Raw genomic sequence first — 109,153 nt, forward strand, 5'->3', positions numbered from 1 at the left:
GCGGATTGGAGACGCTTTGTCATGACTGCCGTCGAAGGCGTGGTTGTATATAAGGCGGTATCGTCCGCGAAGAGGGCTAGGTTAACCCTTTGGGTTGTGTTTGGAATATCATTCGTGAATAACGAATAGAGTATCGGGGATAGTGCGGAGCCTTGAGGGACTCCTGCCCTGATGGGGCGAGGTGATGACAAGGTGCCTTCAACTCTGTAGCGGAAAGTACGATTCGTCAAGTAGTCTCGTATGATGAGAACGAGTCTGTCTGGCAATCCGAGAGTGTATAGTTTATATAATAAACCATTGTGCCAGACTTTGTCGAATGCTTTCGCTACATCGAAGAATAGGGCACCCGTCGAGGTGGTTCTACCGATGGCGAAACCCTTAAGTATGTCTTCCGTTAGGCGGTGGACCTGATTGACGCACGAGTGCCCGGCTCTAAAGCCGAACTGCTCGTTAATTTGAATCTGATTGGCCTCTACGTGGGCTTTGATTCTTGCGAGAATAACTCTCTCGTAGACCTTTCCGAGCGTGTTGAGGAGGCTAATGGGTCGATAGCTCGTGGGTTGATTCCTGGGTTTCCCTGGTTTAGGGATTCCTATGACTATGGCTTCTTTCCATTGGTCTGGAAAGGAGCATCCTGCCAGAAGGGCGTTGAATATTAGCACGAGAAGTGCTATTAGTTGTTGCGGGAGGCGCTTAATGGCTTTATTACTAATCCGGTCCGCACCGGGCGATTTTTTGACTAGTAATTTCTTGACTATCGATTCGATCTCCTCGACTGATGTCGGTGACAACGGTTCGTCCGTTGGTGGCACAGAGCTGATATTATCTATTAAAGTGTCGACCTTTAAGAGGTGTTCCGGGTCTACCGCTTGGTTGCTCGGTGCGCATTGCGTTTCTAAGCTATCGGCTAAGCACTCGGCCTTATCCAAGTCGTCTGTTGCGGGCGGGAGATTCGGGCGTAACAAAGGAGGCATGTTCGCGGCTCGTTCGCCTTTGAGGGATCTCGGCATCGTCCAGAACGCTGTGTGCGATGGTTTGATTTCCCCTAGGCGAGTACCGTAATTATCATCACGGAATTCGCTGAAACGGGCTTTGACGTCCCTCTGAAGGGCCCAGAGTTTCCTCCGGTTTTCTGGTGATGGAAACGCGTCATGAGCTCGTGTGGCGGCGTTTTTCCGAGTGATAAGATCTTTTAAGTCTTCAGGGAGCTCCCAACGCTCGTTAGGGCGAATTTCGACCTCCCTGGAGCACATGTCTATTTTGTCGCGTATGTGGGTCGTGAGTTTAATCGCGGCCGCTTTTGCAACGTCTACTGTGTCAATTCTGTCTGGGATATCTTTTAGTGGCTGAGAATCTAAGGACTGGACTTGCTGTGTGAATTTATGCCAGTCGATAATCGTTTTAATAGGACGGTTAAGTGGATCATCCGGCCCTAGCTCTACTAAGACTGGGCGGTGATCTGAGTCTAACTCGGATAGTGCTTCGATTGAACGTAACTGCAAGGTCACGCCTTTCAATAACACTATGTCGAGTACGTCTGGTTTATCTCTGCGGTTCTCCGAGAGTGGGAACCGAGTGGGTGTCGTAGGAGCAATGACGGCAAAATTGTGCGACATATGGTGAGACAAACGATCTAATGTTTTACCTCTAGCATTTGTTTGGAGTGAATTCCAGTTGGGGTGTTTGCTGTTTAGGTCGCCGGCTAAAATGACCGCGCTACCCATTGATAGAAGTGACTTAAGGTCATTTTCTAGGAGTTGTTTCGTCGGTGAGAGGTAAACAGAGGCTAGGATAACGGGCTGATGGCCCGTCATACTTAGCTGACAGATTGACGCTTCGATGTTGGTGAGCGGTGGGGTGTCGAGTGGCAGGCAGTGAAGTGACCTTTTATAGTAAATAACCGTACCACCTTTAGCGGAGATACGATCGTTTCTGATGATGCGGTAATTCGCGATGTTCGGATCGCGAACGTTGGGTTTGAGAAACGTCTCTTGCACTAGCATGACGTCGACGGGATGGTTGCGTAAGAAATCGCGGACTAGATCGATTTGTTGGATAAGACCGTTTGCGTTGAACGTTATGACGGTCAGGGCGCGAGGCTTTATCCTAGCGTTGGCCATTGAGCTTGGTGAGTGCGTTCATCTGAGTGAACAGCGATGCATATTTTACGAGCAGGCATACAAAGTTACCTGGGTCTGCCGAGTACTCATCTAAGAAATGTTGGATGCCATCTAAGTCAATTTTGCCACATAACATGGCAAATTGTTTTAGGTTCGCCGTGTCCCGTTCTTGGGAACGCGGCTGTTTACTGTAGTTTGCGCGCGGCGCAAGAGGACGCGGAGGTGCCTCTGTGGTCTTACGGACCATAGGCAGAGGTTTCTCCCAAGCGCCTTTGTTGGTAGCCTGGGGGGCACGCGTGGGTGCCTGAGGGGCTCGTGTGGGTGTCTGAGGAGCACACGTGGGTGCCTGAGGGGCTTCCGTAGGTGCGGGAGCCTGAGGGGCTTTAGTGTGTGGTTGAGAAGCGGCGGTGGGCGCCTGAGGGGCTCTCCCCGGCCGTGAGGCGATCCGACTAGACCGCTTTTTCCCCTTCGGGCTGCGTTTGCGCGGCGCCTTGGGACACCCGCGATAATTCGCGGGGTGGCCCTCGGTTTTGCACAATACGCAACTCGGAGGGGCTTCAGGGACGGGAATTTTGCTCCGACCGCACTCGGCTGTTAAGTGGCCCTCTAGACACTTTACGCATCTAGGTTTGGCAAAACAATGCCGCGCGGAATGCCCGTAGAGTTGGCACCGATGGCACTGGCCAGGGGTGCCGCGGCTGCGGGGAGGTTCCAGCTTGAAGTCGGAAAGACCGCAGATCTTTTCGATATTGAATATTTTCTTACCCTCGGGGGTAAGAGGTAGTATGGCGAGCACTAGGTCGTAGCGCTCTTTAGTACGCGGGTGGTACATCCGATGTACCTCTAAGATTGGCAAGTTGGAACTCTCCAAACTTGCCTTGATCAGGCCCTCGGGGGTTTCCTTAGGTATTCCCCTGATGACCACTCGTAGTAAACGCTCGTCCTCGAGAGCGAACGTATGGAAGGCAGTGCCATCTTGCCTAAGGAACTCTGTCAGTTTCCTATGTGTTAAAGAGTCCTGAACTTGGACCCTGATTCCTTGCGCGGTATTCTTGGCGTGCGTATAGTGGATACGCTTCGCCGAGAGAATATCCGAGATGGTGGTCCACCTTGATTTGTCTTGTATGAAGACTGGCGGTGGGAGTTTCGAGCTTGTTTGCTCGTTCGTCTGATTGGCCACTCGGGGCATCGGGGGCGTGGGTGACGCGGGTTGTGGATATGCCACAATCGGTTTGCTCGGCATCACCGGGCCTCCGGCTCTGCGAGCATTTGGCGACGACAAAGTCGCCTTTGTCGGTCGCTTACGAGGAGGCGGGGCTTGAGGAGCCTTCGCCTTCCTCTTTGTTGACTTGGAGATGACGGTCTCGAAACCGTCGCTCTCCTCGTCAGTATCTCCCGTCTCAGAGCCGTCGGACGTGGATCCGCGGGACCTCCCGCTGTCACTTTCGGATTCGACCTCCATGGTCTCACCGGAGGGCAGCGGGGGGTTGGGCGAGTCCCGTCCGCGGGCTTCGGAGACGGGTCCTAGGTCTAACGTGCCCTCTATGTCGAGGGCGAAGTCGCTAAGACGCTCTACCGCGTCAATGGGAAGGTGCTGTTGGAGCAGCTTTAAGAGCTGCTCCTTAGAAAGCTTTCTGAGCGGGTCCATGGCCCGACGAGACTGAGATTGTTGCCTCCCTGCCGTTATGGCAGGGAGGTGTGTGCCTACGGTGTGATCCCTACTGGAATCTGCCCGTGGGTGGCAGAAATGAGTGCCTACTCCCAAAGGAGTGTGTACTTAATCTACGGGTGTACTCACGAATGCTGATTGGCAGGACTTTCGCGGAATTCGCGGAGTGCACTACACTACACTTTCCCACTTAGCACTTCACTGCACTGCACAATTAGTTTATCTGTAGATATAGTGTTTATTGTTCACGGCTGGCGAGGCGATCCTTCGAACAAAGGGGTCGGCGATCGCAAACGGTCGGCGCACACAAGGGTGCTCAGGAATTCGCACCTGTTGTGCGAGTTGTCTTTGTTGAGAATTCTTTGTTGATAAATCCTTTGTTCAGTTTCTAGAACAGACGGCGGCGAGGCGACCTTTCGAACAAAGGGTCGAATATCATGAAGTGTCGGCGCACACAAAGGGCGCTCGGGTAGCCGCACCTGTTGTGCGGGTCAGCTTTTCTTGGAAATATTGAGTCGGGTTTCGTCAGTACAGACATCCGTGCGGGACGGAGGTCGGAACGAGAATGCGCGCTTTATTCAGGAGCTTCGTTATATATATACTGTCACTCGACTTGTACACGCACGACGTTACGTACGCCGTTCGCCGCTGCGCGCGCGAGATAGAGAAAAGAGATGGCGATATCGGATCGGACTTTGGTAGGGACGGTGTCCGGGTGCGGGGGGAGAGTTTTTAGTTTGGTTTTGCCGGTGTTGTTTTCGTTTTGAAGATTTATTTTGCTTTCCAATTTTTATTTATTTATTTATTTATTCCTGAAAAAAAAAAAAAAAAAAAAAAAAAAAAGATCGACAGAGATATATTATTAATATCAAACAACTACTACTACTACTACTAAAAAAAAAAAAAAAAAAGATAAATCTTTATTTGATTCTATATTGTTTTGTCTATATGTATTATATTGTTTTGAAATCACTATATATATATATATATATATATATATATATATTTATTATAGCGTGTTCGACGTGATCTCGTGAATTATGTTAAAATTTGTAATAATATTTCGTGACGTGATTGAACGTATGAAACAAACATTTTTTTTCGTTTTCAGATATATATATGCGGCCCTGAAAAGGGCCTTTTTGATAATTATATTTTGCAAATACTACTACTACGTATATTTATTATTATTATAAACACACGCAGTAGTATGCAATCGACGACGTCACGTAATTAAGCACGTTCTCCTCGGATCCTACGCGCCAATTGAATATCCTTGGGCATGATCGTTACACGCTTGGCGTGGATAGCGCACAGGTTCGTGTCTTCGAATAGACCGACGAGGTAAGCCTCGCTAGCTTCCTGTAACGCCATAACGGCCGAACTCTGGAAACGTAGATCCGTCTTGAAGTCTTGTGCGATCTCACGGACAAGACGCTGGAACGGCAGCTTGCGTATCAAAAGTTCCGTACTCTTCTGATAGCGACGTATTTCACGAAGAGCGACCGTACCGGGTCTGTAACGATGAGGTTTCTTCACACCTCCCGTGGCCGGAGCGCTCTTACGAGCGGCCTTGGTGGCGAGTTGCTTCCGCGGCGTCTTACCGCCGGTTGATTTTCGGGCCGTCTGTTTGGTACGAGCCATCTTCACGAGACACGAAACACGTAACACTAAACACGAAAACTAGAGAGTGGTAGTTGTAGTAGTAGTAGTAGTAGTAGTAGTAGAGTCCGCTCGAGATGAACGTCAGAGACTGAATGAAAATTTACGGGCCGGGTGTCTCCTTTTATACCGGTAACTACTACGCGCAGTACGGTGTGCTCGTATGGAGGTGCAGCGATAATGACGTATCGCTATCTCTTTCTCTAAGCTACGATGTCCCTCTCGTACGTTCACGCTTACCGACCTACCATGATGATGATTATTATAATAAATAAACGAATATAATAATAATTACATATATATATATAAAATATAAAAAGAGTTTAAAATATATATGTCTATCTATCAAAGATAATAAATAAATGAATATGGGCGGGGTGATATACGAGTATGTTTGTGGTTGTGGTGTTGTTGTTGTTGTTGATGGTGTCGGTGACGTGACGTAACGTGACGACTGAATCGTTTGAAACTGTATATGTTATATATGTTCATCGAAACTCTTTGTGGCCCTGAAAAGGGCCTTTTTTTCTCAATAAATCGTAGCGTAATCGTCATGCGAATGCACATCGAAAACGACGATCGAAACGACGGCGGCGGCGGAGGAGGAGGAGGAGGAGGCGGCGTATAATATGAGCCATCTTGTCGATCTACTATGATGTGAAGCGATGGACACACACACACACAAACACACACACACAAACGCGCGCGCGAACTTCGTCGTCCGTCGAACCGTCGAAAGTGGCGACTACTTCGTTTACTTAGAGCTCGTGTACTTCGTTACGGCCTTAGTGCCTTCGCTCACGGCGTGCTTGGCGAGCTCGCCGGGTAGAAGCAGCCTCACCGACGTCTGTACCTCCCTCGATGTGATCGTCGATCGCTTGTTGTAGTGAGCGAGACGAGAAGCCTCGGCGGCGATGCGCTCGAAGATGTCGTTCACGAACGAGTTCATGATCGACATGGCCTTACTCGAGATACCGGTGTCGGGATGAACCTGTTTCAGTACTTTGTAAATGTAGATGGCGTAGCTCTCCTTCCTCTTATGCTTCTTCTTCTTCTTATCCGATTTGGAGATATTCTTCTGAGCTTTGCCCGATTTCTTGGCGGCCTTTCCGCTAGTCTTGGGCGGCATGATGATGACGATGATTATAAAAATTCACAGTTCTGATAATAAACAACAGTATATATGTATATATATACACGTGCGCACCGCACGGAAGCGCAAGAGAATATGCGATGAAACATTCGAGCGATTTTTATTTTAAGCACATCGCGCTCTCTCGTACGGTGTGCCGTATAGACGCAGAACGTTATCGACCAATAGGAAACGAGCACAGTGCGGGGTGCCGGAGAGGGGAAAAGGTTATTCGGTTCTTATACTAAACGAAATACTCCATCCTCCCTTCACAACGACACCGCCACAAACACCCCCGCCCCCTCCCCCCTCGACCTCGACACCCTCTATCGTCCGTCGTTCCGTTCCGATCTCGATACGAATCGTTTATTCTTATTATAGTTTACCTATTGATATAATAATAATAATAATAATATTAATAATTCAAATGATTAATACGTTCGATTATTACTCTTATTATTATTATTTTAATTAAAACTAATAAGGGAGACTATATATTATATACATCTTCTTCGATATAACGAGAACGTCTAGTACTAAGTTAATATATATATATATATATTATAAATCTAAGATACGTCAGGACGTCGAAATCGTTTATGAAACCTCATTTTAATTTTGCACATACGATATATTTTGTGGCCCTGAAAAGGGCCTTTTTGTAAATGATCATGATTGGACGATGTCGTTCGTACGTCCGTCGTCCGTACGTCGTATCACGCACGATACACGTGGTGGTGGTGGTGGTGGTCGTGGTGGTATATGATTATATAGTTTCATCATAATCATCATCATCATCATCGAATCGATGAAAAGACGACGACGAAGACGGACAGAGACGGAGACGACGACGGCGGCGTCGTCGTCGTCGTCCTCGAGATCGTCTAACGAACGATTGTCGCGCACAGCCACCGTCAGTTTATGCCTTCTTCTCGGTCTTCTTGGGCAGCAGAACGGCTTGGATGTTGGGGAGGACGCCGCCTTGTGCGATCGTCACGCCCGAGAGTAACTTGTTCAGCTCCTCGTCGTTACGGATCGCCAACTGAAGATGTCTCGGTATAATCCTAGTCTTCTTGTTGTCGCGGGCAGCGTTGCCGGCCAACTCGAGAACTTCGGCGGCGAGGTATTCCATGACGGCCGCGAGGTATACCGGTGCACCGGCACCGACGCGCTCCGCGTAGTTACCCTTCCTCAGCAGTCTGTGTATACGTCCGACGGGAAACTGAAGACCGGCACGGTTGGAACGTGACTTTGCCTTCCCCTTGACTTTGCCTCCTTTACCGCGACCGGACATGTCGACAGAGATAGGTTTTTATTAAAATGTATAACGAACGAAACGCGGATCGATACGCGTGCGTACGGCTCGCCTGTGCGGTGAATAATGACTTCGTATCGTATTTTTTTTTTTTTTTTTTTTTTTTCCTGAGTGAATGTGTGCTGTTGGCCCTATTGGCCTTTACAGCGTCACCGGGCGTTGGGGCGAGTACTAGACTCCGCCTTGAATTTCGAGCCGTCTCGGGCTCTACATGACGTCCATCCTGAGGATGTCTCCTACGAGATCGCACCTCGGCTCAGGACGTAGTCGGAGGGGAGGGAAGCGCTTCTGTACGAAGCACCATACTAGATCACGACCGATTTCGTGATGTCGCAAATCTGGGACCTCGTTTCCGCCGGCGGAAACGGTGTAAGAGTGTCTTGTGTAGTGTTTTCCCTACGAAGGGAGCGTTTGCGACAGTTATGCTGTCGTCATTGTCATCGAGGACGTGCATTGGACGCCTGAGTCTGTGCGGGAGGTTACCTCTGAGGGAGGTATATGAGCAGGCCTGTGCTATCAGCGGATTGCCGTGTCGCTTAGCTCTCTCAAAATACGCCGTAGAGAGCATTTTGAGATACTTAGCGATCGAATCGATTTTTAGGTCCTTGTGAAGGTCAACGTTACGTATGTACCATGGCGAGTTGGTAGCGATACGGAGAAAGCGATTTTGAATCATCTGCAGACGTTTGATCTGACACGGTGAGCAGTGGGCAAAGACAGGGCTCGCATAGGTCATTATGGGACGTATGAAGGTTTTGTACAATGTCGTCTTATTTCTAAGGGACAATTTACTCCTCCCACATAGCATCACATACAGTCTTCCTAGTACGAACGCTGCCCTGTTACGTACCCTTTTGATGTGGGACTGGAAATTGAGTCTCCTATCGAGTGTGACTCCTAAGTATTTAACTTCGGATTTCCACGGGATAGGTTGGTCGAACAGGGTTATGTTTCCCGGGTTGGCCATATGATTTCTAATATATATAGGATTGCGGGTGAAGTGTACTGCTACACTTTTATCCGGATTAACTTCGATTCTCCACTTCCGGAACCAATCGCCTAGTGCGTTGGCCGCGGATTGGAGACGCTTTGTCATGACTGCCGTCGAAGGCGTGGTTGTATATAAGGCGGTATCGTCCGCGAAGAGGGCTAGGTTAACCCTTTGGGTTGGGTTTGGAATATCATTCGTGAATAACGAATAGAGTATCGGGGATAGTGCGGAGCCTTGAGGGACTCCTGCCCTGATGGGGCGAGGTGATGACAAGGTGCCTTCAACTCTGTAGCGGAAAGTACGATTCGTCAAGTAGTCTCGTATGATGAGAACGAGTCTGTCTGGCAATCCGAGAGTGTATAGTTTATATAATAAACCATTGTGCCAGACTTTGTCGAATGCTTTCGCTACATCGAAGAATAGGGCACCCGTCGAGGTGGTTCTACCGATGGCGAAACCCTTAAGTATGTCTTCCGTTAGGCGGTGGACCTGATTGACGCACGAGTGCCCGGCTCTAAAGCCGAACTGCTCGTTAATTTGAATCTGATTGGCCTCTACGTGGGCTTTGATTCTTGCGAGAATAACTCTCTCGTAGACCTTTCCGAGCGTGTTGAGGAGGCTAATGGGTCGATAGCTCGTGGGTTGATTCCTGGGTTTCCCTGGTTTAGGGATTCCTATGACTATGGCTTCTTTCCATTGGTCTGGAAAGGAGCATCCTGCCAGAAGGGCGTTGAATATTAGCACGAGAAGTGCTATTAGTTGTTGCGGGAGGCGCTTAATGGCTTTATTACTAATCCGGTCCGCACCGGGCGATTTTTTGACTAGTAATTTCTTGACTATCGATTCGATCTCCTCGACTGATGTCGGTGACAACGGTTCGTCCGTTGGTGGCACAGAGCTGATATTATCTATTAAAGTGTCGACCTTTAAGAGGTGTTCCGGGTCTACCGCTTGGTTGCTCGGTGAGCATTGCGTTTCTAAGCTATCGGCTAAGCACTCGGCCTTATCCAAGTCGTCTGTTGCGGGCGGGAGATTCGGGCGTAACAAAGGAGGCATGTTCGCGGCTCGTTCGCCTTTGAGGGATCTCGGCATCGTCCAGAACGCTGTGTGCGATGGTTTGATTTCCCCTAGGCGAGTACCGTAATTATCATCACGGAATTCGCTGAAACGGGCTTTGACGTCCCTCTGAAGGGCCCAGAGTTTCCTCCGGTTTTCTGGTGATGGAAACGCGTCATGAGCTCGTGTGGCGGCGTTTTTCCGAGTGATAAGATCTTTTAAGTCTTCAGGGAGCTCCCAACGCTCGTTAGGGCGAATTTCGACCTCCCTGGAGCACATGTCTATTTTGTCGCGTATGTGGGTCGTGAGTTTAATCGCGGCCGCTTTTGCAACGTCTACTGTGTCAATTCTGTCTGGGATATCTTTTAGTGGCTGAGAATCTAAGGACTGGACTTGCTGTGTGAATTTATGCCAGTCGATAATCGTTTTAATAGGACGGTTAAGTGGATCATCCGGCCCTAGCTCTACTAAGACTGGGCGGTGATCTGAGTCTAACTCGGATAGTGCTTCGATTGAACGTAACTGCAAGGTCACGCCTTTCAATAACACTATGTCGAGTACGTCTGGTTTATCTCTGCGGTTCTCCGAGAGTGGGAACCGAGTGGGTGTCGTAGGAGCAATGACGGCAAAATTGTGCGACATATGGTGAGACAAACGATCTAATGTTTTACCTCTAGCATTTGTTTGGAGTGAATTCCAGTTGGGGTGTTTGCTGTTTAGGTCGCCGGCTAAAATGACCGCGCTACCCATTGATAGAAGTGACTTAAGGTCATTTTCTAGAAGTTGTTTCGTCGGTGAGAGGTAAACAGAGGCTAGGATAACGGGCTGATGGCCCGTCATACTTAGCTGACAGATTGACGCTTCGATGTTGGTGAGCGGTGGGGTGTCGAGTGGCAGGCAGTGAAGTGACCTTTTATAGTAAATAACCGTACCACCTTTAGCGGAGATACGATCGTTTCTGATGATGCGGTAATTCGCGATGTTCGGATCGCGAACGTTGGGTTTGAGAAACGTCTCTTGCACTAGCATGACGTCGACGGGATGGTTGCGTAAGAAATCGCGGACTAGATCGATTTGTTGGATAAGACCGTTTGCGTTGAACGTTATGACGGTCAGGGCGCGAGGCTTTATCCTAGCGTTGGCCATTGAGCTTGGTGAGTGCGTTCATCTGAGTGAACAGCGATGCATATTTTACGAGCAGGCATACAAAGTTACCTGGGTCTGCCGAGTACTCATCCAAGAAATGTTGGATGCCATCTAAGTCAATTTTGCCGCATAACATGGCAAATTGTTTTAGGTTCGCCGTGTCCCGTTCTTGGGAACGCGGCTGTTGACTGTAGTTTGCGCGCGGCGCAAGAGGACGCGGAGGTGCCTCTGTGGTCTTACGGACCATAGGCAGAGGTTTCTCCCAAGCGCCTTTGTTGGTAGCCTGGGGGGCACGCGTGGGTGCCTGAGGGGCTCGTGTGGGTGTCTGAGGAGCACACGTGGGTGCCTGAGGGGCTTCCGTAGGTGCGGGAGCCTGAGGGGCTCTAGTGTGTGGTTGAGGAGCGGCGGTGGGCGCCTGAGGGGCTCTCCCCGGCCGTGAGGCGATCCGACTAGACCGCTTTTTCCCCTTCGGGCTGCGTTTGCGCGGCGCCTTGGGACACCCGCGATAATTCGCGGGGTGGCCCTCGGTTTTGCACAATACGCAACTCGGAGGGGCTTCAGGGACGGGAATTTTGCTCCGACCGCACTCGGCTGTTAAGTGGCCCTCTAGACACTTTACGCATCTAGGTTTGGCAAAACAATGCCGCGCGGAATGCCCGTAGAGTTGGCACCGATGGCACTGGCCAGGGGTGCCGCGGCTGCGGGGAGGTTCCAGCTTGAAGTCGGAAAGACCGCAGATCTTTTCGATATTGAATATTTTCTTACCCTCGGGGGTAAGAGGTAGTATGGCGAGCACTAGGTCGTAGCGCTCTTTAGTACGCGGGTGGTACATCCGATGTACCTCTAAGATTGGCAAGTTGGAACTCTCCAAACTTGCCTTGATCAGGCCCTCGGGGGTTTCCTTAGGTATTCCCCTGATGACCACTCGTAGTAAACGCTCGTCCTCGAGAGCGAACGTATGGAAGGCAGTGCCATCTTGCCTAAGGAACTCTGTCAGTTTCCTATGTGTTAAAGAGTCCTGAACTTGGACCCTGATTCCTTGCGCGGTATTCTTGGCGTGCGTATAGTGGATACGCTTCGCCGAGAGAATATCCGAGATGGTGGTCCACCTTGATTTGTCTTGTATGAAGACTGGCGGTGGGAGTTTCGAGCTTGTTTGCTCGTTCGTCTGATTGGCCACTCGGGGCATCGGGGGCGTGGGTGACGCGGGTTGTGGATATGCCACAATCGGTTTGCTCGGCATCACCGGGCCTCCGGCTCTGCGAGCATTTGGCGACGACAAAGTCGCCTTTGTCGGTCGCTTACGAGGAGGCGGGGCTTGAGGAGCCTTCGCCTTCCTCTTTGTTGACTTGGAGATGACGGTCTCGAAACCGTCGCTCTCCTCGTCAGTATCTCCCGTCTCAGAGCCGTCGGACGTGGATCCGCGGGACCTCCCGCTGTCACTTTCGGATTCGACCTCCATGGTCTCACCGGAGGGCAGCGGGGGGTTGGGCGAGTCCCGTCCGCGGGCTTCGGAGACGGGTCCTAGGTCTAACGTGCCCTCTATGTCGAGGGCGAAGTCGCTAAGACGCTCTACCGCGTCAATGGGAAGGTGCTGTTGGAGCAGCTTTAAGAGCTGCTCCTTAGAAAGCTTTCTGAGCGGGTCCATGGCCCGACGAGACTGAGATTGTTGCCTCCCTGCCGTTATGGCAGGGAGGGCGCTTTATTCAGGAGCTTCGTTATATATATACTGTCACTCGACTGGTACACGCACGACGTTACGTACGCCGTTCGCCGCTGCGCGCGCGAGATAGAGAAAAGAGATGGCGATATCGGATCGGACTTTGGTAGGGACGGTGTCCGGGTGCGGGGGGAGAGTTTTTAGTTTGGTTTTGCCGGTGTTGTTTTCGTTTTGAAGATTTATTTTGCTTTCCAATTTTTATTTATTTATTTATTCCTGATAAAGAAAAAAAAGATCGACAGAGATATATTATTAATATCAAACAATTACTACTACTACTACTACTACTAAAAAAAAAGATAAATCTTTATCTGATTCTATATTGTTTTGTCTATATGTATTATATTGTTTTGAAATCACTATATATATATATATATATATATATATATATATTTATTATAGCGTGTTCGACGTGATCTCGTGAATTATGTTAAAATTTGTAATAATATTTCGTGACGTGATTGAACGTATGAAACAAACATTTTTTTTCGTTTTCAGATATATATATGCGGCCCTGAAAAGGGCCTTTTTGATAATTATATTTTGCAAATACTACTACTACGTATATTTATTATTATTATAAACACACGCAGTAGTATGCAATCGACGACGTCACGTAATTAAGCACGTTCTCCTCGGATCCTACGCGCCAATTGAATATCCTTGGGCATGATCGTTACACGCTTGGCGTGGATAGCGCACAGGTTCGTGTCTTCGAATAGACCGACGAGGTAAGCCTCGCTAGCTTCCTGTTTCGCTAGCTTCCATAACGGCCGAACTCTGGAAACGTAGATCCGTCTTGAAGTCTTGTGCGATCTCACGGACAAGACGCTGGAACGGCAGCTTGCGTATCAAAAGTTCCGTACTCTTCTGATAGCGACGTATTTCACGAAGAGCGACCGTACCGGGTCTGTAACGATGAGGTTTCTTCACACCTCCCGTGGCCGGAGCGCTCTTACGAGCGGCCTTGGTGGCGAGTTGCTTCCGCGGCGCCTTACCGCCGGTTGATTTTCGGGCCGTCTGTTTGGTACGAGCCATCTTCACGAGACACGAAACACGTAACACTAAACACGAAAACTAGAGAGTGGTAGTTGTAGTAGTAGTAGCAGCAGCAGCAGCAGTAGTAGTAGAGTCCGCTCGAGATGAACGTCAGAGACTGAATGAAAATTTACGGGCCGGGTGTCTCCTTTTATACCGGTAACTACTACGCGCAGTACGGTGTGCTCGTATGGAGGTGCAGCGATAATGACGTATCGCTATCTCTTTCTCTAAGCTACGATGTCCCTCTCGTACGTTCACGCTTACCGACCTACCATGATGATGATTATTATAATAAATAAACGAATATAATAATAATTACATATATATATATAAAATATAAAAAGAGTTTAAAATATATATGTCTATCTATCAAAGATAATAAATAAATGAATATGGGCGGGGTGATATACGAGTATGTTTGTGGTTGTGGTGTTGTTGTTGTTGTTGGTGGTGGTGTCGGTGACGTGACGTAACGTGACGACTGAATCGTTTGAAACTGTATATGTTATATATGTTCATCGAAACTCTTTGTGGCCCTGAAAAGGGCCTTTTTTTCTCAATAAATCGTAGCGTAATCGTCATGCGAATGCACATCGAAAACGACGATCGAAACGACGGCGGCGGCGGAGGAGGAGGAGGAGGAGGAGGAGGCGGCGTATAATATGAGCCATCTTGTCGATCTACTATGATGTGAAGCGATGGACACACACACACACAAACACACACACACAAACGCGCGCGCGAACTTCGTCGTCCGTCGAACCGTCGAAAGTGGCGACTACTTCGTTTACTTAGAGCTCGTGTACTTCGTTACGGCCTTAGTGCCTTCGCTCACGGCGTGCTTGGCGAGCTCGCCCGGTAGAAGCAGCCTCACCGACGTCTGTACCTCCCTCGATGTGATCGTCGATCGCTTGTTGTAGTGAGCGAGACGAGAAGCCTCGGCGGCGCTGCGCTCGAAGATGTCGTTCACGAACGAGTTCATGATCGACATGGCCTTACTCGAGATACCGGTGTCGGGATGAACCTGTTTCAGTACTTTGTAAATGTAGATGGCGTAGCTCTCCTTCCTCTTATGCTTCTTCTTCTTCTTATCCGATTTGGAGATATTCTTCTGAGCTTTGCCCGATTTCTTGGCGGCCTTTCCGCTAGTCTTGGGCGGCATGATGATGACGATGATTATAAAAATTCACAGTTCTGATAATAAACAACAGTATATATGTATATATATACACGTGCGCACCGCACGGAAGCGCAAGAGAATATGCGATGAAACATTCGAGCGATTTTTATTTTAAGCACATCGCGCTCTCTCGTACGGTGTGCCGTATAGACGCAGAACGTTATCGACCAATAGGAAACGAGCACAGTGCGGGGTGCCGGAGAGGGGAAAAGGTTATTCGGTTCTTATACTAAACGAAATACTCCATCCTCCCTTCACAACGACACCGCCACAAACACCCCCGCCCCCTCCCCCCTCGACCTCGACACCCTCTATCGTCCGTCGTTCCGTTCCGATCTCGATACGAATCGTTTATTCTTATTATAGTTTACCTATTGATATAATAATAATAATAATAATATTAATAATTCAAATGATTAATACGTTCGATTATTACTCTTATTATTATTATTTTAATTAAAACTAATAAGGGAGACTATATATTATATACATCTACATTATATACATCTTCTTCGATATAACGAGAACGTCTAGTACTAAGTTAATATATATATATTATAAATCTAAGATATGTCGGGACGTCGAAATCGTTTATGAAACCTCATTTTAATTTTGCACATACGATATATTTTGTGGCCCTGAAAAGGGCCTTTTTGTAAATGATCATGATTGGACGATGTCGTTCGTACGTCCGTCGTCCGTACGTCGTATCACGCACGATACACGTGGTGGTGGTGGTGGTGGTCGTGGTGGTATATGATTATATAGTTTCATCATAATCATCATCATCATCATCGAATCGATGAAAAGACGACGACGAAGACGGACAGAGAGGGAGACGACGACGGCGGCGTCGTCGTCGTCGTCATCGAGATCGTCTAACGAACGATTGTCGCGCACAGCCACCGTCAGTTTATGCCTTCTTCTCGGTCTTCTTGGGCAGCAGAACGGCTTGGATGTTGGGGAGGACGCCGCCTTGTGCGATCGTCACGCCCGAGAGTAACTTGTTCAGCTCCTCGTCGTTACGGATCGCCAACTGAAGATGTCTCGGTATAATCCTAGTCTTCTTGTTGTCGCGGGCAGCGTTGCCGGCCAACTCGAGAACTTCGGCGGCGAGGTATTCCATGACGGCCGCGAGGTATACCGGTGCACCGGCACCGACGCGCTCCGCGTAGTTACCCTTCCTCAGCAGTCTGTGTATACGTCCGACGGGAAACTGAAGACCGGCACGGTTGGAACGTGACTTTGCCTTCCCCTTGACTTTGCCTCCTTTACCGCGACCGGACATGTCGACAGAGATAGTTTTTATTAAAATGTATAACGAACGAAACGCGGATCGATACGCGTGCGTACGGCTCGCCTGTGCGGTGAATAATGACTTCGTATCGTATTTTTTTTTTTTTTTTTTTTTTTTTTTTCCTGAGTGAATGTGTGCTGTTGGCCCTATTGGCCTTTACAGCGTCACCGGGCGTTGGGGCGAGTACTAGACTCCGCCTTGAATTTCGAGCCGTCTCGGGCTCTACATGACGTCCATCCTGAGGATGTCTCCTACGAGATCGCACCTCGGCTCAGGACGTAGTCGGAGGGGAGGGAAGCGCTTCTGTACGAAGCACCATACTAGATCACGACCGATTTCGTGATGTCGCAAATCTGGGACCTCGTTTCCGCCGGCGGAAACGGTGTAAGAGTGTCTTGTGTAGTGTTTTCCCTACGAAGGGAGCGTTTGCGACAGTTATGCTGTCGTCATTGTCATCGAGGACGTGCATTGGACGCCTGAGTCTGTGCGGGAGGTTACCTCTGAGGGAGGTATATGAGCAGGCCTGTGCTATCAGCGGATTGCCGTGTCGCTTAGCTCTCTCAAAATACGCCGTAGAGAGCATTTTGAGATACTTAGCGATCGAATCGATTTTGAGGTCCTTGTGAAGGTCAACGTTACGTATGTACCATGGCGAGTTGGTAGCGATACGGAGAAAGCGATTTTGAATCATCTGCAGACGTTTGATCTGACACGGTGAGCAGTGGGCAAAGACAGGGCTCGCATAGGTCATTATGGGACGTATGAAGGTTTTGTACAATGTCGTCTTATTTCTAAGGGACATTTTACTCCTCCCACATAGCATCACATACAGTCTTCCTAGTACGAACGCTGCCCTGTTACGTACCCTTTTGATGTGGGACTGGAAATTGAGTCTCCTATCGAGTGTGACTCCTAAGTATTTAACTTCGGATTTCCACGGGATAGGTTGGTCGAACAGGGTTATGTTTCCCGGGTTGGCCATATGATTTCTAATATATATAGGATTGCGGGTGAAGTGTACTGCTACACTTTTATCCGGATTAACTTCGATTCTCCACTTCCGGAACCAATCGCCTAGTGCGTTGGCCGCGGATTGGAGACGCTTTGTCATGACTGCCGTCGAAGGCGTGGTTGTATATAAGGCGGTATCGTCCGCGAAGAGGGCTAGGTTAACCCTTTGGGTTGGGTTTGGAATATCATTCGTGAATAACGAATAGAGTATCGGGGATAGTGCGGAGCCTTGAGGGACTCCTGCCCTGATGGGGCGAGGTGATGACAAGGTGCCTTCAACTCTGTAGCGGAAAGTACGATTCGTCAAGTAGTCTCGTATGATGAGAACGAGTCTGTCTGGCAATCCGAGAGTGTATAGTTTATATAATAAACCATTGTGCCAGACTTTGTCGAATGCTTTCGCTACATCGAAGAATAGGGCACCCGTCGAGGTGGTTCTACCGATGGCGAAACCCTTAAGTATGTCTTCCGTTAGGCGGTGGACCTGATTGACGCACGAGTGCCCGGCTCTAAAGCCGAACTGCTCGTTAATTTGAATCTGATTGGCCTCTACGTGGGCTTTGATTCTTGCGAGAATAACTCTCTCGTAGACCTTTCCGAGCGTGTTGAGGAGGCTAATGGGTCGATAGCTCGTGGGTTGATTCCTGGGTTTCCCTGGTTTAGGGATTCCTATGACTATGGCTTCTTTCCATTGGTCTGGAAAGGAGCATCCTGCCAGAAGGGCGTTGAATATTAGCACGAGAAGTGCTATTAGTTGTTGCGGGAGGCGCTTAATGGCTTTATTACTAATCCGGTCCGCACCGGGCGATTTTTTGACTAGTAATTTCTTGACTATCGATTCGATCTCCTCGACTGATGTCGGTGACAACGGTTCGTCCGTTGGTGGCACAGAGCTGATATTATCTATTAAAGTGTCGACCTTTAAGAGGTGTTCCGGGTCTACCGCTTGGTTGCTCGGTGAGCATTGCGTTTCTAAGCTATCGGCTAAGCACTCGGCCTTATCCAAGTCGTCTGTTGCGGGCGGGAGATTCGGGCGTAACAAAGGAGGCATGTTCGCGGCTCGTTCGCCTTTGAGGGATCTCGGCATCGTCCAGAACGCTGTGTGCGATGGTTTGATTTCCCCTAGGCGAGTACCGTAATTATCATCACGGAATTCGCTGAAACGGGCTTTGACGTCCCTCTGAAGGGCCCAGAGTTTCCTCCGGTTTTCTGGTGATGGAAACGCGTCATGAGCTCGTGTGGCGGCGTTTTTCCGAGTGATAAGATCTTTTAAGTCTTCAGGGAGCTCCCAACGCTCGTTAGGGCGAATTTCGACCTCCCTGGAGCACATGTCTATTTTGTCGCGTATGTGGGTCGTGAGTTTAATCGCGGCCGCTTTTGCAACGTCTACTGTGTCAATTCTGTCTGGGATATCTTTTAGTGGCTGAGAATCTAAGGACTGGACTTGCTGTGTGAATTTATGCCAGTCGATAATCGTTTTAATAGGACGGTTAAGTGGATCATCCGGCCCTAGCTCTACTAAGACTGGGCGGTGATCTGAGTCTAATTCGGATAGTGCTTCGATTGAACGTAACTGCAAGGTCACACCTTTCAATAACACTATGTCGAGTACGTCTGGTTTATCTCTGCGGTTCTCCGAGAGTGGGAACCGAGTGGGTGTCGTAGGAGCAATGACGGCAAAATTGTGCGACATATGGTGAGACAAACGATCTAATGTTTTACCTCTAGCATTTGTTTGGAGTGAATTCCAGTTGGGGTGTTTGCTGTTTAGGTCGCCGGCTAAAATGACCGCGCTACCCATTGATAGAAGTGACTTAAGGTCATTTTCTAGGAGTTGTTTCGTCGGTGAGAGGTAAACAGAGGCTAGGATAACGGGCTGATGGCCCGTCATACTTAGCTGACAGATTGACGCTTCGATGTTGGTGAGCGGTGGGGTGTCGAGTGGCAGGCAGTGAAGTGACCTTTTATAGTAAATAACCGTACCACCTTTAGCGGAGATACGATCGTTTCTGATGATGCGGTAATTCGCGATGTTCGGATCGCGAACGTTGGGTTTGAGAAACGTCTCTTGCACTAGCATGACGTCGACGGGATGGTTGCGTAAGAAATCGCGGACTAGATCGATTTGTTGGATAAGACCGTTTGCGTTGAACGTTATGACGGTCAGGGCGCGAGGCTTTATCCTAGCGTTGGCCATTGAGCTTGGTGAGTGCATTCATCTGAGTGAACAGCGATGCATATTTTACGAGCAGGCATACAAAGTTACCTGGGTCTGCCGAGTACTCATCTAAGAAATGTTGGATGCCATCTAAGTCAATTTTGCCACATAACATGGCAAATTGTTTTAGGTTCGCCGTGTCCCGTTCTTGGGAACGCGGCTGTTTACTGTAGTTTGCGCGCGGCGCAAGAGGACGCGGAGGTGCCTCTGTGGTCTTACGGACCATAGGCAGAGGTTTCTCCCAAGCGCCTTTGTTGGTAGCCTGGGGGGCACGCGTGGGTGCCTGAGGGGCTCGTGTGGGTGTCTGAGGAGCACACGTGGGTGCCTGAGGGGCTTCCGTAGGTGCGGGAGCCTGAGGGGCTTTAGTGTGTGGTTGAGAAGCGGCGGTGGGCGCCTGAGGGGCTCTCCCCGGCCGTGAGGCGATCCGACTAGACCGCTTTTTCCCCTTCGGGCTGCGTTTGCGCGGCGCTTCGTATCGTATTTGTCGAACGCCTTTATATACTCGGAACGGCGTCGCGTCTATCTGCACGGACGTATCGAGGTGACTTTTGACTGAGCGATGATCGCGGAGCGTTCGATTTTTATTTTTATTTTTTTTTTTTTTTCATTCGCGAATTTACTGTAAACTGCGCGTATAATAATAATTTATTAATAATGATTATTAATACTGTAAACTGCGCGTATAATAATAATTTATTAATTAATAATAATGTTTATTTGTATCGTCGTTCGTTACGTTACGTTACGTTACGTTACGTTATAAATTCGGGCAGTCGGGCGGGGGAGATGGTTCCGGTGATCGAGTGAGTGCGAATTCGTGGTGGTGGTGGTGGTGGTGGTGGTTGTGGTGGTGTTCGTCGTCGATGGAATGGAATGGAAAAACGAATGATTATTTGAAATAATAATAAAGCGAAATATTATATTAAAGTGTAAGAGAAAGGAAGAGAGAAGGTAGGGCTAGAGCGGTATCGTGAATATTATCATTATAATATTTAAAGAATAGTGTAGTTTGTGTTGTTCGTATGTAAATATTAATATGTTTAGTTATTTAATATAATTTTCCTTATCTATCTTATATCAACCTTTCGTACGTAGTACACGATGGTGATCTATAAATGTATATGTATATAGAGAGGGATAGGAGGGTATATCGTATCGTGTCGTGTCGTTCGAAACTTTTTTTTTTTTTTTTTCTTCTTCTTCTTTCTTTCTTTCGATTCTTAAGAAATTTGTGTTAGCCCTGAAAAGGGCTTTTTATCGTGCGATTTACGCGCCGCACACGCTTGCATCGTCATCATCACAGTCGTCGTCGTCGTCGTCGTCGTCGTCGTCGTCGTCGTGGGACGGGACAAATGTATGTTGTCGATGTTGTTGTTGTTGTTGTTGTTGTTGTTGTTGTTGTTGATAACACTTTTGAACGATGTCGTCGTCATTATCACCGCGGCGGCTGCTGGCGGGGGACTTACTTTTTAGCGGCGGCCGCTTTCTTAGCCGCCGGTTTCGACTTCGGTGCAGCGGCGGCTGCCTTCTTCGGTTTCGGTGCTTTAGGTTTCTTGGTCGGCGGCTTCGCACCCTTCTTCGCCTTCGACGCGGCACCCTTCGCCTTCGAAGGAGCGGCGGCCGCGGCGGCCTTCTTGGCGGCGGCGGCGGCCGGTTTCTTTTTAGCCGCTGCCGCTTTTTTGTCCTTAATCGTAGCCTTCGCCTTAGATTTGGACGGCGAAGACGCCGCCGTGCCGGACGAAGCACCGCCGGCGGCCGCTTTCTTGCCCGCGGCGCCGCCGCCCTTGCCGCCGCCGACCGGAGCGGACGTGGCCTTCTTCGATTTACCCGAAGCCGCCGAGGACGCGGCCTTGCCGCCGCCTCCGCCGCCACCGCTGCCGCCGGACCCGCTTCCCGCTCCGGAGCCCGCGGGTTTCTTCGAAGCCGACGTTTTCGATTCCAGCTTGAACAAACCCGATGCGCCCTTGCCCTTGGTCTGTATGAGCGCGCCCGATTCTACGGCGCTCTTCAGATACTTTCTGATGAAGGGAGCCAATTTTTCCGAATCGACTTTGTATTGAGCCGCGATGTATTTCTTGATCGCCTGAAGCGAAGAACCGCTACGTTCCTTCAACTCTTTGATGGCGCTGTTCACCATTTCCGACGTTTCATCAATGGTCCTCCTGGCTGGCCTAGGCCAGTCTGGGTACGGGCCTCGGGGTTGCCCCCCCTACCCGGGATGGTCCTCCCCGACGGTTCGACCGTCGTGTCGATTCTTTTAGGCCCATAGGGCCAGGGTCGTTGTGACCCAGTGGCTATCTTTCTTCAGTGGTAATGTTGTTCACTGGTTATGTCGTCCTACCGCGTCTCCAGATCGTCGTCTTCCTCTTCACCGATGCCTGCATCGGCGCTGATGGTCGGCGACAATAGGAGCTCACGAGGTAACGGACGCCCCTCAGGTGGTCTGGCATGAAGTGGTGCTATACCGTGGAGGTGTACGCTCGCACTGCTATCTGCCTTAGCAAATAGCGAGCGAGCGAGCTTGCGGACGAACTCCTCCACGGTGGGCGTCCTGGTGTCTCTATGGATGACATCATTTCTGACGTACCTCGGAGCTCCTACAATCAAGCGTAGGCATCGGTTCTGTTGGATCTGAATCCTCCGCTTCTGGTACGCTGAGCAGAGTGCGTACCAGGCGGGGGCCGCATACGTCAGGCGCGAGCGGACGTAGGCACCGTAGACCCTCAGTCTGGTCTTTAATGGAAGCCGCGACGTGAAGAGGGCGTGCAGCTTAGACCGGGCAGCCGCGGCATGACTCACCACCTTGTTAACGGTGGGTATCATGCGCAGCCTGCGGTCCAAGTGACACCCCAGGTAGCAGACTGAGGTCTGCCATCCCACGTCCTGGCCTCGAAGGGTGAGCCGACGCATCGGCTTGTCAGCACCGACAAGCAGAGCGGCCGTCTTATCGACGTTGACAGCCATCCTCCACTTGTCTAGCCAATCCGGTATCAGATCCAACACTCGTTGCATCTTGTTTATTGCGACGATCTGGTGGTAGGACGACGAAAAGAATGCGCTGTCGTCCGCGTACAGGGCCAGCATCACATCCTCTTCACCCTCACGCAGATGGTCGCGGAGGGTAGGGATGTCGTCCGTGTACACCGCGTATAGACGCGGTGACAGGCAGCTACCCCGGGGTACTCCGGCTCGAATGGGGCGCGGCTGAGAGTCCGCGCCTTCCACCGAGACATAGAAGCTTCGGCCTTCCAAAAACGACGCCACTACTCGCACATACGCGAGAGGCGCCGAGGTGTTCAAGAGCTTAGCCAGGAGTCCGGCATGCCACACCCGGTCGAAGGCCTTCTCCATGTCGAGAAAGACCCCGACGGTGGGATGCCCTCTGTTTCGCTCACTGGCTAAGTGGCTAAGAACTCTCGCCAGCTGGAGCGTCGTTGAATGGTCGCTGCGGAATCCGAACTGCTCCTCGCGCAGGGGCAGGTGAGGCGCGAGTCTCCGCAGCAACAGACGCTCGAACAGCTTGGCGATGTGCGAGAGTAGCGTGATAGGCCGATAGCTTGCCGGGAAGCGACGATCCTTCCCGGGTTTAGGGAGGGCGATAACCTTCCCTCTCTTCCACGCCTCGGGGAAGTGTCCGGTCCGGAGTATCCCGTTAAAAGCACTCGCGAGCGCTACGAGGCAGTTGTTGGGTAGCTGCATCAACGCGGCGTTGGTAATTCCGTCGGGGCCTGGCGCCTTCCTCTTCGGTAATAGGAAGACGGCCTTCCGCAGCTCGGACAGAGAGATATAATCGTCTCCCTGGAGCGGCGGGATTGGGGCCGACAGGAATACCTCCACTTGCCTCTGGATCGCCGCGTGATGATGGACGACATCGATCCTTGATAAGTCCGGTGGATTGGGGGTGAATTGACCCTCCAAATGTTCCGCCAGGATCTCTGCTCTGTCGCTGGCGGAATATCTTCTGTTACCCGCTCGATCTAGGAGCGGGTAAACAGGCGAGTCATGTCCGGTAAGCTGTTTGCAGAGGTGGTACAACGTAGTGTCGTGCTCGGATGCTCGATCGATGGTGGCCTCCCAGTAGTCATCCTCGAGAGCCACGAGCGCACGCGACACTTCCTCTGCAATCCTATTGAGGTCACGCTTCACCCTCGGGCAGCGCGTTCGCGCCCACAGTCGGCGAAGAACTCGTTTCTTCCTCAGCTTCACTCGGAGCGAGCTCGGCAGCTGGTCCTGACGACTTCTTGGTGTGCTTCCTTGAGAGGTGGCTGCTTCTTTGGCTTTCTGGATCGCCTCAGAAATTTTAGAAGCAGCTCCTTCCACATCTTCAGTCGTCGCGATCGGGACCGTGAGCTCAAACTCCGAGAGCTCTGAGGAGTAGCGCCCCCAGTCGACCCGCAAACGAGGGGAGCGGGGCACTGTAAAGTCGCGCTGGAGGGCGATTGTGACCACAATCGGCAGGTGCTGTGTGTTGAGGTCGTAATTCACCTCAACATCGATGGGTGCGTCTAGTCGGTGGTGCAGCACGATGTCCAGGACGTCCGGCTGGTACGAAGGGTTAGTCGGTATGTGGGTCGGCGCTCCTGGACCCAACACACCGTAACCCTGTCGTTCGCTATCCTCAAGCAGGTGCCTACCCGCCTGGGTGATGACGCGCGAGCCCCAAGCGTGGTGCTTCGCGTTCAGATCACCCACGATCAGTGTAGGCATCGGCGAGTCGATAAGCGATTGGACATCGGTGCTGCAGAAAACCTGTCCGGGTGGCTTGTAGGCGGCATACAGCAGCAGCTCCGTCTCACCAGCATGCACACGCACCCCCTGCGTACGTAGGCTCACAAAAGGTGCATGTGCAAGTTCTTCGTGTATGATATCCCTCCTCACCAGGGCTGCAGTCCCTCTGAATGGGCAGCCCCGGGGAGAGACTTCATCTCGTCGATACACGAAGAAATTCGGTATTCGGAGCTCGATCTCAGCCGAGAGCTTCGTTTCGCCCAGGAGGATTACGTGAATATCCTGCGACTGGGCGAGTAAGGTCAGCTCCCGGATATGGCCACGTATGCCACCTGGGTTCCAATATAATATTCTCAGCTGGAATTGAGCTTCGCAAGAGCGGCTATTCCAGCTGAGATGGCAGGTATTATGTCCTGGCCCTGTGTATAGGCGACCAGGATTGCCGTCAGTGCCTCCATGAAGACCCGGACGATGATGGTGGTGTCCAGGCCTTTCGCACTGGCCGAGGTAGTCATCTGCGCAGGGGGAGGCACTTCTTGCCTCACCACCGGACGCGTGGCGGCAGCCGGAGCGGACTTTGGCTCCGTCGCTGCCTTCCTGGGCTGCGGCGTCGATGCCGCCGCAGGCTCAGTCCTGGGAGGCCTAGCTGCCCTCTTCCTTCTCTTCTTTCTGCTAGGCACCTTTATAGGCTGGTCCCTGGCCGTCGGCTGGTTGGCTGGAGGCGCCAAAGTTGTTGGGGGCGCAAGCTTGGCTCGCACCTCCGTGGCTTTCTTCGCAGGGGGTGGCTGCTTCGTTCGCTGGTCGACTACTATCGTCGCTTTAGGTTCTGCGACGATAGGGCGACCGACCACCTGCTTAGGTGCTACCGGGGGGACACGCTCCCTGTCCCCCTTTGGCTGTGCTCTCGGTCCGTTCGGGTGAGGGGCGGGCACGTTAATACCCCTCCTTCGTGCTTCTTTCTTAAAGACCGGGCACCTCCGGTCCTTTGCTGTATGCGCCTTAGCGCAGTTTGCGCACGTCGGTGGTTCCGAAAGAGGTCTCGGGCAGTCCCGTGCCAGGTGTTCGCCGGCGCAGCGAACACACTTTTGTTGCCTATGGCAATTGGCCGAGGAGTGGCCAAATGCCTGGCAGCGGTGACATTGAGGCGGGCTCTTCGCGCCTCTCCAGGCTTCAATCAGCAGGCCGGGCATGCACAGGAGCTCAGTAGTCTTGTATAGTGACCTGAGCTCCTGCTCCTTCAGGTGCACCAGCTGGACGAAATAGGTGCACCCATGTCGACCTCTTCCGCCTGGGATCGCCTTCGCGCTCTGCGCAGGGAACCCTAAACTGCGCAGGGCGGCGATCACCTCTTCCGGGGGTGTGTCGAGTGGTAGCCCCCTAATGGCCACCTTGGTTGGCAGTTCCGCGGCTGGGCTATAGCAGAACCAGGATATAGTCTTATCCTGGTTCATAGCCTCAGTCAGATGGCGCTGGATGACCCGAAATTCCTCCGCGGATCCGGGCAAGAAGCGCACTCCCTTTCCCAAAGGGCGTGCGTTCGGGGCGTGTCCTAGCTTGTTTTTAAGCACCTCGAAGTGCCTCGTCCAGTTCGGTAGGCGTTCCGCCGTGATCGGCGGGTAGCTAGAACGAGGCGTCGCTCTTGGGGCTGGTACCGGTGCAGGGGCTCGACTCCTGGGCGACGCTGGAGCGGCAGCGGCCGCCGCATAGGTGACCCCTGACGGCCCCGGTTGCGGTGAAGTGGGACGGGAGGCTGTCCTCTCCTCGACCGTCGATGGCAGTGCCGCGTAGCTCGTCGAGTCACGCGGCCAGGTGTCTTGCGACCCCCCCTCCATTGGGGAGGGGGATCGCGGCGTAATTCTTTTGGCCGTCCTTTTTCGCTTGCTTCGCCCGTTGTAGGCGATGCCGCGCGCGATGAGGATGCCGAATCCTGCGGCGATCCGTACGGCGGTGATGCAGTGGAAACATCGGTCTTGGGGCGCTTGTCCTCCCCTTCCATTGACTCCGGCGAAGAGTCCGGTCTCGGGCGCTTGGCTCCTTCCGCGCCTGCTGTAGACTCAGCTACAGTGGCGGCGAAGTCTGCTTCAGCAGCCCGGTGGACGTCCTCTCCACCGGTTCCCTGCGAAGAAACCCAAGGCGTCCGCGGTCGCCGCCGCCGGCGGTGGCGCCGCCGCCGCCAAGAAACCGAAAGCGAAACCTACTCACCCTAAAACGTCGGAAATGGTGAACAGCGCCATCAAAGAGTTGAAGGAACGTAGCGGTTCTTCGCTTCAGGCGATCAAGAAATACATCGCGGCTCAATACAAAGTCGATTCGGAAAAATTGGCTCCCTTCATCAGAAAGTATCTGAAGAGCGCCGTAGAATCGGGCGCGCTCATACAGACCAAGGGCAAGGGCGCATCGGGTTTGTTCAAGCTGGAATCGAAAACGTCGGCTTCGAAGAAACCCGCGGGCTCCGGAGCGGGAAGCGGGTCCGGCGGCAGCGGTGGCGGCGGAGGCGGCGGCAAGGCCGCGTCCTCGGCGGCTTCGGGTAAATCGAAGAAGGCCACGTCCGCTCCGGTCGGCGGCGGCAAGGGCGGCGGCGCCGCGGGCAAGAAAGCGGCCGCCGGCGGTGCTTCGTCCGGCACGGCGGCGTCTTCGCCGTCCAAATCTAAGGCGAAGGCTACGATTAAGGACAAAAAAGCGGCAGCGGCTAAAAAGAAACCGGCCGCCGCCGCCGCCAAGAAGGCCGCCGCGGCCGCCGCTCCTTCGAAGGCGAAGGGTGCCGCGTCGAAGGCGAAGAAGGGTGCGAAGCCGCCGACCAAGAAACCTAAAGCACCGAAACCGAAGAAGGCAGCCGCCGCTGCACCGAAGTCGAAACCGGCGGCTAAGAAAGCGGCCGCCGCTAAAAAGTAAGTCCCCCGCCAGCAGCCGCCGCGGTGATAATGACGACGACATCGTTCAAAAGTGTTATCAACAACAACAACAACAACAACAACAACAACAACAACAACAACATCGACAACATACATTTGTCCCGTCCCACGACGACGACGACGACGACGACGACGACGACGACGACGACTGTGATGATGACGATGCAAGCGTGTGCGGCGCGTAAATCGCACGATAAAAAGCCCTTTTCAGGGCTAACACAAATTTCTTAAGAATCGAAAGAAAGAAAGAAGAAGAAGAAAAAAAAAAAAAAAAAGTTTCGAACGACACGACACGATACGATATACCCTCCTATCCCTCTCTATATACATATACATTTATAGATCACCATCGTGTACTACGTACGAAAGGTTGATATAAGATAGATAAGGAAAATTATATTAAATAACTAAACATATTAATATTTACATACGAACAACACAAACTACACTATTCTTTAAATATTATAATGATAATATTCACGATACCGCTCTAGCCCTACCTTCTCTCTTCCTTTCTCTTACACTTTAATATAATATTTCACTTTATTATTATTTCAAATAATCATTCGTTTTTCCATTCCATTCCATCGACGACGAACACCACCACAACCACCACCACCACCACCACCACCACGAATTCGCACTCACTCGATCACCGGAACCATCTCCCCCGCCCGACTGCCCGAATTTATAACGTAACGTAACGTAACGTAACGTAACGAACGACGATACAAATAAACATTATTATTAATTAATAAATTATTATTATACGCGCAGTTTACAGTATTAATAATCATTATTAATAAATTATTATTATACGCGCAGTTTACAGTAAATTCGCGAATGAAAAAAAAAAAAAAATAAAAATAAAAATCGAACGCTCCGCGATCATCGCTCAGTCAAAAGTCACCTCGATACGTCCGTGCAGATAGACGCGACGCCGTTCCGAGTATATAAAGGCGTTCGACAAATACGATACGAAGTCATTATTCACCGCACAGGCGAGCCGTACGCACGCGTATCGATCCGCGTTTCGTTCGTTATACATTTTAATAAAAACTATCTCTGTCGACATGTCCGGTCGCGGTAAAGGAGGCAAAGTCAAGGGGAAGGCAAAGTCACGTTCCAACCGTGCCGGTCTTCAGTTTCCCGTCGGACGTATACACAGACTGCTGAGGAAGGGTAACTACGCGGAGCGCGTCGGTGCCGGTGCACCGGTATACCTCGCGGCCGTCATGGAATACCTCGCCGCCGAAGTTCTCGAGTTGGCCGGCAACGCTGCCCGCGACAACAAGAAGACTAGGATTATACCGAGACATCTTCAGTTGGCGATCCGTAACGACGAGGAGCTTAACAAGTTACTCTCGGGCGTGACGATCGCACAAGGCGGCGTCCTCCCCAACATCCAAGCCGTTCTGCTGCCCAAGAAGACCGAGAAGAAGGCATAAACTGACGGTGGCTGTGCGCGACAATCGTTCGTTAGACGATCTCGATGACGACGACGACGACGCCGCCGTCGTCGTCTCCGTCTCTGTCCGTCTTCGTCGTCGTCTTTTCATCGATTCGATGATGATGATGATGATTATGATGAAACTATATAATCATATACCACCACGACCACCACCACCACCACCACGTGTATCGTGCGTGATACGACGTACGGACGACGGACGTACGAACGACATCGTCCAATCATGATCATTTACAAAAAGGCCCTTTTCAGGGCCACAAAATATATCGTATGTGCAAAATTAAAATGAGGTTTCATAAACGATTTCGACGTCCCGACATATCTTAGATTTATAATATATATATATTAACTTAGTACTAGACGTTCTCGTTATATCGAAGAAGATGTATATAATGTAGATGTATATAATATATAGTCTCCCTTATTAGTTTTAATTAAAATAATAATAATAAGAGTAATAATCGAACGTATTAATCATTTGAATTATTAATATTATTATTATTATTATTATATCAATAGGTAAACTATAATAAGAATAAACGATTCGTATCGAGATCGGAACGGAACGACGGACGATAGAGGGTGTCGAGGTCGAGGGGGGAGGGGGCGGGGGTGTTTGTGGCGGTGTCGTTGTGAAGGGAGGATGGAGTATTTCGATTAGTATAAGAACCGAATAACCTTTTCCCCTCTCCGGCACCCCGCACTGTGCTCGTTTCCTATTGGTCGATAACGTTCTGCGTCTATACGGCACACCGTACGAGAGAGCGCGATGTGCTTAAAATAAAAATCGCTCGAATGTTTCATCGCATATTCTCTTGCGCTTCCGTGCGGTGCGCACGTGTATATATATACATATATACTGTTGTTTATTATCAGAACTGTGAATTTTTATAATCATCGTCATCATCATGCCGCCCAAGACTAGCGGAAAGGCCGCCAAGAAATCGGGCAAAGCTCAGAAGAATATCTCCAAATCGGATAAGAAGAAGAAGAAGCATAAGAGGAAGGAGAGCTACGCCATCTACATTTACAAAGTACTGAAACAGGTTCATCCCGACACCGGTATCTCGAGTAAGGCCATGTCGATCATGAACTCGTTCGTGAACGACATCTTCGAGCGCATCGCCGCCGAGGCTTCTCGTCTCGCTCACTACAACAAGCGATCGACGATCACATCGAGGGAGGTACAGACGTCGGTGAGGCTGCTTCTACCGGGCGAGCTCGCCAAGCACGCCGTGAGCGAAGGCACTAAGGCCGTAACGAAGTACACGAGCTCTAAGTAAACGAAGTAGTCGCCACTTTCGACGGTTCGACGGACGACGAAGTTCGCGCGCGCGTTTGTGTGTGTGTGTTTGTGTGTGTGTGTGTCCATCGCTTCACATCATAGTAGATCGACAAGATGGCTCATATTATACGCCGCCTCCTCCTCCTCCTCCTCCGCCGCCGCCGTCGTTTCGATCGTCGTTTTCGATGTGCATTCGCATGACGATTACGCTACGATTTATTGAGAAAAAAAGGCCCTTTTCAGGGCCACAAAGAGTTTCGATGAACATATATAACATATACAGTTTCAAACGATTCAGTCGTCACGTTACGTCACGTCACCGACACCACCACCAACAACAACAACAACACCACAACCACAAACATACTCGTATATCACCCCGCCCATATTCATTTATTTATTATCTTTGATAGATAGACATATATATTTTAAACTCTTTTTATATTTTATATATATATATATGTAATTATTATTATATTCGTTTATTTATTATAATAATCATCATCATGGTAGGTCGGTAAGCGTGAACGTACGAGAGGGACATCGTAGCTTAGAGAAAGAGATAGCGATACGTCATTATCGCTGCACCTCCATACGAGCACACCGTACTGCGCGTAGTAGTTACCGGTATAAAAGGAGACACCCGGTCCGTAAATTTTCATTCAGTCTCTGACGTTCATCTCGAGCGGACTCTACTGCTGCTACTACTACTACTACTACAACTACAACTACCACTCTCTAGTTTTCGTGTTTAGTGTTACGTGTTTCGTGTCTCGTGAAGATGGCTCGTACCAAACAGACGGCCCGAAAATCAACCGGCGGTAAGGCGCCGCGGAAGCAACTCGCCACCAAGGCCGCTCGTAAGAGCGCTCCGGCCACGGGAGGTGTGAAGAAACCTCATCGTTACAGACCCGGTACGGTCGCTCTTCGTGAAATACGTCGCTATCAGAAGAGTACGGAACTTTTGATACGCAAGCTGCCGTTCCAGCGTCTTGTCCGTGAGATCGCACAAGACTTCAAGACGGATCTACGTTTCCAGAGTTCGGCCGTTATGGCGTTACAGGAAGCTAGCGAGGCTTACCTCGTCGGTCTATTCGAAGACACGAACCTGTGCGCTATCCACGCCAAGCGTGTAACGATCATGCCCAAGGATATTCAATTGGCGCGTAGGATCCGAGGAGAACGTGCTTAATTACGTGACGTCGTCGATTGCATACTACTGCGTGTGTTTATAATAATAATAAATATACGTAGTAGTAGTATTTGCAAAATATAATTATCAAAAAGGCCCTTTTCAGGGCCGCATATATATATCTGAAAACGAAAAAAAAAATGTTTGTTTCATACGTTCAATCACGTCACGAAATATTATTACAAATTTTAACATAATTCACGAGATCACGTCGAACACGCTATAATAAATATATATATATATATATATATATATATATATATATATATATATATATATATATATAGTGATTTCAAAACAATATAATACATATAGACAAAACAATATAGAATCAGATAAAGATTTATCTTTTTTTTTAGTAGTAGTAGTAGTAGTAGTAGTAGTAATTGTTTGATATTAATAATATATCTCTGTCGATCTTTTTTTTTTCTTTATCAGGAATAAATAAATAAATAAAAATTGGAAAGCAAAATAAATCTTCAAAACGAAAACAACACCGGCAAAACCAAACTAAAAACTCTCCCCCCGCACCCGGACACCGTCCCTACCAAAGTCCGATCCGATATCGCCATCTCTTTTCTCTATCTCGCGCGCGCAGCGGCGAACGGCGTACGTAACGTCGTGCGTGTACCAGTCGAGTGACAGTATATATATAACGAAGCTCCTGAATAAAGCGCACACACTCCTTTGGGAGTAGGCACTCATTTCTGCCACCCACGGGCAGATTCCAGTAGGGATCACACCGTAGGCACACACCTCCCTGCCATAACGGCAGGGAGGCAACAATCTCAGTCTCGTCGGGCCATGGACCCGCTCAGAAAGCTTTCTAAGGAGCAGCTCTTAAAGCTGCTCCAACAGCACCTTCCCATTGACGCGGTAGAGCGTCTTAGCGACTTCGCCCTCGACATAGAGGGCACGTTAGACCTAGGACCCGTCTCCGAAGCCCGCGGACGGGACTCGCCCAACCCCCCGCTGCCCTCCGGTGAGACCATGGAGGTCGAATCCGAAAGTGACAGCGGGAGGTCCCGCGGATCCACGTCCGACGGCTCTGAGACGGGAGATACTGACGAGGAGAGCGACGGTTTCGAGACCGTCATCTCCAAGTCAACAAAGAGGAAGGCGAAGGCTCCTCAAGCCCCGCCTCCTCGTAAGCGACCGACAAAGGCGACTTTGTCGTCGCCAAATGCTCGCAGAGCCGGAGGCCCGGTGATGCCGAGCAAACCGATTGTGGCATATCCACAACCCGCGTCACCCACGCCCCCGATGCCCCGAGTGGCCAATCAGACGAACGAGCAAACAAGCTCGAAACTCCCACCGCCAGTCTTCATACAAGACAAATCAAGGTGGACCACCATCTCGGATATTCTCTCGGCGAAGCGTATCCACTATACGCACGCCAAGAATACCGCGCAAGGAATCAGGGTCCAAGTTCAGGACTCTTTAACACATAGGAAACTGACAGAGTTCCTTAGGCAAGATGGCACTGCCTTCCATACGTTCGCTCTCGAGGACGAGCGTTTACTACGAGTGGTCATCAGGGGAATACCTAAGGAAACCCCCGAGGGCCTGATCAAGGCAAGTTTGGAGAGTTCCAACTTGCCAATCTTAGAGGTACATCGGATGTACCACCCGCGTACTAAAGAGCGCTACGACCTAGTGCTCGCCATACTACCTCTTACCCCCGAGGGTAAGAAAATATTCAATATCGAAAAGATCTGCGGTCTTTCCGACTTCAAGCTGGAACCTCCCCGCAGCCGCGGCACCCCTGGCCAGTGCCATCGGTGCCAACTCTACGGGCATTCCGCGCGGCATTGTTTTGCCAAACCTAGATGCGTAAAGTGTCTAGAGGGCCACTTAACAGCCGAGTGCGGTCGGAGCAAAATTCCCGTCCCTGAAGCCCCTCCGAGTTGCGTATTGTGCAAAACCGAGGGCCACCCCGCGAATTATCGCGGGTGTCCCAAGGCGCCGCGCAAACGCAGCCCGAAGGGGAAAAAGCGGTCTAGTCGGATCGCCTCACGGCCGGGGAGAGCCCCTCAGGCGCCCACCGCCGCTTCTCAACCACACACTAAAGCCCCTCAGGCTCCCGCACCTACGGAAGCCCCTCAGGCACCCACGTGTGCTCCTCAGACACCCACACGAGCCCCTCAGGCACCCACGCGTGCCCCCCAGGCTACCAACAAAGGCGCTTGGGAGAAACCTCTGCCTATGGTCCGTAAGACCACAGAGGCACCTCCGCGTCCTCTTGCGCCGCGCGCAAACTACAGTAAACAGCCGCGTTCCCAAGAACGGGACACGGCGAACCTAAAACAATTTGCCATGTTATGTGGCAAAATTGACTTAGATGGCATCCAACATTTCTTAGATGAGTACTCGGCAGACCCAGGTAACTTTGTATGCCTGCTCGTAAAATATGCATCGCTGTTCACTCAGATGAACGCACTCACCAAGCTCAATGGCCAACGCTAGGATAAAGCCTCGCGCCCTGACCGTCATAACGTTCAACGCAAACGGTCTTATCCAACAAATCGATCTAGTCCGCGATTTCTTACGCAACCATCCCGTCGACGTCATGCTAGTGCAAGAGACGTTTCTCAAACCCAACGTTCGCGATCCGAACATCGCGAATTACCGCATCATCAGAAACGATCGTATCTCCGCTAAAGGTGGTACGGTTATTTACTATAAAAGGTCACTTCACTGCCTGCCACTCGACACCCCACCGCTCACCAACATCGAAGCGTCAATCTGTCAGCTAAGTATGACGGGCCATCAGCCCGTTATCCTAGCCTCTGTTTACCTCTCACCGACGAAACAACTCCTAGAAAATGACCTTAAGTCACTTCTATCAATGGGTAGCGCGGTCATTTTAGCCGGCGACCTAAACAGCAAACACCCCAACTGGAATTCACTCCAAACAAATGCTAGAGGTAAAACATTAGATCGTTTGTCTCACCATATGTCGCACAATTTTGCCGTCATTGCTCCTACGACACCCACTCGGTTCCCACTCTCGGAGAACCGCAGAGATAAACCAGACGTACTCGACATAGTGTTATTGGAAGGCGTGACCTTGCAGTTACGTTCAATCGAAGCACTATCCGAGTTAGACTCAGATCACCGCCCAGTCTTAGTAGAGCTAGGGCCGGATGATCCACTTAACCGTCCTATTAAAACGATTATCGACTGGCATAAATTCACACAGCAAGTCCAGTCCTTAGATTCTCAGCCACTAAAAGATATCCCAGACAGAATTGACACAGTAGACGTTGCAAAAGCGGCCGCGATTAAACTCACGACCCACATACGCGACAAAATAGACATGTGCTCCAGGGAGGTCGAAATTCGCCCTAACGAGCGTTGGGAGCTCCCTGAAGACTTAAAAGATCTTATCACTCGGAAAAACGCCGCCACACGAGCTCATGACGCGTTTCCATCACCAGAAAACCGGAGGAAACTCTGGGCCCTTCAGAGGGACGTCAAAGCCCGTTTCAGCGAATTCCGTGATGATAATTACGGTACTCGCCTAGGGGAAATCAAACCATCGCACACAGCGTTCTGGACGATGCCGAGATCCCTCAAAGGCGAACGAGCCGCGAACATGCCTCCTTTGTTACGCCCGAATCTCCCGCCCGCAACAGACGACTTGGATAAGGCCGAGTGCTTAGCCGATAGCTTAGAAACGCAATGCTCACCGAGCAACCAAGCGGTAGACCCGGAACACCTCTTAAAGGTCGACACTTTAATAGATAATATCAGCTCTGTGCCACCAACGGACGAACCGTTGTCACCGACATCAGTCGAGGAGATCGAATCGATAGTCAAGAAATTACTAGTCAAAAAATCGCCCGGTGCGGACCGGATTAGTAATAAAGCCATTAAGCGCCTCCCGCAACAACTAATAGCACTTCTCGTGCTAATATTCAACGCCCTTCTGGCAGGATGCTCCTTTCCAGACCAATGGAAAGAAGCCATAGTCATAGGAATCCCTAAACCAGGGAAACCCAGGAATCAACCCACGAGCTATCGACCCATTAGCCTCCTCAACACGCTCGGAAAGGTCTACGAGAGAGTTATTCTCGCAAGAATCAAAGCCCACGTAGAGGCCAATCAGATTCAAATTAACGAGCAGTTCGGCTTTAGAGCCGGGCACTCGTGCGTCAATCAGGTCCACCGCCTAACGGAAGACATACTTAAGGGTTTCGCCATCGGTAGAACCACCTCGACGGGTGCCCTATTCTTCGATGTAGCGAAAGCATTCGACAAAGTCTGGCACAATGGTTTATTATATAAACTATACACTCTCGGATTGCCAGACAGACTCGTTCTCATCATACGAGACTACTTGACGAATCGTACTTTCCGCTACAGAGTTGAAGGCACCTTGTCATCACCTCGCCCCATCAGGGCAGGAGTCCCTCAAGGCTCCGCACTATCCCCGATACTCTATTCGTTATTCACGAATGATATTCCAAACCCAACCCAAAGGGTTAACCTAGCCCTCTTCGCGGACGATACCGCCTTATATACAACCACGCCTTCGACGGCAGTCATGACAAAGCGTCTCCAATCCGCGGCCAACGCACTAGGCGATTGGTTCCGGAAGTGGAGAATCGAAGTTAATCCGGATAAAAGTGTAGCAGTACACTTCACCCGCAATCCTATATATATTAGAAATCATATGGCCAACCCGGGAAACATAACCCTGTTCGACCAACCTATCCCGTGGAAATCCGAAGTTAAATACTTAGGAGTCACACTCGATAGGAGACTCAATTTCCAGTCCCACATCAAAAGGGTACGTAACAGGGCAGCGTTCGTACTAGGAAGACTGTATGTGATGCTATGTGGGAGGAGTAAAATGTCCCTTAGAAATAAGACGACATTGTACAAAACCTTCATACGTCCCATAATGACCTATGCGAGCCCTGTCTTTGCCCACTGCTCACCGTGTCAGATCAAACGTCTGCAGATGATTCAAAATCGCTTTCTCCGTATCGCTACCAACTCGCCATGGTACATACGTAACGTTGACCTTCACAAGGACCTCAAAATCGATTCGATCGCTAAGTATCTCAAAATGCTCTCTACGGCGTATTTTGAGAGAGCTAAGCGACACGGCAATCCGCTGATAGCACAGGCCTGCTCATATACCTCCCTCAGAGGTAACCTCCCGCACAGACTCAGGCGTCCAATGCACGTCCTCGATGACAATGACGACAGCATAACTGTCGCAAACGCTCCCTTCGTAGGGAAAACACTACACAAGACACTCTTACACCGTTTCCGCCGGCGGAAACGAGGTCCCAGATTTGCGACATCACGAAATCGGTCGTGATCTAGTATGGTGCTTCGTACAGAAGCGCTTCCCTCCCCTCCGACTACGTCCTGAGCCGAGGTGCGATCTCGTAGGAGACATCCTCAGGATGGACGTCATGTAGAGCCCGAGACGGCTCGAAATTCAAGGCGGAGTCTAGTACTCGCCCCAACGCCCGGTGACGCTGTAAAGGCCAATAGGGCCAACAGCACACATTCACTCAGGAAAAAAAAAAAAAAAAAAAAAATGTTTCATCGCATATTCTCTTGCGCTTCCGTGCGGTGCGCACGTGTATATATATACATATATACTGTTGTTTATTATCAGAACTGTGAATTTTTATAATCATCGTCATCATCATGCCGCCCAAGACTAGCGGAAAGGCCGCCAAGAAATCGGGCAAAGCTCAGAAGAATATCTCCAAATCGGATAAGAAGAAGAAGAAGCATAAGAGGAAGGAGAGCTACGCCATCTACATTTACAAAGTACTGAAACAGGTTCATCCCGACACCGGTATCTCGAGTAAGGCCATGTCGATCATGAACTCGTTCGTGAACGACATCTTCGAGCGCATCGCCGCCGAGGCTTCTCGTCTCGCTCACTACAACAAGCGATCGACGATCACATCGAGGGAGGTACAGACGTCGGTGAGGCTGCTTCTACCCGGCGAGCTCGCCAAGCACGCCGTGAGCGAAGGCACTAAGGCCGTAACGAAGTACACGAGCTCTAAGTAAACGAAGTAGTCGCCACTTTCGACGGTTCGACGGACGACGAAGTTCGCGCGCGCGTTTGTGTGTGTGTGTTTGTGTGTGTGTGTGTCCATCGCTTCACATCATAGTAGATCGACAAGATGGCTCATATTATACGCCGCCTCCTCCTCCTCCTCCTCCGCCGCCGCCGTCGTTTCGATCGTCGTTTTCGATGTGCATTCGCATGACGATTACGCTACGATTTATTGAGAAAAAAAGGCCCTTTTCAGGGCCACAAAGAGTTTCGATGAACATATATAACATATACAGTTTCAAACGATTCAGTCGTCACGTTACGTCACGTCACCGACACCACCACCAACAACAACAACAACACCACAACCACAAACATACTCGTATATCACCCCGCCCATATTCATTTATTTATTATCTTTGATAGATAGACATATATATTTTAAACTCTTTTTATATTTTATATATATATATGTAATTATTATTATATTCGTTTATTTATTATAATAATCATCATCATGGTAGGTCGGTAAGCGTGAACGTACGAGAGGGACATCGTAGCTTAGAGAAAGAGATAGCGATACGTCATTATCGCTGCACCTCCATACGAGCACACCGTACTGCGCGTAGTAGTTACCGGTATAAAAGGAGACACCCGGCCCGTAAATTTTCATTCAGTCTCTGACGTTCATCTCGAGCGGACTCTACTGCTGCTACTACTACTACTACAACTACAACTACCACTCTCTAGTTTTCGTGTTTAGTGTTACGTGTTTCGTGTCTCGTGAAGATGGCTCGTACCAAACAGACGGCCCGAAAATCAACCGGCGGTAAGGCGCCGCGGAAGCAACTCGCCACCAAGGCCGCTCGTAAGAGCGCTCCGGCCACGGGAGGTGTGAAGAAACCTCATCGTTACAGACCCGGTACGGTCGCTCTTCGTGAAATACGTCGCTATCAGAAGAGTACGGAACTTTTGATACGCAAGCTGCCGTTCCAGCGTCTTGTCCGTGAGATCGCACAAGACTTCAAGACGGATCTACGTTTCCAGAGTTCGGCCGTTATGGCGTTACAGGAAGCTAGCGAGGCTTACCTCGTCGGTCTATTCGAAGACACGAACCTGTGCGCTATCCACGCCAAGCGTGTAACGATCATGCCCAAGGATATTCAATTGGCGCGTAGGATCCGAGGAGAACGTGCTTAATTACGTGACGTCGTCGATTGCATACTACTGCGTGTGTTTATAATAATAATAAATATACGTAGTAGTAGTATTTGCAAAATATAATTATCAAAAAGGCCCTTTTCAGGGCCGCATATATATATCTGAAAACGAAAAAAAATGTTTGTTTCATACGTTCAATCACGTCACGAAATATTATTACAAATTTTAACATAATTCACGAGATCACGTCGAACACGCTATAATAAATATATATATATATATATATATATAGTGATTTCAAAACAATATAATACATATAGACAAAACAATATAGAATCAGATAAAGATTTATCTTTTTTTTTTAGTAGTAGTAGTAGTAGTTGTTTGATATTAATAATATATCTCTGTCGATCTTTTTTTTCTTTATCAGGAATAAATAAATAAATAAATAAAAATTGGAAAGCAAAATAAATCTTCAAAACGAAAACAACACCGGCAAAACCAAACTAAAAACTCTCCCCCCGCACCCGGACACCGTCCCTACCAAAGTCCGATCCGATATCGCCATCTCTTTTCTCTATCTCGCGCGCGCAGCGGCGAACGGCGTACGTAACGTCGTGCGTGTACCAGTCGAGTGACAGTATATATATAACGAAGCTCCTGAATAAAGCGCAACAGCCGCGTTCCCAAGAACAGCCGCGTTCCCAAGAACGGGACACGGCGAACCTAAAACAATTTGCCATGTTATGCGGCAAAATTGACTTAGATGGCATCCAACATTTCTTGGATGAGTACTCGGCAGACCCAGGTAACTTTGTATGCCTGCTCGTAAAATATGCATCGCTGTTCACTCAGATGAACGCACTCACCAAGCTCAATGGCCAACGCTAGGATAAAGCCTCGCGCCCTGACCGTCATAACGTTCAACGCAAACGGTCTTATCCAACAAATCGATCTAGTCCGCGATTTCTTACGCAACCATCCCGTCGACGTCATGCTAGTGCAAGAGACGTTTCTCAAACCCAACGTTCGCGATCCGAACATCGCGAATTACCGCATCATCAGAAACGATCGTATCTCCGCTAAAGGTGGTACGGTTATTTACTATAAAAGGTCACTTCACTGCCTGCCACTCGACACCCCACCGCTCACCAACATCGAAGCGTCAATCTGTCAGCTAAGTATGACGGGCCATCAGCCCGTTATCCTAGCCTCTGTTTACCTCTCACCGACGAAACAACTCCTAGAAAATGACCTTAAGTCACTTCTATCAATGGGTAGCGCGGTCATTTTAGCCGGCGACCTAAACAGCAAACACCCCAACTGGAATTCACTCCAAACAAATGCTAGAGGTAAAACATTAGATCGTTTGTCTCACCATATGTCGCACAATTTTGCCGTCATTGCTCCTACGACACCCACTCGGTTCCCACTCTCGGAGAACCGCAGAGATAAACCAGACGTACTCGACATAGTGTTATTGAAAGGTGTGACCTTGCAGTTACGTTCAATCGATGCACTATCCGAGTTAGACTCAGATCACCGCCCAGTCTTAGTAGAGCTAGGGCCGGATGATCCACTTAACCGTCCTATTAAAACGATTATCGACTGGCATAAATTCACACAGCAAGTCCAGTCCTTAGATTCTCAGCCACTAAAAGATATCCCAGACAGAATTGACACAGTAGACGTTGCAAAAGCGGCCGCGATTAAACTCACGACCCACATACGCGACAAAATAGACATGTGCTCCAGGGAGGTCGAAATTCGCCCTAACGAGCGTTGGGAGCTCCCTGAAGACTTAAAAGATCTTATCACTCGGAAAAACGCCGCCACACGAGCTCATGACGCGTTTCCATCACCAGAAAACCGGAGGAAACTCTGGGCCCTTCAGAGGGACGTCAAAGCCCGTTTCAGCGAATTCCGTGATGATAATTACGGTACTCGCCTAGGGGAAATCAAACCATCGCACACAGCGTTCTGGACGATGCCGAGATCCCTCAAAGGCGAACGAGCCGCGAACATGCCTCCTTTGTTACGCCCGAATCTCCCGCCCGCAACAGACGACTTGGATAAGGCCGAGTGCTTAGCCGATAGCTTAGAAACGCAATGCTCACCGAGCAACCAAGCGGTAGACCCGGAACACCTCTTAAAGGTCGACACTTTAATAGATAATATCAGCTCTGTGCCACCAACGGACGAACCGTTGTCACCGACATCAGTCGAGGAGATCGAATCGATAGTCAAGAAATTACTAGTCAAAAAATCGCCCGGTGCGGACCGGATTAGTAATAAAGCCATTAAGCGCCTCCCGCAACAACTAATAGCACTTCTCGTGCTAATATTCAACGCCCTTCTGGCAGGATGCTCCTTTCCAGACCAATGGAAAGAAGCCATAGTCATAGGAATCCCTAAACCAGGGAAACCCAGGAATCAACCCACGAGCTATCGACCCATTAGCCTCCTCAACACGCTCGGAAAGGTCTACGAGAGAGTTATTCTCGCAAGAATCAAAGCCCACGTAGAGGCCAATCAGATTCAAATTAACGAGCAGTTCGGCTTTAGAGCCGGGCACTCGTGCGTCAATCAGGTCCACCGCCTAACGGAAGACATACTTAAGGGTTTCGCCATCGGTAGAACCACCTCGACGGGTGCCCTATTCTTCGATGTAGCGAAAGCATTCGACAAAGTCTGGCACAATGGTTTATTATATAAACTATACACTCTCGGATTGCCAGACAGACTCGTTCTCATCATACGAGACTACTTGACGAATCGTACTTTCCGCTACAGAGTTGAAGGCACCTTGTCATCACCTCGCCCCATCAGGGCAGGAGTCCCTCAAGGCTCCGCACTATCCCCGATACTCTATTCGTTATTCACGAATGATATTCCAAACCCAACCCAAAGGGTTAACCTAGCCCTCTTCGCGGACGATACCGCCTTATATACAACCACGCCTTCGACGGCAGTCATGACAAAGCGTCTCCAATCCGCGGCCAACGCACTAGGCGATTGGTTCCGGAAGTGGAGAATCGAAGTTAATCCGGATAAAAGTGTAGCAGTACACTTCACCCGCAATCCTATATATATTAGAAATCATATGGCCAACCCGGGAAACATAACCCTGTTCGACCAACCTATCCCGTGGAAATCCGAAGTTAAATACTTAGGAGTCACACTCGATAGGAGACTCAATTTCCAGTCCCACATCAAAAGGGTACGTAACAGGGCAGCGTTCGTACTAGGAAGACTGTATGTGATGCTATGTGGGAGGAGTAAAATGTCCCTTAGAAATAAGACGACATTGTACAAAACCTTCATACGTCCCATAATGACCTATGCGAGCCCTGTCTTTGCCCACTGCTCACCGTGTCAGATCAAACGTCTGCAGATGATTCAAAATCGCTTTCTCCGTATCGCTACCAACTCGCCATGGTACATACGTAACGTTGACCTTCACAAGGACCTCAAAATCGATTCGATCGCTAAGTATCTCAAAATGCTCTCTACGGCGTATTTTGAGAGAGCTAAGCGACACGGCAATCCGCTGATAGCACAGGCCTGCTCATATACCTCCCTCAGAGGTAACCTCCCGCACAGACTCAGGCGTCCAATGCACGTCCTCGATGACAATGACGACAGCATAACTGTCGCAAACGCTCCCTTCGTAGGGAAAACACTACACAAGACACTCTTACACCGTTTCCGCCGGCGGAAACGAGGTCCCAGATTTGCGACATCACGAAATCGGTCGTGATCTAGTATGGTGCTTCGTACAGAAGCGCTTCCCTCCCCTCCGACTACGTCCTGAGCCGAGGTGCGATCTCGTAGGAGACATCCTCAGGATGGACGTCATGTAGAGCCCGAGACGGCTCGAAATTCAAGGCGGAGTCTAGTACTCGCCCCAACGCCCGGTGACGCTGTAAAGGCCAATAGGGCCAACAGCACACATTCACTCAGGAAAAAAAAAAAAAAAAAAAAAAAAAAAAAATGAATAAAGCGCACGACACAACGTGATCGTCTTTAACCGACATCGGACGGACGCGCTCGGAGTTTTGAACGTTTCTCTCTGTTCTCTCAGTGTGAACCGAAGACAACAAGAAATATACAATGACCGGTCGCGGTAAAGGTGGAAAAGGTCTGGGGAAAGGTGGCGCGAAGAGACACAGGAAAGTGCTCCGTGATAACATCCAAGGTATCACGAAACCGGCCATCCGTCGTCTCGCACGCAGAGGTGGTGTGAAACGTATATCCGGTCTGATATACGAGGAGACTCGCGGTGTGCTCAAAGTGTTCCTCGAGAACGTCATCCGCGACGCCGTCACTTACACCGAGCACGCGAAGAGGAAGACCGTGACCGCCATGGACGTCGTGTACGCTCTGAAACGTCAGGGTCGTACTCTCTACGGTTTCGGCGGTTAAAATACTTTAAAAAAAAACAACAACAACAAAAACAAAAAAGGCCCTTTTCAGGGCCGCATATCGATCTGTTTATACATTACTTTATATGAAAATACTCGTTTCATTCGATCGATGACGTTAACGAAGAAAGGGGGTGGTATTCTGTGCGGTACAGATTTTATGTATATTATATGTAATATAATGTGTATAGTATAATTCTATGTATGCGCGTCGATCGACGAATACAGAAGAGTTAGTTATACCGGTTAGTTAGTTATACACACGTAACGATATATATAAAACTCGATTACTCATTTACCTTAATTACATTTACATTATTCGATGATTAAATATATTAATGATGATGAATGTTATTATTATTATTATTAATATTATTAAAACAAATTTAAATTCAATACATACATACATGTTATTGCCGTTTAATCGCTTAGTCGCTCTCTCTCTCTCTCTCTCTCTCTCTCTCCCTCTCTCCTTTGGGCTCTCCTCCTCTTCACGGCTACGGGCTCAAGCGTCAAGCTACGGGCCGCACACCGGCCGCCGCCGCCGCCGCCGACGACGACGACGACGACGACGACGCTGTTGTATCGCACGCTGACACGCGCTCGCTCGCTCGCACGCTCGCTCTTTCGAATCGTTGACCTGTAAGACAAACGATTGTTGTTATTGTTTATACTCTCTTTCGAAACTTCATTATTTATCATTATTTAATAGTTTATATTCTTTCAATATGATTCGCTTGGCAGAGTCCGTTTTCTCGCGCTTCGTACGCAGACTTGCATAGTAGTGTGTTTTACGAACGTCGACTTGGAACAAGCTAAAAATGTTGGTAAATTATTGAATAAGAGTTGTACTTTTACACAGTATCAGTCCGATATCTTCGCTTTCAATTTATCGATAGAACGAAACGTCTAAATCGATTTTAATAGAATAAAAATGACTTTTAAACGAGGCTCGAGGTACGCGTCTAGAACTATATCGAATTTAAACGCGAATCGTAATCATCGTCATCGTTACACGCGACGCGTTCGACTTTCGTATGAACGATAGGTTCATGAGGTATCGTTTCATATAATAGAACGTTTAAAAAATACTTTACTATGTATAAATATCGTATTCAAAAAGATACCTGTTAGTGAAAAGTTTTAAGCGTTCGTACGTGAAATTGTCTAGCGACATCGCGGTTCTCCTTACGGTATTGCTCGGACTCGACTCACTACTAGCGACCTCTCCGCGCTCTCTATATCATATATATCAATGGTCCTCCTGGCTGGCCTAGGCCAGTCTGGGTACGGGCCTCGGGGTTGCCCCCCCTACCCGGGATGGTCCTCCCCGACGGTTCGACCGTCGTGTCGATTCTTTTAGGCCCATAGGGCCAGGGTCGTTGTGACCCAATGGCTATCTTTCTTCAATGGTTGGTTGGTTGTTCACTGGTTATGTCGTCCTACCGCGTCTCCAGATCGTCGTCTTCCTCTTCACCGATGCCTGCATCGGCGCTGATGGTCGGCGACAATAGGAGCTCACGAGGTAACGGACGCCCCTCAGGTGGTCTGGCATGAAGTGGTGCTATACCGTGGAGGTGTACGCTCGCACTGCTATCTGCCTTAGCAAATAGCGAGCGAGCGAGCTTGCGGACGAACTCCTCCACGGTGGGCGTCCTGGTGTCTCTATGGATGACATCATTTCTGACGTACCTCGGAGCTCCTACAATCAAGCGTAGGCATCGGTTCTGTTGGATCTGAATCCTCCGCTTCTGGTACGCTGAGCAGAGTGCGTACCAGGCGGGGGCCGCATACGTCAGGCGCGAGCGGACGTAGGCACCGTAGACCCTCAGTCTGGTCTTTAATGGAAGCCGCGACGTGAAGAGGGTGTGCAGCTTAGACCGGGCAGCCGCGGCATGACTCACCACCTTGTTAACGGTGGGTATCATGCGCAGCCTGCGGTCCAAGTGACACCCCAGGTAGCAGACTGAGGTCTGCCATCCCACGTCCTGGCCTCGAAGGGTGAGCCGACGCATCGGCTTGTCAGCACCGACAAGCAGAGCGGCCGTCTTATCGACGTTGACAGCCATCCTCCACTTGTCTAGCCAATCCGGTATCAGATCCAACACTCGTTGCATCTTGTTTATTGCGACGATCTGGTGGTAGGACGACGAAAAGAATGCGCTGTCGTCCGCGTACAGGGCCAGCAACACATCCTCTTCACCCTCACGCAGATGGTCGCGGAGGGTAGGGATGTCGTCCGTGTACACCGCGTATAGACGCGGTGACAGGCAGCTACCCTGGGGTACTCCGGCTCGAATGGGGCGCGGCTGAGAGTCCGCGCCTTCCACCGAGACATAGAAGCTTCGGCCTTCCAAAAACGACGCCACTACTCGCACATACGCGAGAGGCGCCGAGGTGTTCAAGAGCTTAGCCAGGAGTCCGGCATGCCACACCCGGTCGAAGGCCTTCTCCATGTCGAGAAAGACCCCGACGGTGGGATGCCCTCTGTTTCGCTCACTGGCTAAGTGGCTAAGAACTCTCGCCAGCTGGAGCGTCGTTGAATGGTCGCTGCGGAATCCGAACTGCTCCTCGCGCAGGGGCAGGTGAGGCGCGAGTCTCCGCAGCAACAGACGCTCGAACAGCTTGGCGATGTGCGAGAGTAGCGTGATAGGCCGATAGCTTGCCGGGAGGCGACGATCCTTCCCGGGTTTAGGGAGGGCGATAACCTTCCCTCTCTTCCACGCCTCGGGGAAGTGTCCGGTCCGGAGTATCCCGTTAAAAGCACTCGCGAGCGCTACGAGGCAGTTGTTGGGTAGCTGCATCAACGCGGCGTTGGTAATTCCGTCGGGGCCTGGCGCCTTCCTCTTCGGTAATCGGAAGACGGCCTTCCGCAGCTCGGACAGAGAGATATAATCGTCTCCCTGGAGCGGCGGGATTGGGGCCGACAGGAATACCTCCACTTGCCTCTGGATCGCCGCGTGATGATGGACGACATCGATTCTTGATAAGTCCGGTGGATTGGGGGTGAATTGACCCTCCAAATGTTCCGCCAGGATCTCTGCTCTGTCGCTGGCGGAATATCTTCTGTTACCCGCTCGATCTAGGAGCGGGTAAACAGGCGAGTCATGTCCGGTAAGCTGTTTGCAGAGGTGGTACAACGTAGTGTCGTGCTCGGATGCTCGATCGATGGTGGCCTCCCAGTAGTCATCCTCGAGAGCCACGAGCGCACGCGACACTTCCTCTGCAATCCTATTGAGGTCACGCTTCACCCTCGGGCAGCGCGTTCGCGCCCACAGTCGGCGAAGAACTCGTTTCTTCCTCAGCTTCACTCGGAGCGAGCTCGGCAGCTGGTCCTGACGACTTCTCGGTGTGCTTCCTTGAGAGGTGGCTGCTTTTTTGGCTTTCTGGATCGCCTCAGAAATTTTAGAAGCAGCTCCTTCCACATCTTCAGTCGTCGCGATCGGGACCGTGAGCTCAAACTCCGAGAGCTCTGAGGAGTAGCGCCCCCAGTCGACCCGCAAACGAGGGGAGCGGGGCACTGTAAAGTCGCGCTGGAGGGCGATTGTGACCACAATCGGCAGGTGCTGTGTGTTGAGGTCGTAATTCACCTCAACATCGATGGGTGCGTCTAGTCGGTGGTGCAGCACGATGTCCAGGACGTCCGGCTGGTACGAAGGGTTCGTCGGTATGTGGGTCGGCGCTCCTGGACCCAACACACCGTAACCCTGTCGTTCGCTATCCTCAAGCAGGTGCCTACCCGCCTGGGTGATGACGCGCGAGCCCCAAGCGTGGTGCTTCGCGTTCAGATCACCCACGATCAGTGTAGGCATCGGCGAGTCGATAAGCGATTGGACATCGGTGCTGCAGAAAACCTGTCCGGGTGGCTTGTAGGCGGCATACAGCAGCAGCTCCGTCTCACCAGCATGCACACGCACCCCCTGCGTACGTAGGCTCACAAAAGGTGCATGTGCAAGTTCCTCGTGTATGATATCCCTCCTCACCAGGGCTGCAGTTCCTCTGAATGGGCAGCCCCGGGGAGAGACTTCATCTCGCCGATACACGAAGAAATTCGGGATTCGGAGCTCGATCTCAGCCGAGAGCTTCGTCTCGCCCAGGAGGATTACGTGAATATCCTGCGACTGGGCGAGTAGGGTCAGCTCCCGGATATGGCCACGTATGCCACCTGGGTTCCAGTATAGTATTCTCAGCTGGAATTGAGCTTCGCAAGAGCGGCTATTCCAGCTGAGATGGCAGGTATTATGTCCTGGCCCTGTGTATAGGCGACCAGGATTGCCGTCAGTGCCTCCATGAAGACCCGGACGATGATGGTGGTGTCCAGGCCTTTCGCACTGGCCGAGGTAGTCATCTGCGCAGGGGGAGGCACTTCTTGCCTCACCACCGGACGCGTGGCGGCAGCCGGAGCGGACTTTGGCTCCGTCGCTGCCTTCCTGGGCTGCGGCGTCGATGCCGCCGCAGGCTCAGTCCTGGGAGGCCTAGCTGCCCTCTTTCTTCTCTTCTTTTTGTTAGGCACCTTTATAGGCTGGTCCCTGGCCGTCGGCTGGTTGGCTGGAGGCGCCAAAGTTGTTGGGGGCGCAAGCTTGGCTCGCACCTCCGTGGCTTTCTTCGCAGGGGGTGGCTGCTTCGTTCGCTGGTCGACTACTATCGTCGCTTTAGGTTCTGCGACGATAGGGCAACCGACCACCTGTTTAGGTGCTACCGGGGGGACACGCTCCCTGTCCCCCTTTGGCTGTGCTCTCGGTCCGTTCGGGTGAGGGGCGGGCACGTTAATGCCCCTCCTTCGTGCTTCTTTCTTAAAGACCGGGCACCTCCGGTCCTTTGCTGTATGCGCCTTAGCGCAGTTTGCGCACGTCGGTGGTTCCGAAAGAGGTCTCGGGCAGTCCCTTGCCAGGTGTTCGCCGGCGCAGCGAACACACTTTTGTTGCCTATGGCAATTGGCCGAGGAGTGGCCAAATGCCTGGCAGCGGTGGCATTGAGGCGGGCTCTTCGCGCCTCTCCAGGCTTCAATCAGCAGGCCGGGCATGCACAGGAGCTCAGTAGTCTTGTATAGTGACCTGAGCTCCTGCTCCTTCAGGTGCACCAGCTGGACGAAATAGGTGCACCCATGTCGACCTCTTCCGCCTGGGATCGCCTTCGCGCTCTGCGCAGGGAACCCTAAACTGCGCAGGGCGGCGATCACCTCTTCCGGGGGTGTGTCAAGTGGTAGCCCCCTAATGGCCACCTTGGTTGGCAGTTCCGCGGCTGGGCTATAGCAGAACCAGGATATAGTCTTATCCTGGTTCATAGCCTCAGTCAGATGGCGCTGGATGACCCGAAATTCCTCCGCGGATCCGGGCAAGAAGCGCACTCCCTTTCCCAAAGGGCGTGCGTTCGGGGCGTGTCCTAGCTTGTTTTTAAGCACCTCGAAGTGCCTCGTCCAGTTCGGTAGGCGTTCCGCCGTGATCGGCGGGTAGCTTGAACGAGGCGTCGCTCTTGGGGCTGGTACCGGTGCAGGGGCTCGACTCCTGGGCGACGCTGGAGCGGCAGCGGCCGCCGCATAGGTGACCCCTGACGGCCCCGGTTGCGGTGAAGTGGGACGGGAGGCTGTCCTCTCCTCGACCGTCGATGGCAGTGCCGCGTAGCTCGTCGAGTCACGCGGCCAGGTGTCTTGCGACCCCCCCTCCATTGGGGAGGGGGATCGCGGCGGTGGTAATTCTTTTGGCCGTCCTTTTTCGCATGCTTCGCCCGTTGTAGGCGATGCCGCGCGCGATGAGGATGCCGAATCCTGCGGCGATCCGTACGGCGGTGATGCAGTTGAAGCATCGGTCTTGGGGCGCTTGTCCTCCCCTTCCATGGACTCCGGCGAAGAGTCCGGTCTCGGGCGCTTGGCTCCTTCCGCGCCTGCTGTAGACTCAGCTACAGTGGCGGCGAAGTCTGCTTCAGCAGCCCGGTGGACGTCCTCTCCACCGGTTTCAGCATGTATAATGCGTATACGCGGGGCGGCGGCGGGGGTGAAGGCGACAGGCACGGTCGAGTTGTCGAAGATGTCTCTTCGAACAACTGACCGCGCGATGCCAGACCTGCCTCGGCCACGCTTGCGTTGGTCTAAGGGGGGGGGCTCCCCCCCTTCAGACATGATGGTGGTGTCGGATTGCCGCTCTTGATGTGTATGCACGGGCACCACGACCTCGGCGCGTGCAACCAAGCCAGGTGAGACCCCTAGGGGAGGCCCAGCTAAGCGCCCGCGAGCGGAAGTTCGGTCCGTGCACACCGGTATCTCTATTCTTCAGCTTTCCTTGATTTCGTTGATCCTGCAGGATTTTTTGATAACCAAAAAAGTGCAGGATCTATTCGTGCGCTTCTCTTCTCTTGAGCAGGCAGACTCCTGGCAACTAGCACCGGCCGTTTCCTCAAGCCGACGTCGGAGGACGCGGCGAGTACAACTGGCACCGGAGGGGGTCGTTGCGGGGAGCGGGGGATGTTCGATCGGAGAGATGGCACGTCTTACATATACAACAATCTCACCGAACACAATATGAGAATATTCAGAGAATACCCTCGATATATATATTCGATTCGATATATTATATATATAAGGTTTCCGCGCTCTCTTATATATATAATATATCGAATCGAATATATATAGATTGAGGGTATTCTCGTGTTATATTCGAGTTGTGCTCGTGCAGTGTGTGTTCATAATATAAATCAATCAATCAATCAATCAAAAAAAAAAAAAAAAAAATTAAAACATGGCCGACACAGCTGTAGCAACCGAAGCGCCAGCACCGGCGACCCCTGCGAAGAAACCCAAGGCGTCCGCGGTCGCCCGACGGAATTACCAACGCCGCGTTGATGCAGCTACCCAACAACTGCCTCGTAGCGCTCGCGAGTGCTTTTAACGGGATACTCCGGACCGGACACTTCCCCGAGGCGTGGAAGAGAGGGAAGGTTATCGCCCTCCCTAAACCCGGGAAGGATCGTCGCCTCCCGGCAAGCTATCGGCCTATCACGCTACTCTCGCACATCGCCAAGCTGTTCGAGCGTCTGTTGCTGCGGAGACTCGCGCCTCACCTGCCCCTGCGCGAGGAGCAGTTCGGATTCCGCAGCGACCATTCAACGACGCTCCAGCTGGCGAGAGTTCTTAGCCACTTAGCCAGTGAGCGAAACAGAGGGCATCCCACCGTCGGGGTCTTTCTCGACATGGAGAAGGCCTTCGACCGGGTGTGGCATGCCGGACTCCTGGCTAAGCTCTTGAACACCTCGGCGCCTCTCGCGTATGTGCGAGTAGTGGCGTCGTTTTTGGAAGGCCGAAGCTTCTATGTCTCGGTGGAAGGCGCGGACTCTCAGCCGCGCCCCATTCGAGCCGGAGTACCCCAGGGTAGCTGCCTGTCACCGCGTCTATACGCGGTGTACACGGACGACATCCCTACCCTCCGCGACCATCTGCGTGAGGGTGAAGAGGATGTGTTGCTGGCCCTGTACGCGGACGACAGCGCATTCTTTTCGTCGTCCTACCACCAGATCGTCGCAATAAACAAGATGCAACGAGTGTTGGATCTGATACCGGATTGGCTAGACAAGTGGAGGATGGCTGTCAACGTCGATAAGACGGCCGCTCTGCTTGTCGGTGCTGACAAGCCGATGCGTCGGCTCACCCTTCGAGGCCAGGACGTGGGATGGCAGACCTCAGTCTGCTACCTGGGGTGTCACTTGGACCGCAGGCTGCGCATGATACCCACCGTTAACAAGGTGGTGAGTCATGCCGCGGCTGCCCGGTCTAAGCTGCACACCCTCTTCACGTCGCGGCTTCCATTAAAGACCAGACTGAGGGTCTACGGTGCCTACGTCCGCTCGCGCCTGACGTATGCGGCCCCCGCCTGGTACGCACTCTGCTCAGCGTACCAGAAGCGGAGGATTCAGATCCAACAGAACCGATGCCTACGCTTGATTGTAGGAGCTCCGAGGTACGTCAGAAATGATGTCATCCATAGAGACACCAGGACGCCCACCGTGGAGGAGTTCGTCCGCAAGCTCGCTCGCTCGCTATTTGCTAAGGCATATAGCAGTGCGAGCGTACACCTCCACGGTATAGCACCACTTCATGCCAGACCACCTGAGGGGCGTCCGTTACCTCGTGAGCTCCTATTGTCGCCGACCATCAGCGCCGATGCAGGCATCGGTGAAGAGGAAGACGACGATCTGGAGACGCGGTAGGACGACATAACCAGTGAACAACCAACCAACCATTGAAGAAAGATAGCCATTGGGTCACAACGACCCTGGCCCTATGGGCCTAAAAGAATCGACACGACGGTCGAACCGTCGGGGAGGACCATCCCGGGTAGGGGGGGCAACCCCGAGGCCCGTACCCAGACTGGCCTAGGCCAGCCAGGAGGACCATTGATTGATGGTCGCCGCCGCCGGCGGTGGCGCCGCCGCCGCCAAGAAACCGAAAGCGAAACCTACTCACCCTAAAACGTCGGAAATGGTGAACAGCGCCATCAAAGAGTTGAAGGAACGTAGCGGTTCTTCGCTTCAGGCGATCAAGAAATACATCGCGGCTCAATACAAAGTCGATTCGGAAAAATTGGCTCCCTTCATCAGAAAGTATCTGAAGAGCGCCGTAGAATCGGGCGCGCTCATACAGACCAAGGGCAAGGGCGCATCGGGTTCGTTCAAGCTGGAATCGAAAACGTCGGCTTCGAAGAAACCCGCGGGCTCCGGAGCGGGAAGCGGGTCCGGCGGCGGCGGCGGAGGCGGCGGCAAGGCCGCGTCCTCGGCGGCTTCGGGTAAATCGAAGAAGGCCACGTCCGCTCCGGTCGGCGGCGGCAAGGGCGGCGGCGCCGCGGGCAAGAAAGCGGCCGCCGGCGGTGCTTCGTCCGGCACGGCGGCGTCTTCGCCGTCCAAATCTAAGGCGAAGGCTACGATTAAGGACAAAAAAGCGGCAGCGGCTAAAAAGAAACCGGCCGCCGCCGCCGCCAAGAAGGCCGCCGCGGCCGCCGCTCCTTCGAAGGCGAAGGGTGCCGCGTCGAAGGCGAAGAAGAGTGCGAAGCCGCCGACCAAGAAACCTAAAGCACCGAAACCGAAGAAGGCAGCCGCCGCTGCACCGAAGTCGAAACCGGCGGCTAAGAAAGCGGCCGCCGCTAAAAAGTAAGTCCCCCGCCAGCAGCCGCCGCGGTGATAATGACGACGACATCGTTCAAAAGTGTTATCAACAACAACAACAACAACAACAACAACAACAACAACAACATCGACAACATACATTTGTCCCGTCCCACGACGACGACGACGACGACGACGACGACGACGACGACGACGACGACGACGACGACGACGACGACTGTGATGATGACGATGCAAGCGTGTGCGGCGCGTAAATCGCACGATAAAAAGCCCTTTTCAGGGCTAACACAAATTTCTTAAGAATCGAAAGAAAGAAAGAAGAAAAAAAAAAAAAAAAAAGTTTCGAACGACACGACACGATACGATATACCCTCCTATCCCTCTCTATATACATATACATTTATAGATCACCATCGTGTACTACGTACGAAAGGTTGATATAAGATAGATAAGGAAAATTATATTAAATAACTAAACATATTAATATTTACATACGAACAACACAAACTACACTATTCTTTAAATATTATAATGATAATATTCACGATACCGCTCTAGCCCTACCTTCTCTCTTCCTTTCTCTTACACTTTAATATAATATTTCACTTTATTATTATTTCAAATAATCATTCGTTTTTCCATTCCATTCCATCGACGACGAACACCACCACAACCACCACCACCACCACCACCACCACCACCACCACCACGAATTCGCACTCACTCGATCACCGGAACCATCTCCCCCGCCCGACTGCCCGAATTTATAACGTAACGTAACGTAACGTAACGTAACGAACGACGATACAAATAAACATTATTATTAATTAATAAATTATTATTATACGCGCAGTTTACAGTATTAATAATCATTATTAATAAATTATTATTATACGCGCAGTTTACAGTAAATTCGCGAATGAAAAAAAAAAAAAAATAAAAATAAAAATCGAACGCTCCGCGATCATCGCTCAGTCAAAAGTCACCTCGATACGTCCGTGCAGATAGACGCGACGCCGTTCCGAGTATATAAAGGCGTTCGACAAATACGATACGAAGTCATTATTCACCGCACAGGCGAGCCGTACGCACGCGTATCGATCCGCGTTTCGTTCGTTATACATTTTAATAAAAACCTATCTCTGTCGACATGTCCGGTCGCGGTAAAGGAGGCAAAGTCAAGGGGAAGGCAAAGTCACGTTCCAACCGTGCCGGTCTTCAGTTTCCCGTCGGACGTATACACAGACTGCTGAGGAAGGGTAACTACGCGGAGCGCGTCGGTGCCGGTGCACCGGTATACCTCGCGGCCGTCATGGAATACCTCGCCGCCGAAGTTCTCGAGTTGGCCGGCAACGCTGCCCGCGACAACAAGAAGACTAGGATTATACCGAGACATCTTCAGTTGGCGATCCGTAACGACGAGGAGCTGAACAAGTTACTCTCGGGCGTGACGATCGCACAAGGCGGCGTCCTCCCCAACATCCAAGCCGTTCTGCTGCCCAAGAAGACCGAGAAGAAGGCATAAACTGACGGTGGCTGTGCGCGACAATCGTTCGTTAGACGATCTCGATGACGACGACGACGACGCCGCCGTCGTCGTCTCCGTCTCTGTCCGTCTTCGTCGTCGTCTTTTCATCGATTCGATGATGATGATGATGATTATGATGAAACTATATAATCATATACCACCACGACCACCACCACCACCACCACGTGTATCGTGCGTGATACGACGTACGGACGACGGACGTACGAACGACATCGTCCAATCATGATCATTTACAAAAAGGCCCTTTTCAGGGCCACAAAATATATCGTATGTGCAAAATTAAAATGAGGTTTCATAAACGATTTCGACGTCCCGACATATCTTAGATTTATAATATATATATATATATATATATATATTAACTTAGTACTAGACGTTCTCGTTATATCGAAGAAGATGTATATAATATATAGTCTCCCTTATTAGTTTTAATTAAAATAATAATAATAAGAGTAATAATCGAACGTATTAATCATTTGAATTATTAATATTATTATTATTATTATTATATCAATAGGTAAACTATAATAAGAATAAACGATTCGTATCGAGATCGGAACGGAACGACGGACGATAGAGGGTGTCGAGGTCGAGGGGGGAGGGGGCGGGGGTGTTTGTGGCGGTGTCGTTGTGAAGGTCAATCAATGGTCCTCCTGGCTGGCCTAGGCCAGTCTGGGTACGGGCCTCGGGGTTGCCCCCCCTACCCGGGATGGTCCTCCCCGACGGTTCGACCGTCGTGTCGATTCTTTTAGGCCCATAGGGCCAGGGTCGTTGTGACCCAGTGGCTATCTTTCTTCAATGGTTGGTTGGTTGTTCACTGGTTATGTCGTCCTACCGCGTCTCCAGATCGTCGTCTTCCTCTTCACCGATGCCTGCATCGGCGCTGATGGTCGGCGACAATAGGAGCTCACGAGGTAACGGACGCCCCTCAGGTGGTCTGGCATGAAGTGGTGCTATACCGTGGAGGTGTACGCTCGCACTGCTATCTGCCTTAGCAAATAGCGAGCGAGCGAGCTTGCGGACGAACTCCTCCACGGTGGGCGTCCTGGTGTCTCTATGGATGACATCATTTCTGACGTACCTCGGAGCTCCTACAATCAAGCGTAGGCATCGGTTCTGTTGGATCTGAATCCTCCGCTTCTGGTACGCTGAGCAGAGTGCGTACCAGGCGGGGGCTGCATACGTCAGGCGCGAGCGGACGTAGGCACCGTAGACCCTCAGTCTGGTCTTTAATGGAAGCCGCGACGTGAAGAGGGTGTGCAGCTTAGACCGGGCAGCCGCGGCATGACTCACCACCTTGTTAACGGTGGGTATCATGCGCAGCCTGCGGTCCAAGTGACACCCCAGGTAGCAGACTGAGGTCTGCCATCCCACGTCCTGGCCTCGAAGGGTGAGCCGACGCATCGGCTTGTCAGCACCGACAAGCAGAGCGGCCGTCTTATCGACGTTGACAGCCATCCTCCACTTGTCTAGCCAATCCGGTATCAGATCCAACACTCGTTGCATCTTGTTTATTGCGACGATCTGGTGGTAGGACGACGAAAAGAATGCGCTGTCGTCCGCGTACAGGGCCAGCAACACATCCTCTTCACCCTCACGCAGATGGTCGCGGAGGGTAGGGATGTCGTCCGTGTACACCGCGTATAGACGCGGTGACAGGCAGCTACCCTGGGGTACTCCGGCTCGAATGGGGCGCGGCTGAGAGTCCGCGCCTTCCACCGAGACATAGAAGCTTCGGCCTTCCAAAAACGACGCCACTACTCGCACATACGCGAGAGGCGCCGAGGTGTTCAAGAGCTTAGCCAGGAGTCCGGCATGCCACACCCGGTCGAAGGCCTTCTCCATGTCGAGAAAGACCCCGACGGTGGGATGCCCTCTGTTTCGCTCACTGGCTAAGTGGCTAAGAACTCTCGCCAGCTGGAGCGTCGTTGAATGGTCGCTGCGGAATCCGAACTGCTCCTCGCGCAGGGGCAGGTGAGGCGCGAGTCTCCGCAGCAACAGACGCTCGAACAGCTTGGCGATGTGCGAGAGTAGCGTGATAGGCCGATAGCTTGCCGGGAGGCGACGATCCTTCCCGGGTTTAGGGAGGGCGATAACCTTCCCTCTCTTCCACGCCTCGGGGAAGTGTCCGGTCCGGAGTATCCCGTTAAAAGCACTCGCGAGCGCTACGAGGCAGTTGTTGGGTAGCTGCATCAACGCGGCGTTGGTAATTCCGTCGGGGCCTGGCGCCTTCCTCTTCGGTAATCGGAAGACGGCCTTCCGCAGCTCGGACAGAGAGATATAATCGTCTCCCTGGAGCGGCGGGATTGGGGCCGACAGGAATACCTCCACTTGCCTCTGGATCGCCGCGTGATGATGGACGACATCGATTCTTGATAAGTCCGGTGGATTGGGGGTGAATTGACCCTCCAAATGTTCCGCCAGGATCTCTGCTCTGTCGCTGGCGGAATATCTTCTGTTACCCGCTCGATCTAGGAGCGGGTAAACAGGCGAGTCATGTCCGGTAAGCTGTTTGCAGAGGTGGTACAACGTAGTGTCGTGCTCGGATGCTCGATCGATGGTGGCCTCCCAGTAGTCATCCTCGAGAGCCACGAGCGCACGCGACACTTCCTCTGCAATCCTATTGAGGTCACGCTTCACCCTCGGGCAGCGCGTTCGCGCCCACAGTCGGCGAAGAACTCGTTTCTTCCTCAGCTTCACTCGGAGCGAGCTCGGCAGCTGGTCCTGACGACTTCTCGGTGTGCTTCCTTGAGAGGTGGCTGCTTCTTTGGCTTTCTGGATCGCCTCAGAAATTTTAGAAGCAGCTCCTTCCACATCTTCAGTCGTCGCGATCGGGACCGTGAGCTCAAACTCCGAGAGCTCTGAGGAGTAGCGCCCCCAGTCGACCCGCAAACGAGGGGAGCGGGGCACTGTAAAGTCGCGCTGGAGGGCGATTGTGACCACAATCGGCAGGTGCTGTGTGTTGAGGTCGTAATTCACCTCAACATCGATGGGTGCGTCTAGTCGGTGGTGCAGCACGATGTCCAGGACGTCCGGCTGGTACGAAGGGTTAGTCGGTATGTGGGTCGGCGCTCCTGGACCCAACACACCGTAACCCTGTCGTTCGCTATCCTCAAGCAGGTGCCTACCCGCCTGGGTGATGACGCGCGAGCCCCAAGCGTGGTGCTTCGCGTTCAGATCACCCACGATCAGTGTAGGCATCGGCGAGTCGATAAGCGATTGGACATCGGTGCTGCAGAAAACCTGTCCGGGTGGCTTGTAGGCGGCATACAGCAGCAGCTCCGTCTCACCAGCATGCACACGCACCCCCTGCGTACGTAGGCTCACAAAAGGTGCATGTGCAAGTTCTTCGTGTATGATATCCCTCCTCACCAGGGCTGCAGTTCCTCTGAATGGGCAGCCCCGGGGAGAGACTTCATCTCGCCGATACACGAAGAAATTCGGGATTCGGAGCTCGATCTCAGCCGAGAGCTTCGTCTCGCCCAGGAGGATTACGTGAATATCCTGCGACTGGGCGAGTAGGGTCAGCTCCCGGATATGGCCACGTATGCCACCTGGGTTCCAGTATAGTATTCTCAGCTGGAATTGAGCTTCGCAAGAGCGGCTATTCCAGCTGAGATGGCAGGTATTATGTCCTGGCCCTGTGTATAGGCGACCAGGATTGCCGTCAGTGCCTCCATGAAGACCCGGACGATGATGGTGGTGTCCAGGCCTTTCGCACTGGCCGAGGTAGTCATCTGCGCAGGGGGAGGCACTTCTTGCCTCACCACCGGACGCGTGGCGGCAGCCGGAGCGGACTTTGGCTCCGTCGCTGCCTTCCTGGGCTGCGGCGTCGATGCCGCCGCAGGCTCAGTCCTGGGAGGCCTAGCTGCCCTCTTTCTTCTCCTCTTTTTGTTAGGCACCTTTATAGGCTGGTCCCTGGCCGTCGGCTGGTTGGCTGGAGGCGCCAAAGTTGTTGGGGGCGCAAGCTTGGCTCGCACCTCCGTGGCTTTCTTCGCAGGGGGTGGCTGCTTGGTTCGCTGGTCGACTACTATCGTCGCTTTAGGTTCTGCGACGATAGGGCGACCGACCACCTGCTTAGGTGCTACCGGGGGGACACGCTCCCTGTCCCCCTTTGGCTGTGCTCTCGGTCCGTTCGGGTGAGGGGCGGGCACGTTAATGCCCCTCCTTCGTGCTTCTTTCTTAAAGACCGGGCACCTCCGGTCCTTTGCAGTATGCGCCTTAGCGCAGTTTGCGCACGTCGGTGGTTCCGAAAGAGGTCTCGGGCAGTCCCGTGCCAGGTGTTCGCCGGCGCAGCGAACACACTTTTGTTGCCTATGGCAATTGGCCGAGGAGTGGCCAAATGCCTGGCAGCGGTGACATTGAGGCGGGCTCTTCGCGCCTCTCCAGGCTTCAATCAGCAGGCCGGGCATGCACAGGAGCTCAGTAGTCTTGTATAGTGACCTGAGCTCCTGCTCCTTCAGGTGCACCAGCTGGACGAAATAGGTGCACCCATGTCGACCTCTTCCGCCTGGAATCGCCTTCGCGCTCTGCGCAGGGAACCCTAAACTGCGCAGGGCGGCGATCACCTCTTCCGGGGGTGTGTCGAGTGGTAGCCCCCTAATGGCCACCTTGGTTGGCAGTTCCGCGGCTGGGCTATAGCAGAACCAGGATATAGTCTTATCCTGGTTCATAGCCTCAGTCAGATGGCGCTGGATGACCCGGAACTCCTCCGCGGATCCGGGCAGGAAGCGCACTCCCTTTCCCAAAGGGCGTGCGTTCGGGGCGTGTCCAAGCTTGCTTTTTAGCACCTCGAAGTGCCTCGTCCAGTTAGGTAAGCGTTCCGCCGTAATCGGTGGGTAGCTGGAACGAGGCGCCGTTCTTGGGGCTGGTACCGGTGCAGGGGCTCGACTCCTGGGCGACGCTGGAGCGGCAGCGGCCGCCGCATAGGTGACCCCTGACGGCCCCGGTTGCGGTGAAGTGGGACGGGAGGCTGTCCTCTCCTCGACCGTCGATGGCAGTGCCGCGTAGCTCGTCGAGTCACGCGGCCAGGTGTCTTGCGACCCCCCCTCCATTGGGGAGGGGGATCGCGGCGGTGGTAACTCTTTTGGCCGTCCTTTTCCGCTTGCTTCGCCCGTTGTAGGCGATGTCGCGCGCGATGAGGATGCCGAATCCTGCGGCGATCCGTACGGCGGTGATGCAGTGGAAGCATCGGTCTTGGGGCGCTTGTCCTCCCCTTCCATGGACTCCGGCGAAGAGTCCGGTCTCGGGCGCTTGGCTCCTTCCGCGCCTGCTGTAGACTCAGCTACAGTGACGGCGAAGTCTGCTTCAGCAGCCCGGTGGACGTCCTCTCCACCGGTTTCAGCATGTATAATGCGTATACGCGGGGCGGCGGCGGGGGTGAGGGCGACAGGCACGGTCGAGTTGTCGAAGATGTCTCTTCGAACAACTGACCGCGCGATGCCGGACCTGCCTCGGCCACGCTTGCGTTGGTCTAAGGGGGGGGCTCCCCCCCTTCAGACATGATGGTGGTGTCGGATTGCTGCTCTTGAGTGTATGCACGGGCACCACGACCTCGGCGCGTGCAACCAAGCCAGGTGAGACCCCTAGGGGAGGCCCAGCTAAGCGCCCGCGAGCGGAAGTTCGGTCCGTGCACACCGGTATCTCTATTCTTCAGCTTTCCTTGATTTCGTTGATCCTGCAGGATTTTTTGGTAACCAAAAAAGTGCAGGATCTATTCGTGCGCTTCTCTTCTCTTGAGCAGGCAAACTCCTGGCAACTAGCACCGGCCGTTTCCTCAAGCCGACGTCGGAGGACGCGGCGAGTACAACTGGCACCGGAGGGGGTCGTTGCGGGGAGCGGGGGATGTTCGATCGGAGAGATGGCACGTCTCACATATACAACAATCTCACCGAACACAATATGAGAATATTCAGAGAATACCCTCGATATATATATTCGATTCGATATATTATATATATAAGCCGTTGTGAAGGGAGGATGGAGTATTTCGTTTAGTATAAGAACCGAATAACCTTTTCCCCTCTCCGGCACCCCGCACTGTGCTCGTTTCCTATTGGTCGATAACGTTCTGCGTCTATACGGCACACCGTACGAGAGAGCGCGATGTGCTTAAAATAAAAATCGCTCGAATGTTTCATCGCATATTCTCTTGCGCTTCCGTGCGGTGCGCACGTGTATATATATACATATATACTGTTGTTTATTATCAGAACTGTGAATTTTTATAATCATCGTCATCATCATGCCGCCCAAGACTAGCGGAAAGGCCGCCAAGAAATCGGGCAAAGCTCAGAAGAATATCTCCAAATCGGATAAGAAGAAGAAGAAGCATAAGAGGAAGGAGAGCTACGCCATCTACATTTACAAAGTACTGAAACAGGTTCATCCCGACACCGGTATCTCGAGTAAGGCCATGTCGATCATGAACTCGTTCGTGAACGACATCTTCGAGCGCATCGCCGCCGAGGCTTCTCGTCTCGCTCACTACAACAAGCGATCGACGATCACATCGAGGGAGGTACAGACGTCGGTGAGGCTGCTTCTACCCGGCGAGCTCGCCAAGCACGCCGTGAGCGAAGGCACTAAGGCCGTAACGAAGTACACGAGCTCTAAGTAAACGAAGTAGTCGCCACTTTCGACGGTTCGACGGACGACGAAGTTCTCGCGCGCGCGTTTGTGTGTGTGTGTTTGTGTGTGTGTGTGTCCATCGCTTCACATCATAGTAGATCGACAAGATGGCTCATATTATACGCCGCCTCCTCCTCCTCCTCCTCCTCCGCCGCCGCCGTCGTTTCGATCGTCGTTTTCGATGTGCATTCGCATGACGATTACGCTACGATTTATTGAGAAAAAAAGGCCCTTTTCAGGGCCACAAAGAGTTTCGATGAACATATATAACATATACAGTTTCAAACGATTCAGTCGTCACGTTACGTCACGTCACCGACACCACCACCAACAACAACAACAACACCACAACCACAAACATACTCGTATATCACCCCGCCCATATTCATTTATTTATTATCTTTGATAGATAGACATATATATTTTAAACTCTTTTTATATTTTATATATATATATGTAATTATTATTATATTCGTTTATTTATTATAATAATCATCATCATGGTAGGTCGGTAAGCGTGAACGTACGAGAGGGACATCGTAGCTTAGAGAAAGAGATAGCGATACGTCATTATCGCTGCACCTCCATACGAGCACACCGTACTGCGCGTAGTAGTTACCGGTATAAAAGGAGACACCCGGCCCGTAAATTTTCATTCAGTCTCTGACGTTCATCTCGAGCGGACTCTACTGCTGCTACTACTACTACTACTACAACTACAACTACCACTCTCTAGTTTTCGTGTTTAGTGTTACGTGTTTCGTGTCTCGTGAAGATGGCTCGTACCAAACAGACGGCCCGAAAATCAACCGGCGGTAAGGCGCCGCGGAAGCAACTCGCCACCAAGGCCGCTCGTAAGAGCGCTCCGGCCACGGGAGGTGTGAAGAAACCTCATCGTTACAGACCCGGTACGGTCGCTCTTCGTGAAATACGTCGCTATCAGAAGAGTACGGAACTTTTGATACGCAAGCTGCCGTTCCAGCGTCTTGTCCGTGAGATCGCACAAGACTTCAAGACGGATCTACGTTTCCAGAGTTCGGCCGTTATGGCGTTACAGGAAGCTAGCGAGGCTTACCTCGTCGGTCTATTCGAAGACACGAACCTGTGCGCTATCCACGCCAAGCGTGTAACGATCATGCCCAAGGATATTCAATTGGCGCGTAGGATCCGAGGAGAACGTGCTTAATTACGTGACGTCGTCGATTGCATACTACTGCGTGTGTTTATAATAATAATAAATATACGTAGTAGTAGTATTTGCAAAATATAATTATCAAAAAGGCCCTTTTCAGGGCCGCATATATATATCTGAAAACGAAAAAAAATGTTTGTTTCATACGTTCAATCACGTCACGAAATATTATTACAAATTTTAACATAATTCACGAGATCACGTCGAACACGCTATAATAAATATATATATATATATATATATATATATATATATATATATATATATATAGTGATTTCAAAACAATATAATACATATAGACAAAACAATATAGAATCAGATAAAGATTTATCTTTTTTTTTTTTTAGTAGTAGTAGTAGTAGTTGTTTGATATTAATAATATATCTCTGTCGATCTTTTTTTTCTTTATCAGGAATAAATAAATAAATAAATAAAAATTGGAAAGCAAAATAAATCTTCAAAACGAAAACAACACCGGCAAAACCAAACTAAAAACTCTCCCCCCGCACCCGGACACCGTCCCTACCAAAGTCCGATCCGATATCGCCATCTCTTTTCTCTATCTCGCGCGCGCAGCGGCGAACGGCGTACGTAACGTCGTGCGTGTACCAGTCGAGTGACAGTATATATATAACGAAGCTCCTGAATAAAGCGCACGACACAACGTGATCGTCTTTAACCGACATCGGACGGACGCGCTCGGAGTTTTGAACGTTTCTCTCTGTTCTCTCAGTGTGAACCGAAGACAACAAGAAATATACAATGACCGGTCGCGGTAAAGGTGGAAAAGGTCTGGGGAAAGGTGGCGCGAAGAGACACAGGAAAGTGCTCCGTGATAACATCCAAGGTATCACGAAACCGGCCATCCGTCGTCTCGCACGCAGAGGTGGTGTGAAACGTATATCCGGTCTGATATACGAGGAGACTCGCGGTGTGCTCAAAGTGTTCCTCGAGAACGTCATCCGCGACGCCGTCACTTACACCGAGCACGCGAAGAGGAAGACCGTGACCGCCATGGACGTCGTGTACGCTCTGAAACGTCAGGGTCGTACTCTCTACGGTTTCGGCGGTTAAAATACTTTAAAAAAAAACAACAACAACAAAAACAAAAAAGGCCCTTTTCAGGGCCGCATATCGATCTGTTTATACATTACTTTATATGAAAATACTCGTTTCATTCGATCGATGACGTTAACGAAGAAAGGGGGTGGTATTCTGTGCGGTACAGATTTTATGTATATTATATGTAATATAATGTGTATAGTATAATTCTATGTATGCGCGTCGATCGACGAATACAGAAGAGTTAGTTATACCGGTTAGTTAGTTATACACACGTAACGATATATATAAAACTCGATTACTCATTTACCTTAATTACATTTACATTATTCGATGATTAAATATATTAATGATGATGAATGTTATTATTATTATTATTAATATTATTAAAACAAATTTAAATTCAATACATACATACATGTTATTGCCGTTTAATCGCTTAGTCGCTCTCTCTCTCTCTCTCTCTCTCTCTCTCCCTCTCTCCTTTGGGCTCTCCTCCTCTTCACGGCTACGGGCTCAAGCGTCAAGCTACGGGCCGCACACCGGCCGCCGCCGCCACCGCCGACGACGACGACGACGACGACGACGCTGTTGTATCGCACGCTGACACGCGCTCGCTCGCTCGCACGCTCGCTCTTTCGAATCGTTGACCTGTAAGACAAACGATTGTTGTTATTGTTTATACTCTCTTTCGAAACTTCATTATTTATCATTATTTAATAGTTTATATTCTTTCAATATGATTCGCTTGGCAGAGTCCGTTTTCTCGCGCTTCGTACGCAGACTTGCATAGTAGTGTGTTTTACGAACGTCGACTTGGAACAAGCTAAAAATGTTGGTAAATTATTGAATAAGAGTTGTACTTTTACACAGTATCAGTCCGATATCTTCGCTTTCAATTTATCGATAGAACGAAACGTCTAAATCGATTTTAATAGAATAAAAATGACTTTTAAACGAGGCTCGAGGTACGCGTCTAGAACTATATCGAATTTAAACGCGAATCGTAATCATCGTCATCGTTACACGCGACGCGTTCGACTTTCGTATGAACGATAGGTTCATGAGGTATCGTTTCATATAATAGAACGTTTAAAAAATACTTTACTATGTATAAATATCGTATTCAAAAAGATACCTGTTAGTGAAAAGTTTTAAGCGTTCGTACGTGAAATTGTCTAGCGACATCGCGGTTCTCCTTACGGTATTGCTCGGACTCGACTCACTACTAGCGACCTCTCCGCGCTCTCTTATATATATAATATATCGAATCGGACTTATCAAGAATCGATGTCGTCCATCATCACGCGGCGATCCAGAGGCAAGTGGAGGTATTCCTGTCGGCCCCAATCCCGCCGCTCCAGGGAGACGATTATATCTCTCTGTCCGAGCTGCGGAAGGCCGTCTTCCGATTACCGAAGAGGAAGGCGCCAGGCCCCGACGGAATTACCAACGCCGCGTTGATGCAGCTACCCAACAACTGCCTCGTAGCGCTCGCGAGTGCTTTTAACGGGATACTCCGGACCGGACACTTCCCCGAGGCGTGGAAGAGAGGGAAGGTTATCGCCCTCCCTAAACCCGGGAAGGATCGTCGCCTCCCGGCAAGCTATCGGCCTATCACGCTACTCTCGCACATCGCCAAGCTGTTCGAGCGTCTGTTGCTGCGGAGACTCGCGCCTCACCTGCCCCTGCGCGAGGAGCAGTTCGGATTCCGCAGCGACCATTCAACGACGCTCCAGCTGGCGAGAGTTCTTAGCCACTTAGCCAGTGAGCGAAACAGAGGGCATCCCACCGTCGGGGTCTTTCTCGACATGGAGAAGGCCTTCGACCGGGTGTGGCATGCCGGACTCCTGGCTAAGCTCTTGAACACCTCGGCGCCTCTCGCGTATGTGCGAGTAGTGGCGTCGTTTTTGGAAGGCCGAAGCTTCTATGTCTCGGTGGAAGGCGCGGACTCTCAGCCGCGCCCCATTCGAGCCGGAGTACCCCAGGGTAGCTGCCTGTCACCGCGTCTATACGCGGTGTACACGGACGACATCCCTACCCTCCGCGACCATCTGCGTGAGGGTGAAGAGGATGTGTTGCTGGCCCTGTACGCGGACGACAGCGCATTCTTTTCGTCGTCCTACCACCAGATCGTCGCAATAAATAAGATGCAACGAGTGTTGGATCTGATACCGGATTGGCTAGACAAGTGGAGGATGGCTGTCAACGTCGATAAGACGGCCGCTCTGCTTGTCGGTGCTGACAAGCCGATGCGTCGGCTCACCCTTCGAGGCCAGGACGTGGGATGGCAGACCTCAGTCTGCTACCTGGGGTGTCACTTGGACCGCAGGCTGCGCATGATACCCACCGTTAACAAGGTGGTGAGTCATGCCGCGGCTGCCCGGTCTAAGCTGCACACCCTCTTCACGTCGCGGCTTCCATTAAAGACCAGACTGAGGGTCTACGGTGCCTACGTCCGCTCGCGCCTGACGTATGCGGCCCCCGCCTGGTACGCACTCTGCTCAGCGTACCAGAAGCGGAGGATTCAGATCCAACAGAACCGATGCCTACGCTTGATTGTAGGAGCTCCGAGGTACGTCAGAAATGATGTCATCCATAGAGACACCAGGACGCCCACCGTGGAGGAGTTCGTCCGCAAGCTCGCTCGCTCGCTATTTGCTAAGGCAGATAGCAGTGCGAGCGTACACCTCCACGGTATAGCACCACTTCATGCCAGACCACCTGAGGGGCGTCCGTTACCTCGTGAGCTCCTATTGTCGCCGACCATCAGCGCCGATGCAGGCATCGGTGAAGAGGAAGACGACGATCTGGAGACGCGGTAGGACGACATAACCAGTGAACAACCAACCAACCATTGAAGAAAGATAGCCACTGGGTCACAACGACCCTGGCCCTATGGGCCTAAAAGAATCGACACGACGGTCGAACCGTCGGGGAGGACCATCCCGGGTAGGGGGGGCAACCCCGAGGCCCGTACCCAGACTGGCCTAGGCCAGCCAGGAGGACCATTGATGTATCGAATCGAATATATATATCGAGGGTATTCTCTGAATATTCTCATATTGTGTTCGGTGAGATTATTGTATATGTAAGACGTGCCATCTCTCCGATCGAACATCCCCCGCTCCCCGCAACGACCCCCTCCGGTGCCAGTTGTACTCGCCGCGTCCTCCGACGTCGGCTTGAGGAAACGGCCGGTGCTAGTTGCCAGGAGTCTGCCTGCTCAAGCGAAGAGAAGCGCACGAATAGATCCTGCACTTTTTTGGTTATCAAAAAATCCTGCAGGATCAACGAAATCAAGGAAAGCTGAAGAATAGAGATACCGGTGTGCACGGACCGAACTTCCGCTCGCGGGCGCTTAGCTGGGCCTCCCCTAGGGGTCTCACCTGGCTTAGTTGCACGCGCCGAGGTCGTGGTGCCCGTGCATACACTCAAGAGCAGCAATCCGACACCACCATCATGTCTGAAGGGGGGGAGCCCCCCCCCTTAGACCAACGCAAGCGTGGCCGAGGCAGGTCCGGCATCGCGCGGTCAGTTGTTCGAAGAGACATCTTCGACAACTCGACCGTGCCTGTCGCCCTCACCCCCGCCGCCGCCCCGCGTATACGCATTATACATGCTGAAACCGGTGGAGAGGACGTCCACCGGGCTGCTGAAGCAGACTTCGCCGTCACTGTAGCTGAGTCTACAGCAGGCGCGGAAGGAGCCAAGCGCCCGAGACCGGACTCTTCGCCGGAGTCCATGGAAGGGGAGGACAAGCGCCCCAAGACCGATGCTTCCACTGCATCACCGCCGTACGGATCGCCGCAGGATTCGGCATCCTCATCGCGCGCGGCATCGCCTACAACGGGCGAAGCAAGCGGAAAAGGACGGCCAAAAGAATTACCACCGCCGCGATCCCCCTCCCCAATGGAGGGGGGGTCGCAAGACACCTGGCCGCGTGACTCGACGAGCTACGCGGCACTGCCATCGACGGTCGAGGAGAGGACAGCCTCCCGTCCCACTTCACCGCAACCGGGGCCGTCAGGGGTCACCTATGCGGCGGCCGCTGCCGCTCCAGCGTCGCCCAGGAGTCGAGCCCCTGCACCGGTACCAGCCCCAAGAGCGACGCCTCGTTCAAGCTACCCGCCGATCACGGCGGAACGCCTACCGAACTGGACGAGGCACTTCGAGGTGCTTAAGAACAAGCTAGGACACGCCCCGAACGCACGCCCTTTGGGAAAGGGAGTGCGCTTCTTGCCCGGATCCGCGGAGGAATTTCGGGTCATCCAGCGCCATCTGACTGAGGCTATGAACCAGGATAAGACTATATCCTGGTTCTGCTATAGCCCAGCCGCGGAACTGCCAACCAAGGTGGCCATTAGGGGGCTACCACTCGACACACCCCCGGAAGAGGTGATCGCCGCCCTGCGCAGTTTAGGGTTCCCTGCGCAGAGCGCGAAGGCGATTCCAGGCGGAAGAGGTCGACATGGGTGCACCTATTTCGTCCAGCTGGTGCACCTGAAGGAGCAGGAGCTCAGGTCACTATACAAGACTACTGAGCTCCTGTGCATGCCCGGCCTGCTGATTGAAGCCTGGAGAGGCGCGAAGAGCCCGCCTCAATGTCACCGCTGCCAGGCATTTGGCCACTCCTCGGCCAATTGCCATAGGCAACAAAAGTGTGTTCGCTGCGCCGGCGAACACCTGGCACGGGACTGCCCGAGACCTCTTTCGGAACCACCGACGTGCGCAAACTGCGCTAAGGCGCATACAGCAAAGGACCGGAGGTGCCCGGTCTTTAAGAAAGAAGCACGAAGGAGGGGCATTAACGTGCCCGCCCCTCACCCGAACGGACCGAGAGCACAGCCAAAGGGGGACAGGGAGCGTGACCCCCGGTAGCACCTAAGCAGGTGGTCGGTCGCCCTATCGTCGCAGAACCTAAAGCGACGATAGTAGTCGACCAGCGAACTAAGCAGCCACCCCCTGCGAAGAAAGCCACGGAGGTGCGAGCCAAGCTTGCGCCCCCAACAACTTTGGCGCCTCCAGCCAACCAGCCGACGGCCAGGGACCAGCCTATAAAGGTGCCTAACAAAAAGAAGAGAAGAAAGAGGGCAGCTAGGCCTCCCAGGACTGAGCCTGCGGCGGCATCGACGCCGCAGCCCAGGAAGGCAGCGACGGAGCCAAAGTCCGCTCCGGCTGCCGCCACGCGTCCGGTGGTGAGGCAAGAAGTGCCTCCCCCTGCGCAGATGATTACCTCGGCCAGTGCGAAAGGCCTGGACACCACCATCATCGTCCGGGTCTTCATGGAGGCACTGACGGCAATCCTGGTCGCCTATACACAGGGCCAGGACATAATACCTGCCATCTCAGCTGGAATAGCCGCTCTTGCGAAGCTCAATTCCAGCTGAGAATACTATACTGGAACCCAGGTGGCATACGTGGCCATATCCGGGAGCTGACCCTACTCGCCCAGTCGCAGGATATTCACGTAATCCTCCTGGGCGAGACGAAGCTCTCGGCTGAGATCGAGCTCCGAATCCCGAATTTCTTCGTGTATCGGCGAGATGAAGTCTCTCCCCGGGGCTGCCCATTCAGAGGAACTGCAGCCCTGGTGAGGAGGGATATCATACACGAAGAACTTGCACATGCACCTTTTGTGAGCCTACGTACGCAGGGGGTGCGTGTGCATGCTGGTGAGACGGAGCTGCTGCTGTATGCCGCCTACAAGCCACCCGGACAGGTTTTCTGCAGCACCGATGTCCAATCGCTTATCGACTCGCCGATGCCTACACTGATCGTGGGTGATCTGAACGCGAAGCACCACGCTTGGGGCTCGCGCGTCATCACCCAGGCGGGTAGGCACCTGCTTGAGGATAGCGAACGACAGGGTTACGGTGTGTTGGGTCCAGGAGCGCCGACCCACATACCGACGAACCCTTCGTACCAGCCGGACGTCCTGGACATCGTGCTGCACCACCGACTAGACGCACCCATCGATGTTGAGGTGAATTACGACCTCAACACACAGCACCTGCCGATTGTGGTCACAATCGCCCTCCAGCGCGACTTTACAGTGCCCCGCTCCCCTCGTTTGCGGGTCGACTGGGGGCGCTACTCCTCAGAGCTCTCGGAGTTTGAGCTCACGGTCCCGATCGCGACGACTGAAGATGTGGAAGGAGCTGCTTCTAAAATTTCTGAGGCGATCCAGAAAGCCAAAGAAGCAGCCACCTCTCAAGGAAGCACACCGAGAAGTCGTCAGGACCAGCTGCCGAGCTCGCTCCGAGTGAAGCTGAGGAAGAAACGAGTTCTTCGCCGACTGTGGGCGCGAACGCGCTGCCCGAGGGTGAAGCGTGACCTCAATAGGATTGCAGAGGAAGTGTCGCGTGCGCTCGTGGCTCTCGAGGATGACTACTGGGAGGCCACCATCGATCGAGCATCCGAGCACGACACTACGTTGTACCACCTCTGCAAACAGCTTACCGGACATGACTCGCCTGTTTACCCGCTCCTAGATCGAGCGGGTAACAGAAGATATTCCGCCAGCGACAGAGCAGAGATCCTGGCGGAACATTTGGAGGGTCAATTCACCCCCAATCCACCGGACTTATCAAGAATCGATGTCGTCCATCATCACGCGGCGATCCAGAGGCAAGTGGAGGTATTCCTGTCGGCCCCAATCCCGCCGCTCCAGGGAGACGATTATATCTCTCTGTCCGAGCTGCGGAAGGCCGTCTTCCGATTACCGAAGAGGAAGGCGCCAGGCCCCGACGGAATTACCAACGCCGCGTTGATGCAGCTACCCAACAACTGCCTCGTAGCGCTCGCGAGTGCTTTTAACGGGATACTCCGGACCGGACACTTCCCCGAGGCGTGGAAGAGAGGGAAGGTTATCGCCCTCCCTAAACCCGGGAAGGATCGTCGCCTCCCGGCAAGCTATCGGCCTATCACGCTACTCTCGCACATCGCCAAGCTGTTCGAGCGTCTGTTGCTGCGGAGACTCGCGCCTCACCTGCCCCTGCGCGAGGAGCAGTTCGGATTCCGCAGCGACCATTCAACGACGCTCCAGCTGGCGAGAGTTCTTAGCCACTTAGCCAGTGAGCGAAACAGAGGGCATCCCACCGTCGGGGTCTTTCTCGACATGGAGAAGGCCTTCGACCGGGTGTGGCATGCCGGACTCCTGGCTAAGCTCTTGAACACCTCGGCGCCTCTCGCGTATGTGCGAGTAGTGGCGTCGTTTTTGGAAGGCCGAAGCTTCTATGTCTCGGTGGAAGGCGCGGACTCTCAGCCGCGCCCCATTCGAGCCGGAGTACCCCAGGGTAGCTGCCTGTCACCGCGTCTATACGCGGTGTACACGGACGACATCCCTACCCTCCGCGACCATCTGCGTGAGGGTGAAGAGGATGTGTTGCTGGCCCTGTACGCGGACGACAGCGCATTCTTTTCGTCGTCCTACCACCAGATCGTCGCAATAAACAAGATGCAACGAGTGTTGGATCTGATACCGGATTGGCTAGACAAGTGGAGGATGGCTGTCAACGTCGATAAGACGGCCGCTCTGCTTGTCGGTGCTGACAAGCCGATGCGTCGGCTCACCCTTCGAGGCCAGGACGTGGAATGGCAGACCTCAGTCTGCTACCTGGGGTGTCACTTGGACCGCAGGCTGCGCATGATACCCACAGTTAACAAGGTGGTGAGTCATGCCGCGGCTGCCCGGTCTAAGCTGCACACCCTCTTCACGTCGCGGCTTCCATTAAAGACCAGACTGAGGGTCTACGGTGCCTACGTCCGCTCGCGCCTGACGTATGCGGCCCCCGCCTGGTACGCACTCTGCTCAGCGTACCAGAAGCGGAGGATTCAGATCCAACAGAACCGATGCCTACGCTTGATTGTAGGAGCTCCGAGGTACGTCAGAAATGATGTCATCCATAGAGACACCAGGACGCCCACCGTGGAGGAGTTCGTCCGCAAGCTCGCTCGCTCGCTATTTGCTAAGGCAGATAGCAGTGCGAGCGTACACCTCCACGGTATAGCACCACTTCATGCCAGACCACCTGAGGGGCGTCCGTTACCTCGTGAGCTCCTATTGTCGCCGACCATCAGCGCCGATGCAGGCATCGGTGAAGAGGAAGACGACGATCTGGAGACGCGGTAGGACGACATAACCAGTGAACAACCAACCAACCATTGAAGAAAGATAGCCACTGGGTCACAACGACCCTGGCCCTATGGGCCTAAAAGAATCGACACGACGGTCGAACCGTCGGGGAGGACCATCCCGGGTAGGGGGGGCAACCCCGAGGCCCGTACCCAGACTGGCCTAGGCCAGCCAGGAGGACCATTGATTGATTATATATATCGAGGGTATTCTCTGAATATTCTCATATTGTGTTCGGTGAGATTGTTGTATATGTAAGACGTGCCATCTCTCCGATCGAACATCCCCCGCTCCCCGCAACGACCCCCTCCGGTGCCAGTTGTACTCGCCGCGTCCTCCGACGTCGGCTTGAGGAAACGGCCGGTGCTAGTTGCCAGGAGTCTGCCTGCTCAAGCGAAGAGAAGCGCACGAATAGATCCTGCACTTTTTTGGTTATCAAAAAATCCTGCAGGATCAACGAAATCAAGGAAAGCTGTAGAATAGAGATACCGGTGTGCACGGACCGAACTTCCGCTCGCGGGCGCTTAGCTGGGCCTCCCCTAGGGGTCTCACCTGGCTTGGTTGCACGCGCCGAGGTCGTGGTGCCCGTGCATACACTCAAGAGCAGCAATCCGACACCACCATCATGTCTGAAGGGGGGGAGCCCCCCCCCCTTAGACCAACGCAAGCGTGGCCGAGGCAGGTCCGGCATCGCGCGGTCAGTTGTTCGAAGAGACATCTTCGACAACTCGACCGTGCCTGTCGCCCTCACCCCCGCCGCCGCCCCGCGTATACGCATTATACATGCTGAAACCGGTGGAGAGGACGTCCACCGGGCTGCTGAAGCAGACTTCGCCGTCACTGTAGCTGAGTCTACAGCAGGCGCGGAAGGAGCCAAGCGCCCGAGACCGGACTCTTCGCCGGAGTCCATGGAAGGGGAGGACAAGCGCCCCAAGACCGATGCTTCCACTGCATCACCGCCGTACGGATCGCCGCAGGATTCGGCATCCTCATCGCGCGCGGCATCGCCTACAACGGGCGAAGCAAGCGAAAAAGGACGGCCAAAAGAATTACCACCGCCGCGATCCCCCTCCCCAATGGAGGGGGGGTCGCAAGACACCTGGCCGCGTGACTCGACGAGCTACGCGGCACTGCCATCGACGGTCGAGGAGAGGACAGCCTCCCGTCCCACTTCACCGCAACCGGGGCCGTCAGGGGTCACCTATGCGGCGGCCGCTGCCGCTCCAGCGTCGCCCAGGAGTCGAGCCCCTGCACCGGTACCAGCCCCAAGAGCGACGCCTCGTTCAAGCTACCCGCCGATCACGGCGGAACGCCTACCGAACTGGACGAGGCACTTCGAGGTGCTTAAGAACAAGCTAGGACACGCCCCGAACGCACGCCCTTTGGGAAAGGGAGTGCGCTTCTTGCCCGGATCCGCGGAGGAATTTCGGGTCATCCAGCGCCATCTGACTGAGGCTATGAACCAGGATAAGACTATATCCTGGTTCTGCTATAGCCCAGCCGCGGAACTGCCAACCAAGGTGGCCATTAGGGGGCTACCACTCGACACACCCCCAGAAGAGGTGATCGCCGCCCTGCGCAGTTTAGGGTTCCCTGCGCAGAGCGCGAAGGCGATTCCAGGCGGAAGAGGTCGACATGGGTGCACCTATTTCGTCCAGCTGGTGCACCTGAAGGAGCAGGAGCTCAGGTCACTATACAAGACTACTGAGCTCCTGTGCATGCCCGGCCTGCTGATTGAAGCCTGGAGAGGCGCGAAGAGCCCGCCTCAATGTCACCGCTGCCAGGCATTTGGCCACTCCTCGGCCAATTGCCATAGGCAACAAAAGTGTGTTCGCTGCGCCGGCGAACACCTGGCACGGGACTGCCCGAGACCTCTTTCGGAACCACCGACGTGCGCAAACTGCGCTAAGGCGCATACAGCAAAGGACCGGAGGTGCCCGGTCTTTAAGAAAGAAGCACGAAGGAGGGGCATTAACGTGCCCGCCCCTCACCCGAACGGACCGAGAGCACAGCCAAAGGGGGACAGGGAGCGTGTCCCCCCGGTAGCACCTAAGCAGGTGGTCGGTCGCCCTATCGTCGCAGAACCTAAAGCGACGATAGTAGTCGACCAGCGAACTAAGCAGCCACCCCCTGCGAAGAAAGCCACGGAGGTGCGAGCCAAGCTTGCGCCCCCAACAACTTTGGCGCCTCCAGCCAACCAGCCGACGGCCAGGGACCAGCCTATAAAGGTGCCTAACAAAAAGAAGAGAAGAAAGAGGGCAGCTAGGCCTCCCAGGACTGAGCCTGCGGCGGCATCGACGCCGCAGCCCAGGAAGGCAGCGACGGAGCCAAAGTCCGCTCCGGCTGCCGCCACGCGTCCGGTGGTGAGGCAAGAAGTGCCTCCCCCTGCGCAGATGACTACCTCGGCCAGTGCGAAAGGCCTGGACACCACCATCATCGTCCGGGTCTTCATGGAGGCACTGACGGCGATCCTGGTCGCCTATACACAGGGCCAGGACATAATACCTGCCATCTCAGCTGGAATAGCCGCTCTTGCGAAGCTCAATTCCAGCTGAGAATACTATACTGGAACCCAGGTGGCATACGTGGCCATATCCGGGAGCTGACCCTACTCGCCCAGTCGCAGGATATTCACGTAATCCTCCTGGGCGAGACGAAGCTCTCGGCTGAGATCGAGCTCCGAATCCCGAATTTCTTCGTGTATCGGCGAGATGAAGTCTCTCCCCGGGGCTGCCCATTCAGAGGAACTGCAGCCCTGGTGAGGAGGGATATCATACACGAAGAACTTGCACATGCACCTTTTGTGAGCCTACGTACGCAGGGAGTGCGTGTGCATGCTGGTGAAACGGAGCTGCTGCTGTATGCCGCCTACAAGCCACCCGGACAGGTTTTCTGCAGCACCGATGTCCAATCGCTTATCGACTCGCCGATGCCTACACTGATCGTGGGTGATCTGAACGCGAAGCACCACGCTTGGGGCTCGCGCGTCATCACCCAGGCGGGTAGGCACCTGCTTGAGGATAGCGAACGACAGGGTTACGGTGTGTTGGGTCCAGGAGCGCCGACCCACATACCGACGAACCCTTCGTACCAGCCGGACGTCCTGGACATCGTGCTGCATCACCGACTAGACGCACCCATCGATGTTGAGGTGAATTACGACCTCAACACACAGCACCTGCCGATTGTGGTCACAATCGCCCTCCAGCGCGACTTTACAGTGCCCCGCTCCCCTCGTTTGCGGGTCGACTGGGGGCGCTACTCCTCAGAGCTCTCGGAGTTTGAGCTCACGGTCCCGATCGCGACGACTGAAGATGTGGAAGGAGCTGCTTCTAAAATTTCTGAGGCGATCCAGAAAGCCAAAGAAGCAGCCACCTCTCAAGGAAGCACACCGAGAAGTCGTCAGGACCAGCTGCCGAGCTCGCTCCGAGTGAAGCTGAGGAAGAAACGAGTTCTTCGCCGACTGTGGGCGCGAACGCGCTGCCCGAGGGTGAAGCGTGACCTCAATAGGATTGCAGAGGAAGTGTCGCGTGCGCTCGTGGCTCTCGAGGATGACTACTGGGAGGCCACCATCGATCGAGCATCCGAGCACGACACTACGTTGTACCACCTCTGCAAACAGCTTACCGGACATGACTCGCCTGTTTACCCGCTCCTAGATCGAGCGGGTAACAGAAGATATTCCGCCAGCGACAGAGCAGAGATCCTGGCGGAACATTTGGAGGGTCAATTCACCCCCAATCCACCGGACTTATCAAGAATCGATGTCGTCCATCATCACGCGGCGATCCAGAGGCAAGTGGAGGTATTCCTGTCGGCCCCAATCCCGCCGCTCCAGGGAGACGATTATATCTCTCTGTCCGAGCTGCGGAAGGCCGTCTTCCGATTACCGAAGAGGAAGGCGCCAGGCCCCGACGGAATTACCAACGCCGCGTTGATGCAGCTACCCAACAACTGCCTCGTAGCGCTCGCGAGTGCTTTTAACGGGATACTCTGGACCGGACACTTCCCCGAGGCGTGGAAGAGAGGGAAGGTTATCGCCCTCCCTAAACCCGGGAAGGATCGTCGCCTCCCGGCAAGCTATCGGCCTATCACGCTACTCTCGCACATCGCCAAGCTGTTCGAGCGTCTGTTGCTGCGGAGACTCGCGCCTCACCTGCCCCTGCGCGAGGAGCAGTTCGGATTCCGCAGCGACCATTCAACGACGCTCCAGCTGGCGAGAGTTCTTAGCCACTTAGCCAGTGAGCGAAACAGAGGGCATCCCACCGTCGGGGTCTTTCTCGACATGGAGAAGGCCTTCGACCGGGTGTGGCATGCCGGACTCCTGGCTAAGCTCTTGAACACCTCGGCGCCTCTCGCGTATGTGCGAGTAGTGGCGTCGTTTTTGGAAGGCCGAAGCTTCTATGTCTCGGTGGAAGGCGCGGACTCTCAGCCGCGCCCCATTCGAGCCGGAGTACCCCAGGGTAGCTGCCTGTCACCGCGTCTATACGCGGTGTACACGGACGACATCCCTACCCTCCGCGACCATCTGCGTGAGGGTGAAGAGGATGTGTTGCTGGCCCTGTACGCGGACGACAGCGCATTCTTTTCGTCGTCCTACCACCAGATCGTCGCAATAAATAAGATGCAACGAGTGTTGGATCTGATACCGGATTGGCTAGACAAGTGGAGGATGGCTGTCAACGTCGATAAGACGGCCGCTCTGCTTGTCGGTGCTGACAAGCCGATGCGTCGGCTCACCCTTCGAGGCCAGGACGTGGGATGGCAGACCTCAGTCTGCTACCTGGGGTGTCACTTGGACCGCAGGCTGCGCATGATACCCACCGTTAATAAGGTGGTGAGTCATGCCGCGGCTGCCCGGTCTAAGCTGCACACCCTCTTCACGTCGCGGCTTCCATTAAAGACCAGACTGAGGGTCTACGGTGCCTACGTCCGCTCGCGCCTGACGTATGCGGCCCCCGCCTGGTACGCACTCTGCTCAGCGTACCAGAAGCGGAGGATTCAGATCCAACAGAACCGATGCCTACGCTTGATTGTAGGAGCTCCGAGGTACGTCAGAAATGATGTCATCCATAGAGACACCAGGACGCCCACCGTGGAGGAGTTCGTCCGCAAGCTCGCTCGCTCGCTATTTGCTAAGGCAGATAGCAGTGCGAGCGTACACCTCCACGGTATAGCACCACTTCATGCCAGACCACCTGAGGGGCGTCCGTTACCTCGTGAGCTCCTATTGTCGCCGACCATCAGCGCCGATGCAGGCATCGGTGAAGAGGAAGACGACGATCTGGAGACGCGGTAGGACGACATAACCAGTGAACAACCAACCAACCATTGAAGAAAGATAGCCACTGGGTCACAACGACCCTGGCCCTATGGGCCTAAAAGAATCGACACGACGGTCGAACCGTCGGGGAGGACCATCCCGGGTAGGGGGGGCAACCCCGAGGCCCGTACCCAGACTGGCCTAGGCCAGCCAGGAGGACCATTGATTGGATATATAGATTGAGGGTATTCTCGTGTTATATTCGAGTTGTGCTCGTGCAGTGTGTGTTCATAATATAAATCAATCAATCAATCAATCAAAAAAAAAAAAAAAAAAAATTAAAACATGGCCGACACAGCTGTAGCAACCGAAGCGCCAGCACCGGCGACCCCTGCGAAGAAACCCAAGGCGTCCGCGGTCGCCGCCGCCGGCGGTGGCGCCGCCGCCGGCGGTGGCGCCGCCGCCGCCAAGAAACCGAAAGCGAAACCTACTCACCCTAAAACGTCGGAAATGGTGAACAGCGCCATCAAAGAGTTGAAGGAACGTAGCGGTTCTTCGCTTCAGGCGATCAAGAAATACATCGCGGCTCAATACAAAGTCGATTCGGAAAAATTGGCTCCCTTCATCAGAAAGTATCTGAAGAGCGCCGTAGAATCGGGCGCGCTCATACAGACCAAGGGCAAGGGCGCATCGGGTTCGTTCAAGCTGGAATCGAAAACGTCGGCTTCGAAGAAACCCGCGGGCTCCGGAGCGGGAAGCGGGTCCGGCGGCGGCGGCGGAGGCGGCGGCAAGGCCGCGTCCTCGGCGGCTTCGGGTAAATCGAAGAAGGCCACGTCCGCTCCGGTCGGCGGCGGCAAGGGCGGCGGCGCCGCGGGCAAGAAAGCGGCCGCCGGCGGTGCTTCGTCCGGCACGGCGGCGTCTTCGCCGTCCAAATCTAAGGCGAAGGCTACGATTAAGGACAAAAAAGCGGCAGCGGCTAAAAAGAAACCGGCCGCCGCCGCCGCCAAGAAGGCCGCCGCGGCCGCCGCTCCTTCGAAGGCGAAGGGTGCCGCGTCGAAGGCGAAGAAGAGTGCGAAGCCGCCGACCAAGAAACCTAAAGCACCGAAACCGAAGAAGGCAGCCGCCGCTGCACCGAAGTCGAAACCGGCGGCTAAGAAAGCGGCCGCCGCTAAAAAGTAAGTCCCCCGCCAGCAGCCGCCGCGGTGATAATGACGACGACATCGTTCAAAAGTGTTATCAACAACAACAACAACAACAACAACAACAACAACAACATCGACAACATACATTTGTCCCGTCCCACGACGACGACGACGACGACGACGACGACGACGACGACGACGACGACGACGACGACGACGACGACGACGACGACGACGACGACTGTGATGATGACGATGCAAGCGTGTGCGGCGCGTAAATCGCACGATAAAAAGCCCTTTTCAGGGCTAACACAAATTTCTTAAGAATCGAAAGAAAGAAAGAAGAAGAAGAAAAAAAAAAAAAAAAAAGTTTCGAACGACACGACACGATACGATATACCCTCCTATCCCTCTCTATATACATATACATTTATAGATCACCATCGTGTACTACGTACGAAAGGTTGATATAAGATAGATAAGGAAAATTATATTAAATAACTAAACATATTAATATTTACATACGAACAACACAAACTACACTATTCTTTAAATATTATAATGATAATATTCACGATACCGCTCTAGCCCTACCTTCTCTCTTCCTTTCTCTTACACTTTAATATAATATTTCACTTTATTATTATTTCAAATAATCATTCGTTTTTCCATTCCATTCCATCGACGACGAACACCACCACAACCACCACCACCACCACCACCACCACCACCACCACCACGAATTCGCACTCACTCGATCACCGGAACCATCTCCCCCGCCCGACTGCCCGAATTTATAACGTAACGTAACGTAACGTAACGTAACGAACGACGATACAAATAAACATTATTATTAATTAATAAATTATTATTATACGCGCAGTTTACAGTATTAATAATCATTATTAATAAATTATTATTATACGCGCAGTTTACAGTAAATTCGCGAATGAAAAAAAAAAAAAAATAAAAATAAAAATCGAACGCTCCGCGATCATCGCTCAGTCAAAAGTCACCTCGATACGTCCGTGCAGATAGACGCGACGCCGTTCCGAGTATATAAAGGCGTTCGACAAATACGATACGAAGTCGATTCAGTCTCTGACGTTCATCTCGAGCGGACGATTCTCGTTCCGACCTCCGTCCCGCACGGATGTCTGTACTGACGAAACCCGACTCAATATTTCCAAGAAAAGCTGACCCGCACAACAGGTGCGGCTACCCGAGCGCCCTTTGTGTGCGCCGACACTTCATGATATTCGACCCTTTGTTCGAAAGGTCGCCTCGCCGCCGTCTGTTCTAGAAATTGAACAAAGGATTTATCAACAAAGAATTCTCAACAAAGACAACTCGCACAATAGGTGCGAATTCCTGAGCGCCCTTGTGTGCGCCGACTGTTTGCGATCGCCGACCCTTTGTTCGAAGGATCGCCTCGCCAGCCGTGAACAATAAACACTATATCTACAGACTGATAAACTAATTGTGCAGTGCAGTGCAGTGCTAAGTGGGAAAGTGTAGTGTAGTGCACTCCGCGAATTCCGCGAAAGTCCTGCCAATCATCATTAGTGAGTACACCCGTAGATTAAGTACACACTCCTTTGGGAGTAGGCACTCATTTCTGCCACCCACGGGCAGATTCCACTAGGGATCACACCGTAGGCACACACCTCCCTGCCATAAAGGCAGGGAGGAATTTCTTTTTCAATGGCCACCATGGCCTCCAGTACTACCCCTCACCCACTAGAGGGTCTATTCAAATATCTGGAAGTAAATTTTCCAGACATTCTTGCCGGATACGTCAAGGCAAGCATCCCTGTGGTCCATTTGGACCAACCCGCCTCTCCAGATTGCCCACGACCTACATCTCCCACTCCATCTACCTCCTCAGAGATGGAGGTATCTAACTCAGAGGATGACGGTTTCGAAACCGTCAAAAAAACTAAGAGATCTGCCAAGCGTAAGGCAGCCCTGCGCAAGGCATCCCCTCCTCCTAAGAGGGCGCAGAAAGCGAGAAGCAAATCTCGCTCCCCTCTGCGGCCTTCTACGTCAACTAAGCTGACACCCGCAACGGGCGTAGCTCTGAGCCAGCCGACCCAGGGTCCGGCTAGGCAGCCAGCAGCCAACTCAACTGTTAGCGACGGACAAACTAGTCTCTCCAAGCGACCCCCACCAATTTTCATTCAGGATAAAAAATCCTGGGAGAACCTGTCTCGGATCATTACCGAGATGAGGATTCACTACACAAACGCAAGAAATACCGCTCAAGGTATTAAAGTGCAGTTAACTACATCGGACGACCATAGGCGTCTGACGACAATGCTGAGGGCCAAGAATATTGGCTATCATACATACGCACTTGAGGAGGAAAGACAACTCCGAGTTGTCGTACGAGGTCTTCCTAAAGAACTCAGTAATGAGTTCATTTATGAGGACCTGAAATCGCAGGGCCTACCTGTGCGCGAAGTACATCGTATGTACAACGCGCAGTCCAAGAAGGCCTACGACCTCGCATTAGTAATACTTGACCTCTCTCCAGAGGGTAAAAAAGTATTTAACCTCCGATCCATTGGACGCTTATCAGGAGTGTCCGTGGAGGTCCCTCGAAACCGAGGCGCACCGGGACAGTGTCACCGCTGTCAGTTGTACGGGCACTCTGCTCGTAACTGTCACGCCCGCCCCAGGTGCGTTAAGTGCCTCGGGGACCACGGCACGAGCGATTGCCCTCGCAAAGAGAGGGTCGCAGAGGTACCGCCTGCGTGCGTACTCTGCCAAACTCAGGGCCACCCGGCTAACTACCGTGGATGCTCGAAAGCACCACGACGTCAAATAAGCCGAGGCAAGCCCCAAGCTAAAGGGGCTCGTACGCCATCAGTAAAAACACCAATCGCTCCTTCGACAGTCCCTATTGCGGCACAGCCCCCTAAGGGTAATGCCTGGGACAAGCCTCTCTCAATGGTGCAGAAGCCTGCACCCCCAACTGCGCCGGCTCCTAAGCCGTCGCAGCCCCCTAGGGTCCCTTCCTCCGCTTCCGCTGTACGTAAGGACAGCATTGCGGACGACCTTAAACTCGTTTGTGACTTCGTCGGGGCATTCAACCCGAACGAACTACGTGTGCTTGCAGGTAAGCTAAGGGCTGCTAACAACAGCCCGCAGGCTCGACTGCAAGCAACCGTCGAGCATGCCGGTCTCATTGACGCCATATGGCGTTACACAGCTCCCTCTCATTTAATATATTAAATGTCAGTCCCAGTAGGTAGGTACAAAACCCGATCGTTAACTATTGCTTCGTTTAATGCAAACGGCCTTAAGAAGCAAATGCAACTTGTTCGCGATTTTGTCACCGCGCATCAAACTGACTTCCTGCTTGTTCAGGAAACCTTCTTAAAACCGAGTTTACGCGATCCGAAAATCGCTAATTACAACATCGTACGCAACGATAGAGTCAGTGCCCTCGGGGGCACATTAATATACTATAGGAGATCGCTTCATTGCACTCCTATGGATCCACCGCCGCTTAGAAACATCGAGGCGTCTGTATGTCGGGTGAGTATGACCGGTCATCAACCGATCATACTCGCTTCGGTCTATTTATCCCCGACGAAAACATTACTCGAAAGCGATATTAGATCGTTACTTTCGATGGGTAGCTCGGTCATTCTGGCCGGCGACCTTAACAGTAAACACACTAGATGGAACTCCATTCGGACGAACCGCAACGGTACCATCCTTGATAGTTTAACAGCTCTATCGAGCTTTAACTTTGAAATAATTGCTCCCACAACACCGACCCGCTTTCCCTTTTATAATAGCCATGATCGCGATAGGGCCGATATATTAGATATTGCCATTTTAAACGACGTAACACTACAGTTACGTTCAATAGAAGCCATAGCCGAGTTAGACTCGGACCACAGACCGGTAGTCATACGGCTAGGACCCGAGCCTACGCTAACCCAGCAAACTAAAACAATCATTGATTGGAAAAAGCTCGAAGAGCAACTTCAATCAATCGATTCACCTGCTTTAGAAGCAATACCCGACGTCATAGACACAGTCGATGCAGCGAAAGCGGCCACTTCACAGGTCACTAACTTTATTCGCGACGCGATACATAATAGCTCTAGGGAGATTCCAGTGCAACCAGACGGCCGCTGGGAACTCCCTAGTGATATAAGGGACCTTATTACTCGTAGGAACTCAGCCAATAGAGCTCACGATTCGTGTCCTTCGAATGTAAATAAAAAACGACTCTGGGATCTGCAAAGAAAGGTTAGAGCCCGAATTGCAGATCACAGTGACGAGCGCTGGGGGAAAAAGCTAAGCGAGCTGTCACCGTCTCACCTAGCTTACTGGCCCCTAGCTAGAACATTAAAAAATGACACGATTTCTACTCTACCACCTTTGATTCGTTCCGACCGATCAGTTGCATTTGACGATAACGAAAAGGCCGAGTGCTTAGCGGACAATATTGAGAGCCAGTGCTCCCCCAGTCTACACCCGTGTGACCCCGAGCACCTTGCGAAAGTTGACTCGACGGTCACACAATTAATTTCTCATCCCCCCGATAGCGAACCACTCACCCCGACCACGTTAGATGAGGTCAAAAAGATAGTGCATGATCTACATGCTAAAAAGTCGCCCGGCCCCGATCGTATTACGAACAAAGTTATAAAATACTTACCCGCTCAGATTCTTTGCTTATTAGTAGCAATTTTCAACGCCCTTATGGCAGGCTGCTCCTTCCCAGATCAGTGGAAAGAGGCTACCGTTATCGGTATATATAAGCCCGGTAAGCCTAGAAATCTATCCACTAGTTACCGTCCTATTAGTCTCATTAACTCATTGGGTAAGATTTACGAACGATTAATATTAGCCCGACTAAAAACTATTATAGAAGCTAATAACCTTCTCGTTAACGAGCAATTCGGATTTAGAGCCGGACACTCGGCCACACATGCAGTGCACCGCGTCACGGAGCACATCTTAGCAGGCCTCGCTCGACCTAAGAGGCCGCGATACACAGGAGCCCTTTTCTTCGATGTAGCGAAAGCCTTCGATAAAGTCTGGCATAATGGACTTATATATAAGTTACATATGCTAGGCATTCCCGTTAGTCTTGTACGTATCGTACACGACTATCTGTCGAACCGTACATTCCGGTATAACGTAGAAGGCACTCTGTCCTCTGCTCGCCCCTTACGAGCCGGAGTCCCTCAAGGATCCGTGCTATCACCCACACTCTACTCCTTATACACATCGGACATCCCGAAGTGTAAAAGTACAGAGCTAGCCCTATTCGCGGACGATACCGCTATATATACTTCGTCTAGATCAGCTAGACTCATTACTCTCCGCCTTCAGGCCGCGGCCAACGCTCTAAGCGCTTGGTTTCGAACCTGGAGGATAGAAATTAATCCAGACAAAAGCACTGCAGTATACTTTCGACGGGGTGGCAGTAAATGTAACTCCCCCGAAACCCGTCCGGGGTCAATAACCCTATACGATAGGCCCGTCCCTTGGCTTGATAAAGTCAAATACTTAGGTGTCATATTAGATCATGCACTGAATTTTAAATCTCATATAACTAATATAAGGAACAAAGCTTTCTTTGTTCTAAGTAGACTATATCCGATGCTATGTAGGCGCAGTAAAATGTCCCTTAGAAATAAGGTGACATTATACAAAGCATGCATCCGTCCCATACTTACATACGCGAGTGTCGCATTCGCACACACGAGCGAACACAATATAGCCCGCCTACAGGCTATACAAAATAGATTCTTACGCATAGCCACGGGTTGCCCTTGGTACATGCGTAATATAGATTTACACAGAGATTTCAAACTTGATTCCATTTCTAAGGTAATCAAGGATCTCTCAATAAAATATTTCGAGAAAGCCGACAGGCACTCGAACCCTCTCATACAGATTACTAGCAAGTATAGCCCTCGGTGGCATTCTAAATCGATTCATAGGCGTCCTAAAGACGTCCTAGTCGCCCCCGATGATAAAATATCATCGGCTAACGCTAACTTGTTAGGGAACACAATGAACACACACCGACCCCGCCGGCGGGGTCGACGACTCTCTTTCATTACGTCCCGTCGACGCTTAGGCGTATGATGGCATTTTAACGCAGGAGTCCTCCCCTCCCGATTTCAACGGAGTCCTAAGCCGAGGTCCGGCCTCACAGGAGGCACCCTTAGGACGCCCGTCTCTCTTGAGCCCTGTGTGGCTCCCAACATCAGGCTGAGTTAATCTCGCCCATCCCGCCCGGTGACGCTGTAGAGGCCAATAAGGCCAACAGTATTACTCAATTCGAAAAAAAAAAAAAAAACGATACGAAGTCATTATTCACCGCACAGGCGAGCCGTACGCACGCGTATCGATCCGCGTTTCGTTCGTTATACATTTTAATAAAAACCTATCTCTGTCGACATGTCCGGTCGCGGTAAAGGAGGCAAAGTCAAGGGGAAGGCAAAGTCACGTTCCAACCGTGCCGGTCTTCAGTTTCCCGTCGGACGTATACACAGACTGCTGAGGAAGGGTAACTACGCGGAGCGCGTCGGTGCCGGTGCACCGGTATACCTCGCGGCCGTCATGGAATACCTCGCCGCCGAAGTTCTCGAGTTGGCCGGCAACGCTGCCCGCGACAACAAGAAGACTAGGATTATACCGAGACATCTTCAGTTGGCGATCCGTAACGACGAGGAGCTGAACAAGTTACTCTCGGGCGTGACGATCGCACAAGGCGGCGTCCTCCCCAACATCCAAGCCGTTCTGCTGCCCAAGAAGACCGAGAAGAAGGCATAAACTGACGGTGGCTGTGCGCGACAATCGTTCGTTAGACGATCTCGATGACGACGACGACGACGCCGCCGTCGTCGTCTCCGTCTCTGTCCGTCTTCGTCGTCGTCTTTTCATCGATTCGATGATGATGATGATGATTATGATGAAACTATATAATCATATACCACCACGACCACCACCACCACCACCACGTGTATCGTGCGTGATACGACGTACGGACGACGGACGTACGAACGACATCGTCCAATCATGATCATTTACAAAAAGGCCCTTTTCAGGGCCACAAAATATATCGTATGTGCAAAATTAAAATGAGGTTTCATAAACGATTTCGACGTCCCGACATATCTTAGATTTATAATATATATATATATATATATATATATATTAACTTAGTACTAGACGTTCTCGTTATATCGAAGAAGATGTATATAATATATAGTCTCCCTTATTAGTTTTAATTAAAATAATAATAATAAGAGTAATAATCGAACGTATTAATCATTTGAATTATTAATATTATTATTATTATTATTATATCAATAGGTAAACTATAATAAGAATAAACGATTCGTATCGAGATCGGAACGGAACGACGGACGATAGAGGGTGTCGAGGTCGAGGGGGGAGGGGGCGGGGGTGTTTGTGGCGGTGTCGTTGTGAAGGGAGGATGGAGTATTTCGTTTAGTATAAGAACCGAATAACCTTTTCCCCTCTCCGGCACCCCGCACTGTGCTCGTTTCCTATTGGTCGATAACGTTCTGCGTCTATACGGCACACCGTACGAGAGAGCGCGATGTGCTTAAAATAAAAATCGCTCGAATGTTTCATCGCATATTCTCTTGCGCTTCCGTGCGGTGCGCACGTGTATATATATACATATATACTGTTGTTTATTATCAGAACTGTGAATTTTTATAATCATCGTCATCATCATGCCGCCCAAGACTAGCGGAAAGGCCGCCAAGAAATCGGGCAAAGCTCAGAAGAATATCTCCAAATCGGATAAGAAGAAGAAGAAGCATAAGAGGAAGGAGAGCTACGCCATCTACATTTACAAAGTACTGAAACAGGTTCATCCCGACACCGGTATCTCGAGTAAGGCCATGTCGATCATGAACTCGTTCGTGAACGACATCTTCGAGCGCATCGCCGCCGAGGCTTCTCGTCTCGCTCACTACAACAAGCGATCGACGATCACATCGAGGGAGGTACAGACGTCGGTGAGGCTGCTTCTACCGGGCGAGCTCGCCAAGCACGCCGTGAGCGAAGGCACTAAGGCCGTAACGAAGTACACGAGCTCTAAGTAAACGAAGTAGTCGCCACTTTCGACGGTTCGACGGACGACGAAGTTCGCGCGCGCGTTTGTGTGTGTGTGTTTGTGTGTGTGTGTGTCCATCGCTTCACATCATAGTAGATCGACAAGATGGCTCATATTATACGCCGCCTCCTCCTCCTCCTCCTCCGCCGCCGCCGTCGTTTCGATCGTCGTTTTCGATGTGCATTCGCATGACGATTACGCTACGATTTATTGAGAAAAAAAGGCCCTTTTCAGGGCCACAAAGAGTTTCGATGAACATATATAACATATACAGTTTCAAACGATTCAGTCGTCACGTTACGTCACGTCACCGACACCACCACCAACAACAACAACAACACCACAACCACAAACATACTCGTATATCACCCCGCCCATATTCATTTATTTATTATCTTTGATAGATAGACATATATATTTTAAACTCTTTTTATATTTTATATATATATATGTAATTATTATTATATTCGTTTATTTATTATAATAATCATCATCATGGTAGGTCGGTAAGCGTGAACGTACGAGAGGGACATCGTAGCTTAGAGAAAGAGATAGCGATACGTCATTATCGCTGCACCTCCATACGAGCACACCGTACTGCGCGTAGTAGTTACCGGTATAAAAGGAGACACCCGGCCCGTAAATTTTGCATTCTCGTTCCGACCTCCGTCCCGCACGGATGTCTGTACTGACGAAACCCGACTCAATATTTCCAAGAAAAGCTGACCCGCACAACAGGTGCGGCTACCCGAGCGCCCTTTGTGTGCGCCGACACTTCATGATATTCGACCCTTTGTTCGAAAGGTCGCCTCGCCGCCGTCTGTTCTAGAAACTGAACAAAGGATTTATCAACAAAGAATTCTCAACAAAGACAACTCGCACAACAGGTGCGAATTCCTGAGCACCCTTGTGTGCGCCGACCGTTTGCGATCGCCGACCCCTTTGTTCGAAGGATCGCCTCGCCAGCCGTGAACAATAAACACTATATCTACAGATAAACTAATTGTGCAGTGCAGTGAAGTGCTAAGTGGGAAAGTGTAGTGTAGTGCACTCCGCGAATTCCGCGAAAGTCCTGCCAATCAGCATTCGTGAGTACACCCGTAGATTAAGTACACACTCCTTTGGGAGTAGGCACTCATTTCTGCCACCCACGGGCAGATTCCAGTAGGGATCACACCGTAGGCACACACCTCCCTGCCATAACGGCAGGGAGGCAACAATCTCAGTCTCGTCGGGCCATGGACCCGCTCAGAAAGCTTTCTAAGGAGCAGCTCTTAAAGTTGCTCCAACAGCACCTTCCCATTGACGCGGTAGAGCGTCTTAGCGACTTCGCCCTCGACATAGAGGGCACGTTAGACCTAGGACCCGTCTCCGAAGCCCGCGGACGGGACTCGCCCAACCCCCCGCTGCCCTCCGGTGAGACCATGGAGGTCGAATCCGAAAGTGACAGCGGGAGGTCCCGCGGATCCACGTCCGACGGCTCTGAGACGGGAGATACTGACGAGGAGAGCGACGGTTTCGAGACCGTCATCTCCAAGTCAACAAAGAGGAAGGCGAAGGCTCCTCAAGCCCCGCCTCCTCGTAAGCGACCGACAAAGGCGACTTTGTCGTCGCCAAATGCTCGCAGAGCCGGAGGCCCGGTGATGCCGAGCAAACCGATTGTGGCATATCCACAACCCGCGTCACCCACGCCCCCGATGCCCCGAGTGGCCAATCAGACGAACGAGCAAACAAGCTCGAAACTCCCACCGCCAGTCTTCATACAAGACAAATCAAGGTGGACCACCATCTCGGATATTCTCTCGGCGAAGCGTATCCACTATACGCACGCCAAGAATACCGCGCAAGGAATCAGGGTCCAAGTTCAGGACTCTTTAACACATAGGAAACTGACAGAGTTCCTTAGGCAAGATGGCACTGCCTTCCATACGTTCGCTCTCGAGGACGAGCGTTTACTACGAGTGGTCATCAGGGGAATACCTAAGGAAACCCCCGAGGGCCTGATCAAGGCAAGTTTGGAGAGTTCCAACTTGCCAATCTTAGAGGTACATCGGATGTACCACCCGCGTACTAAAGAGCGCTACGACCTAGTGCTCGCCATACTACCTCTTACCCCCGAGGGTAAGAAAATATTCAATATCGAAAAGATCTGCGGTCTTTCCGACTTCAAGCTGGAACCTCCCCGCAGCCGCGGCACCCCTGGCCAGTGCCATCGGTGCCAACTCTACGGGCATTCCGCGCGGCATTGTTTTGCCAAACCTAGATGCGTAAAGTGTCTAGAGGGCCACTTAACAGCCGAGTGCGGTCGGAGCAAAATTCCCGTCCCTGAAGCCCCTCCGAGTTGCGTATTGTGCAAAACCGAGGGCCACCCCGCGAATTATCGCGGGTGTCCCAAGGCGCCGCGCAAACGCAGCCCGAAGGGGAAAAAGCGGTCTAGTCGGATCGCCTCACGGCCGGGGAGAGCCCCTCAGGCGCCCACCGCCGCTTCTCAACCACACACTAAAGCCCCTCAGGCTCCCGCACCTACGGAAGCCCCTCAGGCACCCACGTGTGCTCCTCAGACACCCACACGAGCCCCTCAGGCACCCACGCGTGCCCCCCAGGCTACCAACAAAGGCGCTTGGGAGAAACCTCTGCCTATGGTCCGTAAGACCACAGAGGCACCTCCGCGTCCTCTTGCGCCGCGCGCAAACTACACTCAACAGCCGCGTTCCCAAGAACGGGACACGGCGAACCTAAAACAATTTGCCATGTTATGTGGCAAAATTGACTTAGATGGCATCCAACATTTCTTAGATGAGTACTCGGCAGACCCAGGTAACTTTGTATGCCTGCTCGTAAAATATGCATCGCTGTTCACTCAGATGAACGCACTCACCAAGCTCAATGGCCAACGCTAGGATAAAGCCTCGCGCCCTGACCGTCATAACGTTCAACGCAAACGGTCTTATCCAACAAATCGATCTAGTCCGCGATTTCTTACGCAACCATCCCGTCGACGTCATGCTAGTGCAAGAGACGTTTCTCAAACCCAACGTTCGCGATCCGAACATCGCGAATTACCGCATCATCAGAAACGATCGTATCTCCGCTAAAGGTGGTACGGTTATTTACTATAAAAGGTCACTTCACTGCCTGCCACTCGACACCCCACCGCTCACCAACATCGAAGCGTCAATCTGTCAGCTAAGTATGACGGGCCATCAGCCCGTTATCCTAGCCTCTGTTTACCTCTCACCGACGAAACAACTCCTAGAAAATGACCTTAAGTCACTTCTATCAATGGGTAGCGCGGTCATTTTAGCCGGCGACCTAAACAGCAAACACCCCAACTGGAATTCACTCCAAACAAATGCTAGAGGTAAAACATTAGATCGTTTGTCTCACCATATGTCGCACAATTTTGCCGTCATTGCTCCTACGACACCCACTCGGTTCCCACTCTCGGAGAACCGCAGAGATAAACCAGACGTACTCGACATAGTGTTATTGAAAGGTGTGACCTTGCAGTTACGTTCAATCGAAGCACTATCCGAGTTAGACTCAGATCACCGCCCAGTCTTAGTAGAGCTAGGGCCGGATGATCCACTTAACCGTCCTATTAAAACGATTATCGACTGGCATAAATTCACACAGCAAGTCCAGTCCTTAGATTCTCAGCCACTAAAAGATATCCCAGACAGAATTGACACAGTAGACGTTGCAAAAGCGGCCGCGATTAAACTCACGACCCACATACGCGACAAAATAGACATGTGCTCCAGGGAGGTCGAAATTCGCCCTAACGAGCGTTGGGAGCTCCCTGAAGACTTAAAAAATCTTATCACTCGGAAAAACGCCGCCACACGAGCTCATGACGCGTTTCCATCACCAGAAAACCGGAGGAAACTCTGGGCCCTTCAGAGGGACGTCAAAGCCCGTTTCAGCGAATTCCGTGATGATAATTACGGTACTCGCCTAGGGGAAATCAAACCATCGCACACAGCGTTCTGGACGATGCCGAGATCCCTCAAAGGCGAACGAGCCGCGAACATGCCTCCTTTGTTACGCCCGAATCTCCCGCCCGCAACAGACGACTTGGATAAGGCCGAGTGCTTAGCCGATAGCTTAGAAACGCAATGCTCACCGAGCAACCAAGCGGTAGACCCGGAACACCTCTTAAAGGTCGACACTTTAATAGATAATATCAGCTCTGTGCCACCAACGGACGAACCGTTGTCACCGACATCAGTCGAGGAGATCGAATCGATAGTCAAGAAATTACTAGTCAAAAAATCGCCCGGTGCGGACCGGATTAGTAATAAAGCCATTAAGCGCCTCCCGCAACAACTAATAGCACTTCTCGTGCTAATATTCAACGCCCTTCTGGCAGGATGCTCCTTTCCAGACCAATGGAAAGAAGCCATAGTCATAGGAATCCCTAAACCAGGGAAACCCAGGAATCAACCCACGAGCTATCGACCCATTAGCCTCCTCAACACGCTCGGAAAGGTCTACGAGAGAGTTATTCTCGCAAGAATCAAAGCCCACGTAGAGGCCAATCAGATTCAAATTAACGAGCAGTTCGGCTTTAGAGCCGGGCACTCGTGCGTCAATCAGGTCCACCGCCTAACGGAAGACATACTTAAGGGTTTCGCCATCGGTAGAACCACCTCGACGGGTGCCCTATTCTTCGATGTAGCGAAAGCATTCGACAAAGTCTGGCACAATGGTTTATTATATAAACTATACACTCTCGGATTGCCAGACAGACTCGTTCTCATCATACGAGACTACTTGACGAATCGTACTTTCCGCTACAGAGTTGAAGGCACCTTGTCATCACCTCGCCCCATCAGGGCAGGAGTCCCTCAAGGCTCCGCACTATCCCCGATACTCTATTCGTTATTCACGAATGATATTCCAAACCCAACCCAAAGGGTTAACCTAGCCCTCTTCGCGGACGATACCGCCTTATATACAACCACGCCTTCGACGGCAGTCATGACAAAGCGTCTCCAATCCGCGGCCAACGCACTAGGCGATTGGTTCCGGAAGTGGAGAATCGAAGTTAATCCGGATAAAAGTGTAGCAGTACACTTCACCCGCAATCCTATATATATTAGAAATCATATGGCCAACCCGGGAAACATAACCCTGTTCGACCAACCTATCCCGTGGAAATCCGAAGTTAAATACTTAGGAGTCACACTCGATAGGAGACTCAATTTCCAGTCCCACATCAAAAGGGTACGTAACAGGGCAGCGTTCGTACTAGGAAGACTGTATGTGATGCTATGTGGGAGGAGTAAAATGTCCCTTAGAAATAAGACGACATTGTACAAAACCTTCATACGTCCCATAATGACCTATGCGAGCCCTGTCTTTGCCCACTGCTCACCGTGTCAGATCAAACGTCTGCAGATGATTCAAAATCGCTTTCTCCGTATCGCTACCAACTCGCCATGGTACATACGCAACGTTGACCTTCACAAGGACCTCAAAATCGATTCGATCGCTAAGTATCTCAAAATGCTCTCTACGGCGTATTTTGAGAGAGCTAAGCGACACGGCAATCCGCTGATAGCACAGGCCTGCTCATATACCTCCCTCAGAGGTAACCTCCCGCACAGACTCAGGCGTCCAATGCACGTCCTCGATGACAATGACGACAGCATAACTGTCGCAAACGCTCCCTTCGTAGGGAAAACACTACACAAGACACTCTTACACCGTTTCCGCCGGCGGAAACGAGGTCCCAGATTTGCGACATCACGAAATCGGTCGTGATCTAGTATGGTGCTTCGTACAGAAGCGCTTCCCTCCCCTCCGACTACGTCCTGAGCCGAGGTGCGATCTCGTAGGAGACATCCTCAGGATGGACGTCATGTAGAGCCCGAGACGGCTCGAAATTCAAGGCGGAGTCTAGTACTCGCCCCAACGCCCGGTGACGCTGTAAAGGCCAATAGGGCCAACAGCACACATTCACTCAGGAAAAAAAAAAAAAAAAAAAAAACGTAAATTTTCATTCAGTCTCTGACGTTCATCTCGAGCGGACTCTACTGCTGCTACTACTACTACTACAACTACAACTACCACTCTCTAGTTTTCGTGTTTAGTGTTACGTGTTTCGTGTCTCGTGAAGATGGCTCGTACCAAACAGACGGCCCGAAAATCAACCGGCGGTAAGGCGCCGCGGAAGCAACTCGCCACCAAGGCCGCTCGTAAGAGCGCTCCGGCCACGGGAGGTGTGAAGAAACCTTATCGTTACAGACCCGGTACGGTCGCTCTTCGTGAAATACGTCGCTATCAGAAGAGTACGGAACTTTTGATACGCAAGCTGCCGTTCCAGCGTCTTGTCCGTGAGATCGCACAAGACTTCAAGACGGATCTACGTTTCCAGAGTTCGGCCGTTATGGCGTTACAGGAAGCTAGCGAGGCTTACCTCGTCGGTCTATTCGAAGACACGAACCTGTGCGCTATCCACGCCAAGCGTGTAACGATCATGCCCAAGGATATTCAATTGGCGCGTAGGATCCGAGGAGAACGTGCTTAATTACGTGACGTCGTCGATTGCATACTACTGCGTGTGTTTATAATAATAATAAATATACGTAGTAGTAGTATTTGCAAAATATAATTATCAAAAAGGCCCTTTTCAGGGCCGCATATATATATCTGAAAACGAAAAAAAATGTTTGTTTCATACGTTCAATCACGTCACGAAATATTATTACAAATTTTAACATAATTCACGAGATCACGTCGAACACGCTATAATAAATATATATATATATATATATACATATATATATATATATATATATAGTGATTTCAAAACAATATAATACATATAGACAAAACAATATAGAATCAGATAAAGATTTATCTTTTTTTTTTTTTAGTAGTAGTAGTAGTAGTTGTTTGATATTAATAATATATCTCTGTCGATCTTTTTTTTCTTTATCAGGAATAAATAAATAAATAAATAAAAATTGGAAAGCAAAATAAATCTTCAAAACGAAAACAACACCGGCAAAACCAAACTAAAAACTCTCCCCCCGCACCCGGACACCGTCCCTACCAAAGTCCGATCCGATATCGCCATCTCTTTTCTCTATCTCGCGCGCGCAGCGGCGAACGGCGTACGTAACGTCGTGCGTGTACCAGTCGAGTGACAGTATATATATAACGAAGCTCCTGAATAAAGCGCACGACACAACGTGATCGTCTTTAACCGACATCGGACGGACGCGCTCGGAGTTTTGAACGTTTCTCTCTGTTCTCTCAGTGTGAACCGAAGACAACAAGAAATATACAATGACCGGTCGCGGTAAAGGTGGAAAAGGTCTGGGGAAAGGTGGCGCGAAGAGACACAGGAAAGTGCTCCGTGATAACATCCAAGGTATCACGAAACCGGCCATCCGTCGTCTCGCACGCAGAGGTGGTGTGAAACGTATATCCGGTCTGATATACGAGGAGACTCGCGGTGTGCTCAAAGTGTTCCTCGAGAACGTCATCCGCGACGCCGTCACTTACACCGAGCACGCGAAGAGGAAGACCGTGACCGCCATGGACGTCGTGTACGCTCTGAAACGTCAGGGTCGTACTCTCTACGGTTTCGGCGGTTAAAATACTTTAAAAAAAAACAACAACAACAAAAACAAAAAAGGCCCTTTTCAGGGCCGCATATCGATCTGTTTATACATTACTTTATATGAAAATACTCGTTTCATTCGATCGATGACGTTAACGAAGAAAGGGGGTGGTATTCTGTGCGGTACAGATTTTATGTATATTATATGTAATATAATGTGTATAGTATAATTCTATGTATGCGCGTCGATCGACGAATACAGAAGAGTTAGTTATACCGGTTAGTTAGTTATACACACGTAACGATATATATAAAACTCGATTACTCATTTACCTTAATTACATTTACATTATTCGATGATTAAATATATTAATGATGATGAATGTTATTATTATTATTATTAATATTATTAAAACAAATTTAAATTCAATACATACATACATGTTATTGCCGTTTAATCGCTTAGTCGCTCTCTCTCTCTCTCTCTCTCTCTCTCTCCCTCTCTCCTTTGGGCTCTCCTCCTCTTCACGGCTACGGGCTCAAGCGTCAAGCTACGGGCCGCACACCGGCCGCCGCCGCCGCCGCCGACGACGACGACGACGACGACGACGCTGTTGTATCGCACGCTGACACGCGCTCGCTCGCTCGCACGCTCGCTCTTTCGAATCGTTGACCTGTAAGACAAACGATTGTTGTTATTGTTTATACTCTCTTTCGAAACTTCATTATTTATCATTATTTAATAGTTTATATTCTTTCAATATGATTCGCTTGGCAGAGTCCGTTTTCTCGCGCTTCGTACGCAGACTTGCATAGTAGTGTGTTTTACGAACGTCGACTTGGAACAAGCTAAAAATGTTGGTAAATTATTGAATAAGAGTTGTACTTTTACACAGTATCAGTCCGATATCTTCGCTTTCAATTTATCGATAGAACGAAACGTCTAAATCGATTTTAATAGAATAAAAATGACTTTTAAACGAGGCTCGAGGTACGCGTCTAGAACTATATCGAATTTAAACGCGAATCGTAATCATCGTCATCGTTACACGCGACGCGTTCGACTTTCGTATGAACGATAGGTTCATGAGGTATCGTTTCATATAATAGAACGTTTAAAAAATACTTTACTATGTATAAATATCGTATTCAAAAAGATACCTGTTAGTGAAAAGTTTTAAGCGTTCGTACGTGAAATTGTCTAGCGACATCGCGGTTCTCCTTACGGTATTGCTCGGACTCGACTCACTACTAGCGACCTCTCCGCGCTCTCTTATATATATAATATATCGAATCGAATATATATATCGAGGGTATTCTCTGAATATTCTCATATTGTGTTCGGTGAGATTGTTGTATATGTGAGACGTGCCATCTCTCCGATCGAACATCCCCCGCTCCCCGCAACGACCCCCTCCGGTGCCAGTTGTACTCGCCGCGTCCTCCGACGTCGGCTTGAGGAAACGGCCGGTGCTAGTTGCCAGGAGTTTGCCTGCTCAAGAGAAGAGAAGCGCACGAATAGATCCTGCACTTTTTTGGTTACCAAAAAATCCTGCAGGATCAACGAAATCAAGGAAAGCTGAAGAATAGAGATACCGGTGTGCACGGACCGAACTTCCGCTCGCGGGCGCTTAGCTGGGCCTCCCCTAGGGGTCTCACCTGGCTTGGTTGCACGCGCCGAGGTCGTGGTGCCCGTGCATACACTCAAGAGCAGCAATCCGACACCACCATCATGTCTGAAGGGGGGGAGCCCCCCCCCTTAGACCAACGCAAGCGTGGCCGAGGCAGGTCCGGCATTGCGCGGTCAGTTGTTCGAAGAGACATCTTCGACAACTCGACCGTGCCTGTCGCCCTCACCCCCGCCGCCGCCCCGCGTATACGCATTATACATGCTGAAACCGGTGGAGAGGACGTCCACCGGGCTGCTGAAGCAGACTTCGCCGTCACTGTAGCTGAGTCTACAGCAGGCGCGGAAGGAGCCAAGCGCCCGAGACCGGACTCTTCGCCGGAGTCCATGGAAGGGGAGGACAAGCGCCCCAAGACCGATGCTTCCACTGCATCACCGCCGTACGGATCGCCGCAGGATTCGGCATCCTCATCGCGCGCGGCATCGCCTACAACGGGCGAAGCAAGCGGAAAAGGACGGCCAAAAGAGTTACCACCGCCGCGATCCCCCTCCCCAATGGAGGGGGGGTCGCAAGACACCTGGCCGCGTGACTCGACGAGCTACGCGGCACTGCCATCGACGGTCGAGGAGAGGACAGCCTCCCGTCCCACTTCACCGCAACCGGGGCCGTCAGGGGTCTCCTATGCGGCGGCCGCTGCCGCTCCAGCGTCGCCCAGGAGTCGGGCCCCCGCACCGGTACCTGCCCCAAGAACGGTGCCTCGTTCCAGCTACCCACCGATTACGGCGGAACGCTTACCTAACTGGACGAGGCACTTCGAGGTGCTAAAAAGCAAGCTTGGACACGCCCCGAACGCACGCCCTTTGGGAAAGGGAGTGCGCTTCCTGCCCGGATCCGCGGAGGAGTTCCGGGTCATCCAGCGCCATCTGACTGAGGCTATGAACCAGGATAAGACTATATCCTGGTTCTGCTATAGCCCAGCCGCGGAACTGCCAACCAAGGTGGCCATTAGGGGGCTACCACTCGACACACCCCCGGAAGAGGTGATCGCCGCCCTGCGCAGTTTAGGGTTCCCTGCGCAGAGCGCGAAGGCGATTCCAGGCGGAAGAGGTCGACATGGGTGCACCTATTTCGTCCAGCTGGTGCACCTGAAGGAGCAGGAGCTCAGGTCACTATACAAGACTACTGAGCTCCTGTGCATGCCCGGCCTGCTGATTGAAGCCTGGAGAGGCGCGAAGAGCCCGCCTCAATGTCACCGCTGCCAGGCATTTGGCCACTCCTCGGCCAATTGCCATAGGCAACAAAAGTGTGTTCGCTGCGCCGGCGAACACCTGGCACGGGACTGCCCGAGACCTCTTTCGGAACCACCGACGTGCGCAAACTGCGCTAAGGCGCATACTGCAAAGGACCGGAGGTGCCCGGTCTTTAAGAAAGAAGCACGAAGGAGGGGCATTAACGTGCCCGCCCCTCACCCGAACGGACCGAGAGCACAGCCAAAGGGGGACAGGGAGCGTGTCCCCCCGGTAGCACCTAAGCAGGTGGTCGGTCGCCCTATCGTCGCAGAACCTAAAGCGACGATAGTAGTCGACCAGCGAACCAAGCAGCCACCCCCTGCGAAGAAAGCCACGGAGGTGCGAGCCAAGCTTGCGCCCCCAACAACTTTGGCGCCTCCAGCCAACCAGCCGACGGCCAGGGACCAGCCTATAAAGGTGCCTAACAAAAAGAAGAGAAGAAAGAGGGCAGCTAGGCCTCCCAGGACTGAGCCTGCGGCGGCATCGACGCCGCAGCCCAGGAAGGCAGCGACGGAGCCAAAGTCCGCTCCGGCTGCCGCCACGCGTCCGGTGGTGAGGCAAGAAGTGCCTCCCCCTGCGCAGATGACTACCTCGGCCAGTGCGAAAGGCCTGGACACCACCATCATCGTCCGGGTCTTCATGGAGGCACTGACGGCAATCCTGGTCGCCTATACACAGGGCCAGGACATAATACCTGCCATCTCAGCTGGAATAGCCGCTCTTGCGAAGCTCAATTCCAGCTGAGAATACTATACTGGAACCCAGGTGGCATACGTGGCCATATCCGGGAGCTGACCCTACTCGCCCAGTCGCAGGATATTCACGTAATCCTCCTGGGCGAGACGAAGCTCTCGGCTGAGATCGAGCTCCGAATCCCGAATTTCTTCGTGTATCGGCGAGATGAAGTCTCTCCCCGGGGCTGCCCATTCAGAGGAACTGCAGCCCTGGTGAGGAGGGATATCATACACGAAGAACTTGCACATGCACCTTTTGTGAGCCTACGTACGCAGGGGGTGCGTGTGCATGCTGGTGAGACGGAGCTGCTGCTGTATGCCGCCTACAAGCCACCCGGACAGGTTTTCTGCAGCACCGATGTCCAATCGCTTATCGACTCGCCGATGCCTACACTGATCGTGGGTGATCTGAACGCGAAGCACCACGCTTGGGGCTCGCGCGTCATCACCCAGGCGGGTAGGCACCTGCTTGAGGATAGCGAACGACAGGGTTACGGTGTGTTGGGTCCAGGAGCGCCGACCCACATACCGACTAACCCTTCGTACCAGCCGGACGTCCTGGACATCGTGCTGCACCACCGACTAGACGCACCCATCGATGTTGAGGTGAATTACGACCTCAACACACAGCACCTGCCGATTGTGGTCACAATCGCCCTCCAGCGCGACTTTACAGTGCCCCGCTCCCCTCGTTTGCGGGTCGACTGGGGGCGCTACTCCTCAGAGCTCTCGGAGTTTGAGCTCACGGTCCCGATCGCGACGACTGAAGATGTGGAAGGAGCTGCTTCTAAAATTTCTGAGGCGATCCAGAAAGCCAAAGAAGCAGCCACCTCTCAAGGAAGCACACCGAGAAGTCGTCAGGACCAGCTGCCGAGCTCGCTTCGAGTGAAGCTGAGGAAGAAACGAGTTCTTCGCCGACTGTGGGCGCGAACGCGCTGCCCGAGGGTGAAGCGTGACCTCAATAGGATTGCAGAGGAAGTGTCGCGTGCGCTCGTGGCTCTCGAGGATGACTACTGGGAGGCCACCATCGATCGAGCATCCGAGCACGACACTACGTTGTACCACCTCTGCAAACAGCTTACCGGACATGACTCGCCTGTTTACCCGCTCCTAGATCGAGCGGGTAACAGAAGATATTCCGCCAGCGACAGAGCAGAGATCCTGGCGGAACATTTGGAGGGTCAATTCACCCCCAATCCACCGGACTTATCAAGAATCGATGTCGTCCATCATCACGCGGCGATCCAGAGGCAAGTGGAGGTATTCCTGTCGGCCCCAATCCCGCCGCTCCAGGGAGACGATTATATCTCTCTGTCCGAGCTGCGGAAGGCCGTCTTCCGATTACCGAAGAGGAAGGCGCCAGGCCCCGACGGAATTACCAACGCCGCGTTGATGCAGCTACCCAACAACTGCCTCGTAGCGCTCGCGAGTGCTTTTAACGGGATACTCCGGACCGGACACTTCCCCGAGGCGTGGAAGAGAGGGAAGGTTATCGCCCTCCCTAAACCCGGGAAGGATCGTCGCCTCCCGGCAAGCTATCGGCCTATCACGCTACTCTCGCACATCGCCAAGCTGTTTGAGCGTCTGTTGCTGCGGAGACTCGCGCCTCACCTGCCCCTGCGCGAGGAGCAGTTCGGATTCCGCAGCGACCATTCAACGACGCTCCAGCTGGCGAGAGTTCTTAGCCACTTAGCCAGTGAGCGAAACAGAGGGCATCCCACCGTCGGGGTCTTTCTCGACATGGAGAAGGCCTTCGACCGGGTGTGGCATGCCGGACTCCTGGCTAAGCTCTTGAACACCTCGGCGCCTCTCGCGTATGTGCGAGTAGTGGCGTCGTTTTTGGAAGGCCGAAGCTTCTATGTCTCGGTGGAAGGCGCGGACTCTCAGCCGCGCCCCATTCGAGCCGGAGTACCCCAGGGTAGCTGCCTGTCACCGCGTCTATACGCGGTGTACACGGACGACATCCCTACCCTCCGCGACCATCTGCGTGAGGGTGAAGAGGATGTGTTGCTGGCCCTGTACGCGGACGACAGCGCATTCTTTTCGTCGTCCTACCACCAGATCGTCGCAATAAATAAGATGCAACGAGTGTTGGATCTGATACCGGATTGGCTAGACAAGTGGAGGATGGCTGTCAACGTCGATAAGACGGCCGCTCTGCTTGTCGGTGCTGACAAGCCGATGCGTCGGCTCACCCTTCGAGGCCAGGACGTGGGATGGCAGACCTCAGTCTGCTACCTGGGGTGTCACTTGGACCGCAGGCTGCGCATGATACCCACCGTTAACAAGGTGGTGAGTCATGCCGCGGCTGCCCGGTCTAAGCTGCACACCCTCTTCACGTCGCGGCTTCCATTAAAGACCAGACTGAGGGTCTACGGTGCCTACGTCCGCTCGCGCCTGACGTATGCGGCCCCCGCCTGGTACGCACTCTGCTCAGCGTACCAGAAGCGGAGGATTCAGATCCAACAGAACCGATGCCTACGCTTGATTGTAGGAGCTCCGAGGTACGTCAGAAATGATGTCATCCATAGAGACACCAGGACGCCTACCGTGGAGGAGTTCGTCCGCAAGCTCGCTCGCTCGCTATTTGCTAAGGCAGATAGCAGTGCGAGCGTACACCTCCACGGTATAGCACCACTTCATGCCAGACCACCTGAGGGGCGTCCGTTACCTCGTGAGCTCCTATTGTCGCCGACCATCAGCGCCGATGCAGGCATCGGTGAAGAGGAAGACGACGATCTGGAGACGCGGTAGGACGACATAACCAGTGAACAACCAACCAACCATTGAAGAAAGATAGCCACTGGGTCACAACGACCCTGGCCCTATGGGCCTAAAAGAATCGACACGACGGTTGAACCGTCGGGGAGGACCATCCCGGGTAGGGGGGGCAACCCCGAGGCCCGTACCCAGACTGGCCTAGGCCAGCCAGGAGGACCATTGATTGATTGATTGAATATATATATCGAGGGTATTCTCTGAATATTCTCATATTGTGTTCGGTGAGATTGTTGTATATGTAAGACGTGCCATCTCTCCGATCGAACATCCCCCGCTCCCCGCAACGACCCCCTCCGGTGCCAGTTGTACTCGCCGCGTCCTCCGACGTCGGCTTGAGGAAACGGCCGGTGCTAGTTGCCAGGAGTCTGCCTGCTCAAGCGAAGAGAAGCGCACGAATAGATCCTGCACTTTTTTGGTCATCAAAAAATCCTGCAGGATCAACGAAATCAAGGAAAGCTGAAGAATAGAGATACCGGTGTGCACGGACCGAACTTCCGCTCGCGGGCGCTTAGCTGGGCCTCCCCTAGGGGTCTCACCTGGCTTGGTTGCACGCGCCGAGGTCGTGGTGCCCGTGCATACACTCAAGAGCAGCAATCCGACACCACCATCATGTCTGAAGGGGGGGAGCCCCCCCCCTTAGACCAACGCAAGCGTGGCCGAGGCAGGTCCGGCATCGCGCGGTCAGTTGTTCGAAGAGACATCTTCGACAACTCGACCGTGCCTGTCGCCCTCACCCCCGCCGCCGCCCCGCGTATACGCATTATACATGCTGAAACCGGTGGAGAGGACGTCCACCGGGCTGCTGAAGCAGACCTTGCCGTCACTGTAGCTGAGTCTACAGCAGGCGCGGAAGGAGCCAAGCGCCCGAGACCGGACTCTTCGCCGGAGTCCATGGAAGGGGAGGACAAGCGCCCCAAGACCGATGCTTCCACTGCATCACCGCCGTACGGATCGCCGCAGGATTCGGCATCCTCATCGCGCGCGGCATCGCCTACAACGGGCGAAGCAAGCGGAAAAGGACGGCCAAAAGAGTTACCACCGCCGCGATCCCCCTCCCCAATGGAGGGGGGGTCGCAAGACACCTGGCCGCGTGACTCGACGAGCTACGCGGCACTGCCATCGACGGTCGAGGAGAGGACAGCCTCCCGTCCCACTTCACCGCAACCGGGGCCGTCAGGGGTCACCTATGCGGCGGCCGCTGCCGCTCCAGCGTCGCCCAGGAGTCGAGCCCCTGCACCGGTACCAGCCCCAAGAACGGCGCCTCGTTCCAGCTACCCACCGATTACGGCGGAACGCTTACCTAACTGGACGAGGCACTTCGAGGTGCTAAAAAGCAAGCTTGGACACGCCCCGAACGCACGCCCTTTGGGAAAGGGAGTGCGCTTCCTGCCCGGATCCGCGGAGGAGTTCCGGGTCATCCAGCGCCATCTGACTGAGGCTATGAACCAGGATAAGACTATATCCTGGTTCTGCTATAGCCCAGCCGCGGAACTGCCAACCAAGGTGGCCATTAGGGGGCTACCACTCGACACACCCCCGGAAGAGGTGATCGCCGCCCTGCGCAGTTTAGGGTTCCCTGCGCAGAGCGCGAAGGCGATTCCAGGCGGAAGAGGTCGACATGGGTGCACCTATTTCGTCCAGCTGGTGCACCTGAAGGAGCAGGAGCTCAGGTCACTATACAAGACTACTGAGCTCCTGTGCATGCCCGGCCTGATGATTGAAGCCTGGAGAGGCGCGAAGAGCCCGCCTCAATGTCACCGCTGCCAGGCATTTGGCCACTCCTCGGCCAATTGCCATAGGCAACAAAAGTGTGTTCGCTGCGCCGGCGAACACCTGGCACGGGACTGCCCGAGACCTCTTTCGGAACCACCGACGTGCGCAAACTGCGCTAAGGCGCATACTGCAAAGGACCGGAGGTGCCCGGTCTTTAAGAAAGAAGCACGAAGGAGGGGCATTAACGTGCCCGCCCCTCACCCGAACGGACCGAGAGCACAGCCAAAGGGGGACAGGGAGCGTGTCCCCCCGGTAGCACCTAAGCAGGTGGTCGGTCGCCCTATCGTCGCAGAACCTAAAGCGACGATAGTAGTCGACCAGCGAACCAAGCAGCCACCCCCTGCGAAGAAAGCCACGGAGGTGCGAGCCAAGCTTGCGCCCCCAACAACTTTGGCGCCTCCAGCCAACCAGCCGACGGCCAGGGACCAGCCTATAAAGGTGCCTAACAAAAAGAAGAGAAGAAAGAGGGCAGCTAGGCCTCCCAGGACTGAGCCTGCGGCGGCATCGACGCCGCAGCCCAGGAAGGCAGCGACGGAGCCAAAGTCCGCTCCGGCTGCCGCCACGCGTCCGGTGGTGAGGCAAGAAGTGCCTCCCCCTGCGCAGATGACTACCTCGGCCAGTGCGAAAGGCCTGGACACCACCATCATCGTCCGGGTCTTCATGGAGGCACTGACGGCAATCCTGGTCGCCTATACACAGGGCCAGGACATAATACCTGCCATCTCAGCTGGAATAGCCGCTCTTGCGAAGCTCAATTCCAGCTGAGAATACTATACTGGAACCCAGGTGGCATACGTGGCCATATCCGGGAGCTGACCCTACTCGCCCAGTCGCAGGATATTCACGTAATCCTCCTGGGCGAGACGAAGCTCTCGGCTGAGATCGAGCTCCGAATCCCGAATTTCTTCGTGTATCGGCGAGATGAAGTCTCTCCCCGGGGCTGCCCATTCAGAGGAACTGCAGCCCTGGTGAGGAGGGATATCATACACGAAGAACTTGCACATGCACCTTTTGTGAGCCTACGTACGCAGGGGGTGCGTGTGCATGCTGGTGAGACGGAGCTGCTGCTGTATGCCGCCTACAAGCCACCCGGACAGGTTTTCTGCAGCACCGATGTCCAATCGCTTATCGACTCGCCGATGCCTACACTGATCGTGGGTGATCTGAACGCGAAGCACCACGCTTGGGGCTCGCGCGTCATCACCCAGGCGGGTAGGCACCTGCTTGAGGATAGCGAACGACAGGGTTACGGTGTGTTGGGTCCAGGAGCGCCGACCCACATACCGACTAACCCTTCGTACCAGCCGGACGTCCTGGACATCGTGCTGCACCACCGACTAGACGCACCCATCGATGTTGAGGTGAATTACGACCTCAACACACAGCACCTGCCGATTGTGGTCACAATCGCCCTCCAGCGCGACTTTACAGTGCCCCGCTCCCCTCGTTTGCGGGTCGACTGGGGGCGCTACTCCTCAGAGCTCTCGGAGTTTGAGCTCACGGTCCCGATCGCGACGACTGAAGATGTGGAAGGAGCTGCTTCTAAAATTTCTGAGGCGATCCAGAAAGCCAAAGAAGCAGCCACCTCTCAAGGAAGCACACCGAGAAGTCGTCAGGACCAGCTGCCGAGCTCGCTCCGAGTGAAGCTGAGGAAGAAACGAGTTCTTCGCCGACTGTGGGCGCGAACGCGCTGCCCGAGGGTGAAGCGTGACCTCAATAGGATTGCAGAGGAAGTGTCGCGTGCGCTCGTGGCTCTCGAGGATGACTACTGGGAGGCCACCATCGATCGAGCATCCGAGCACGACACTACGTTGTACCACCTCTGCAAACAGCTTACCGGACATGACTCGCCTGTTTACCCGCTCCTAGATCGAGCGGGTAACAGAAGATATTCCGCCAGCGACAGAGCAGAGATCCTGGCGGAACATTTGGAGGGTCAATTCACCCCCAATCCACCGGACTTATCAAGAATCGATGTCGTCCATCATCACGCGGCGATCCAGAGGCAAGTGGAGGTATTCCTGTCGGCCCCAATCCCGCCGCTCCAGGGAGACGATTATATCTCTCTGTCCGAGCTGCGGAAGGCCGTCTTCCGATTACCGAAGAGGAAGGCGCCAGGCCCCGACGGAATTACCAACGCCGCGTTGATGCAGCTACCCAACAACTGCCTCGTAGCGCTCGCGAGTGCTTTTAACGGGATACTCCGGACCGGACACTTCCCCGAGGCGTGGAAGAGAGGGAAGGTTATCGCCCTCCCTAAACCCGGGAAGGATCGTCGCCTCCCGGCAAGCTATCGGCCTATCACGCTACTCTCGCACATCGCCAAGCTGTTCGAGCGTCTGTTGCTGCGGAGACTCGCGCCTCACCTGCCCCTGCGCGAGGAGCAGTTCGGATTCCGCAGCGACCATTCAACGACGCTCCAGCTGGCGAGAGTTCTTAGCCACTTAGCCAGTGAGCGAAACAGAGGGCATCCCACCGTCGGGGTCTTTCTCGACATGGAGAAGGCCTTCGACCGGGTGTGGCATGCCGGACTCCTGGCTAAGCTCTTGAACACCTCGGCGCCTCTCGCGTATGTGCGAGTAGTGGCGTCGTTTTTGGAAGGCCGAAGCTTCTATGTCTCGGTGGAAGGCGCGGACTCTCAGCCGCGCCCCATTCGAGCCGGAGTACCCCAGGGTAGCTGCCTGTCACCGCGTCTATACGCGGTGTACACGGACGACATCCCTACCCTCCGCGACCATCTGCGTGAGGGTGAAGAGGATGTGTTGCTGGCCCTGTACGCGGACGACAGCGCATTCTTTTCGTCGTCCTACCACCAGATCGTCGCAATAAATAAGATGCAACGAGTGTTGGATCTGATACCGGATTGGCTAGACAAGTGGAGGATGGCTGTCAACGTCGATAAGACGGCCGCTCTGCTTGTCGGTGCTGACAAGCCGATGCGTCGGCTCACCCTTCGAGGCCAGGACGTGGGATGGCAGACCTCAGTCTGCTACCTGGGGTGTCACTTGGACCGCAGGCTGCGCATGATACCCACCGTTAACAAGGTGGTGAGTCATGCCGCGGCTGCCCGGTCTAAGCTGCACACCCTCTTCACGTCGCGGCTTCCATTAAAGACCAGACTGAGGGTCTACGGTGCCTACGTCCGCTCGCGCCTGACGTATGCGGCCCCCGCCTGGTACGCACTCTGCTCAGCGTACCAGAAGCGGAGGATTCAGATCCAACAGAACCGATGCCTACGCTTGATTGTAGGAGCTCCGAGGTACGTCAGAAATGATGTCATCCATAGAGACACCAGGACGCCTACCGTGGAGGAGTTCGTCCGCAAGCTCGCTCGCTCGCTATTTGCTAAGGCAGATAGCAGTGCGAGCGTACACCTCCACGGTATAGCACCACTTCATGCCAGACCACCTGAGGGGCGTCCGTTACCTCGTGAGCTCCTATTGTCGCCGACCATCAGCGCCGATGCAGGCATCGGTGAAGAGGAAGACGACGATCTGGAGACGCGGTAGGACGACATAACCAGTGAACAACCAACCAACCATTGAAGAAAGATAGCCACTGGGTCACAACGACCCTGGCCCTATGGGCCTAAAGAATCGACACGACGGTTGAACCGTCGGGGAGGACCATCCCGGGTAGGGGGGGCAACCCCGAGGCCCGTACCCAGACTGGCCTAGGCCAGCCAGGAGGACCATTGATTGATTGATTGAATATATATATCGAGGGTATTCTCTGAATATTCTCATATTGTGTTCGGTGAGATTGTTGTATATGTAAGACGTGCCATCTCTCCGATCGAACATCCCCCGCTCCCCGCAACGACCCCCTCCGGTGCCAGTTGTACTCGCCGCGTCCTCCGACGTCGGCTTGAGGAAACGGCCGGTGCTAGTTGCCAGGAGTCTGCCTGCTCAAGCGAAGAGAAGCGCACGAATAGATCCTGCACTTTTTTGGTCATCAAAAAATCCTGCAGGATCAACGAAATCAAGGAAAGCTGAAGAATAGAGATACCGGTGTGCACGGACCGAACTTCCGCTCGCGGGCGCTTAGCTGGGCCTCCCCTAGGGGTCTCACCTGGCTTGGTTGCACGCGCCGAGGTCGTGGTGCCCGTGCATACACTCAAGAGCAGCAATCCGACACCACCATCATGTCTGAAGGGGGGGAGCCCCCCCCCTTAGACCAACGCAAGCGTGGCCGAGGCAGGTCCGGCATCGCGCGGTCAGTTGTTCGAAGAGACATCTTCGACAACTCGACCGTGCCTGTCGCCCTCACCCCCGCCGCCGCCCCGCGTATACGCATTATACATGCTGAAACCGGTGGAGAGGACGTCCACCGGGCTGCTGAAGCAGACCTTGCCGTCACTGTAGCTGAGTCTACAGCAGGCGCGGAAGGAGCCAAGCGCCCGAGACCGGACTCTTCGCCGGAGTCCATGGAAGGGGAGGACAAGCGCCCCAAGACCGATGCTTCCACTGCATCACCGCCGTACGGATCGCCGCAGGATTCGGCATCCTCATCGCGCGCGGCATCGCCTACAACGGGCGAAGCAAGCGGAAAAGGACGGCCAAAAGAGTTACCACCGCCGCGATCCCCCTCCCCAATGGAGGGGGGGTCGCAAGACACCTGGCCGCGTGACTCGACGAGCTACGCGGCACTGCCATCGACGGTCGAGGAGAGGACAGCCTCCCGTCCCACTTCACCGCAACCGGGGCCGTCAGGGGTCACCTATGCGGCGGCCGCTGCCGCTCCAGCGTCGCCCAGGAGTCGAGCCCCTGCACCGGTACCAGCCCCAAGAACGGCGCCTCGTTCCAGCTACCCACCGATTACGGCGGAACGCTTACCTAACTGGACGAGGCACTTCGAGGTGCTAAAAAGCAAGCTTGGACACGCCCCGAACGCACGCCCTTTGGGAAAGGAGTGCGCTTCCTGCCCGGATCCGCGGAGGAGTTCCGGGTCATCCAGCGCCATCTGACTGAGGCTATGAACCAGGATAAGACTATATCCTGGTTCTGCTATAGCCCAGCCGCGGAACTGCCAACCAAGGTGGCCATTAGGGGGCTACCACTCGACACACCCCCGGAAGAGGTGATCGCCGCCCTGCGCAGTTTAGGGTTCCCTGCGCAGAGCGCGAAGGCGATTCCAGGCGGAAGAGGTCGACATGGGTGCACCTATTTCGTCCAGCTGGTGCACCTGAAGGAGCAGGAGCTCAGGTCACTATACAGACTACTGAGCTCCTGTGCATGCCCGGCCTGATGATTGAAGCCTGGAGAGGCGCGAAGAGCCCGCCTCAATGTCACCGCTGCCAGGCATTTGGCCACTCCTCGGCCAATTGCCATAGGCAACAAAAGTGTGTTCGCTGCGCCGGCGAACACCTGGCACGGGACTGCCGAGACCTCTTTCGGAACCACCGACGTGCGCAAACTGCGCTAAGGCGCATACTGCAAAGGACCGGAGGTGCCCGGTCTTTAAGAAAGAAGCACGAAGGAGGGGCATTAACGTGCCCGCCCCTCACCCGAACGGACCGAGAGCACAGCAAAGGGGGACAGGGAGCGTGTCCCCCCGGTAGCACCTAAGCAGGTGGTCGGTCGCCCTATCGTCGCAGAACCTAAAGCGACGATAGTAGTCGACCAGCGAACCAAGCAGCCACCCCCTGCGAAGAAAGCCACGGAGGTGCGAGCCAAGCTTGCGCCCCCAACAACTTTGGCGCCTCCAGCCAACCAGCCGACGGCCAGGGACCAGCCTATAAAGGTGCCTAACAAAAAGAAGAGAAGAAAGAGGGCAGCTAGGCCTCCCAGGACTGAGCCTGCGGCGGCATCGACGCCGCAGCCCAGGAAGGCAGCGACGGAGCCAAAGTCCGCTCCGGCTGCCGCCACGCGTCCGGTGGTGAGGCAAGAAGTGCCTCCCCCTGCGCAGATGACTACCTCGGCCAGTGCGAAAGGCCTGGACACCACCATCATCGTCCGGGTCTTCATGGAGGCACTGACGGCAATCCTGGTCGCCTATACACAGGGCCAGGACATAATACCTGCCATCTCAGCTGGAATAGCCGCTCTTGCGAAGCTCAATTCCAGCTGAGAATACTATACTGGAACCCAGGTGGGCATACGTGGCCATATCCGGGAGCTGACCCTACTCGCCCAGTCGCAGGATATTCACGTAATCCTCCTGGGCGAGACGAAGCTCTCGGCTGAGATCGAGCTCCGAATCCCGAATTTCTTCGTGTATCGGCGAGATGAAGTCTCTCCCCGGGGCTGCCCATTCAGAGGAACTGCAGCCCTGGTGAGGAGGGATATCATACACGAAGAACTTGCACATGCACCTTTTGTGAGCCTACGTACGCAGGGGGTGCGTGTGCATGCTGGTGAGACGGAGCTGCTGCTGTATGCCGCCTACAAGCCACCCGGACAGGTTTTCTGCAGCACCGATGTCCAATCGCTTATCGACTCGCCGATGCCTACACTGATCGTGGGTGATCTGAACGCGAAGCACCACGCTTGGGGCTCGCGCGTCATCACCCAGGCGGGTAGGCACCTGCTTGAGGATAGCGAACGACAGGGTTACGGTGTGTTGGGTCCAGGAGCGCCGACCCACATACCGACTAACCCTTCGTACCAGCCGGACGTCCTGGACATCGTGCTGCACCACCGACTAGACGCACCCATCGATGTTGAGGTGAATTACGACCTCAACACACAGCACCTGCCGATTGTGGTCACAATCGCCCTCCAGCGCGACTTTACAGTGCCCCGCTCCCCTCGTTTGCGGGTCGACTGGGGGCGCTACTCCTCAGAGCTCTCGGAGTTTGAGCTCACGGTCCCGATCGCGACGACTGAAGATGTGGAAGGAGCTGCTTCTAAAATTTCTGAGGCGATCCAGAAAGCCAAAGAAGCAGCCACCTCTCAAGGAAGCACACCGAGAAGTCGTCAGGACCAGCTGCCGAGCTCGCTCCGAGTGAAGCTGAGGAAGAAACGAGTTCTTCGCCGACTGTGGGCGCGAACGCGCTGCCCGAGGGTGAAGCGTGACCTCAATAGGATTGCAGAGGAAGTGTCGCGTGCGCTCGTGGCTCTCGAGGATGACTACTGGGAGGCCACCATCGATCGAGCATCCGAGCACGACACTACGTTGTACCACCTCTGCAAACAGCTTACCGGACATGACTCGCCTGTTTACCCGCTCCTAGATCGAGCGGGTAACAGAAGATATTCCGCCAGCGACAGAGCAGAGATCCTGGCGGAACATTTGGAGGGTCAATTCACCCCCAATCCACCGGACTTATCAAGAATCGATGTCGTCCATCATCACGCGGCGATCCAGAGGCAAGTGGAGGTATTCCTGTCGGCCCCAATCCCGCCGCTCCAGGGAGACGATTATATCTCTCTGTCCGAGCTGCGGAAGGCCGTCTTCCGATTACCGAAGAGGAAGGCGCCAGGCCCCGACGGAATTACCAACGCCGCGTTGATGCAGCTACCCAACAACTGCCTCGTAGCGCTCGCGAGTGCTTTTAACGGGATACTCGGACCGGACACTTCCCCGAGGCGTGGAAGAGAGGGAAGGTTATCGCCCTCCCTAAACCCGGGAAGGATCGTCGCCTCCCGGCAAGCTATCGGCCTATCACGCTACTCTCGCACATCGCCAAGCTGTTCGAGCGTCTGTTGCTGCGGAGACTCGCGCCTCACCTGCCCCTGCGCGAGGAGCAGTTCGGATTCCGCAGCGACCATTCAACGACGCTCCAGCTGGCGAGAGTTCTTAGCCACTTAGCCAGTGAGCGAAACAGAGGGCATCCCACCGTCGGGGTCTTTCTCGACATGGAGAAGGCCTTCGACCGGGTGTGGCATGCCGGACTCCTGGCTAAGCTCTTGAACACCTCGGCGCCTCTCGCGTATGTGCGAGTAGTGGCGTCGTTTTTGGAAGGCCGAAGCTTCTATGTCTCGGTGGAAGGCGCGGACTCTCAGCCGCGCCCCATTCGAGCCGGAGTACCCCAGGGTAGCTGCCTGTCACCGCGTCTATACGCGGTGTACACGGACGACATCCCTACCCTCCGCGACCATCTGCGTGAGGGTGAAGAGGATGTGTTGCTGGCCCTGTACGCGGACGACAGCGCATTCTTTTCGTCGTCCTACCACCAGATCGTCGCAATAAATAAGATGCAACGAGTGTTGGATCTGATACCGGATTGGCTAGACAAGTGGAGGATGGCTGTCAACGTCGATAAGACGGCCGCTCTGCTTGTACGGTGCTGACAAGCGATGCGTCGGCTCACCCTTCGAGGCCAGGGACGTGGGATGGCAGACCTCAGTCTGCTACCTGGGGTGTCACTTGGACCGCAGGCTGCGCATGATACCCACCGTTAACAAGGTGGTGAGTCATGCCGCGGCTGCCCGGTCTAAGCTGCACAC

General features: G+C 52.8%; 23 protein-coding genes and 1 pseudogene across 23 annotated transcripts; 17 read left to right on the top strand and 7 right to left on the bottom strand.

Annotated features, from left to right (window-relative positions):
• Positions 1 to 4,809: 4,809 nt before the first annotated feature.
• LOC126779736 (histone H3-like) lies at positions 4,810 to 5,483 on the bottom strand. Its single transcript, XM_050503879.1, has one exon. It carries the CDS (start codon positions 5,431 to 5,433, stop codon positions 5,023 to 5,025), a length of 411 nt encoding a protein of 136 aa, XP_050359836.1. The 5' UTR covers positions 5,434 to 5,483; the 3' UTR covers positions 4,810 to 5,022.
• Positions 5,484 to 5,951: 468 nt separating this feature from the next.
• LOC126779753 (histone H2B) lies at positions 5,952 to 6,816 on the bottom strand. The gene has a single exon (XM_050503895.1). The coding sequence runs from the start codon at positions 6,578 to 6,580 to the stop codon at positions 6,206 to 6,208; it is 375 nt and encodes a 124-aa protein (XP_050359852.1). The 5' UTR covers positions 6,581 to 6,816; the 3' UTR covers positions 5,952 to 6,205.
• A 663-nt stretch (positions 6,817 to 7,479) lies between these two features.
• Positions 7,480 to 7,877, bottom strand: LOC126779748 (histone H2A). Its single transcript, XM_050503891.1, has one exon. It carries the CDS (start codon positions 7,875 to 7,877, stop codon positions 7,503 to 7,505), a length of 375 nt encoding a protein of 124 aa, XP_050359848.1. The 3' UTR covers positions 7,480 to 7,502.
• A 5,341-nt stretch (positions 7,878 to 13,218) lies between these two features.
• Positions 13,219 to 13,902, bottom strand: LOC126779734 (histone H3-like; annotated as a pseudogene).
• A 477-nt stretch (positions 13,903 to 14,379) lies between these two features.
• Positions 14,380 to 15,253, bottom strand: LOC126779758 (histone H2B-like). Its single transcript, XM_050503901.1, has one exon. It carries the CDS (start codon positions 15,012 to 15,014, stop codon positions 14,640 to 14,642), a length of 375 nt encoding a protein of 124 aa, XP_050359858.1. The 5' UTR covers positions 15,015 to 15,253; the 3' UTR covers positions 14,380 to 14,639.
• Positions 15,254 to 15,916: 663 nt separating this feature from the next.
• Positions 15,917 to 16,396, bottom strand: LOC126779756 (histone H2A). Its single transcript, XM_050503899.1, has one exon. It carries the CDS (start codon positions 16,318 to 16,320, stop codon positions 15,946 to 15,948), a length of 375 nt encoding a protein of 124 aa, XP_050359856.1. The 5' UTR covers positions 16,321 to 16,396; the 3' UTR covers positions 15,917 to 15,945.
• Positions 16,397 to 20,750: 4,354 nt separating this feature from the next.
• Positions 20,751 to 21,825, bottom strand: LOC126779431 (late histone H1-like). The gene is made up of 2 exons (XM_050503346.1): positions 21,800 to 21,825; positions 20,751 to 21,717 (listed from the first exon to the last, which is right to left on the bottom strand). Exons 1-2 carry the CDS (start codon positions 21,823 to 21,825, stop codon positions 21,021 to 21,023), a joined length of 723 nt encoding a protein of 240 aa, XP_050359303.1. The 3' UTR covers positions 20,751 to 21,020.
• Positions 21,826 to 26,185: 4,360 nt separating this feature from the next.
• On the top strand, positions 26,186 to 30,630 carry LOC126779432 (late histone H1-like). The gene is made up of 3 exons (XM_050503347.1): positions 26,186 to 26,233; positions 26,339 to 27,174; positions 30,468 to 30,630. Exons 1-3 carry the CDS (start codon positions 26,186 to 26,188, stop codon positions 30,625 to 30,627), a joined length of 1,044 nt encoding a protein of 347 aa, XP_050359304.1. The 3' UTR covers positions 30,628 to 30,630.
• LOC126779745 (histone H2A) lies at positions 28,083 to 28,669 on the top strand. The gene has a single exon (XM_050503888.1). It carries the CDS (start codon positions 28,272 to 28,274, stop codon positions 28,644 to 28,646), a length of 375 nt encoding a protein of 124 aa, XP_050359845.1. The 5' UTR covers positions 28,083 to 28,271; the 3' UTR covers positions 28,647 to 28,669.
• Positions 29,354 to 30,206, top strand: LOC126779755 (histone H2B). Its single transcript, XM_050503898.1, has one exon. The coding sequence runs from the start codon at positions 29,578 to 29,580 to the stop codon at positions 29,950 to 29,952; it is 375 nt and encodes a 124-aa protein (XP_050359855.1). The 5' UTR covers positions 29,354 to 29,577; the 3' UTR covers positions 29,953 to 30,206.
• A 98-nt stretch (positions 30,631 to 30,728) lies between the features above and the next one.
• Positions 30,729 to 31,310, top strand: LOC126779737 (histone H3). Its single transcript, XM_050503880.1, has one exon. It carries the CDS (start codon positions 30,736 to 30,738, stop codon positions 31,144 to 31,146), a length of 411 nt encoding a protein of 136 aa, XP_050359837.1. The 5' UTR covers positions 30,729 to 30,735; the 3' UTR covers positions 31,147 to 31,310.
• A 5,423-nt stretch (positions 31,311 to 36,733) lies between these two features.
• Positions 36,734 to 37,448, top strand: LOC126779752 (histone H2B). The gene has a single exon (XM_050503894.1). It carries the CDS (start codon positions 36,820 to 36,822, stop codon positions 37,192 to 37,194), a length of 375 nt encoding a protein of 124 aa, XP_050359851.1. The 5' UTR covers positions 36,734 to 36,819; the 3' UTR covers positions 37,195 to 37,448.
• A 470-nt stretch (positions 37,449 to 37,918) lies between these two features.
• Positions 37,919 to 38,678, top strand: LOC126779740 (histone H3). Its single transcript, XM_050503882.1, has one exon. It carries the CDS (start codon positions 37,973 to 37,975, stop codon positions 38,381 to 38,383), a length of 411 nt encoding a protein of 136 aa, XP_050359839.1. The 5' UTR covers positions 37,919 to 37,972; the 3' UTR covers positions 38,384 to 38,678.
• A 3,675-nt stretch (positions 38,679 to 42,353) lies between these two features.
• Positions 42,354 to 42,827, top strand: LOC126779762 (histone H4). Its single transcript, XM_050503904.1, has one exon. It carries the CDS (start codon positions 42,458 to 42,460, stop codon positions 42,767 to 42,769), a length of 312 nt encoding a protein of 103 aa, XP_050359861.1. The 5' UTR covers positions 42,354 to 42,457; the 3' UTR covers positions 42,770 to 42,827.
• Positions 42,828 to 49,374: 6,547 nt separating this feature from the next.
• LOC126779766 (histone H1-like) lies at positions 49,375 to 52,014 on the top strand. Its single transcript, XM_050503908.1, is given in 2 exon segments — positions 49,375 to 49,571; positions 51,146 to 52,014. Coding segments are annotated over 2 exon segments (831 nt in total). The 5' UTR covers positions 49,375 to 49,499; the 3' UTR covers positions 51,905 to 52,014.
• A 1,012-nt stretch (positions 52,015 to 53,026) lies between these two features.
• On the top strand, positions 53,027 to 53,430 carry LOC126779751 (histone H2A). The gene has a single exon (XM_050503893.1). The coding sequence runs from the start codon at positions 53,027 to 53,029 to the stop codon at positions 53,399 to 53,401; it is 375 nt and encodes a 124-aa protein (XP_050359850.1). The 3' UTR covers positions 53,402 to 53,430.
• A 6,000-nt stretch (positions 53,431 to 59,430) lies between these two features.
• LOC126779754 (histone H2B) lies at positions 59,431 to 60,069 on the top strand. The gene has a single exon (XM_050503897.1). It carries the CDS (start codon positions 59,670 to 59,672, stop codon positions 60,042 to 60,044), a length of 375 nt encoding a protein of 124 aa, XP_050359854.1. The 5' UTR covers positions 59,431 to 59,669; the 3' UTR covers positions 60,045 to 60,069.
• Positions 60,070 to 60,577: 508 nt separating this feature from the next.
• On the top strand, positions 60,578 to 61,454 carry LOC126779738 (histone H3). Its single transcript, XM_050503881.1, has one exon. It carries the CDS (start codon positions 60,831 to 60,833, stop codon positions 61,239 to 61,241), a length of 411 nt encoding a protein of 136 aa, XP_050359838.1. The 5' UTR covers positions 60,578 to 60,830; the 3' UTR covers positions 61,242 to 61,454.
• Positions 61,455 to 61,737: 283 nt separating this feature from the next.
• Positions 61,738 to 62,379, top strand: LOC126779760 (histone H4). The gene has a single exon (XM_050503903.1). The coding sequence runs from the start codon at positions 62,010 to 62,012 to the stop codon at positions 62,319 to 62,321; it is 312 nt and encodes a 103-aa protein (XP_050359860.1). The 5' UTR covers positions 61,738 to 62,009; the 3' UTR covers positions 62,322 to 62,379.
• Positions 62,380 to 75,945: 13,566 nt separating this feature from the next.
• Positions 75,946 to 77,043, top strand: LOC126779731 (histone H1-like). The gene has a single exon (XM_050503876.1). The coding sequence runs from the start codon at positions 76,055 to 76,057 to the stop codon at positions 76,886 to 76,888; it is 834 nt and encodes a 277-aa protein (XP_050359833.1). The 5' UTR covers positions 75,946 to 76,054; the 3' UTR covers positions 76,889 to 77,043.
• Positions 77,044 to 83,289: 6,246 nt separating this feature from the next.
• LOC126779749 (histone H2A) lies at positions 83,290 to 83,693 on the top strand. The gene has a single exon (XM_050503892.1). It carries the CDS (start codon positions 83,290 to 83,292, stop codon positions 83,662 to 83,664), a length of 375 nt encoding a protein of 124 aa, XP_050359849.1. The 3' UTR covers positions 83,665 to 83,693.
• Positions 83,694 to 84,357: 664 nt separating this feature from the next.
• LOC126779757 (histone H2B) lies at positions 84,358 to 85,225 on the top strand. The gene has a single exon (XM_050503900.1). The coding sequence runs from the start codon at positions 84,597 to 84,599 to the stop codon at positions 84,969 to 84,971; it is 375 nt and encodes a 124-aa protein (XP_050359857.1). The 5' UTR covers positions 84,358 to 84,596; the 3' UTR covers positions 84,972 to 85,225.
• Positions 85,226 to 91,048: 5,823 nt separating this feature from the next.
• Positions 91,049 to 91,730, top strand: LOC126779741 (histone H3-like). Its single transcript, XM_050503883.1, has one exon. It carries the CDS (start codon positions 91,107 to 91,109, stop codon positions 91,515 to 91,517), a length of 411 nt encoding a protein of 136 aa, XP_050359840.1. The 5' UTR covers positions 91,049 to 91,106; the 3' UTR covers positions 91,518 to 91,730.
• A 279-nt stretch (positions 91,731 to 92,009) lies between these two features.
• On the top strand, positions 92,010 to 92,651 carry LOC126779759 (histone H4). Its single transcript, XM_050503902.1, has one exon. The coding sequence runs from the start codon at positions 92,282 to 92,284 to the stop codon at positions 92,591 to 92,593; it is 312 nt and encodes a 103-aa protein (XP_050359859.1). The 5' UTR covers positions 92,010 to 92,281; the 3' UTR covers positions 92,594 to 92,651.
• Positions 92,652 to 109,153: the final 16,502 nt, after the last annotated feature.

This window comes from Nymphalis io, chromosome 29, assembly GCF_905147045.1.
Source record: "Nymphalis io chromosome 29, ilAglIoxx1.1, whole genome shotgun sequence".
NCBI classification, from domain to species: Eukaryota; Metazoa; Arthropoda; class Insecta; order Lepidoptera; family Nymphalidae; genus Nymphalis; species Nymphalis io.

Excerpts from the sequence above, each read along its gene's own strand:
- LOC126779762 (XM_050503904.1), top strand. The coding sequence starts at position 42,458 with ATGACCGGTCGCGGTAAAGGTGGAAAAGGTCTGGGGAAAGGTGGCGCG.
- LOC126779758 (XM_050503901.1), bottom strand. The coding sequence starts at position 15,014 with ATGCCGCCCAAGACTAGCGGAAAGGCCGCCAAGAAATCGGGCAAAGCT.
- LOC126779756 (XM_050503899.1), bottom strand. The coding sequence starts at position 16,320 with ATGTCCGGTCGCGGTAAAGGAGGCAAAGTCAAGGGGAAGGCAAAGTCA.
- LOC126779431 (XM_050503346.1), bottom strand. The coding sequence starts at position 21,825 with ATGGGCCTAAAAGAATCGACACGACG. Across the intron at positions 21,718-21,799 it reads CTAAAAGAATCGACACGACG|GACCATTGATGAAACGTCGG; the intron begins GTCGAACCGTCG and ends GCCAGCCAGGAG.
- LOC126779757 (XM_050503900.1), top strand. The coding sequence starts at position 84,597 with ATGCCGCCCAAGACTAGCGGAAAGGCCGCCAAGAAATCGGGCAAAGCT.
- LOC126779738 (XM_050503881.1), top strand. The coding sequence starts at position 60,831 with ATGGCTCGTACCAAACAGACGGCCCGAAAATCAACCGGCGGTAAGGCG.
- LOC126779752 (XM_050503894.1), top strand. The coding sequence starts at position 36,820 with ATGCCGCCCAAGACTAGCGGAAAGGCCGCCAAGAAATCGGGCAAAGCT.
- LOC126779751 (XM_050503893.1), top strand. The coding sequence starts at position 53,027 with ATGTCCGGTCGCGGTAAAGGAGGCAAAGTCAAGGGGAAGGCAAAGTCA.
- LOC126779749 (XM_050503892.1), top strand. The coding sequence starts at position 83,290 with ATGTCCGGTCGCGGTAAAGGAGGCAAAGTCAAGGGGAAGGCAAAGTCA.
- LOC126779432 (XM_050503347.1), top strand. The coding sequence starts at position 26,186 with ATGCCGCGCGCGATGAGGATGCCGAATCCTGCGGCGATCCGTACGGCG. Across the intron at positions 26,234-26,338 it reads CTGCGGCGATCCGTACGGCG|ACTCAGCTACAGTGGCGGCG; the intron begins GTGATGCAGTGG and ends CGCCTGCTGTAG. Across the intron at positions 27,175-30,467 it reads AAAGCGGCCGCCGCTAAAAA|GTCGGTAAGCGTGAACGTAC; the intron begins GTAAGTCCCCCG and ends TCATCATGGTAG.
- LOC126779737 (XM_050503880.1), top strand. The coding sequence starts at position 30,736 with ATGGCTCGTACCAAACAGACGGCCCGAAAATCAACCGGCGGTAAGGCG.
- LOC126779745 (XM_050503888.1), top strand. The coding sequence starts at position 28,272 with ATGTCCGGTCGCGGTAAAGGAGGCAAAGTCAAGGGGAAGGCAAAGTCA.
- LOC126779753 (XM_050503895.1), bottom strand. The coding sequence starts at position 6,580 with ATGCCGCCCAAGACTAGCGGAAAGGCCGCCAAGAAATCGGGCAAAGCT.
- LOC126779755 (XM_050503898.1), top strand. The coding sequence starts at position 29,578 with ATGCCGCCCAAGACTAGCGGAAAGGCCGCCAAGAAATCGGGCAAAGCT.
- LOC126779736 (XM_050503879.1), bottom strand. The coding sequence starts at position 5,433 with ATGGCTCGTACCAAACAGACGGCCCGAAAATCAACCGGCGGTAAGACG.
- LOC126779754 (XM_050503897.1), top strand. The coding sequence starts at position 59,670 with ATGCCGCCCAAGACTAGCGGAAAGGCCGCCAAGAAATCGGGCAAAGCT.
- LOC126779759 (XM_050503902.1), top strand. The coding sequence starts at position 92,282 with ATGACCGGTCGCGGTAAAGGTGGAAAAGGTCTGGGGAAAGGTGGCGCG.
- LOC126779760 (XM_050503903.1), top strand. The coding sequence starts at position 62,010 with ATGACCGGTCGCGGTAAAGGTGGAAAAGGTCTGGGGAAAGGTGGCGCG.
- LOC126779740 (XM_050503882.1), top strand. The coding sequence starts at position 37,973 with ATGGCTCGTACCAAACAGACGGCCCGAAAATCAACCGGCGGTAAGGCG.
- LOC126779748 (XM_050503891.1), bottom strand. The coding sequence starts at position 7,877 with ATGTCCGGTCGCGGTAAAGGAGGCAAAGTCAAGGGGAAGGCAAAGTCA.
- LOC126779741 (XM_050503883.1), top strand. The coding sequence starts at position 91,107 with ATGGCTCGTACCAAACAGACGGCCCGAAAATCAACCGGCGGTAAGGCG.
- LOC126779731 (XM_050503876.1), top strand. The coding sequence starts at position 76,055 with ATGGCCGACACAGCTGTAGCAACCGAAGCGCCAGCACCGGCGACCCCT.